This window comes from Globicephala melas, chromosome 11, assembly GCF_963455315.2.
Source record: "Globicephala melas chromosome 11, mGloMel1.2, whole genome shotgun sequence".
NCBI classification, from domain to species: Eukaryota; Metazoa; Chordata; class Mammalia; order Artiodactyla; family Delphinidae; genus Globicephala; species Globicephala melas.
In genome coordinates this window covers 92,162,833-92,307,011 of record NC_083324.2, presented here as the reverse complement: position 1 = coordinate 92,307,011, position 144,179 = coordinate 92,162,833, and the positions used below count along the sequence as shown (strand labels likewise).

The 144,179-nt window shown below is 40.3% G+C and overlaps 2 protein-coding genes across 13 annotated transcripts; one reads left to right on the top strand and one right to left on the bottom strand.

Annotated features, from left to right (window-relative positions):
* Window positions 1-5,120: 5,120 nt before the first annotated feature.
* On the bottom strand, window positions 5,121-33,789 carry MCUR1 (mitochondrial calcium uniporter regulator 1). Of its 10 annotated transcripts, none has more exons than XR_009566055.1 (11): window positions 33,108-33,789; window positions 27,155-27,274; window positions 23,722-23,825; window positions 23,144-23,245; window positions 22,112-22,153; window positions 21,211-21,282; window positions 17,069-17,122; window positions 15,601-15,715; window positions 13,882-13,948; window positions 7,490-7,621; window positions 5,121-5,198 (listed from the first exon to the last, which is right to left on the bottom strand). XR_009566055.1 is itself a non-coding variant. In XM_060309030.1 (10 exons), coding segments are annotated over exons 1-10 (1,359 nt in total). In that variant the 3' UTR covers window positions 6,663-7,620. The 10 variants fall into 10 exon arrangements, 6 of the variants coding, with proteins under 6 accessions (XP_060165013.1, XP_060165010.1, XP_060165011.1 ...); XR_009566057.1 differs by lacking the exons at window positions 5,121-5,198; window positions 7,490-7,621 and adding exons at window positions 14,264-14,358; window positions 14,551-14,610 and having other exon boundaries at window positions 11,848-13,948; XM_060309030.1 differs by lacking the exon at window positions 5,121-5,198 and having other exon boundaries at window positions 6,663-7,621.
* Window positions 33,790-72,092: 38,303 nt separating this feature from the next.
* Window positions 72,093-129,909, top strand: RNF182 (ring finger protein 182). 3 transcript variants are annotated; one of them, XM_060308024.1, is made up of 2 exons: window positions 72,093-72,134; window positions 126,946-129,909. In XM_060308024.1, exon 2 carries the CDS (start codon window positions 127,157-127,159, stop codon window positions 127,898-127,900), a length of 744 nt encoding a protein of 247 aa, XP_060164007.1. In that variant the 5' UTR covers window positions 72,093-72,134; window positions 126,946-127,156; the 3' UTR covers window positions 127,901-129,909. The 3 variants fall into 3 exon arrangements, with proteins under 3 accessions (XP_060164007.1, XP_030737247.1, XP_060164008.1); XM_030881387.2 differs by lacking the exon at window positions 72,093-72,134 and adding an exon at window positions 72,292-72,443; XM_060308025.1 differs by lacking the exon at window positions 72,093-72,134 and adding an exon at window positions 111,907-111,966.
* The last annotated feature ends 14,270 nt before the right edge of the window (window positions 129,910-144,179 follow it).

Below are 144,179 nucleotides of genomic sequence, written 5' to 3'. Positions count from 1 at the left end.
ACAACTTCTGAAGTCAGAGCCATCGTCTGTTGGGGAATCAAAACATGTGTAGACACATTATGAAAGTGTTTATGAAAGTGCTCATTCTTCTACATGACCAGGTGTGGAGTTTCCCTGTCCAACCTGGATGAGCCGTTTTATGCTGGCTTGACAGAACCTCAGGCATCATGTATATTTTCACTCCCTGCAGTCAGTGGGCTGTTACATTCACCACCAGCTACGTGTTCTTTGTGATACTGTCAGGAAGAATGTGTTTAAAGCCATTATTGATTACTGTTGAATCTGACAGACATGGTATCTCCACTCAACCCCCTTTATCCATCCCAATGGACGGGGGTGAGGAGTAGCCTTGAAGATGTGTTATGTGCACCCAAGAAGGCAGTCAGATCCCACCTTCAATATTCAGCCCATGATTGTTCAGAGAGTCCCAAATTCTTCCCAGGGAGCTGAGTACAGGAGTCAAAGGGAACATGTGAGTCAGTGAATATTTTCCAAAAGAAGCCTTGGCACTGAATCTCCAGATTTCATTTTTAAAAAGTATTACATGCTCATGGTAAAAAAAATTAAATAATACACAGTGAAGAGTGAGTCTCCCTCAGCCACTGGCCCCCTAGTTCTCTGCCCCAGAGGCAGCTACTCTTACCACTTTTTCACGTGTCCTTCCAGGCAGAGTCTATGCATATAAGAGGAGCTTTGATTTCTGAAATGCAGTTTTATACGTCAGCTGAAGTGGTTCATAAGATGCCTTTTCCAAATAACTCTCCATGGTAACATAACTTTGGAAAACACACAACACACACTCGCACAGACATGCACAAGCATACACGCAGTCATTCTCTTAAGCATAAAATGGAGGGGAAATGATGCAACAGAAAGTGACTAGAAAATATATTACAGTAAACTACAGTGGTTAGTGACTCTCAGATGGTTCCAGACAGCTTTTTGCACAGAAATAGCCCAGCGAGAAAACTCCAGCCTACTCAGACTACAGAACAAATCCCAGGAACTTGCTTTTATGCGACCTTCCCCGTGAAGTTCAAGTCTAAACACATCAGAGCTTGGCAGGACTGCAGGGGGTACATTAGCTGACAGACGAAACATTCTAGTTCCTGAGGCTCCCCTTGCTTCTTCCCTCTGAACCTGTAGATTCTTCTAGATTGCACCTGTTCCCCCCACCCCCCGACTCCCAACAACACGCAGAAACGGAGAGCCCCTCAAGTTTCTCTGGGTCACACAGTTGAATAAAAACCCAACTCACTCTCACGCTCTGAAGGAAAGGGGGAAAACAACCTGGTAAGTAGAAAGTTAAGATATATAGGTACATGTTTGGCAGAAATAAGAAAAATTGTTCTATCTACCAGACTATTCTGGAGCTAAGTGATGGGAAGTGTTGTTCAAACTGGGAAGGTGTATTTGTCTTCCGAGTGGAGGTGCCTGACTGGGAGTGATACAGAGTAACTGTATAAGATGTTGTTCCAGAGACTTTCCGTACTGAAATGTGAATAAGGACATCGGTGGGCTAGCTTTTACCAAAGTACTAAACAGAATAAAAGAGCTGTCATAATTACCAGTAAAATCAGCCAGTCTATAGGAGCCTCATCAGAAGCCAACATTCTAGTATAGGAGCCATGTGGAAGCCAACAGAAAAGGTACCTTTCCACTGTATTGTGGAAATACTTGGGAGTGCAGGGGCTTACTCCTGGTTAAGGAAATAGTTACTTGTGGGTATGGTTTTGGGGGACCCTGGAAAGATCACTCGCTGAGAAAATAGTACCTCACCTGCTGGCTAGCACCTGAAAATCCTTTGCTAGTTGAGAAAGCCTTAAATTCCTAAATTAACAGAGCAAGGGTAACAAGCAAAGTCCCCTGAGAAGAACAGCAATCATAATAATACTCATTTCCTGAGCACTGACTTATGGCAAGTGCTTCACTTACATTCATATTCAGGACTTTATATGAATGATCTCCTTTAATCCCTGGGGTAGCTGGTCCCTAAGATGGCCTCTCAATGACCCTTGCCTCTGCATATTCATGCCCTTGTGCAGTGCCCTTCCCTTGAACCTGGGCTGGCCCTGTGACTCACATGTAACTAGTAGAATAGGACAGAAGTGACACTCTGTGGCTTCCAAGCCTAGATTAGGAGAAGCCTTACAGATTCTGCCTCAGTCTCTTGGGACGGTCACTCTGGGGAAAGTCAACCATCATGTGAGAAATCCAATTCTTGGTGGGGAGGGGGGATAAATTAGGAGTTTGGGATTAACATACACACACTACTATATATAAAATAGGTAAAGAACAAGGACCTACTGTATAGCACAGGGAACTCTATTCAATATCTTATAATAACCTATAATGGAAAAGAATCTGAAAAAGAACATATATATATATATATATGTAAAACTGAATCACTGCTGTACACTTCAAACTAACACAACATTGTAAATAATCTACACTTCAATTTAAAAAAAAAAAGAAATTCAATTCTGCTAAAACTGCCATGTTTTGAGGAAGCCCAAGCTAACTATGTGGGGTGGCTGAATGGAGAAAGAGATGCCCAGCCAGCCCTCAGCTATTCCAGCCACCCCATGCCAGGTACCAGGCATGTGAATGAAGAAGCCATCTTGGGCATCCAGCTCAAAGTAGCCATTGGGTGATTCCAGCCCCATCCAACATCTGACTACAACTATATGTGAGACCCTAAGTGACAATTGCCCAGCTGAGCCCAGCCAATCCACAGAACTATTAGAAATAGTAATAAATTGGTGTTTTAAACCACTACATTTTGGAGCATTTTGTTACACAGCAACAGATTACTGTAACAATCTCTGCATTTACTCCACAAGATTTGGAATATCACAGTTAACTCTGTAACATCCATTTCGCTCTTTCTTCACTGTGCAACTTGAAGAACTGACCCCAGTCCAGGGGTAGCCCTGATTAGTCTATGTCAGTGGTTCTCAAAGACAGGTCCAGCAGCTTCAGTGTTATCTCAGAACTTGTCAGAAAGGCAAATTCTCAGGCTCTTCTCTGGACCTATTGAATCAGAAACTCTGGCACTGAGTTTCTGTAGTTTAATAAATCCTCAGGTAATTCTGACGATGTTCAAGTTTGAGAACCACTGGTATGTATACCAATCATGGTAATCATGTCCCTACCTTGCTGGTAATTGGTTTAAGAACCCAGGCCTAAACCAATCAGCACATAGCATTCCCTTGGTATCAGTTATCAGTTCTTGGTCGAGGGCATTGCCCTCTCTATCCTGCTGGCAGCCACCCTGATTGTGAAAGAAGCCAGTCTTAAGGTGCAGCTGACACTGAGGATGGAAGGCAGAGATGCAGAAGAAACCTGGGCCCCTGACACCAGGGTTCAGTCAGCCTGTCCCACCTCTGAACTTCCGATTATGTGGGTCAATATATCTCCTTTTGGTTAAACCTACTTGAGTTTGCTTTTTGGCCACTTGCAGCTGAAAACACACTACCACGTACGGTGAGTGTTATGACCTGTATTGTACATAGGAGAGGTCAGGCAATTTGCAATAGTTTAGACAACTAGGAAGCAGAAGAGCGAGGATTCGAACCCAGGTCTCTTGGTTTTTTTGTCAAAGCCCACCCTTATAATGAAGCCATGAAAGGGTGAGATTTGCACTTTTCCTGAGAGTAGAGGGGTTTAAGGTTTGGTTTTGGTGGGTTAGGGTCTTGAGAATACATGAAGGGAGTGGGCGTCTGACAGAAGAATGGAGACCATGGGATGAGGAAAAGGCCCAGAGAGCAGAGAGGGAGATGCATAAAAGAGAGTTCCTGCTGAATTCTATTCAGGGCTGGCCTGTGCTCCGGTATTTCTTCATGTCCCTAAGTTGGAAGATGCCCTTTCTCTTCTCCTTTCCTCCCAAACAGACTGACGTATCATGTTGTTTTGCAAGAAAGAGCCTGGAAGACTGTAAAGCGAGCGTTCCTTTGAGGAGTAGGCCGAGTCGTCCAAGTAGTTCTATAAACTGCAGCCGCCCACATCATGCTACTCCAGAGACAGTTTATAATCACAAAAGGAACAATCTGCAGGATTCTAGTGGTCAATGCTGCGAAAACGTAGCAGCAGCAGACCTTTGCAAAGACGCATGAGCCATGACACGAATTCAGGATTTTTATAACCTTGGGGATCCCTGGGCCCCGTGCCCCCTCCGTGGATGCCAACATTTGCGGGGGGCTCTCCCCTCTAGCCCACCACCCCGTCCACTCCCACTGTATTCCTGCCTCCTCTGGTCCCCCTCGGAGAGTGAGCAGGCTTTTACCTGTAATCTGAAGCCCAGTACAGAGCAGTCCCGAGGTACCAGGCTGGCGCAGCTACAGGACATTTTCAGGCCAAATATGAAACAAGGCTTCAGAGGAACAAGGCAAACAAGTAGGTGACAAGTCTCCAACAAACATCTGAGTTGACAATAAGGGCGGACCATCCTTGATAAAAATTCTGATGGAGGACTTTGTTCTCTAACTGGTGTCCTTTCCCAGTGCCAAAATAATGCCCTGCACACACAGAGTCTTTGGTAAATGCCTGCTGCTTCCCAGAGCAATCTGTTTCAAATTAGGAGAAAGTCCTCCATCAGAATTTTTACATCAGTTAGAGGACAGTTCTTCCAAAGATGTTTGGAAGCAACTATAAAACATGTCAACATGTGGAAAATACACTCAATTCTGTGCTAACACAAATTGTTTCTAGGTAGTGGGTGCTTATGTATTGATACATAAACTAATTGAATCCTCACGATGGCCCTGTGAAGTAGGTTCTGTTATTATCCCTTTTTACTGAGAAGGAAACTGAGGCACTCCCTTAAGTCATTTGCCCAAGGTCACACAGGATTCAAACCGCAGCAGCCTGGCTCTGGAGGCCACGTTCCTAACCAAGCCACAGGGAGGAACACAGACAGCAGTGGAGTTGATCCAGGCAGCTTCTTGGAGGCGGTAAGTTTTAACAAAGAATGATAGAGATTCAGGGCAATGTTGGCGGTAAATGAGAATGAGTTAGAGTTGAAAAAAGAAGAAAAATGCTCCCCTTTTTGCTATCCTATGTTACTTTTAGTGTTTGTAATGGGTACTCTTTAATGGAAGGTCTCTTCCTTAAACACTTACATTTTATTGTTCCATGAGTCCTGGGTCCTGGGGTGCCCGCATTCCAAGACTGAAGTGCTTTAGAACCAGAGTTACGGTCTGGAAAGGACAATAAAAGCACCAGGTTCACCCTCCTTATTTTATGCACAAAGAAACTAAAGCTCAAAGTGATTCTGCAGTGCCCAGACCAGCACTCCCAGCCTCCTGGCTCTCCGTGGAGGTCCTCACACCCTCCCTCACGGGACCACCTGGATGCCGCTGCCTGAGACAGGAGGATGAGGGGGAGGGGAGGGGGAGGGGGAGGAGGAGGGGGAGGGGAGGGGAGGGGGAAGGAAGGACGAGGGGGGAGGAGGGGGATGGGCATCTCTCGGAGGAAACCGGAGCCTAAGAAGCCGGTCCACAGCTGGGGAATTGTGAAACACAGTTACCTGCCTACCCAGGCCTGGGTAAGTCCATGGGGATGAATCACCAAAGTCCACTCAGAGTGGGGAGATGAGGGTCCTGGGATGGCTGACCTCTGGGCTTTGCTGCCTTTTACAGCGCCCCCTTCTGGCCCCATGCTGACTCGCTCCCTAGAAGAGGCCTCTGTCCCCTCGCGCCCCACCCTGGCTGCCACACGCATCTTGCTGGCCACTGGGGATGAGAGAGGAGCAAGTCCCGACTCTGCCCCGGGGCGGGGGGCCTACGGTGTCTTTGGAGAGACAAACTCATAAATGGACGCGTTCTGATTCTCTCCCTTTGCTGATCAGGAGTCGACTCTGCCCCTCATAAAACGCTGCAAACATAAGGTGGACGACTAGGTTATGTCATTTAGTCCTCACTGAACCCTAATAAAAAGTAATTTAGGATTTAACAGCTACCAAAGCATCATCTCGGGAAACTAGTCAGGAGTCACGGGGCCACTGGAGGAGCTGGCCCCTCAGGTCCCAGCCTGGGTCCCCGGTCACTGCTGTGTGACCCGTGCAGTCGAATGTACAATTCTCAGGCTTCAGTGCTTCATCTGTAAACTGGAGGTGTAGAGTGGACATTTTTTTTTTTAAAACAGCTTTATTGAGATAGAGTTCAATGTAAAATTTACCCATTTAAAATATGCCATCCAGTGGTTCTCATTACATTCACCAAGTTGTACAACCATAACCCAAATTGGTTTTTAGAATATTTTCATCACTCCAAAAAGAAACCCTGTAGAAATAGTAGAATTAGCTTTCACTCTTCATTTTCCCACACTCCCCAGCCCCAGGCAACTATCAGTCCCCTTTCTGTCTCTGTGGAGTTGCCTATTCTTGTGCAGTTGTGTATGTGTGTGTATAGTATATACCAACATTTGGGGTGAAAGCATGGTGTGCCCTGTGTGTCTATTCTTGTGCAGTTGTGTGTGTGTATATAATATATACCAACATTTGGGGTGAAAGCATGGTGTGCCCTGTGTGTCTATTCTTATGCAGTTGTGTGTGTGTGTGTATAATATATACAAACATTTGGGGTGGAAGCGTGGTGTGCCCTGTGTGCCTATTCTTGTGCAGTTGTGTGTGTGTATAGTATATACAAACATTTGGGGTGAAAGTATGGTGTGCCCTGTGTGTCTATTCTCGTGCAGTTGTGTGTGTGTATAATATATACAAACATTTGGGGTGGAAGCATGGTGTGCCCTGTGTGCCTACTCTTCCTCCCACCTCCTTGAGATCTGAAGTCTTGCTTTGCTTGAGAAGAGGACGAGACACAAGGTTTCCATGGAAAGCTGAGAGGAGGCAAGAAAGGTTTTACACAAATAAAGCAAAATTTGGAAGGGATGTGAGCGTTCCCAAGGGCCTGGTCAGGATTTGGGTAGCCCAGCTTCCTGGGAAACCTGAAAAGCGGCTGAAATTTTTGAAAAGTGCTGCAGATGGTTGACTTGGTTGATTAAGAGTGAAATATCCTAGTTAATGATCGTGTCACAGAAAGAAGGGTGCAGAACTAAGCAGTAAGGAATTAGTTAAGGCCTAAACTTTTAGATGAATCTAAGGCTTGGACAGTGGGCTCCATGCCAGCACCAATCCTTTTATAGAAAGACCTCCAAAGAAAAATGTCAACAGTCACCATCACCCTGGGATTTACATGAAGGGCTGCTGTGGTATAACACTTATCTCTACTAGGTCCTCTATATTCCTCTAATACCTACTCTAATCTATACAGCAGCCATTCAGAGGATTATGTTCTTTTGCTGGGATACTGCATCATCTGTGTTGGTGCTCTGGGGCTGCTAGGGAGCAAGCTAAGGGAAATGGACTTGTTTGGGTGGTGGTGTAAGTAGGATTCCAGTTATTACACATGGACTACATTATGTTTCCATGCACATATGGGTTTACAGTTTACAAAACATGTTCACATGTTTGGCCTCACTTGATCCTTACCAAGTGCTCTCAGTTGGGTAGGGTCTCTATTCTTTGAAGTCAGAACCCTTGGGCTTGAATCTGGAGTCACCACTTGGTAGCTGGGTACTCTCGGGCAAGTTATTTCAACTCTCTCTGCCTTCATTTCCTCATCTGTAAAACAGAGATCATTACAGTTCGTACTTCCTAGGGATGCGATGAAGATTCAGTGAGCATGTAAAGGCTTTAGTGTAAGACAGTAAACAAATGCTCTATAATTATTCCCATTATCATTATTATTGCTGTTATTATTATTTTAGAAATGTGGCACTCAGGATTGGCAAGGTTAAATGACTTTCCAAGAAGCGAGTGGTAAGGCTGGTAAGGGGGCTAAGCCCAGGACTCCTGACTCATCATATTAGTGGTTGTGAAACTATCTGCCTGTAAAAACTGGTCTTTAGCAACCAGACCAAGATATTGTGCTGTCCAAACAAAATAATCATGGTTTTATTAATTGGCAGGAAGAAGTTAATAGACTTTTCTCCATCTTTCACTTTTTCTCTTAGAGTTTTCTTAAACTTTGTGGACTTGCTACTGATTTGCCTCCTACCACTTGCTGGTGTTCATAGCCAAGCAAAGGCATTCACATAAATATTAATGCAGAAAACCCAGATCTCACTGGCCATGCTTGGTTCAACAGCTACATTCTTTTTCCATGAACCCCTGACCTTTTGATTTAATTGCATACATGCATCAGAAGCAGACTTTCTGCAGGTACACCTCTCCTGGGTTGTAGGAAGCAAGTAGATAAGTCAGTAATTTGCAGCATTTCACAAAAAACATATTGTTCAGTAGAGAACACGATGCCTTCTAGGTCCACCCACCCTGAACAAGCCTGAGGGCCACCGCCTGTGCCCCAGACATCCCTTCTCGACCTCGAATTCTACCAAATGTAGACTTACTTTTTGCACTTCCTGCAACCACTCAAATTTCAGATCAAGCTAGTATATAGCTCTGTTTAGTCTGTAGCCTGTGTTTTGTTTTCACAAACATTGTAACCAACACTGTTGAATGCCAACCAACAACCATTTCCAGACTCCTTCTTCCTTGCTGGCCTCCTACCAGAGGGGCTGAAACAGTTAAACATTCCCTTTTGCAACCTCTTGCTACCATGTGACCTAGTCCTGGCCTATGAGACATAAGAGGATTTCTGTGGGAAGGGTGGAAGATCTTTCTCCCCGATTAAAAAGAGACAGACATATGAGAAGAGCCCTTTTTGTGCATCTCTTTTTGCTTTGGATGCTGCTGTGTGAGGATGTGATGCCTGGAGCTGTGGCAGCCACGTTGTGATCAGGGTGATCCCAAGGGTGAAGTTGGGGGCTAACACACAGAGGAAGGTAAGAGTGAAAAGATGAAGGGTTAAGCTGCCAACCAATCCTGAGAATCACCTATTTCTAGACTTCAGTAATAAAATTCATGAGGTATAAGTCACTGTTAGTTTTATGTTACTTGCAGTTGAAAGCATCCAACTGATACAAATGTAAAAAAAAAAATTCTAAGTGCTCTCATGGGTTCACTGAATATCTTGATTCCCCCAGGCTTCCATCTTTTCCCCACAAAGTCTTACCACTGAGATTTTCAAGATAGCAATTCTTCAGGTTTGAGAGAGACACTGCCTGTTACAGTGCCTCTGGGAATGCTGTGAGGTTCATGCAAACCATAAACTAGTATAAAAGTAAAAGAGAACTAGTGGAAAATACTTCTGTGCTAGGCAGACACTGACTTTCAGGCTGAGGGACAAGAGGTCGCTAAGCAGTTTTTCTCCTGGGGGAATGTGTATTGTGGAGTCTGAGTCTGAGACGGCTGAGGAGGAAAGTTTTAAAAAAACTTTTCCTGAAAGACAGTAAGTGCAGAAACCACACACTGAGCTGAGGTTGTGAGTGCAGCTCCTGGGCTTAATAAGCTGACTTGAAACTTCAGAATCATGTACAACGGATCCGGGTTTACCAAAGCACAGACTGCATGCAAAAAAAAAAAAAAAAAAGATTAAACTGAAAGGAATAGTTAGGATCTTGCAAAATGTGAGCATGTATCAACTTCTTACTCCTGCGTGTTGGCCTAAAAATAGTTCTCTACATACCTGCGAAATGTGAAAGAGCAGCAGCTCACTGCTCCCTATGTGTTAGAAATGCCTGGGCTCAGACTCTGTGGGTGACGGTGGCCACCACGATCCCTTGCCGGTGTCTTAGTCTGATCCTCCAGTGGAAACTGCAGAACTAAGGTAGAGACATGGCTGCCAGCACACTGAACGGTGGTGAGATTCTGCTGTGGAATGCCAGGGGTTTAGATTCCAGAGACAAAGCTGTTCCTAAAAATGTCTTTCTTTGAAACAATTTTCTTACTTTTAAAGAAATCAAAGACCCATGGCAAAGAACAGGTTTTTAGTTTGTCTGCACATCACAGATGCGAAAGTGGGATTGAGGTGAGAAGGCAGATGGGTGACCAGCATCTGGGACACCATTTTCACACGAAGACTGGGTTTGCAGATCATGCAGGGCCTTTGAGAAACTTTACGGCTCCCCCTCAAACCTAGGCAGTTTTTATGTGACTCTCTAACTTGAGTTAAGATTCACGAGAAAATGGTATCTAAAATTAATTTCCAGGCTTTCATTTACCCACTTTCCCAACACGTTCCTTTGCTTTCCTCTCGAGCAGACGTCTGTCCCGTGGAAGGTCAGCTTCTGCAGGAAACTCAGAAGAGCCCAACTTTTCAGAGGTGGCACGTTTGCTGAACAGGTCCGGGGGCAGAAGCGTGGAGGACCCGCCCAGGACCCTTCCTCTGGCTGCTACCTTAGGTACTTGCTCTGGAGTCTTCCTTCCAGGCTTTTCCAAAGTGGAACTCTCCCATCCTAAGACTTAGGGCATGTGCTGGCTGCTCTTCCACACGTGAAGTTGGTTTGAGAGAAAAAGCAGAGGTGTGAGGCGCCGGAAGGTGAGTTCTGATGGCATTTTCGTTTTGCTCTTCTACCTTAGGTGCTTGCTCTGGAGTCTTCCTTCCAGGCTTTTCCAAAGTGGAACTCTCCCATCCTAAGACTTAGGGCATGTGCTGGCTGCTCTTCCACACGTGAAGTTGGTTTGAGAGAAAAAGCAGAGGTGTGAGGCGCCGGAAGGTGAGTTCTGATGGCATTTTCGTTTTGCTCTTCCTGAACTTTGATCATGTAAGCCAAGAAAAGCAAATTCTTTGCTCAAGCTAGTCTGATTTGGATTTTATCACCTGTAACCTGAATCTTCAGCAGTTTTTAAAAACTTGCGTATAAACCTCATTTCCCCTCAAGCAAGGAGTTAAAGCACTTTACATGAGCATGCAAAAAGAATTCTTTTGAATAGTAAAAAAAATTTATTTTGTAAATCAAATGATCACTTTCAAACGTATCCTCTATGCAAATCCAAATGTTTAGGTATTAGATTTTTTAAAATAATACAGCAATGTTACCATTCACAATTGGAGGGAATAATAGTTGAAATACAGCGTAGGCAGAAGTTCTAGTTTTCACATTCAATTGGAACAGATAGAAAAGTATATCAGTCACATATAGAGAATTAAATATTTTATTTTACATCATAAAAATATGCCCACTCTATTATATAGTAAAATGTAATTGAATATTTGCTTAAGTAACGAAAGGGATAAGAAATGGTTTGGGTTATAATCAGAGGAACATAGGTTATAAATCTGTAGAAAGACTGATATTTTCCAAATGAAATTCCGATAAAAGGCTAAACAGTCTCAAACATTTTATATAAAGAATAAATTATTCCTGATTAACATGTTTTTGCTTTAGTGTCAGAAAAGTCACAACACATTTGATAAACATATGTTAAGAGCCACTTTTCTAGACATGAGCTCCATGGTGCCATCTATATGACATTTGTTCAGAAATGACGCCAAAATTCTTATGAACACGGCATAGCAGGGGGGAGGAAGAGAGGTGCCTGCCAACGCTGACACAGCTAATTAACAGGAGGAGAGGCTGCAAAGGAGGAGCCTGGAGCAGAGGGAAGAGCCCGTAGCTCCATGCAGCGGCCAAGGGACACCACCCAGGCAGCGACATAGACACCGCAGCTCAGGATTTTGGTTTTTAAAGAGTTCAGAGGCAAATTCCAGTAAGATGGCTGCTTTGAGTCAAGCCTTTCTTCCTGAACTTGTGACTTCTCAGCTGAGGTACTTGGCATACTTAAGGGAAAAGATGAAGACCTTCAGACTGAGTTTTGTTAGATACTGAGCTGGAAAACCAGCGGAGGACTAAGACCAGCACAGAAATCAAAATTCAGGTTTCTTGGGGCTTCTTCCCTGGTGGCGCAGTGGTTGAGAGTCCGCCTGCCGATGCAGGGGACACGGGTTTGTGCCCCGGTCCGGGAAGGATCCCACATGCCGCGGAGCGGCTGGGTCCGTGAGCCATGGCCGCTGAGCCTGCGCGTCCGGAGCCTGTGCTCCGCAATGGGAGAGGCCACAAGAGTGAGAAGCCCGCATACCGCCAAAAAAAGAAAAAAAAAAAATTCAGGTTTCTTGTAAAGAACCGTACACACAAACAGGCTCGCTTATTAAGGGTCCAGGAAAGGAGTGGGGTTGGAGTTTAAGCTCTTTAAAAAAAGATAAAGAGTAGGGGAGGGGAGAGAAAGCAGGAGGGCGGAGGAACCTCCTAAGTGATTTGTGCATGAACAGGAAATACAGATTCTGTCCACCTGACATTCTGCTTTAGGCACCTGTGCCTGGAGGGGTAATTTTCAGGACCTTGCTATGGCTAATTTCCCCGTGTGCTTAGACGCAGGGTATCTGGGAATTTTGCCAGGCATCTTCCCCCTTATGAGTGCTAATGCCGAATTTCCTAAAGTGACCTGCATCCTCTAAGCCAGGTGAGCTCAGGAGCCATCACACTGTGTCCAGTCCCAGTCACTTACGTGTTCACAGACGTCTGGGTCCACACCAGGAAGGGTACACTTGTATTTCTGGCTCTTATGCTTTTCAAATACAATACACGTGACTAAAGAAAGGGAATATGGTCCTGAACCGTCCCAGCCTCCGTATACGCATGCAATCCAGGTCACCAAAAGGAAAGTGCACTGTTCCCAAGGCAGGGAAGGTGGGGGGGCTGTTCCGTACTGCAGAGAACTCTGCAGCAAAATCAGTGGTCCAAATTAACTGACAGACTGATGTGGCCCCCAGCATCACCAGTAGGAATGTCATCTGGAATACTTCTGACAGAGGACAGAAAGTCACCCAACTGAAATGTTATTTAAAAAATATCTTGTCAGGATATAAGGTCACTTCACTTTCTGTTTTTAACCTGTAAAAGTTATTTGCTTTGAAACAAAATTGCATACAGTACTCTTTCCTCTTGGGGATTCTTTTTTTTGGAGGAGTGTCTGTGCTCCAAGCTCCTTCAGGCTCCTACTAGCCAAAGTTATATCGCAAAGGTGGTCTGAATGGTATGTCATTTATTTAACTCTTTAATACTTAGCGCAGTTGTAAAATGTACAGTATTTTCTGGGGCTCCTTCTCTGAAAGGGGAAGAATATATCTATAAAATGTTTTATGAACCAGTTAAGATAATTTTGGATCTAGTTGAAAAAAGATTAAATTATTATTCACTTTGAAACTTACACCACTCATGCCAAAGTACTTGATGTTTATACTTATCTGGAGCTCGGAATCTTTATGCTACACAAATGTTTCAAACAAGGCAATGGCTTACACTTTACAAAGTTTAGAAATGACACCCAAAGGACAGAGGGTAACTTTTCACCAGTGTGGATGGAACAATGACGATGGGCACTTGTACCAGTCTGATCCAGAAGTCTCTATGTGGTTTCTCCACTGGACCAGGTTATATGCACATGCGTGCATGTGGAGAAAGACAGGAAGGTGCCATTCAGTGTCATCGTTTCTCAAATGCTATTCTCTCTACGTGCAGGTCATTCAAGTAAGATGACAATGTGCGTTTCCAAAATGCCCCCAGTTGTATCTTGGAATTTGTTTTAAATACAGAGGTAAGGTTGGTATGAGAATGTCTTTAACAACCAAAGAAATCAACCTAGATTAGGATACCTGGCATGAAAATTATCTAATTTTCAAAGCCTATGACCTGAGCTTGTAATGGGCAAAGGTGTATTCATTAAAGACATTTCTGGAAAGTACGTGCACTATCTACACATCTAGATATTGCTACAGAAGTTACACCTTGTGCCTCCCTTGAAAGACCAGAAGGAAGAAAGCCTGTCCCACAGACTGAAGTTGACTTCCACGCCGAGGGCGAGCCTGTTCTCTAGGGAGGCAGTGCCACACCTGAGGCGTTGTAACAACTCTCACACCAAGAGGGAGGAGAGGAGAAGGGGCCAAGTGAGAGGGAGGGAGGGAGGGAGGGAGAGGAAGTTACCACTCTAGGAGGCTGAGAGAGTCTGCATCCCAATCACAGTGCTTCATCAGGCAACAAGATTTTCTAGCTGGAAGGCACACAGAAAATGAACAGAACAATAACTAAGACAGTGGAAATTACAAGAAAAAAATCTCTTTTGGGCGTAAAGTACAATGTAGCATGAGGCTACCAACCAAGCGGACTTGAAACAACCTCTAACACAACCTCTAACAACCTTGAAACATAACCGGCTGACATTAGGGTCTGGGTCAGCAGGTGAAGAGGATTCAGTTACAATGATTCTTCAGCACTTAGTAAAGCTCCTGTGCCTTTTAAATGGAGACCCCCAATCCTCGATTAAAACAAAAGATTTAAAATTGTGGAGAGTTATACAAATATTTACTGTTGGTATGTCCCAAAGGTTAGACCAAGTTCACTGGCCCAGCTGAGTGGAGTCTTCCTTGCTTCATCCACCACCACTCAGAGTTATAAAGTCAACTAAACAGAAAAGATGGAAGAAGCAGTTATGAAATTTCTCACTTCTCTGCCTTGGTTATATGTCCATAATTTGCATACAATAAATAATATGCATTAAATTAAAAATCAGCATTAAAATTGGAAATGAGGAAAAAAAAGCACAGCAATCTGGTATTTTAAGGCAAAACAATAAAATGCTCTTTAAATATATACTTTATTATATCCACAGACGATAAAATCCCAGAGCTACTGTTAGGCACGTAAATACAGATCCTGTAAGAAAAAAAACAATTGTGCATAGTATTAGTTCTATGAACGATTACTTGCGGGAACATCTTTTTATTAAGAAAACAGACACTTTTCCACCAAGAAAGTAAAACCAAACCCAAGAAACTTGGCTTGCTCACTGATGTGCCACATCCCATGAAACACCTGCCTATTAGAAAACCCCACACCTGAGACCATCATCTTGAAAGTACAAATGCATCCAATATCCAAGAAAACTTTTCAGTAAAAGTACAGAATCACAACAATTCTGTGGTCACAAAGTATATGCACATGTAACACACAGGGACACACCTTTTAACTTGATGAGCAAATCCTACTTCTAAATACTATTAGACTTCAAAATATTGATTGATCCAAAATGTTAAATCTGAGTTAAAATAATGGCTAAGTAATATTTTTTGGTACATGAATCTTCCTTCCCTCTTTTGGCTCAAAAACTGCAAAAGGAAAATAACACCTTATAAGGAGTGTCACCCATTGAAGCAGAAAAGATCACAACTCAACTATCTGTAAAATATTCCATCTCGAATGTTACGAAAAATAACTCCAAATAACTATAGTTCAATGCCAGCATCTCATGAAATTTAAGATTCCATCAATAGTAGTAAATAAAATCATGTACTTTACAAAGAAAGAAAAAATGCCAATTATTGTATGATATTCCATCTATTGGAAATTGTAAGATGCCTTCCAATTTCAGAGATGTTAAAACATGAAAAAAAATTGTGTTAGAATCAACCAAATGCAATATCTGTCTTTGACTTAATTTATAAATTTTATTTATTTTGGGACTTCCCTGGCAGTCCAGTGGTTAGGACTCTATGCTTCCACTGCAGAGGGCACATGTTCGATCCCTGGTTGGGGAACTAAGATCCCACATGCCACGTGGCATGGCCAAAAAATTAAAAAAAAATTTTTTTTTGTTTAAATTTATTTTCAGCTTGTTTTAACTAATCTAGATAAAAAATGGCTTACCTGCTAAATATTTAATATTATCAAGCTTGTGTGACTCAAGCATGGTTTTGAGGCCAGCAACCTCGGTATCTATCTTCCTGTCTGTCTGCGTGATGGCCCGATCTTGCTGGGCGTGCTTTTAAAAGAAAGATTCACAGCATTAAACCACTTTGGATGCATCCCCTCTGCTGTTAGTCCTAGAGTCCCTTCCCAGCAGGGTCAGATTAAGGAGACCTGGGCTTTTGTCTGAGTTCTACTAGCCTCATGCTGTATTGTACTGGTCAGGGCTGTAGCTATCTCTAGGCCTGTTTCCTTCTGTTTGAGACAAAGAAAAAGGTAACACTGGCCCTGCCTTCACATAAGCTGTTTAGAGAATCAAGTGTGATAACTGATGGATGGAAGCTTTTTAAATTATAGACTGCTCTGCAAATAAGATTAAGATTATGAAGCTGGTCTGTTCTCAATGGCAATGACTAAGCCTCATCCTTCTGAATTCCTCTTAGTGAAAGGTATACAGAAAGTGCTTTAACAAAATGAATGGAATCTCAGGCAATCTAAAAGCAACAGCGCTCGCCTTGATGCTATTTCTATTCAGTTTTAAAAAGTTTTCTTCCTTTATAGTTCGAATGCCAAGTGTTTTATTATTATGAGGCTTGGCTATACCAAGGACCTATATGCCTTCTTTCCCAAATATAATACAGTTAAACCAGATACACAATTAACTCCCAAAGGGTGGTAAGTTTGGCTGATGTTATAAAGGGTTTGTAACATTTCATTAATGCATAAAAGCATTGGAAATACTTCACTAAAAGTCCTAGGGCAAGTAAGTGGTTCCCTGTGATGAATAATTCAGGTAATGAATAAGGAAATAAATGCCTGGATGAGTAAAATATTCCAGAGGAATAGTTTAGTGTTCTCTCATGGAAGTCTCTTGCAGGTTTCAAAGGTCCCAGGTAATAAAGGATGGTAAATAAGTTATGCATGCCATAAGCTAAAAATATAATAATACATCTCCATTCCTTATTATTCTTCAATCACTGAGATTTAAAGTTTCATTAAGATAATTAAGTATTTTGTGTTCCAAAAAATCCTATGATATTCCACTTCTCGGTATATATACCCAAAATAATTGAAAACAGGAACTCCAATATATATCTGTATGCCCATGTTCATAGCATTATTCACAATGGCCACAAGGATAATCAAAATGTACTACATCCATACAATGGAATATTATTTAGCCTTAAAAAGGAAAGAAATTCTGACATATGCTACAACATGGAGGAATCTTGAGGACATTATGCTAAGTGAAATACACCAGTCACAAAAGGACAAATACTGTACGATTCCACTTACATGAGGGACCTAGAATAGTCAGACTCATAAACAGAAAATAGAATGGTGGCAGCCAGGGGAGGAAGAAAGGAGGGGTTGGTGCTTCAAGGGTAGAGTTTCAGTTCTGCAAGATGCAAAGTGAATCTTTTCTTACCAAAGACACCATTTCTGTTTTTACTTCCAGCAGCTTCCTTTCGTTTAATGAATACTGAAACAAACACGTAACACAGGTCAGATTCTGATTTATTCCCCTCTCCCTCCTCCTCCTCTGGTGCCTTAAATATTCTGGTCTCAGTAATTCCAAGAATATGTACCACTAGAAGCCACCCCTAGGGTAAAGTAGCCTACTTGCCTTCTCCTTTTGATCTGTGTTTTGGGGTTTCTTATTTATATTCACTCATCGCTCCAACATCTGGATTCCCTTTTGTCATCCTCCACCACTCTCTGCTGGTTTTCTCTTTTCATCTCTTCGCTGGGATGTCTGTCTCTAGGTCCCTCCCACTATTATAACAGCATTCCCTGGGACCAATTTAGATGGACATATGCTTTTTGGCTTTGAGAGGGTTGAAGTAAGTGGGGTAACAATTCAATTTAGGAGCTATCCCATTGTAACCACAAACAAAATTGGTCACTATTTGAGGCTTAGACAGAAGAGAGAAAAGATATAAAGTTGGGAAAAAAAAAGTTTCAAGGAATATTATTCTGTGACATAGATGTCGCCTTGTGATTATAAAACACTATGTAAATATACAGATACAAGAAATACACTAAACCGTCACATGTTGGTTTTAATTGAAAAAAACAAAAAACAAACCCACATGGGCATTGTCACAATCCAGTGTTACTAAGGGAACTGACTAGTTCTACCCAGAATTAAAATGGTATCTTGCCTTTGGCTATTAAAATCTATGCAAAGATATTGTGCAATTTTGTTGACACTGAGCCCAAAATCAGACACATCTCCTTAGTGGTGGGCGTTAGGATTTAACTGAGCAAATGAAAATCTATAATTTAAGTGAAGAATTAAAAAACTTCAATAAATTAACGTTGTTATAGGGGAAAAAATTAATGGTTTTGAAGTATCTAGAAACTTTATAGCTATACAGTGTTCCCCTGTGACTACTAGGGGGATAAAGTATAGAAACAGCATTGCTTAGGAGCAAAAAAAAAAAAAAGAAAAAAACCCAAAACCCCAAACCAAGAACTAGCTGCAGGACCAAAGAATGCTAAACTCCAGGGAGGGAGGGAGGGAGGGTGGGCGGGGGAGGGAGGGAGGGAGGGAGGGAGAAAGAGAGAGAGAGAGAGAGAGAGGGAGAGAGGGAGAGAGAAAGAGAGAAAGAGAGCTCTATGCACCAGATCACCACCAGAGGGCAGGGTGGAATGGGATTTTCTGCACCTCTTAAAACTCCAGTTTTCACTAAGTCAATATTGACTCAACCACAAGAGAAAGGAAAAACCTAAGTCTTGATAGTGCCATGATTTTTTTTTAAACATCTTTATTGGAGTATAATTGCTTTACAATGTTGTGTTAGTTTCTGCTGTATAACAAAGTGAATCAGCTATACATATACATACATCCCCATATCCCCTCCCTCGTGTCTCCCTCCCACCCTCCCTATCCCACCCCTCTAGGTGGTCACAAAGCAGAGAGCTGATCTCCCTGTGCCTGCTTCCCACTAGCTATCCATTTTATGTTTGGTAGTGTATATATGTCCATGCCACTCTCTCACTTCGTCCCAGCTTACCCTTCCCCCTCCCCGTGTCCTCAAGTCCACTCTCTACGTCTGTGTCTTTATTCCTGTCTTGCCCCTAGGTTCTTCAGAACCATTTTTTTCCCTTTAGATTCCATATATATATGTGTTAGCATATGGTATTTGTTTTTCTCTTTCTGACTTACTTCACTCTGTAGGACAGACTGCCATGATTTTTAAAATAACATCTATATAGCTCCATCTCCCTGCACCCCAAAGCAGTTTACGGGCTACATTGCTTTTGAAACTGGCTGTAAATATCACCACAGTTAATTTTGTTGAAACAGTATTATAACTTTATTAAACAAGAGAATGAGAGGTTTGAATAGCTTATCTTCCTCAGTGCAGTTAAATTCATGCTAGCTACATACTAATATACTACTGTCCTGCACTTCAGAGTAATCTGAATTTAGGATTACCAAGAACGACTTCTCAGCTAGGTTAGTAAGTCACATAAATTCACTGGCTTTAATCCATGTTCACATCCCCTATCTCCCAATCTCCTAAATGAAGTTCTTCCTGGCTCGGTTAGCTACAGGAATCTTCCTAAATCAAGTGAATAAGGAATTCCTGCTAAGTCTACAACCCTGAGGACAAAGGTAACCAAGAGTTCTTCCTCTTCTAGATACTAGTCATATGCTAGTGATCATCACATATTTTAGTAATACTAAGTGATTTAATCTTCAAGGTTAAAAGTGTTTCAAGACTAGAAAGACAGGTAACACGGACATAATAATTATTCTGTATAACAAAGCTCAACTTAACTCTTGAAATCCAGAGGCAGTTTCAAAATACACTTAAGTACTTGTTTGAATTTCAATATTAGCTTCATTTATCATTGTAGCACAGTTTGGTTAAAAGTAAATTGTGAAAAATGAGGAGACAATGAAAAACTGTGAATACTCAGTTTCTGCATGTGCATCCAGTTCTTTGTTAGTAAGAAATGCTGTATATGCCCTATTTCTTTTTATGCTGAGAATAAAAAAGGTATCTAACTAATAAATAAAGAAATGCAAATACAGCCTGAACAAGAAGACAGACGGGTTAAAAGTCACTAGAGGCAACCCAACACATATAAAACATCCAACTTATCGTACCCCATGTTCATTGCAGCACTACTTACAATAGCGAAAACGTGGGAGGAACCTAAGTGTCCATCGATGGATGAATGAATAAAGAAAACGCAGTGCGTACATATATATGCAATGGAGTATTACTCAGTTATAAAATTTTAAAAAATCTTGCCATCTGCAAGAACACGGATGGACCTGGAGGGTGTTACACTCAGTGAACTAAGTCAGACAGGGAAAGACATATGCCATGTGATCTCACTTATATTTGGAATCTAAAAGAACCCAAAAAAACCCGAGCTCACAGGTACAGAGAACAGATTGGTGGCTGCCAGAGGTGGGCGGGGAGGGGGTGAAATGGGAGAAGGGGGGTCAAAGAGTACAAACGTCCAGTTACAGAATAACTGCGTTCTGGGGATGTAATGCACAGCATGGTGCCTAGAGTTAATAATACTGTACTGTACCGCTGAAAGTTTCTAAGAGAGGGGATCTTAAAAATTCTCATTATAAGAAAAAAAGTTTTGTAACTATGTGGGTGATGGATGTTAACCAGACTTACTGTGGTGATCATTTCACGATATATAAAAATATTGAATCATTACACTGTACACCTGAAATGTAATGTTGTATGTCAATTATATCTCATTAAAATTAAAAAAATTTACAAGAAGTTACTGTGAAAGCCCTGAGGGAAAAACATTGTATTTATAGGTATTACCTTTGAAATGCACATAAACAGGCATTTCAAAGGGAAGCGGAGCAATATTTCCACAGTTTTCTTAGGTCTTGGGCATGGATCCCACAAGTTGTTGTACTGACATATATATATGACATATATATATGTCATATATATATATATATATATATATCCCTTCCACTTATTTACAACCCACATTTTGTGATATCTTTTTGGTAACAAATATATAGCACTACTTTCCCTAATAGAAAATTTCAATTTGATATAACTTCAAGAATCATTTAGAATTTGCACTTTAAAACAATGCAGTAAAGTCATTAAGATTTCTTTATTAAAAAAAAATATGGAAATATTTTTTAAATCTTGAATTTTTAACATAGAATTTAATGTTATTTAATATTAATAATTTAATATTATTCAAATCAGATAATCAACTTAACTTTTGAAAAATCGGGACGAGGTTTAAGTCAATATCAAATAGATCAAGATTGAATTTAATTTCTTTATTCATGCCTAAGTGACACATAATTTAGTATCTCTGAAACATACAAGATTCAAACTTGCTTTGACCAAGATTTTAATTTTAGTGTTACTTTTGAAAGCATCAAATTTAAGCCTTAATTCAAAATATAGTCAAAATAAAGAAAAAACTGTGTCTAACAATGATATACAGGTAAATATTTAACAATACTTCTGAATGGTATGTAAACAGACTTGACCAAATGTTCCATCCTGCAAAGAAATTAATTCATACTATATTTTTAGTAAAGAAACATACCAATTCTTTTACTCTGCTCTTTTCTAGACTGAAATCTAACTTGGTATCTGTTCGGACTTTGATCACTTCATCCTAGTGGGAGGGCAAACAACAAAGAAAGAAAGAAATCCAAAGTAAGAGATCCAAACTCTGAGGATGTGCGCCTTCCCTGCTGCTTCCACTGCTCCACCCAAAGGGGCTAAGGGGAAGGGGGAAAGGGCGGGGCCAGGGGCGCGCACAGGAACGGAGCTGGAGACTAGCGGGGTCGGGAGACTGGCTAAGCGACGTCTGCAGTCAGCCCTGCTGGGACTTCCCAATTATATATACAAATAGTCCCCCTTTGATGTTTAAGTCAGTCTAGAGTGGGTTATTGTTGCTTTTAACCTCAAGATTCCCAATGCAATCACCTTGTGAAATTTATGAATCAAGCTGTTCCTTGGACAACTTTGGAAAGCAGAGATGGACTCAAAAAAGTAAAATATTAAATTCTGGTTTAAGTAAAGTCTTCCTACTGACACTCATCAAAATTTTTTCTTCTTTAACATCAATGTCCTTTCGACTTAAAAAAAAATCAAACAGCTGGCACAGTCAGCAGTTTAAAATCACGTGTAGTTCTCTAAAGACAGTCTCTCCTAAGATAATCTAAGGGTTCCAGGTGGCTATTTTAGAAAATTTTTAATTTAAAAATGACTTCATTCCTTCTAGATCGCAATTTTTTAAATGAATTTGGTTACAGACATCAGTAACTTATTCATTGGCTATGTTCTTGGTTAAATCTTCCAATGTGCACTTTCGAGACACATCACACCAATATTTAACACAGAATTAAGTTTTTAAGAACATATAAGTATTTCGGACATTATATTTATTACTAAGCTTATGTAATTATAAACAAGCAAGCAAACAGGAATGAAGATCTTACCATTACTTGTTGTTTTAACTGATGTAGTTCAAGTTTTATTTTCTAAAAACACATTAACAAGAAATGTCAAGGATATATTTAGAAGATTATGAAAAACATAATAAACAACTATTAGAACATGTATTTGTGAACAAGTTCTTTCCTCATTCAACACAAATTCGGCCACGTTCAGAATACAAGCATAATTGAATAGTCTCAGTGGCAGAAATGACTGTCGTGCCAGGATGGTACTACAATCATGGTGTGTCTTGAGATACGTCTTAATCCATCTTGAAGGCCACATAAAATTAGTAACACAACGGTTTTCAATATATTCATCTCCCTTCAGAGCAGGGGCTCTTAATTCCTCCTTCAATTTTTCTTTGAACTAATTCTGCCCTCAAATAACTGAGTTCCAGACAACTTTGACAGTTTCACAGTTTACCTTTTCCTAGCAAAAGAAGGATCTTTTGCTAGGCGGTTTCTTATAAGATTAAGACCAACAGATAATAAATGAACTTCCTTCATGGGACTTTAAATAAGGCTGAAAATAAAGGAAGACACGAAGATAGCACTTATTTAAACGCTGATCCCAAACACCACACTTGAAGAAACGAAGCGATATTTTACAGCAGCACTTATTCATAATAACCTCAAACTGGAAACAACTCTAATATACGTCGCAGTAGAATAACGCGGCATATTCCTATAATACTATGAACAATGCAAAAGAATGACCTATCACTGCAAGACACGCTGTGATTCCATCTGATAAAGTTCTGGAACAGCCAAACCACTCAATAGCCATGTTAGCCAGGATAATGGTTTCCGCTGCGGGAGGTGTGACCAGAAGGGGGCGTCCGCAGCACTTCTGGGGCACTGGTCTATTTTTTTTTTTAATATATATATTTTTTTATTTCTTGATTTGACTGATAGTCTATACTGAAAATTCATCGAGACGTACACTTGTTTGTACACTTCTGTGTGTGTAAATCATATCTCAATGTCTTAATATAAAGCATTTGGTAAATATGAGTGGTTCTTTAGTTTTACCTCATTTTCTGATCTGAGGGCTGAAAATTCACTCTTCTCCAAAATAATCATATCTTTTTTCACATTGGCAATCTGAGACATTATTTCCTGAAGAGTGATCTCCTGGGAAAAGAAAAACAAAACATATAACCTAGTCTGGCCTAGGAACTCTACCTCCTACTGTCTCTACCCAGTATCATCTTATTGAGAAACTAGAAGGACATGGGAACAAAGAAAGAGGTTCAGCAAGGTCCTCCTCTGTCTGAAAATGAGAAAAGAATAAGAACTCATTTCCAGTGTCGGCATCAAGTGAATCACAGTTAAAAGGGTGGCAGTCAGAGGACCAGCTGCTGTAATTCTAGCCACATCTCCATTTATTAAAGCACGGTTGACTAGAATAGTCAGTTTTCAAACCTAAGTGATTCTGTAACAGCTGACTAAATAGCTTTGAATAAATATTTTTTATGCCACTGTAACCATCTGTCTCTCGTTTATGTTAAAATTACTATATGCTTTTCAACAGAATATTATCCCAAAACATATATTACAAATAATACTCATTAGATTTCAAATTTGCTCAAGTGCCCCAGCAAAGCTACCTGCTGCATCTTGGTGACCATATCTTTGTAGACGATATCCATGTTGGCCTCCATGATCTTGACCAAGGCAGAGACAATGATTTCTGCTTGTTGAGTAGTAAACCCTAGGCAAACACACAAAGACAGTCACTCAGGAGACTCTAGTTGCCAGAATTAAAAAATCCTTCATAGAAAGGGGGAGAATGCAAACTGACACATGCAAGTGCATGTCTGAATTCAGAAGCAGGTGGAAAGCCTAGTGTAGCAGGAGGGTAGAGTCTAGCCACAGGCTGTGATGTGTCTGTCACTTGGAACAAGTAGGACACATCGGAGTGTTTCCTCGTGTAAAATGAGGGATTGGGATGACTGAGCTCTGATGTCCCTCCTAGCCATCAAAAACCATGTTTTCAAAAAGAGAATGCATAATGACACAGGGGATGCCTGCAGTGCAAGGTCAAGTGAAAAGATGCAAGACTCAAAACTATAGATACAATTTATTTCTTCTGTAATTTAACAAAGATTCTAGGTAATTGTGTTGTCTAAATTTTCTATAATGGATGTGACTTCCTTAATTTCAAAATGTATATGTTAGTAAAAAATAATTTACTTAAGTAGAGAAAGCTTATTTTATTTCTAGCACAAATCAGTCAAATCAGTGGCTATATAAATAATAATTCAGCTGTTAATTTACTTAATGTTAAAAGACAAAATTGGCTCTTATATTTTTCTTCCATAATTTTCCTCAATCACGAGTGGGGGGCGCTCAAACTGGAAAAAATATATTCTTTTATACTCAATAAATGCTGCTGAACTGAATTACCTAAAGACTCAACTCAGCAGTGCTACTGTTTTTAATAACTTTAGGTAGTAACATATTTCACATTGAAAATTGTAATTAAAATGCTTAATTTTAAATGCTTAAGATGCATAAGTCCCTGGAATACAATTCTTTCCGTTAAATACTTCCAGCTACGGGCTTCCCTGGTGACGCAGTGGTTGGGAGTCCGCCTGCCAATGCAGGGGACACGGGTTCGTGCCCCGGTCTGGGAAGATCCCACATGCCGCAGGGCGGCTGGGCCCGTGAGCCATGGCCGCTGAGCCTGCGCGTCCAGAGCCTGTGCTCCGCCACGGGAGAGGCCACAGCAGTGAGAGGCCCACGTACCGCAAAAAAAAAAAAAAAAAATACTTCCAGCTGTAAAAACTTCAGAAGAATTTACTGATTCTTGTAATTAATCCATGGCACATTTGTTTGGATAAAGTTATAACTGATTCAATTTGGATGAGATTAAGCATATTTTATAATAAAAAAAAGAAAGCAACAAATTTAAAGGAGACAAAAAGACCTCCAAAGACCTACTCTTTTCACTTTATTCAAAATCCTTTAATTTTCAATGTGTGGGTCATGAACAGCTAGAAAAAAATCACCCAAATGTGAACACTGTTTAACTCTGGTACTGGGAATCAGAGTAGCTTTTCTTGTTTCTTTTCTGTCTTCCTAATTTTTTAAAAATGAACATGTCTTTTGAAAATTTTAAAACTTATTAATAAGAGTTCATAGTTAAACATAATTAGGTTTGGGAATTATGAAGAACAGAAAGAGGGAGACCAAAGAGAACTTACACTGATAAGAAAAGAAACTTTAAAGCCTTATAATTTAGAACCACCTATAGGAGGAGAAAGGATAAGAAAAAGGAGAAGCCTGAAAACCTCCTGGGTTGCCATATGCAAATTAATTTTTTGTAGGAATGAGAGAACGGGACAGAATCAGGGCTAGTGAGATTACAGACACAGAGAAAGTTTTGTGAATCAAGGGACATAACTCTGGAGAGAAAAAGGGATAAAGGATGGAGCATTCCTTGAGGGGTCCTTCCTGGCCTTATCCTAACCCAGCCATCGCAGACACCCATCATTCATGTAAGCACCTTCACACCCTACATCCAGTGGGGTCTTCACATCACTGGTCTTGAAATATGCAAATATTCATGGGTCAGGGTTTGAAAATCAAGAAAAGCAGGCAGTACATATATTGAAACATCATATTTTAAACATTCAACATCTGCTATTTCTAATTTGTCAAAAATAAATAAATAAATGGATTTTGAAAGGGGGGAGGGGAAACAAATACCACCTCGCACTGGGAAACAGGATTTGCGACCACTGCAGCTACCTGGCCATAGTTACACGTAACTAAATTAATGATGTTCCTTTAATATCATCAAACATCTAGTGTATGTTGAGATGCCCCTATTATCTCTAAGATGTCTTTTTACAGTTGGTTACTTTGAATACAAGAACACAGGTCCATCAAAAAGAAAAAAGAAAAAGAAACAGAACGAAAGAAAAAGAAAAGTAGAAAGACTTCTGCTTAACAAGATAATTTTAGATGCCCCTCTTCTCACTTTTACTTTTCTTTTTTAAATTCTGAGCTGAAAGCAGTCTTGGTGAAAAAGACTAACTGTTTTAAGTTTGAGAAGAAAAGCTGTAAAAATTATCACAGGGCATGTGACAGTTTTCCCAAAGTGCATTCAAGTACATTACTTAACACTCAAAGGGCTCTTTGGAATTCTTACCAAGGGAGAAATGGGAACTGAGAAGGCAGAAAGGACTGTGAGACCAAGCAGCTGGAACGTGGCAGAGCTCGAATCCAGAGCTGCTAACCGTCCCACATAAGCACAGAGAGATCCACCCCAACACAGTGTCCTGGGCATGTAAAGCACGTCTACACAGGGCAGCTTTTCAGATATGAACACACACAACAGGATGAATAACTATACAATAAAGTCAAAACACAGATTTATTTCAGACATAAGCTATGATATCTGAGATTCTGATTTTGAGAATATATGTGTCACAGTAGAGAGAATTATAATGTGTATTAAATTGCATATTTGTCTAGATAAGATTAAATATGAGAATGCTACCTATATATTAAGTGCACTTTCAATAACTCATACATGTCACAGCAATCTTTTACATTAGTTAACTCAACAGCAGTAAGAGAAAAAGTCTGAATATTTTTAAAAAATCACAAGCTGGAATTATCAATAATTGTTGCTCAGCAACATTTTAATTTCATAAAAATTTTAAAGCACACAAGATGCACAGGAATAAAACCATCACTTTGGTGCTTAGACAGCTGTCACAGGAATCATTCCTGAGCTTTACTGGTTTATGTCTAATTTTTCACCTATAATACCATACTTCCAGAGTAATATTATAAACATACGCTTCACTTGGACAAAGAGAGTATGTGGGAGAAAAGTCTCAATTGTATGGATGAAGCAAAAATGTCCTTAAACAAAAAACAAGAACTTAAAAAATGGAGACTGACCAAAAGATTACCTACAGACTTAAAAGTCAAAGAGAAATATGAGAAATTCGATAAGATCATAAGGGAAGTCCCAATTTATAGTGTTTTTCTATGGCACTGAGTAACCAAATGAGAGAGGATTACCATTTTCTTCGAGTAAACACACGAAGGCATGGGTGTCAAAGTAGAGCTTCCTACTCCGAGAAGAGGTGAAATCTCTCCTTTTGCTCTCCAGATGCAGGCTCCCAGCACAGACGCTAAGCTCTAGAATGGAAAGGACAATACAGTTCAAAACAGGTGGATGGTAAACAGGTGGATGTTTGATGGTAAACAAAAGCAACTCAGCACCATGAAAAAACAGGGCATACCTCAAAAGTCTATCTGGTTTTTTACAACAGCTTTATTGAGACATAACTTAGATACATATGCTTCACCCATTTCAAATGTATACTCCAGTTGTTTTCAGTATATTTACAGTGCTGTGCAACCATCCCACAATAAACTTCAGAACATTTTCATCATCTCCAAAGAAACCCTATACCCTCTAGCTATGCTCTAGCTATCACCCCCTCATCTTCCTACTTCCCCCCAGCAATCACTTATTTTCTGTCTCTATGAATTTGCCTACTCTGGACATTTCATTTGAATAGAATCATTAGGATATGTGATATTTTGTGACTGGTTTCTTTTACATACAGTGATATTTTCAAGGTTCACCCACCAGTGTAGTATGTCGGCATATTTCCTTTTATTGCCAAATAATATTTCATTGTATAGATATGCCAATTATTTTTTACCTCGTCATCAGTTGAAGGACTAACTGTATGAGGGTTCCAATTTCTCCCCATCCTCAACATTGTTATTATCTGTCTTTTTTATTACAATTATCCTATTGGGTGTAAAGTGGTATCTCATTGTAGTTTTGATTTGCATTTCCTGGATGGTTAATGACGTACATCTTTTCATGCACTTATTGGCCATTTGTATATCTTCTTTGGAGAAATATCCATTCAGACCCTTTGCCCATTTAAAAAATTTGGGTAATCTTTTTATTACTGAATTAAGAGCATTCTTTATGCATTTTAGATACATGTTCCTTATCACATGTATGATTTGCAAATATTCCCGTTCTGTGTGTTGGCTTTCACTTTCTTGATGGTGCCTTTTGAAGCACAAAACTTTTTAATTAAGTCCAATTTATCTTTTTCTTTTGTTCCTTATGCTTTTGGTGTCATATCTAAGAAACCACTGGCTGATCTGGGCACACAGAGATTTACATCTGTTTTCTCCTAAGAGTTTTGTAGTTTTAGGTCTCACATTTAGGTCTTTGATCCTTTTGAGTTGATTTCTGTATATGGTGTGAGATGGGGGTTCAACTTCATCCTTTTGCATGTGGAGGTCCAGTTGTCCCACACTATTTTCTCCCTTAAATTGTCTTGTGACTCTCATCAAAAATCAACTGACTATAAGTGGGAGGATTTATCTGTGGATTCTCCATTCTATGCCATTGATTTATGTGTCTGCCCTTCTGCCAGTGCCACATGTTCTTGATTACTTGTAACTCTGTAGTAAGTTTTGACATCAGGAAGTGAGTCCTCCAACTTTGTTCTTTTTCAAGATTGTTTTGGCTATTCTGAGTCCCTTGCATTTCCATGTGAATTTTAGGATCAGTTTATCAATTTCTGCAAAGAAGCCACTTGAAACTTTGATAGAGATTGCGTTGAATCTGTAGGTCAGTTTGGGGGAGTACTGCCATCTTAACAATACTAAATTCTTCCAACCATGAACTTGGGATGTCTCTCCATTTATTTAGGTCTTTAATTTCTTTAATAATGTTATATATATTTCAGAGTATAACTTTTGTGCTTTTTTTGGGTGAAATTTAAGTATTTTATTCCTTTTGATGCTACTGTAAAGGGAATTGTTTTTTAGATTTTTCGTTGCTAGTACATAGAAATACAACTGACTTTTGTTTTTGTACAATTTGTATATTGATCTTGTATCCTGCAATCTTGCTAAATTTGTTCATAAGCTTTAATAGTTTTTTTAGTGAATTCCTTAGAGTTTTCTATGTACCAGGTCATGTCATCTGTGAACAGTGATAATTTACTTCTTTTACAATCTGGATGCCTTTTCATTTTCTTGCCTAACTGCCCCGGCTAGAACTTCTAGTAGAGTGTTGAACGGAATGGTGACAGCAGACATCCTTGCTCCGGACTTTGGAGGGAAAACACTCCTTCTTTCACCATTAAGTATGATGGTAGCTGTGGGTATTTCAGATGCCCTTTATAAGGTGAGGCGGGTTCCTTCTGTTCCAAACTTGTCAAGTGTTCTTTAACACGAAGAGGTATGGAATTCTGTCAAATTCTTTGTCTTTTGTGATGATCATGTAGTTTCTCTCCTGTATGCTGTGGATGTGGCGTACTACATGAATAGATTTTTCAGATGTTAAGTGAACCTGCTATTCCTGAGACAGAATCCCACTTGGTCATGGTATATACTCCTTTTTACATATTGCTGGATTTGGTTTGCTAGTGTTTTCATAAAGATATTGGTCTGTAGTTTTCTTTCCTTGTCTTTGCAAAAGCCTACCTTTGGAGAGATGTGTTCTAACAATTTATATATTACCTTTGCTATGGATTTCTGTGCGTTTAACCACAGATCCAACCTGTTTTGTAAACCTGTTTCAAGGTGCTCATTTGAAAGAGGTAGATAGTAATGGTTTCCTGGCTTTTGTATTCCACAAACCACAAAAAACAGCTTTAAAAAAACAGAACAATTGCAATGCGAACTTGTAATTTTGTCAAGAAAGGACATTTAAACATAATACCTCCTTACAATCACACTAAAAAAGGCATTTTGACAGAAAATGAGAGATGGACGATATAAAATAAAAAAATCTTTCATTTAAATGTAATAAACATAGCTATATAAAAATCTTGCTTCATACTTGTTCTTATTTTTCCATGATGCCGGTGTTGTAGAAGAGAGGGAGAAGACAAAACAGTCATCTACTAACTCAAAGTTCAAAGGTTTTCTCAGTACCTGTCCTAAATGACCAGAAAAATACTTCAGCTAATCAACGCTTATTCTCAACCCGTAAACACTCAAAGGAAATTCCAAGTAAGCAAAAAATGTGACATGGACAGGACCCTACAGACCTGCTGCTTTTCTGTAAGACGACAGCAGTGGTTCCCAAATTACTAGCAACGTGGAAGGAGTGAGGTGGCTGTGGTCACAGTCTGCACCAAGGTAAGTACCAGAGAGCCAGGAATCACTCTGTACCAAACACGGTTTGCAGACTGACAAAATATAAAATGCAACAACTCGTGTATGCATGTGTGTGTTTAATGGTTAAAAAAAAAGGTGGGCCGGATGGTGTTTAGATTCAAAGAAGCACTAGCCTATAGTGTAAGGCCCTTGGCAAGGCATACAAAGCCTGTCCTAATTTAGCCACTTACCGTTTCAGCTTTTGTTCTAGCCACCTAAACTATTCTGTTTACTGCACGTGCAGACCTTGGTACTCCATCCTTAAGGTTGGCTTGCTCCCCTTTCTCAACTGTTAAGTTTTAAGCATCCTTTTTACCCTTCCTCATCCAATGTGACAACGTGGTAAGCATCCATTATGTTCCGGGCAGGGCACTATGCTACCCTGTAAGGTTCTTTCTGCTCCCTCCTCCCAGGTCAGGGAGCAACCTTTATTGCTTCCTTATCTGTGTTCTCAGCCCGGTACAGATAGCTCTACCACAGCACTTACGTTTATTCCCATGTCTGTATATTAGTCCAAGCTCCCCCAGAGCGGCCAGTTACTTTTGTGTCACTAGGAGAGGGCCTGGTATACTGCAGGCCAGAAATAACTTAAAAGAAAATTCAATTGTAAGAATTCTAAGATCCAAATCTAGAGACTATATAGAAAGAGAGTTTGAGATGAACTCCCTTCTGCTCCTCACCTATGGTCTTCCCTTTTCACGTTAAGGGCGCTCACTTAAATCTGGCACCTCTTTTTCCATCCTTTATCTCCAGCCCTGGGCCTCCATGAGAAGAGACCCTGACACAGAACAGCCCGAGCTGGATGGTAGATAGATGAATGAATGAATGATTGTACCTCTTACAGGTGCAATGTATAATATATATACATATATATAAATATATATGTATATGTATAAGTCTCTTTACAAGCTACCCTGCCCACTTCAGAACCGTGCTGGACTGTCCCGTGGGTCAGGGAGCTTGAGAACATCTGGGTCTCGAACTGGCTTGGGAAAATTGATGGGATTATTCTAGTCCCAAATTCCTTTTTTCTAATAACAATAATCATTCATGTGATTTAAAACAAAACTGCAGGCAAGCTTATTTCAAAGATATATTGTGGGCTGAAAAGAGGAGAAAGGGCCTAGTCACTCGTCACTTGGCCCTCAACTCTGGCTGATGGAGGGTGAATTCTGTCTTGCCTCTATCACAGGGCAGCGCCTGGGACACAGCAGTACTCTGGCACTGGGAACACCTCTGACTCACTTTTCCTCCTTTATTGTGACAACAAAACGAGGCCCAAGAACTATGAAATCCCACTAATAACCGGGAAACAAGTAAAGAGAGCTATGTTAAAGTGTAATATGTAATTCTCCTTTTGGGGGGCCATCAGCATATCAAAAGGATGTGAAAACACACACACTATTTGAGCCCAAAGCTAGCCCTGGACAGGGGAGGAAACTGAGCACAAATTTCCTATTCATAAACATCCTTAAGTCTAAGTAGCTCTACTGAGAACCCTGGACACCAAACAGACCACTAGCCTGAAGACAAAGGGTCAAAATTCTCATTAGCTGATGGAATTATGAGAGGAAACCAAATCACAAATTACCAGTTTGTCAAAAAAAGAGCAACAAAAGGCAAAGTACAGAAATAAAGACTCGCAGGTGCGGCAGGACACTGACAGCGTTCACCACTCATTCCCCAGCCTCTGGACATAAAGCTGCTGTCACTCTTTGCTCTACCAACCAGTTTCTCCCCCAGCCAAAGGTATTTTTTTTTTCGGTACGCGGGCCTCTCACAGCTGTGGCCTCTCCCGTTGCGGAGCACAGGCTCCGGACGCGCAGGCTCAGCGGCCATGGCTCACGGGCCCAGCCGCTCCGCGGCATGTGGGATCCTCCCGGACCGGGGCACGAACCCGCGTCCCCTGCATCGGCAGGCGGACTCTCAACCACTGCGCCACGAGGGAAGCCCCGCCAAAGGTATTCTTAAATTTTAGATGCAACTAACATTTACCGACCATGTCTGTTGAGAAAAACGTTTTCTTAAATAGCCATCAGTGTAGTTACTGAGAGCCACTGATGGATATGCATAGACTATCCAAAGTTAGATTTTTGCCAAGTTTGCTAATTAATAAGGATTCTCCCGGATGATTTTTTAATCGGCAATTTGTAATCTAGTAAACTGAGTCTAATCTCATGCAGGCCGTGACTGCTCTCACCTCCTTAAAGTATTTAATGAAATGCCAACTTCTCAATGAAGCAAACTTATTCCGAGGACTCCATTTAAATTAGCAACTGAAGGCCCACTCCACCTCCTAACCTTTACCCCTTCTATTTTTTCCGACAACATTTACCAAATATTATTATATATGTATATGTATTAATCTCCTCTGCTACAATTAAGCGCCAAGAAGGAAAAGAGTTTGTTGACTGATAACCATTCCGAGTTCCCAGAAAAGTGCCAGGCAGAGTAATGAACCCACGAGAGTTTGCAATTAAATTGTGAAACAATCCCTTCGTCTCCCAGAGCTTCGAGCCTCAACTTGCCAGCTTCCGGCACACCCCTTCACCCGAGCCCCCAAACGCTGTGCACCTGACAAAACGGCTCTACAAACGCGCGTGCGCTGTGCCCGCACGCACCGCCCCCAACCCCACCCCGCCGCAGCCCATCACGCTTTGCGCCAGACACCTGGTGCCCGCATTCCGAATAATTCGGGTCTCTTCACCCGAGGAAGCCCAGGTTTGCGTGGCCCAGAGGGCGGGACCAGACAGCCCTTCATCCCCACGCCCAGAGGAGCCCGGCGACCTCGGCTGACCCGCCCAGCTCCCGCCGCCCCGGCCCTCACCTCTCCTGGAGGAAGCGAGGGCGGCCACCTGGCCGAGGCACAGGTGGAGCGCGCCCGCCGCCCAGGTGACGCCCGGGGCCAGGCCCGGCTGGCACCTCCTCGCGCAGCCGCGCCCCGCCGGGGCAGCCGAGGGCCCGGCGCGCGAGCGCTCCCAGTCCGCCAGCGGCCGGCGCGGGGAGGCAGCAGCCAGGCGCGGGGAGGGCAGCAGCAGGAGGAGGAGCAGCGGGGAGGCACGTGACGCGCCGCCGCGGGCCGCCGGGGCGCGGGGGCGCAGCGCCCCCAGACCGCCGAGGAGCCCGGGCAGGAGGTGGCGCGTGGGGACGCCGCGGCCTCCGGGGCCTCCACCGCGGCCGGCGACCAGGGAGAGCAGAAGCCGCCGGCGGCGCTTCGGCCTCTCGTTCGTGACGGAGCCGCAGTCCATCCCTGACGCGGTCACTGGCCCGCGAACGCGCTCATGCCGGTCACGCGCGGCCCCAGCCAGACACCGACGGCAGGAGCGAGCGTGGGCGATAGTACCGAGCTTGCGCTTTCCTGCCGGATGGGCGGGGCTCCGGGCATTCTCCGGGGGCGGAGCTGAGCGGCTAGGCGGGGCTCCGGGCTCGCGCCGGGGGCGGGGCTGGGCTCCCAGTGCGCGCTGGGGGAGGGGCTGGGCGGCGGGTGCCCGGGGCGGTGCAGAGCTCATCCCGCGGAGCAGGCACCCCGGGAGAGGCGAGTCTGGTCCAGAGCGAGCACCCGGCCCGCTCGGTGTAGGCGACTGGGAAGACCAGGAGGTGGGTGTGGACCCTCTCGGAACTGGAATGAGCTCGGCGCTGCCACGATTTGCATATTTATAAGGACATACAAGGATGTCCTTATAAAGACATAGTTACCCTGGCGCCCTTCAGAAGCCCATGAAAAGTCCGTGCACCACCGGGCTGCCCTGGGTTTTCCAGACTTTCCCCGTCCGAAGTCCCCCAACGTGTTATCTCTGGGGTGCATTTTAAGGAATTATTAACAGGGCCGAGGGAACAGCGCTTATATAGTCCACACATTTAAATCTAAACTTTCAGAGCTTGTTTCCGGATTAGTGTATCATAGGATTAAAAAATCTCAATCTTGGAATTTCAAACGTAGGGGCTTGAGTTTTAAATGAGACCTACTGGTATAAAAAGATATCTGAGACTAGCGGCGTTCAGTTCAGTGAGCTTTTTGAATGCCTATTGCACCTGTCTCAGTTACTGGTCCGTTGTGTGAACTCTGTACTGTTTCTTGAATGAAGGAATGAAATGCACAAGGCACCAGCCTAGAAGATACAAAGAAAAATGAGATTGTCCTTGTCCTCTAGGAGTGGTTTTCTTATCCACCCATATGTGTACAATACATGAGGGAAGAAGAATGTGTTATGAGCCATAAGAGAGCTACAAAGTGCTGGTAAGAGAGAAGAGAGGGCATATGGCTGTGGAAATGGCTATCAACATATAAAGAATTAAAAATATTAAGGTGCAAGTAGACACTTTCATAAAAGGTTAGTAGGAATTATACATTTGTAGAACTGGTAGGGAAAGCAATTTAGCAATATGTACAAAAGTGTTTTATGGTTGTAAATTTTGCTCAAGTCACCCAACTCTGAAAATTTAACCTAAGAGAATAGTCCAAAATATTAAAAATCTACTAGATTGGACCATAGGAACTTGCCATTTTTATAGGTCGAAATGTTGAAGATTGGTAATTTCATTTGGATCAACCTAATATATGCACAAAGATATTCATTGTATCATAGTTTATGATTGTGAAAAAATGGAAAAAAACAAATGTCCAACGTTAGAGGACTGGTTAAATAAACAGTGGCACAAACTTTATTTAATGAAAGCCCTTTGTAAGTTTTTGAGGTTGAGGTATAATTTGCATGTAATAAACATCCACAGATCTTACTTCGATTTGATGATTTTTAACAATTATATACCTCATGTAACCACCACCCAAACAAGATATAGAACATGTTTGTTTTGCCACGCTGCATGGCTTGTGGGATCTTCCTTCCTCGACCAGGGATTGAACCCCGGCCCTCGGCAGTGAGGGCATGGAGTCCTAATCACTGGCCCACCAGGGAATTGCCTAATTTGGTCTGTTCTTGAACTTCATATAAATGGGATCATACAATAAGCATTGCCTTTCATCTGACTTCCTTCTGTCTTGTGTCTGTCTTCAGTGTAATAGCTGGGAGATTCATCTATGTTGTTTTATCAGTAATTAGTTCCTTTCTGTTGTTGAGTAGTATTCCATTGTATAACTGTGCCACAGTTTGGTCATCCACTCTCCTATTGACAGCATTTATTTTGTTTCCAGTTTTTGGGTGTTATGAATAAGGCCATCACGAACATTTTTGCATAAGTCTTTGTGTGGACATATGTAATTTATCCCTTGTTAAAGAAAAAATTAGTCAACTACACTTTTTTGGTGTTTTTTTTTTAAGAAGATGTTGGGGGGTAGGAGTTTATTAATTAATTTATTTATTTTTGCTGTGTTGGGTCTTCCTTTCTGTGCGAGGGCTTTCTCTAGTTGTGGCAAGCGAGGGCCACTCTTCATCGCAGTGCGCGGGCCTCTGACTATCACAGTCTCTCTTTTTGCACAGCACAGGCTCCAGACGCGCAGGCTCAGTGGTTGTGGCTCATGGGCCTAGTTGCTCTGTGGCATGTGGGATCCTCCCAGGCCAGGGCTCGAACCCGTGTCCCCTGCATTAGCAGGCAGATTCTCAACCACTGCACCACCAGGGAAGCCCTCAACTACGCTTTTTAAAGCCCAGTAAGGAAGGCTTTATTTAAGGGAGGTGGACTGTCTCATTAGGTACGGGGACCACTGTGCTGGAATGTTGTAGTGGCAGGGAGAGAGAATGGGGTCAACTTGGAAATCAGCTGGTGCAGGTGGGAATTTATAGCCAAGGAGCAGTGTGGGGAGCAGTGGATGGGAAATTACTAAGAGGAAACATCGGGAGTAAGGGGGATTTTGGCTAAACCAGCTAACAGGACTCTTGCTGAAGAGGGGCCAGTGTGATCGGACGTCGCACAGAGGATGGTAGAGGATGAGGAACCTGACCAAATATGGAGGGTGATCAGACACCTTCTTTCCTTTGGTTCCAGCACTCCAGTTTTCCATGGGGAGCCATTCTTCCCCGCTCTTAGCCCATGTGGTTTGGGCGGGCCAGTCTTCCTCCAGGCCCCAGGCGTGAGCATGTCACCCAGTCAGAGTTGATGAGCTTCAATTCTAGGATTTTTCTAGGAGTTATTGGAAAAAGAAGGTCACATTTTATTGTGATACAGCTTTTGAACCTTGAGCCGTTGGGGCTACTACATGGCCTGAGTCTGAAGCTATTATGGAGAAAGGGGATCTGAAAGACGACAAGAAATGCTCCTGGCTCTAGCTCAGCCTGAAATCGACGTTTTTATTTATATAACCAATAAACTGCTTTTGTTTAGAATAGCTAGAGAAGGGTTTCTGCCTCTTATCCTGACTAATACTAGGTACAGAAATCTAAAGCCCACATGGAAAAGAAGTATCAACAAATTAAGCCTTCAGGCAGGGGCCAAACAACCCCCAGGGCTCAGGACTTTCTGACAAAGTTGGACTGGAGAATAAGCTTGGACATGGGGCCAAAGTGGGGCCCTCCTACTGTCTCCCCACGTCTGGACCTGGGGACCTGCCATGAGCAGAGTTGGGTTCACAGAGCAGACCCTCTGACGTCCACCAGCTGTGAGGTCTCTAGGTGGGCCTCACACACTCTGAGGTCACCAGGAGAAAGGAGAGGAAGGATGGCAGAGCTGCCGCTGGAAGCTCTGGGCCTGCCCAGTGTGTACTTACCAGGAGGTGGCAGAAAGGTGACAAATATAACATAACTACAAAGTAAAGGGGCAGGGATAAAGAGACCTCTATGGTAGTGAGGTTTCTATATTGCACCTGAAGTGCTAAAATACTGATTCTAAATAGGTTTAGAAAAGTTAAATATGTACATTGTAATCCCTAGAGTAATCAATAAACATATTATCCAAAGAGATATAGTCCAAACACACAATAGATAAAATGTAATAATAAAATATGTTCAAATAACCCAAAAGGAGACAGGAAAGGAAAAAATGGAAAATCCAAAAACAGAGGGAACAAATTGAAAGCAAATAGTAAAATGGTAGACCTAAATCCAAACATAGTAATAATTATATGCAATGTAAATGATCTATACCAGAGAAAATCAAGCTAAAATACTGTTAAATAAAATATGTTCTGTCCTTCCTCCTTGTGAAGAGTAGCAGACTATGCCACCCCCAAATATACCACTTTGGCATGAAGATTATTTTGAGCTGAAGGCAATTGAGAAAAAGTAGATACAAGAAAATCTCTCTACTCTTCCCCTGTTGGCCTAAAAGCAGGACGTAAATTTGTAAAGTTGTCCCCCCTCCTCTCTCTACTAGGAAGGACAGAAGGTAATCACCAGAGAGAACCCTTACCAGCCCAGAGACAGAATCAGAGGAATCTATATAGTAAACTCACTCAGACTAGCCCTTATCTACCATTATTCCCCATGTATTTGCCTTCCCACAATTTGCTGCCCTAGGAACTCAAAGTCCTTTTCCTTTGTGTTGCCATTTCTCTACAAAATTATTGTTCTTTGCTAAGATACTATGTGAGCCCAAGTTCTAACCACTCTTCTGTGTTACTCCTCTCTGAGTACTCCCCGGTGAATGCGCTTTGTACATGTTAATAAGCTTCTGTTTGTTTCTCTCTTGTAAATCTATCTTTTTTAATCAGCCTAATATATGGGGCCCCAGCCAATGAGTCTAAGATGAGAAGAGGGAAAACTGTTTTTCTTCCCTTACACTTGACAAATATACTTTCAAACTGGAAAAATAGAAAATATGTGTAAAAGTCATGATTTTTCATGGTTTTGTATGGTTTTTACATGACTGAAACTTGGCAAGATATTAAAGATGATGAATGCAGTTATCATTCGGCACATTTGAGTGTTCTGTTCTTTGGCCATCAATGCTTAGATGAGTACTGAAATAAAGACTCTCCTAGATCATCTATTTTTGTCTACTCTATGAAATTGATTTCAGCAAAATCACTAATTATCTCAGTATAATGAAGATTTTCACATAGTTTGTTTTCTTAGGATAGGAAAGATCTAAAGGATTAAAACGTAAAATGTACTCAAATTGAACAAAAGTTGAATGATTTACATCAAAAACATAAGGTAAATGTAAAAAATTTAAAAACAAATTGATGATTTTTATTTTCTTCTAAAATATAGAAATTTCTCTTTTAAAAGACAAAAATAGGGCTTCCCTGGTGGCGCAGTGATTGAGAGTCCGCCTGCTGATGCAGCGGACACGGGTTCGTGCCCTGGTCCGCGAAGATCCCACATGCCGCGGAGCGGCTAGGCCCGTGAGCCATGGCCAATGAGCCTGCGCGTCCGGAGCCTGTGCTCCGCAACGGGAGAGGCCACAACAGTGAGAGGCCCACGTACCGCAAAAAAAAAAAAAAAACCAAAAAAACCCAACAAAACAAAGACAAAAATAATTACAATTAACAAAAATCAAAATTAAAGTTGACATTTTAATTTAATATTTACAAATTTTAATATAATCATAGTAAATCTTGTATTGAAAAACTATTTGCAGTTTTAGTTTTTCATGTCCACATAGTTACCAATGTAAAGAATTAGAACCATGCTTCACATATGTCTTGAGTGTATGTATGTACACACTTAAGAATAATATATAATTGTTTAATACTGCAGAATGTTCTTTGGATGCCATGTGCAACAGCTGTGAATAATGTCAACCAAAAAAGGAAGAAAAAAAACAACACAGAAGGCCTACATCTGACACCATGTAATGTCAACCAAGAAAACCTGCAGAAGGCTGCAAATAAAAAAAGAGTTTATTTATGGTCTTAAAAATTGCAATTTGGGAGACACAGATTTGGGTAAAACCAAAAGAGTGTTCCAAGGAAGAGAAAGAGTCAGGGGCTTCTAAAGGCAAAATCCATGAGCCTGTACTCTAATACAGGAAAAGAAATATTTGTCCTTTAGGGATGGCTGTCAGAAGTTACTTTAGGGGAAGGGTCCATGAGTATCCCGAGTTTCTAGCAGATGTTCTGGACGCCTTTGTTAGGACAATAAATGGTCAAAAGACTGGATTCCATCCAGGCTGAGATGTGCATAGGTCACATGTCCTCAGTGGCCTCCTGGCTCCATTTTAGGGAGCTCTTTTAGCAATATTGACTCCATTTTGATTTTCCTTTCATATTAATCCCCTGATTTTTTAGTATCTCCCAAACCAATGAATTAGATACAAAGAGAAATGACAAAATGGAAGCTTGGCCTACTGGGAAGCAGTATTTTGTTAGACAAGAATCTAATGGATTCATGATATCTGAGACTATTTGATATGCTAATTAATTGGTCCTTTATTTTTCCTAAACACATCAGCTCAAATCCTGCTCATATTCTCAACCAGTGGCCATCTCTGAGGTTGGCAGAGGCACACGAACCTTCATGGCATTTGACATTCTTTAATGCATTTGAAGAAATGTTTCCTTGGGGCCTGAGAAGTATTACTTACGAAGCAGAGTTTAAGGCTATGGATTTCACGGTGCCAGAACAGAGCACTGGAGGTGCCTGTGTGTTCTTTAAAGTTTATTTTCCTGGATGTTTGGAACATTTGTGAGATCACCAGCACTCTAAAGATCAGGGTCCCGGGCAGGGATCTCTTTTGCTTGTGTGTAAGGGTGTATAAAAGAAACAGAGTTTATTCAGCTATACTTCAAAAAAAAGAAAAGAAAAGAAACAATTTATTAGTTAGGTATTCTTTCTGTCTTTATTTTGTTTGTGTAGAATTACAGATCTCTCTTTTCATATCATTGCTTTGTGTTTCATCTTGTCTTTGAGTTCGTGGGGTTTTAAAAAATTAATTAATTTTTGGCTGCGTTGGGTCTTTGTTGCTGTGCACGGGCTTTCTGTGGTTGCGGCGAGCGGAGGCTGCTCTGCGGTGCGCGGGCTTCTCACTGCGGTGGCTTCTCTTGTTGCGGAGCACAGGCTCTAGGCGCGCGGGCTTCAGTACTTGTGACTCGGGGCTCTAGAGTGCAGGCTCAGTAGTTGTGGCGCATGGGCTTAGTTGCTCTGTGGCATGTGGGATCTTCACGGACCAGGGCTCAAACCCGTGTCCCCTGCACTGGCAGGCGGATTCTTAACCACTGCGCCACCAGGGAAGCCCTCGTGTTTTATAGAATTCATATTTTTATTGAGTTGTTTTATAGCAAAGGCATTATAGATAATTCTCTTCTTGAGTTATATTTTCTTTGATAGTGGGTTCTGTGTCTTTATTTCTAATCTTGTTTGTTTCCTTCTCCTTTAAAAAATATATTTTCATAACACATAGTGTGTTTTCACCTTCTTAATACTTAAGGTAGGCAACTCTATCCAGACCTTCAATTTGCTTCTATGTGGATGAACTCATCACAAATCTTTTCTCATTTTGATGTGAGATCTGTTTGTCTCACTGTCTGAACTTCAGCCTGAGGGCGTGGTTCTCGTGCTCTATCCACTTTTCCATAGCCTAAAGCTGTAACATTGATGGGAGAGAGCTCAGATGTAATTGCCTCCGGCCTTTCTTGGAGAGATTGCACTCTAAAATCTTTTTGAGGTTTTATTAAGTATCTTGCTATAGACTTTGCTTCACCACAATGGGTTGGATGTTGAGGAAGAGGTAATGGAGGAGTAATTCTATTTCCATTAGAAGGAAAAATTTCCTCAAGTGTATGTTTCTGTTAGAGTCAAACCTGCCTATTCAAGCCCTCATTTTACTTGCCTTCCCCCAGTAGCTGGAAAATAGCATTTTTGGAAGATTAGTCTTATATCAATTGTCAACATGGATTGAAATGGAGGAGATTGGAGTCAGGGAGAGCAAAGAGGTAACTCTTATGGTAATGTTGGTGAGAAATGAATTAGGTTGAAACTGAGTATGAAGGGCAAAAAGTAAAACATTTGAGGAGAAAAAACCGCCACAAATCTATGGTGACAGAAGAGACAAGATAACTAAGGATTGAAAATATTCAAAGTTTATATATTTAAACTTGGAGACTGAAAGATTGATAATGCTATCTGCTGAAAACTGTATTGATTTTTTTTAAATGTGCAGGAAAAGATTAGCTCAGTTTGGGTATACAACTATTCAAAAGTGAAAAAGAAAGCAATGTGTTATTGATTACATATAATCAATAATAATAAACATAGCATTATATATAATCAATGTATTATTAATATAATAATAGTATGTGTTACTATCATGTAGTAGAATATATATATACTATATATTATTATATATAGAGAGTAATATATATGTTATTCTAGAAGCATGTATTAAAATATTTAACACATACTTCGCAGGGGGGTTTATAGATGGATTTATTTATTTTTCTTTGTACTTTCCTTTATTTTTCAACTTTTCTACAAATGAACATGTATTCCTTTTATAATACAGAAGAAGTTGCAAAAAAGGGAGATATTAAAGTGTATAGTACTATATTTTATGCAACTTGCCATGAAAAATTATTAAACAGTTTTTTAAAAAAAACCTTGACCAGAGAAGCTTCAGTGCTACTGAGCATTTCAAATGCGGCTGGTCCAAACTGAGAAGAGCTGTAAGTGTAAAATACAAAATGAGGGACTTCCCTGGTGGCACAGTGGTTAAGAATCTGCCTACCAATGCAGGGGACACGGGTTCGACCCCTGGTCTGGGAAGATCCCACATGCTGCAGAGCAACTAAGCCCGTATGCCACAACTACTGAGCCTGAGCACTAGAGCCCTCGAGCCACAACTATTGAGCCCGCATGACACAACTACTGAAACCCACGCACCTAGAGCCCGTGCTCTGCAACAAGAGAAGCCACCGCAATGAGAAGCCCACGCACTGCAATGAAGAGTCTCCCTGGCTCGTCGCAACTAGAGAAAGCCCGCACGCAGCAACGAAAACCCCAATGCAACCAAAAATAAAATAAATTAATTAAAAAACAAAATGAGCTTCAAAGATTTACTGCAAAAAAAAAAAAGAATACAAAATATCGCCTGCATTTTTAGACATTGGTTACACATTGAAATGATAATTTTGGATATATTAGGTTAAATGAAATACATTATTAATATTAACTCCATGTATTTCTTTTTATCTTTTTTAAACATGCATATTAAAAGAAACCTTTAAATTACATGTGTGGTTTGCATTTGTGACTATGCTTTTATGAGGCAGTGCTGGTCTGTATTTCATCCAACTTATTTATTTATTTATATTTTTATTATTTATATTGATTTTATTTATCTATTTATTTTTTATTTTATTTATTTATATTTTGGGCCACGCCTTGCGGCCTATGAGATCTTAGTTCCCTGACCAGGGGTTGAGCCCATGCCCTCTGCATTGAGAGCTCGGAGTCTTAACCACTGGACCGACAGGGAAGTCCCCATCATCCAATTTTTAATAAACCAGTGAAAACCAAGTGACTTCAAGTGCTCTATTTTCCAGTGTCAACTATTTCTGTACCATTCGATAAAAGACGTTACCCTCTCTGAGCCATTTTTACTCACACTTCTGACAGATGTGTGGGGAGTTTTTCCACACCGACTTTCTCCAACTCTCCAGGCACCAACTAGGTGTCTTATAATTCAGTTCAACAACTCTGGGAGTTAGTGTCAGACTACATGTATTTAAGAGCTCAGTCCCACAAGATGGTCCCCACTTGAGGTACCAATTACAAATCTCAGATTGTACCTGTCTGTACTGCTCTTTTATATAAGAGACTTGAGCATCCGTGGATTTTGGTATCCACAAAGTCCCAGAACCAATCCCCTGTGGATACCAAGGGATGGCTGTACTTCTGCCTAGATAAATGGCTCTCTTCACCAACCCAGATGCCGTCTGGATTCTGTTATTTCGGGGGTTTTATGGAGCTTTCATTACTTAGGCATGATTGATTAATTTCATTGGCCATTGGTGATTGTCTCAACCTCTAGCCCCTCTCGTCTTCCATGCCTTGGTCTTTCTGGAGACCAGCTCCCATCCTGAAGCTATCCAGGGACCCCCAGCCACCAGTCAGCTCAGCCCACAAAAGGCACTCATCACTTTGGATATCCCAAGGGCTTTATGTGCCAGGAATTGGGGACAAAGACCAAAGGTATGTATTTCTTATTGTATCACACCCTCCATCCTATCTACTGACAGCATCTAGTTCCTCTTTCTGCTTCTTCCCAGAGTGTACTGGATTTGGGACAAACCCAGAATGAATCCACAGAGCAGGGGGGCTCGCTGCTGGAACTTGTCATCTCATCATTCTTGGGAATGGTATTCATTTTGCTGTTGGTCACTACTCCCCCACCCCTTTCCATTCCTTCTCCACAACAGTGCTAATATGAGGCTTTTTTGACTAACAGATGTTTATGAAGTTTCAGAGGATAACTACAGCAAAAGCAGAAAATGACCTCAAATGATAACGCTCTCCCGGTACGTTTTCCCGTCACCCTCATGAGAGGGAGTTTCTCCCTCCATCAGCAAGCTCTGCCCGCACTGTGCTCCACCCTGCCACCCCTACCTTCTTTCTTCTGGAGTCCATTTCCCTTCCTCATAGCCCTGCCTGACAACTTCAGACTTTCTTGAGACTTTATCGTGTAGAGTATTTTGTCTAAACATTTTCCATATAGACTCTGCCCAGGCAACTTTGCATTTCAAAACCAGATGGACCCCTTCTGGGTTTTTCTAGAAGGTTAAACTCTGCAAATTTCCATGAGATCTTTACAGTAATCGCAATTCATTAGGTTATGCTAGTTTTATTTATGGAGAGACAGGTGGTGTAAGTCTCATTACGAGCCAAGCTCTGTTGTATTAACAATTCTCAGGTAACAGACAGACTTTTGTCCTGGAATGTTGTCTATCTTCCAACAATTATGATCTAACAGCTATTATTCCAAAAATTAAGATCTATTTGCAGAATAGCATAGTAGTTAAGATCATGGGTGCCCACTCTGACATTTACTGTGTGACCTAAGGTGAATTTCTTTCTTGTTCTCACACTGAATTATCCCATTCTTAAAGAGAATTCTGTCATAATAATACCATCTACCTCTTAGGTAGGATTAAAATGAACGGTCAAAAGTTACTAATGTGCATGGTCTATAGTATGTGATCAATAAGTAGCACTTATTTTGTTTATTAATATTGTATAAGAATCCAAGGAATCTGAGGTAATAAGAGATTTATACCTCCGTAATGTAGTGTATCTTTTAGAAATGCTTTTGGTTGTAGATAACAGAAAATTTGACCTATGGTAGCTCCCAACGATTAAGAGTTTATTTAACTTGCAGAATCCAATTGGAGATTGGCAATTTGGAGTTGATACTGTTCTTCAATGTCATGAAGGACCCAGACTCCTTCCTACTCTGCCCTGCTCAGGGTGAGGTTTCACTCTCAGGCTTGTTGGATTCGTGGTTACAGGATGACAGCTGTGCCACTAGACCTCACAACCACATTCCAGGCCTGAAGAAAAGCAAAAGATGAAGGGTTAAAAGCTTTTTCATACTAAGGGTTTGCCTTTTATTTCAGGAAGGGATGCCCTTCCCAGGGAAGTCGAGTATTTACCTTCTCTGCCTTCATAGAAAAGCAAAGCAAGGCAAAAGTAGGGAATGAATGTTGATCCAACCTCTATCATCTGGACAGGGAGCTAGTATAATTTGGAGGGCTTCTGTGGAGGTCAGCTTCTATGGAGGTGGCATCCTTTCCCCCACCTCAGGGACCTAGGAAAACCAGAGCAGCAGGATGTGGGCACATGCGGAAGCATTTTACTTCCAGCCAAGCCCTTGGGAGAGAAAGAGAGACTCTTCTTTTTTCTTTCATAACACTTATCAAATGGCTGCTGTGTAGCTGCAACTACACAGTTGAATGATATTGGCACAGCCATTGCCCTCAAGGCTGGAGGAACACCTACTTCTCACACCGTGTGGTATTCCATCCATAGAGAGATGCACAGGATGCTATGGGGGAAACACAGAGGAGGGAGTGTTTGGCTCAGATTGGAGAATTAGGGAAAGCTGCCCAGAGGAGGTGACACTGGAGCTATGTTATGAAAGGTGACAAAGACTTGAGAAGGTGAACAAGGAGGTGGCACAGCATTATGGGTAGAGAAAACATGTGCAAAGACCTGGAGTAGAAAGACCACACGGATGACTCAAAGTACCCTGGGAGTTTGTTAGGACTGGAGCTTAGGGTCTATGTTGGGGCCTAAAGAGAATAGGACTAGAGAGCTAGGCAGAGGCAGGCTCAAGGAAACCTTGTTTGCCAAATGAAGAAATTTACCGAGGGACTTCAAGTAGGGGAATACCTTTAAATTGGCTTTCACAGGCAATGTGCAGGATGACTGCAGGAAGGCAGATGAGATCAGAGGCAGAAGAATTAGAAGGTAAGTGAAAGGTTCAGGGAGAAACAATGACTAAGCCGGTGTGGTTTTTGGAGGGCATCTGGTGGTCTGGGAGATGCTGAGGAAGTAAAATCAATAGGACTTGATAACTGATTGGATCTGTGTGTTAATGAGAAACCGAGGATGACCCCATGTTTCTGTCTCAGACAACCAGGTGGCTCATGATGAGATGGGGGATACTGGAGAGGAGCGAGGGAATTTTTTAGGAAAGATGATGGTTTTGACTTTGGACTAGTTGAGTTTGAGGTGTTTGTGGAACAATTAAATTCTTTATGCCCATTCCAATGCTTGCTTGCTTTAGTATTTTATTTTCTATAGAAATGGCCTTAAATATGACACCCTGTCTTTTGACATAGTAGACGTTTAGTAGGTTTTAAATAAAATTTAATTTTGAGGAGCTATATTCTCCAAGAGAAATAATTTAATAGCTTAGCATCTTAGGTTAGAATTTATAACATTTAAAAGTAATATATCATAACAAGCTGCTAAATTTTAATAACAGTTAAATTTTTGTACTGAGGACAAATTTCGTAACTAAACAATTGCTACAAAACAATTAGTAGATTCTAGTTTATTTCCATACAATAGTTATGTTTGTGAATTATAAATGTTAAATAACTATTAGTTGTTATACAACGATTGTGGATGTAAATTGTGAACTCAGCAATATCATTCTGATATGATAAAATGACAAATGATATGAACTCAATATAAAATACCAAATGTAACCGGTATACTAATATCAAGAGAGGATTGGTTATTAATTTTAAGATAATAACTGATTAGTCCATCATTCATGAAAGGAACAGCTCATGCAGAAACTCAGGTTACTTCAGTTATTGATAGATCAACAAGGTCATTTCTCCTCTTTAATAAGTTAAAGTGGTATCATTTATATTTACCCTGTTAGAACAAGACACTTCACTTCCATTTTCTGGAAAAATTTTATACTGAATGTACAAAAATGCCCACATTTGGAAGAAAAAAGGTATCATAAAAACACACATACACAAAAATCAGAAGAATACAGCTGTCTGATGCCAATGTTGTGTGGTGATCTCACGAAGTACACAACCTAAACACACTTGCATGGCGGCCCTGAGCATGTGGATATTGAGGAAACGTGGAAGACTAGGTGATGTGAGGGAGGGTAGGGAAGACCAACCACAGCCTGCAGGAGTGCCCTGAGTTGGCATCATGAGCTTTACTCAGGAGGTTATTTTCACTTACTCCCTAAGGCAGCCACAAAGGACATTTTAGCCTCCCTTTCACCAAATTCTTTTTTTTTTTTTTTTTTTTTTTTTGCGGTACGCGGGCCTCTCACTGCTGTGGCCTCTCCCGTTGCGGAGAACAGGCTCCGGACGCTCAGGCTCAGCGGCCACGGCTCACGGGCCCAGCCGCTCCGCGGCATGTGGGATCCTCCCGGACCGGGGCACGAACCCGTGTCCCCTGCATCGGCAGGCGGACTCTCAACCACTGCGCCACCAGGGAAGCCCTCACCAAATTCTTTAAAGGGACAAGTTGAGGGGCTTCAGTAAGAATGCTTAGTGTAGACATCTGCGTGGCTCGGGTGCACCCAATAGGAAAATGCTACCAGGAGCCCTGCCAGGCACTTTGGGGGCAGCAGGTTTGCAGAAGTACCGCTTGTAGGCCCACCCTGCAGGGAGCAGCTAGGAAGGGACCTGGTGGTTAAGGAAAGGGGCACGCCAGTCCAAACTCCTGGAAGACTCCTGGGTAGATGGGTGAGAACATCCTGTGGGCTCTGATCCAGCCCGACCATATGAGTCATTCAGGAAAGCAGCTCTGGGGATGAGTCCAGAGGTAAAAAGGAGGAGGAGATATTCTGAAGGTCGAAGAATAGGCTTTCCTGTCTTCCTCTTTTTCTTCTTCTTCTTCTTCTTTTTTTTTGTTTTCATTTTCCCTTGCATTATTTCCTTTAAAGGAAATCTAGGAAATGGGAGTTTAATGTGCAGATTTTGTGCAGATCGAAGTGGAAAAGTCCTATCCCAGAAGAAGTTTATCAGGGCTAAAAGACATACAGGATGTGGCTTTTATACGTGTAGGGATTTGTCCTGGAGATGTCAGGTCTTGGCACGTATACCCACTCGGGGTGACTGAGCCAGTGAGTAGTTCCTACTTGCAAAGAACAATTCTGGGGAACTGCATGGAAGAACTTTCTATAACAAGGACATGAAATGACAGGATGGCTGAATTGAGTGAATTTGCAGCATTCAACACCCAGGGAGAATTGGATGGAGGCTTGTGATTGGTTTAAGATTGATGAGAACACTGGGGGGACTTCTGCCATTTTCCTTTTATGTCTCAACCCTGAGTGTATCAGACTGTTCAATAAAACTCAAGGGACTCATGGATTTAGAGCTAGGCTTAATCACGGTCCTTTGAAGGTGAGCAACGTTGTAGAAGCTAATGTTTCCGATGCCTTTCGGGTACTGCTTTGCGTCCTCTTAGCTTCAACTCTGGTTTCAGTAATGGCTGAAACAGATAGTTTTCTGTGGGCTTGGGCTCATTTCTTGCTGACAGCATCTCACCCTGAGCATAAACTCTGTGTCTTTTATTTTCTGCCTAAGGCTTCTCCAGTGTAATAGTACAGGATGACAGTAGGTCTTTGCCCTGCACGCATGACTGTGAAACCCACTGGATGGAAGGAGCAGGCTTCTTGAATTGCCTCGTGGATGACTGCCTGCTGAATGTATGATTGGTCTGTGATATGAGTGGGAAACAACACCTCTAATATGATAAGCCTCTGGGACTTGGGTGATCTTGGGATAAGTGTCAGCATACCCTGAATAATACACTAACTGTACAGCTCTGAGGAGAGCCACTCACATAACTAGGACCTTGTGCAGTGCGCAGCCTGCATGTCTGCACAGTGACCCTACTTGCCCCTACAAGAGAGAAGCCACTTTCCCTACATCTCTTGCAGTTAGATATGCGACTGAATCTCTACCCATCAGACACATGTGTCAGAGTGGGACTTTGATTGGGAAGTGAGCAATGGGAGGTGCAAGCACCATTTTTCTGGTAATAATGGTGGTTGAGACATCTAGTACAGGGGCAATAGTGGCAGCAGCTTTGGCATCTAATGCACAGGACAAATGTGATCTGCAGGGTCTTTGCTGGTGTAGTACCGTAGCATGGTTTGGGCATTGTTCCTGGCTGTGTACCCTCCAAGCCTGACTCTGATACTCCCTCAAATTTTGTAACCTACCTAAGACTCTTCATTAAATTAATTTTCTGCTTGAATAAGGCAAGAATTTTATAGGACAAATATCTGTGTCCCCTCCCCCCAAATTCTTATTTTGAATCCCTAAACCCAATGTGATGGTATTAGGGAATGGGGTTTGGGGGGAATTAATTAGGTTTAGATCAGATCATGAGGGTGGGGCCCCCATGATGGGATTAGTGCCCTTGTAAGAAGAGGAAGAGGCATCAGAGCTCCCTCCCTGATATGTGAAGACACAGTGAGAAGGTGGCCATCTGTAAGCCAGGAAGAGAGTATTCATCAGGAACCAAATAGGCTGGCACTTTGATCTTATACTTCCCAGCCTCCAGAGCTGTGAGGAAATGTCTGTTGTTTAATTGCCATGCATGGCATTTTGTTTTGGCAGCCCAAGCTGTCTAATGCACTAGGTAAATTGGCATGTTAATTAGAATATAGAATTAATTCAGCATCTAAAACAAAGACCTCATCTCTTCCAGTGAACTTCAGGAATAGTGGAGTCTGTGGGAAGGAGAAGGAAGAAAGGGCACCAGCCCTTTTTCCAGATGGAAGATTTGACTGTGGCCAGTATTGCCGTCACGGCACTGGTGGTTGGAGAAGGTGCCATCTGTGGTGGCAGTTCAGCTCTGGCCTTTTCCCAAGAAAGCTACATCAGTGCCACAGCTCCCTCTGAAACTAGAAAAGATAATGTCACTTTAAAACCCTTTTTTCTGTTCTCCCCAAAACAATGACTTTGATTTTATATGAAAAGATATACATTTATAAAACTGAGGAATTTGGGGATGAATTTTCACTTGAGCATAAGGTTTAAAACTCTAAGTTCTAGAGATAGACTCCCTGAGTTTAAGGCCTGGTTCTATCACTTCCTAGTCTTGTGACTCTGGGTAGGTTATCCTATCCCTCTGTGCCTCAGTTTCCCTATCTGCAACATGGGGATGATAACAGTGTTTATCTCAAGGCCATGCAAACAAAATGAATTGTGTAGATAAACCATTTAAAGCAGAGTAAGCATCCATAAGTACTATTATTATTATCATTGTCATTTAAATAATGGGCTCCTTTATAATGTTTGAAATATTTTATTATGGGGTATAAATGAAGGATCCCTGGACTTGGGTTCAGAATCAATGAGTTTTGATCCCAGTTTTCCGTTATTCCCACAAGATGCCTTGAACATGTTGCTTAACCTCTCTGGGCCTGAGCTTCCGCACTTATAAAATGGGATAAGGGAATTCCCTGGTGGTCCAGTGGTTAAGACTCTGTGCTTCCACTGCAGGGGACAGGGGCTCAAACCCTGGTCGGGGAACAAAGATCCTGCGAGCCGCACTCAGTGTGGCCAAAAAAAAGGCATAAGATGATATCTAAGTACTCTTTCAATGCAAATAGTATTTGCCCATTTTTATGATTTCTGCTAAAACTTAGAGCTACCTTAAGAAACTTGTCCTAGTACTGGACCTACAGTAGTAGTATCTACACACACACTCGCACACACCTTATTGAGGGATCTACTTTACACACCCCTAGGCTGATGCAGAACCATTGAGCAAAGTGGGAATTGTATGTACTCTTTTTCTGCTCACAGGGATACCACACTGCAGAAAATAACTAGAGTTGTGTGGCTTAAGACACACAGGCACAAACAAACAAACCCAACATCTTACAAAGAAGACGTTCCAATATGAGTCCATAATATTTTGACAAATCTTCCAGCCTGACCATTTTGATATCGATTCATTTTGAAAAGCTAACACTATGAAGAAGAAGAAGAAGGAAAAGAAGGAGGAGGGGAAGAAGGAGAAGAAAAAGTTGATATGAAACATACACGTTTTGAAAAAAATTACCATCATAGTTTGAATACTTCTTGAGAGGTAAGCCTGAATCAAATACTTGAAGGAAGGGTGATTCCAGGAAAAAGAAAGGAAGAAGTGGAGAGAAGTAGACCAGGAAAGAGGGAAAGCTGATGTATGGGTGAGTTATCCAGGTGATGGGGGTTCAATTCCACTTGCCCCTGAGTAGGGTACCTCCCAGAATTATCTCTCCACAGGTTAACACTTGGGGCATCATCCACCACCAGCTCTGTCAACCTCCATGGGTTGGGGATCACCCTAGGAGTGTTAATTGCCCTGTGTGTCCAGGCTCTGTCTTCATGAGGTCCAAGTGGGCTCCTTAGAGTTCAAAGAAATACTTGAGGCAGGTCATGGAGACAGGAGGTGAAGGCTCGGAGTGGGCTCCTTAGGTGTGGGTCTAAACTAGTAGGAACTGCCTACTGCAGGTGTGACCAAAATCAGAGCTGAGTCAAGGGGGGTGGAACACAGGACACCCAAAGAGGTTCTACAATTTCCTGTTAATATGGGCATCTAATGTCTCACTCTGCCTGGACACGAATTTTTCTTGAGCTTCTTTCCATCATTGTTGGGCCTCTTACTGAGCTTTTGTAGCTCTTTGAATCAGAGGCTCTTCAGTGTCAGTATATGAAGGAAGTTGTAGGTTAGGTAACATCCCCGAAGGGTCTAGCACAGTGCCTGGCTTATAGCTGGCAGTGTAACAAAGTTAATTATTTACATTTGATATTTTCAAGTCCAAAAGATTTAAGTACCTTTCATGACTCCTTTTATCATTTACAGAGATTCAGAATTGCTCCTTTGATAGTGAAAGCTCCCTTTGGGGCACATTTGGTTAAAAATACTTTTGGCTGCAAGTAATATAATATTGATACCAACAAATAGTAGTTCAAGCTAGAAAGCATGTAATTATAGCACTAAACAAGAAGTTGGGATAGGCATTTCCATGTTTGGTGCAGCAGCTCAACAGTGTCTTCAAGGACACTTCCTACTGTCATTTTGCTCTAGCCTAAGCGTGTTACTTTTTCATGCTAAGCTGTGCTGCTTCATGGTTGCCAGGTGACATAACAGCTCCAGATACTGTGATTACATTTGAAGATAGGAAACAAGTGGAAGAGGTGAGGGCAGAATGACAGTCTTTCTTTTTCTTTTTAGGGAGTTAAAATATATTTCCTATAGTCCCTGTTCCCCCAAGGAGATTTCTGTCACAAACCTTTGGCCAGAACTGGGTTTTTAGCTACCCTGCCTTCAAGGTATGTTGGCAAAACAAGTTTCTGAGGTTTTCATCCTCTCTAGTTTATAGTAGGTGAAGGACAAACAGGTAGGGGATGCTTTGGAACTATACAACCAACAGCATCTGTTACAGCATGGATACTGGACAGAGGGAAAAAAAAAGTATCTTTCCACTTGTCTGAACATTTCCACCAGTTAAATGGCTGGTGATATGAGGAATTCTTTTAAATTGCATTTTGGGTTATGCTTTTAGGACTGAAATGTTTATATTTATTATATTTTAGGCATATGCTATAAGGAAATCACACATACATTCCCCTGATAATAAAAAATATTAACAGCAACATCTCATTTGTTTTCTTCCTGGTGTTTATGCTACTGAAAGTCAACTTCCAGGCAGGGTGCAAGTTGGGAAATCTAGCCACCTCATGACCTTCACGTCTGACCTCCTATCCCATTCTCCTAAGTGCTGTCCAGGTATGAACAACATCTTGAGAAAAGGGGGTGCTGAGTTTCACCTTCTTCCGAGAATGATAAGCACACTTCAGGGTGGCCACGCTCGTTAGGGCTGCATATTTTGGGAGAAGTGTTTCCCTCTTCACATGAACGGGGGTGGGATATTCAGTCACGTCATGTCATGTCAACATGTCAATGTAGGGTCAACAGGAGAAGACCTACAAAATCTTAAAGAGAAGGAGTCAGACGGCCTGGGACTGAATCCTCGATCAGTCACTACCCTGGTCAACTTTCGTACCCTCTTTATATATTCATTTCTTTATATGTCAAATAAAGGTGATATCTATCATGTTCCTGGCACACATTAGGTACTTCCTATTCCCTTCATTTTAGGAAAATTCTATGTCTAAAATTCAGATTCTAGTTCAACACAGTTATTTTACAAGCAAAAATGTTGAAGAAAAATGTAGCCATTAGCTAACTGGCAGGAAGAGTATTCACTGAGTGTCCGAATTGTGACTGGAGCTCAACTGTCCTGACATTGGACTGTCAATCCTTCCAGGAATCACTGGTTGATCGCTTGTGATGCTAAGCTTAATCATTAGAATAACAGACTTTCTTTTGCGGGAATTTCATCTTTCATAAATTATTCAGTTTCTCATTTAGTCCGATGACATGGTCTAATTTCACAGCTATGGAGTGAAGAGGTTGGTGGTTTGCTCCAGAACATAGAACTCGCTTTCCCTTCGAATGAACCTGAGGATCGAGTAAAAGAAAACATGTGAGTAAATTTCTATACCAGGCCAGTAATAAGAATGCTGCTGTCTGTAATATCCCATCAACGGCACTGATGGCATTATTTTCCATTATACATGTAGCAAGTGGTAATTAGAAAATTGGAAACTATGAAAATGTGTAAGGAAGAAAAATAAACAAGAACGCCACCATCAAAATAACATGATTCTCAGCTCTGGTAAGTTTCTTTCTGTTCCATTTTCCATGGAAAGATCTGACTGCACACATTTGAAAATATAATTTTATATCTTGCCATTTACCCTTGATATTATAACGTAAGCATTTCATGTTATTTTATAGTCTTCTTGACGCTTCTTATGGAAAAGCTGCGTAATCTTTTATTGAGAATGGCCGTTTATTTAACCGTTCTTTCTGGTAACCACTTGGGTCATTTCCAACTTTCTGCCATTACAACAGAATTGTAATAAACAGCTTTCTGGGTAAAGGTTTTCTGTATTAAAGATTACTGGACTAAAGAATATGAGCAATGCTTGTGACACACAGTAACTCTCTAGAAGGATCACGCTCTATTTAGATATAAACTGTCATTTAAAACTTCTGGTTTATTAATTTTAAATTTATTATACCTATTTATATTTAAAATGAGACAGAAGCATTAAAAAATTACAGAAGTAATATGTGATGCTTGTAAAAATCTACATGATGCAGAGATACATACGGTTGAAAATGAAATTACCCCATAACGTCATTTCCTAGAGTAATTACTGTCTATAGTTTGTTGTACATTCTTCCAGATTTTGTGATATGCACATGCTGACATTTACTGCTGTTATCATTAGTATTAGAAACACACACAGCGTTCTGCATCTTTCTTTTTTCATTTATTGGTAGACGTTAAAAATCGTGTCACATTGGCACGTGTAGATCTACTTCATTCTTTTTCATAGCTTCATGGTAGGAACATAACACAGTTTCTGTAACTCCGCTCCTTTGATAGACTTTTGATTTAGCTTCAAGTTTTCTCCTCTGGCAAACAAAGCTGCCATGAGAGTTCTTGACTCTATGGTTTATTTTTAATGAGCATTTACTGCTGTGAAAATGTAACTTTGAAAATAATTGTTGGCAAGATCATTCTCTCTCTGTGTGCTGAAACATACAATATTTAAATGTCATTTAAATTTTAAAACTTGAATTGAGTCATTGCCATGAAAACCAGGTTAAAATCACAGTGATCTTTTTCTGTCATAGAGGAATGAATCCTCTTGCTCCAGATGGGACATAAAGCTCCTTAAATTGAAATTCATTGCACGGGGGCTCTGATGGCCCTTAACAGATGGAAGTACAATCTCATTTGGATGCTTATGTAATTCAGTGATGATCATGGAAGCTGTCGGATAGCCTCAGACAGGAGGGCAGAGTCAGGCTCTGTGGCAAAGGCAGGTGAAGAGGCCGTGTGTATTTATTTGCCAGTGTCAGTAAGACTAGAATCTGAGATCTGAGCAGCATAACATGGTCTGGTCGAACGACTAACCTTGGGATCTCAGAAATCGAGCATTTGGATACCAGTGGGAATTCAAAGTTTCTTGTTAAACGACCTTGGGAGGATCATTCCATCTCTCTGAAGGCCTCATTTTCACTAGTATGCCAGATAAGGCCTCTAGGAGGAGGGTATGATATTAATATTTATTCATAGATATTTATTGAGCTGTATGTGCCAAGAACTAAGTACCAGGGATAGAGTTGCAAACAAAAGAGATAATCTATTTTCTTTTTCCCCTAAAGGTGGGGCTGTTGCCTTCCTCAGCTGCAAGTAATCAACGAATCTACTTGAAGTTAGTCAACATACCCCACCAAAGTTTAGCCTTTATGCATTACATCTTCTTGGTAATGTAGGCTAAACCACAGCAAACTTACTAGCTAAAACAAACGACCTCATCTGCACTCATCCATCCAACAAGACACCATTTCTCCTGCCTTGTCTCATGCCTGCATTGCTAAAGTTAGCACTCATATTTTCAACACACACTAAAATCCCTCCCTCCCTCCCTCCCTCCCTCCATCCCTCCTTCCTTCCTGCCTTCCTTCTTTCCTCCCTCCCTCCCTCCCTCCCTTCCTTTGTCCTTCCTTTTACCTGTAACGGTGCCTAGAATAAGCACCTAGAACAGTGATTGGTACATAGAAGTTGCAAAATAAATTTTTGTTGGCTAGGTATCTAAAAATATTTATGGTCTAAACTTTAGGCATTTGGAATACCTTTGGAGGATACATGTATAAAATACTACTTCTGCTTTCAAATGTCTCATATCTACTTAGGAGATGGCACATCAACCAGTAATATGGTGGATGCTTCAGGAATTGTGTGCGCAGCGTGTCTTCCTCCATCACCCAATTAAAGTCGCCATTTCCCATTTTCTTGTTCTAGTCACCTACCCTAGACTTTTTAATTTGCCTAAAATCAGCAGACCAGACAAGCCAAAACTTTTTTTGTTTCTGTTTTTGGTGAATCAGAGGTTACATTTCCTGTCCTTTTCAAGGATGTCTTTGGAGGCAGAACTGGTAAATGTTTTATACTTATTTGAAAAGCTGGTATAAATATTTTGGGTCACAAGTGAGCTTTTCACGTTAAAGCCCATTCTTCTGTTTCTGTATGCATAAGTTTTTAGCTGTGGAGTGAAAGTACTATTTTAAAATAATTGTGTGTCAGGCGGATGGGTTGGGAGAGTGGGATTGACATATACATACTACTATATGTAAGGGTAGATAACTAATAGGGACCTCCTGTGTAGCTCGGGGAGTTCTTCTCAGTACTCTATAATGACCTGTATGGGAGGGGAATGTAAAGAAGAGTGGATATATGTGTATGTGTGACAAATTCACTTTGCTGTACAGTAGAAACTAATACAACATTGTAGATGAACTATACTCCAATAAAAATTTAAAAAAAAAAGAAGCCTGACTAATACGATGGCATATAAAATCATCCATTCTAGAACTTGGAATTTCAGATCATTCTGATCTTAACCTAGTGTCTTTCCAAACTGAATATTGGCTAAGACTGGGCCATACTAATGAATAACACTTTCTCCTTATCTAGAAGTGAGTTGCAAGAACAAGTGCAATCGTGCTGTTCCACCCACATGCATGCTTATCCCATAGTTCCTGCACAATATTTTTTTTCAAAAGACATGGAGAATGTTGTAGTATAATAGAGAAAATAGAGCATTCTCAAGTGACCGGTTTATTCATTTTAGGAGAGAGTATGTATAATGAAATGGATTTTTGCTCAGAAATGAAAAGGGTCCTCTCTGCTATTGTCAAACATGTTTTTATAAACTCCTATTTTACATTTTATTTTGGTACTTTTGGTATTTCGAGTACTTTATTGTCAGGTCTTCATTGGTAAACCCCTTCCCTATGACAGTGCAGTGTGTACTCAATTTTGGAGCATGGAAAATACATGTACTTGTTTTGTACCTGTAGTTTGGATATATAATTGACATCTTTGTGCTTTGGTGTTTCAACAATTCTAAGGCTGTGATGAGGAGTCACATTTACAATCATCAATATATTCTCTACAATGAATATGCTCCCTTAATTAAATCATGATGCTGGAAAAACACGCACACACACACACACACACACACACACACAATAATTGTGAAGAGCCTAATTCCATGGTAACCATGACAAATGGACTTTTGCTCTAATAGGTTTTGATGAGCTTATTTTCCATCAGAACAATGACATTTTGTTATTAAAAAATCCCTTAACCTAATTTGATCTCTGCTTTTCAGCTTGCTCTCTGTTAAAGGCTGTGGTGGGCTAGAGAAATCAGAATCAATTTATTTTTCAAACCGATAGCATAACCTGTGAATCACTGTTCTCAGGAAGACTTGGTGATATTTGTTGTAGAGTTGGTAGATATCTTAAATCTTCCTTCTTTTGTTTCTGCATAAGAGAAAAATCAACAAATAAGCAAAAAAATCTTTGGTACTTTCCATAGAATTTCATTCAAATGTGCAGTAATGGATATGAGAAATTTTCATTTCCCCTTAAGTCACTTTTAATGTCCTACCCATAGATGGCAGCAAGTGACTAGACTGCTGGGCCTTCTAGCCCCTTCTATCAGACCCCTGGGTTGTAAAACCCTGGTAAAGGAAAGAACGTGGAAGATGACAGATTACCTCTCTGATGGATGTTTCATTTAGTTGTCTGAGATGCAGTTCTTCTCTTCAGAGCTGGAGAACTCTGTTCTGCTTTGATTCTTCTTCTGAGGCTTCGGAGAAGAACCCCAGCAGCATCGAAGCAGCGGTCATGGCCAAATAAGGAGGATCAAGGCTGAACAGGGAGGGCCGAGGCCATGCAGGGAGGGCACGTGGTTGAGGGCTTCCCTGGATTGCCCAGTGCCTCCGCCTCCTGCCTTGACTCATTCAAATCAAGCCTTACAAATTGGAGGTGCTCTGACAATTCAGCCTCGTCCATTTGGTCTCTGCGGGTCTGGAGTCCCTCTTTCTAATTTCCCAACCTCTCAGCAAATTGTATTCTTAGGCAGCGCCTATCTGAGTCCTGATGTGCACTGCTGGCCCCAGGAGGTTGGAGAGTCAACATGCAGATGATTTTAGGCAGAATAATTGAAAGTCAGCATAAACCGATTGGTAGGTATATGCCTTTTATTCCATGCTTATTATTTGTCTAGTACTATATATACAACTTCTCATTTACTACTCATAAGGGCTCTATAAATTAGAGATTGTGAATTTCATTTGACCAATGCAGGAGTGGAAGTAAATTAACTTGTCCAAGTTTGTAAATCTGGTTTAAACTGCTTTGGCTAGTTTAAGGAGGCCCCTTCTTGAGATGTGGGAAGACTTTGACCTTCTCAGTTAGTATGTACAGATTACTTCCATGTGCATCGTGAAAGATATAAATGTTCCATATCTTTGAAGACTTTACAGTGGGAAGGCTTACACACATCAAAATGACATCAAGGCAACAGAATTTGAGAAAACCCAAATTATGGTAAGTGGGGTCTTTGGAAGATACTGGAATAAAAGAGTTTTCATAGATACGAAAGAGGCCTGGGTAGAAATGTAAGCTAAGTAGAAGGCATATTGAACTCAAGATGAGCTATCCTATTCTTTCAGTTTCCCTTGATTGGCATAACATTAAACACATGGCTAGTGTCCTCACCTGGCAAGGGTCAAATTGTATGAACTGGATCTTCTCAAACTCTCTTGGGAACCTAGGACCTGGATCTGCTCTCAGAATATCTCTGGTGATATGTTTCCTGAAGCATGAGCGAGAGGTATTTTATAAAAATCCAAGGCTTGCAAATGGCCAATAAGCACATACAAAGATGTCAACAACATTAGTTATTAGAGAAATGCAAATCAAGACCACAATGAAATACTACTTCCCACCCATTAAGGATGGCTAGAATCAAAAAGTCAGAAAACAACAAATGTTGGTAGAGATGAGAAGAAATTGGAATGCTTATGCACCGCTGGTGGGAGTGAAAAATGGTGCAGCCCCTGTGGAAAACAGTCTGGCGGTTCTGATTAAACACAGAGTTACAAAGGACCTAGCAATTCCACTCCTTGGTTTATACCCAAGGGAAATGAAAATGTATGTCCACACAAAAACTTGTACGTGATTGTTCATAGAAGCATTGCTCATAATAGTGAAAATGTGGAAACAACCCAAATGTCCATTAATTGATACATGGATATAGACATACAATGGGATATTACTCAGCAATAACAAGGAACGAAGCACTGATATATGTTACAACATAGATGGACCTTGAAAACACTGCGTGCCAAGTGAAAGAAGCCAGTCACAAAAGACAACGTATTGTATGCTTCCATTTATATGAGATGGCAGAGTAGGCAAATCTATGGAGACAGAAGTAGATTAGTGGTTGCCTAGGGTTGGGGGGTGGGATGTGAGGGGATAGGATGATAGCTAAAGAGCATGGGGTTTCTTTCTGGGGTCATAAAAATGTTCTAAAATTGAGTGTCATGGAGATTGCACAACTCTAAGTATACTGAATCATACATTTGAAGTGGGTGAATTGTGTGTATGTGAATTATATCTCAATAAAACTGTTAAAGAAAAAAAAGAATACGTAGTCTGCTACAGCTACTTCCTTAGAACTTTGTCAGGTACTCTGCTAAGCGCTTTACATATGTTAATTTTTGTGATCTTCACAACAATCTCATGAGGTGGGGACTTTAATCTTCCCTATTTTACAGGCAGGGAAACCTAACCGTAGACACGGGGGGGATTGAAAGATGCTGCCCAAGGTTATTTAGCTTTCAAGAGGCTGAGTTAGAGTCTTTTGGGTAGAACTAGGAATCTCTGCTCTTAATCATAGGTCATGCTGCCTGTGAGAGAGGAAATCACCTGGTTAAACCCCTCCTCATTTAATATACAGGAAGAAAGAGCACACGTAGGGTGGAGCTGATACAGATGCCGCATCTACTGTTCCCCATCTGGGACTCTTCATTGAATCCTGTCACCGACGCGCAGAAGGTTTAGCAAGGACAAAGTCCTAGCCATTGGCGGACACAGGAAGACAGTTTTTTCTTAAACTCTATTTTTATTATTTTTGAATCTGGGAGGAGAGGTAGGTCAGAATGCATGGATGGTGTTGGAGGAGTATTAAAAAGAACATGATGGAGCAGGCAATAAAATTGGTTGGGGATTTGGGATTTATGAGTGGTAAAGTGAAATAATATGCAAGCATGTCCATGAAATAGTGTCTGTTTCTCTTCAATATGTATTATCAGAGGATTTCAAGGCAACTAAATTTGCAGAAAGATCTTGCCTGAAGTTAGAGTATTCTTTTTTGTAGGAGAAACTATTAGGTATTCCACTTCTGCTTCACTGTTAAATCTAGTGAGAAAGTGGGTGGCTAGCAGCAGGCTATGGAGAAAGATGAGGGAGCAGAGACAAACCTTGACATCCTAGTAAGTGACTTAAAGTCAGAGTACCAATGAAAGCCTTCAGAATTAGCGTATGATCGAATTCCCCATCACTGTTCCTCCTAGCCATCTTTCATGCATCATTCTCTTATTTACCTAAATCAGCCTTCTATAGCAGACCTCCGACAGCTCTCGTACTCCTCCTGTCTCTTTACAATATGGGCAGTCATTTGGTCCAAGGTCTTCTGAGCTTTCTTTGAGCCTGAACTACCTTTCTGTTCCCTGGCATTTTCATCTGCCTTCTTGAATTGTTCAATTGCTCTGTTTGTTCCCATTGCTGTCTCCTGAACTGCTCAAAATGGAGCTGAGCTTCAAAGAACACTCTGATATTTGTAGTCTTACATTAGATTTGTAACGGTGAAGGTTTCCCTTGGGGGGAATTTCTATGTCTGTGGGCAGCATTAGATTGCAACACGGTCAGAAGAACACGGCAGTGGATCTGTGAATCCAAGACACGAGGGAAGAGTCATCCCTGCAAGAATAAAGGAAATAAATTTGAGGTGAGCCAGAACAACCATAAAAGGAAGGCTGTAAGGAAGCATCCTGAGAAGCAGTGATAGAAGATAAATGGCAGCTGTAGTCAGGCTAGCAGGAAGTGACAAAGGTTGGGTGACTCAGTTTGAATGAAAGCTCTCAGTTATGGACAGATGGAGAGGAATTTCCCCACAGGTCGGGATAAGCCTCCGGGGCCCAGTAATTATACACAGCCACTATTTAATTTAGCAATGAGCGTGAAAAGAATAAATAGTGATAGCCTTTCGGCTTAATTTAAGTAAACATAAGATAAATGTTTTCAGTAACCCCGTATAAACATATCCAGGACAATGAAACGAACTATAGCTTAAATCAAGAAGACAGCCTTGGTCTTTAAATTCAGCCCTTTATCATCATCCTTTTTGATGATGATGATAATAATAACAACAATAACAGTGGGCTATTATTGTTATTTGATTTGGTTTGGATTAACCTGTATGGAAAGTCCTTCATTCACTCTTATCCGTACTGATTTATTGCCCATAAAGTACCTTCTCAATACTGAACTAGATGAAGAGCAGTGTACAGCACTTAGCAGGTACAGTGGGCTGCCTGCCCAATAACCCTGTCCCCTTTTTCTTGCTCTCAGAACGTATTTCTTTTTTTTACCTGACGAAGTGCCCAGCTCCAGCGAATGATGTCATTGGTCTACAGCGATCATGGCTTCAGAATTTCTCTTCAATGGTGATTGGCCCAGGGTGAGCATGTGACCCAATTCAGTCCACCAAAACTAAGGCTGCTGAGAAATTCTGGGAAAAAAATATTCCTCCCTGATTAAAGGGAGGAACATGATGAAAAAGGCCTTTTGTCACATCCCATTTCTACCTATTGGAGGTAGTTGTGTGAAGACGTGACGTTTGCAGCCATGCTAGCCATTTGGGGACACTGGCACTTACTGGGAGAGGACAGCAAGGAGACAGCAAGAGCCCATCCTTTGCAGATGTCATGAGAATTGCCTTCCTGCAGAACTGCCTTCCTCTAGACGTCTTGTTTTATGAAATAAACACAATTATTGGTACTACTTTGGGTCAGTTATTTCCTTCCTAGTAGTTGAAGGCATCCTTCCTGCTCTAAGTTGCTATGGTCTGAATGTTTGTGTCCCCCCCAAATTCCTATATTGAAACCTACTTCCCAATGTGATGGTATTAGGAGGTGGGGCCTTTGGGAGATGCTGAGGTCATGAGGGTGGCCCCTTCACGAACGGGATTCATGCTCTTATAGAAGAAACCCCAGAGAGATCCTTTCTCCTTCTGCCATGTGAGGTTAGAGCAAACAGATGGCTGTCTATGAACTGGGAAGTTGGCCCTCACCAAGATGACTCTGCTGGCACCTTGATCTTGGACCTTCCAGCTTCCAGAACTGTAAGCAATACATGTTTGTTGTTGAAGCCACTCAGTATGTGGTATTTTTGTTATAGCAGCCCGAAAGGACTAAGACACAGGTACTTTAATGCAATTGATCATTTTGTTGCCACAAACGTGAAAACAGTCAAGACGAGTATCTGGGACGTATGCCGTTTGTTTGGCCCAGTGTCCCCCGAGGCTGAACTGTCTTTCTGCTCCCTGGCATTTCAATCACTTTAATCCTCTGATTTTGCACACACGCATTCCAGTTTTACAAATAAAGTCCCTAAAGAGAAAACAAAACCAAATTAAAAGTTTGCTTAAGCAAATTGATCCTATAAAATCCTTTCCGAGGAAAAGCTGATGAAACAAATGTGCCTCCAGCGCTAGGGTGTTCAGGGCTAAGCGGGGCAAAAGTCCAAGAAGGAAAAAACCTCCAACAAAAGAAGCCCACGTGAGTAATTAGGGACGCAGGGAAGGAAGCTCAGATTGCAACTCCAAAGCTGGGCTTTTGTGCCTTCAGAGCAGTGGGATGAGTTAATTTCCAGGCCACGTTTTACAAATGGGCACCTCTTCAGTTTGCCCTCACTCAAAACCCCCAACAACAAACCACCACTTCCCACACGAAAGAGAAAAAACAAATCGTTGATGTGCACTCTTGTCTGACAACTAAACAAGATGCCACAGCAATGACCCTGATGGAAGTTATACCTAGGCTGGGAGTTCTGTGTGGGAAGAAATACTTACCTAATTAATTCAACAAACAAACTGCCTGTGGAGGGCAAGACACCAGGCTAGGGGGAAAGAAGCCATGCTAGGGGCTATGAGGGATTCAAAGAGAAGACACCAAGCTTTGTGGTTCAGGAGTTTTTATTCCTGACATATGCAAATACCACCCTAGCACAAAATGCAAGGTAGTAAGCCCAACAAGAGAGATGCAAGGTCATGTGCTATGGGAGCTACTGGGTGACTCTATCCCACCAAAAGGATGAGAGATTGCTTCAGTGAAGGATGGGCATCTGAAGTGAGCTTTTGAAGGGTGGGTAATATTTGAACCCAGGGAAAGTTGGAGAAAAGGGCACTCTGAGCTGAATAAACCTGTCACTACAGATGGACAGTATGTTTTAGTTCAGCTGTGGCCCGAAGACAATGTAGTAGGCATTACAGTGGGAAAAGTAACTTAGTGCCGGATCGCAGAGAGCAAAAGAGTTGGGCAACGTTGTCTTTCTGTAGGCAATTGGGGGGTTAACAGAGAGTCCGGGAGCATAGCATGGCCCGTTGGAAGCTGTGCTTTAGGAAGATGAGGCCAGAAACAATGAGTCACATGACACAACGTGAGGGGAGACTGAAGGTCACATGACCAGTTCAAAAGCTATTATGATATTTCAGATAAAATATAGTAAAGTCCTTACTAGAATTATGAGAATGAAAGTGAGTAGGAGAGTGGGTTTGAAATTTAAGTAAAAACATGAAATTGACAGAATGTGGCACATTGCCAGAAAGCAGAGAAAAAACGTTCACTGGGGGTTTCCTCTATAATGTGAGTTTCTGAAAGGACAGAGTACCTCTCAGCCAACAGGTTTTGTTTTCATGAAAATCAAACTGTTCTAATGAATGTCTTTCCTGTTAAATGAGTTAACTGAAGCCCCTTGTGATTCTGCGATCTCCCTGGGCCTACACAACAGGCAGCTTTGGAGGATTGCTGGCTCGCTGCCTTTCTCCGGCAAGCTGTCATTGAGGATGTTGACAATGGCGCTGGTCTTGGCGACACTGGATATCCATCCATGGGAACCTGGACTGGGACCAGCCAGCCTCTTAACTTCCAATACACTTCATTATTAATCACATTCTGCTTTAATATTTGCTCAGCTCTTTTGAAGGCAGTCTCAAAGAGAATGTCAAACAGCATTCCAGAAAGGATGTGTGTGTGTGGGAGGGGGGTGTGTGTGGGGGGGTGTGTTCACCTAGAAAATAAAGTCCCAGCTCTTCAGCTGGAAGAACTAGGGTCCCCTGAGGCTGTTAGTATTGAGAGTCACCAGGAAGTGGGAAATTCCATGAGGCAGGCGAGTTAGGCTCTGTGAGGTCCTGTTCACCAGGACAGAATTTTTCCAGGGCTAGATTTTACTATCCTGAGTTTTAATTTTACTAAAGAAAAGGACTCTTCCTTACAAAAGTCCATACAATCTGGTCTTTGCTACTGTCCCAGTATCATTCCTGCCACTGGCCCATAAATACCTTGAATTTTGGCCACACTGAATCAAGGTCTCAGAATATGATACACTGGCTCAGCATCTTAGCGCCTTGCAGCTGTTGTTTCCCCTACCTGGAATGACCCCCTTCCTTTATTCAAGAACCAATGGGAAAATTACCTTCTTGGTGGCCATCAAGACCCGAAGCCTGATCTGCAGACTGCTACAGAAGGCTCACCACCTGTGCTACGGTTACTCTCACCCTTATCTGCCCTGCGGGCTGCCTTGCCTCAGGGCTGGGCTGCCCCTTCTTTGTCTCTGGATCTCTGGCCTAGCCCGGAGACTGCACATGGAAGGAATAAAACCTTTGAATTCGCTAACGTTCATCAACAGTGAAACAGGCTAGTGTCTTACTAGTGGATTATTCTTCTCTTGGTATATCTGTTCTCATTTGTTAAAATGTCTGTGGCTTTTCTTTTTATTAGAGGTTGACCTATTTGGTGCATTCCCTGGTCCTCATCCAGCCCCTCTGCTGAATTAGATTTCTCCGTGTAGAAATCTAATTCAGCGGCAAGTATGGCCTTTTGCTGGTAAGGTCAAGAAGCCACTCGAATGAGATCAAGGAAGAGAAAAGGTTATTATAAGGACATGGCTATTTTACGGCATCCAAGGGTAGAAAACAATTTATGGCCGGCTCCCTGCGAGCTAGAACCTGGAGCTGGGAAACCATCCGGTTCAGAACCCCTTCACCAGGCCTTTACTGAGTGCCCACCATGCCAGCTGCTGTTCTAGGGGTGGGGGCATCAGCATGAAAGGGCCAGAAAAGTCCCTCTGGTCTGGAAGCCTGCATCCTAGAAGCAGGGGTGGTGGACAACGAACATGTAAGCGAATGACAATTTTAGAAGATGGTATTTTGAAAACAATAAAGGAGGATTATGATGTGATAATGAGAAACTGGGTGCTCTTGCAGATTGGACGGCTGGGAAAGTTTTCTTTGAGTGGGTGACATTTGAGGGGGTATTGGAAAGATACAAGGGAGGCAGATCTGGGCAGGGGACTCGGACAGGAACGCACTTGATGTATTCAGAGAACAGAAAGCAAACCCGTGAGGCTTTAGGCCTCTTAGAGAGTCACACAACTCTGGTCTCTGTTTCTCTCTTTGCAGTTGCTTGTCCTCCTTGTGCCCTGGGATGAGCATGGTGGTCAGCATTGGCCGTGTATCATACGTTCCAGCTCCGTCCACTTCTACCCACTCTTCTTTCAGGAGAGAGAATCTCACTGGCCCAGGTAATCTCCCTCAGCACGGAATCCTTCACGGCAGGCCAGAAACCTAGAAGGCATTCTTGGTGCAATCCTCTCCTTCTTGTGCTGGAGGAAACCCCTTCCTAAGACTTCTCTGTTCTTCCTCTAAATGCCTCCTTAATCTTTTCACTTGTCTCCATCTCCTCTGCCATCACCCACCCAGCCCAACTCAAAATCATCTCCCACCTGATCTACTGCATTGATACACGCATGAGTCTTCCTGTTTTCATCTTGCTCTCCCCAAATCCGTTCTCCATAAACTACACAGATCTTCAAAACATTGCTAACTGGGGAGACAGCCTCATTCATGTGGTCATGCCTGTTAGAAGCTTTGGGATGGATTTTTTCAGACTCTAGTATCTCCTTGCTGGGAAATTTGATGCACTTCCGGGTTCTCAGGGTTCTTTGGTTCTGGGAATGGTTTGGAGGCAGAAACATTGAGAACCACCCTTCTAGCCCAATATTTTAAGACTCACTGTCAGCTCCCTCTTGTCACTGAAGCCTTGATCTTGTCCCCTGTTCTAAGAACAGCATTCTTCCTCTCCCAGAGCTTCCTCACATCTGCCCTCACTTCCTTTGTGGACCATTCACTGGCACTGCCATTATTAGCCATTGACCATGAGGGTGTTGACGAGAGATCTTGTTCTGCCCACTAGCATAGGTTCTTCCCAGGAGCTGCATCTGTACCTGATGTTGCCTGATTTAGCAAATAAAGATAGAGGATGCCCAGTTAATTTGAATTTTAGATAAACACAAAGAATAAATGTTTTGGTATTGGTATGTCCCATATATTTCACGTCCTGTATTTTATCCGGTAACTCTACCCTGCCCTTTGCCTGGAGTCCTCTCCACCCCACTGAGCAGAGTTTTTCTCCCACCTCTACCCCTGCCTAAGCTGCCCTGTTTGGCCACTGTAAACGAGCCTACGTCTGGGTATTTCCTGTCATCTGTGCCTGTCCAGCAAAGCAAGGTATGCTCTCAGAGTGATGGTGAGGCAACAGTGGGAGGCTGCTGGGCATCTTTGCCTCGATGTGCTGTGTGCCTCGTCCACGAAGAGCCTGTCTGGTCACAACACCCATGGCTTTGATGGCGCAGAGCTCTTCATTTTTAACCTTCAAAAGACCTAGTCACAAGGAGGGCCCTTCAAATCGTTTTACTATTATAACGATGTGTACAGCACGTGGTTTCCCTTTGATACCAATTCTAGTCTCTCACTCCCAAAGTATTTCAGCATTAGAATCACTCAGAACCTTTGATCAATGAGCTTTACTGAACGATCTAATTCAAACTTATGACATTCTTTACTGGGAATAAGGGCAGCCTTCAATATCCTCATTTTATGGATGAGGAAACTAGAAACAAATCATTTCCATTCTGCTAAGAGCTAATTTGCAGCTCTGTCAGGGATCAATAAGTAAATGAACTATGAATTTAAAACATAATGTTGGAACTGGTTTATATTCGGACACATTTTTGCTGCTGGAATGAGGTAAGCTGTGAGTGTGGAGAAGGTCTGATGCCAGGGAGCCCTGAAAAGAGGTGTGAGCCTCTGTCAATGACCCGAGAAAAGGAAGCAACTTTTTTTTTTTTTTGCGGTACGCGGGCCTCTCACTGCTGTGGCCTCTCCCGTTGCGGAGCACAGGCTCCGGACGCGCAGGCTCAGCGGCCATGGCTCACGGACCCAGCCGCTCCGCGGCATGTGGGATCTTCCCGGACTGGGGCACGAACCCACGTCCCCTGCATCGGCAGGCGGACTCTCTACCACTGCGCCACCAGGGAAGCCTGAAAGCAACATCTTTACACTGCCTCTGAATACAACATTTTTGAACACAGCCCCAAATTAATTTATTTAAAACAAAACTTATTTAAACCAGATTAAAGCACATCAAAAAGTTTAATAGAATCTGGTCGATATCAAATTATACTTTTGGCTGAGGTATCATGTCGGATCTCTCCATAGAGACCGCTTGGCAAGGAACTGTGATGTATTTGCTTGTTTAACTCTGTTTCCCTGCCGTTTTTCCCACTGGCAAATAATATGTATATATTTTTAATTGGGCTGCACAATAAACACCAGGGGCTAAGAAATGTTCAATAGGACAGTGCTTCTCAATCCTGTCTACTTTTGCCTGTATTCTCCAGGATTCCTACAGGATACACTACTCTAATTAGCAGCAAATTTCTCACACTGATGTTGATACGTCAGAGAGCTCAGTGGTTAAATACATCGCCACTTCCAATTATTGACAATAATTTTTGCAATACCTGGATAAAGAGCAAGGTAATTTCAAAATTCATCTTATCTTTGTGGAATGGATTGCAGTGAAAAGTTAGTCCTCCTTCAGCCCTATCAACAATAATGGATCTGTTTGGCCTTGGTAAGAAAGCTAGCTAGAGCCATTTGGGAATCCATAGTCTTTTGTCAACCAACACATTACACAAAGTGCTCATTTCAAGTTAGGTGACATTCTTGTCATTTGGTTGGATCTTTATCTCTCTAAGAGATTCACTCTGATGAAGGAATTGAGAATGTTAATTGGGCATCTCTTGGAGCCTTTGAAACAAATATGATTTAAACTGTCCTGTATGGCCACAGGTTTTTTAGTCCAAGGGACCCAAATACCTTCTTCGAGCAAGGATGTCCATACCACTTACAGGCAGTGCGTAAAGGAGTGTGTTTTTCTCTACTTGCGAGGATACGATAGTCAATATTTGCCTTTAAGAACAGATTTGCCTAGTGTCCTGGTTGACGGGGGTGGTATTGGGAGGAGAGGAATTTGTGACTTCTGAATTTTTAGCTTCTGTAGCCTCTGCAGGATGTTTGGTTTTTTGTTGTTGTTGTTTTTATTTTTCCCCAAGACTTCTAAATGGCTGGAACTGGGCTTTTCCAATAATTTTGAAACTATCCATGAAGAAAATTAATTTAAAAATAGACCACAGAAGTATTTTTTTACATATGTTTCGAATGTGTCGATATTACCTCATTAAACAATGTCAGAACATGACTAGGAGGCAGGGGTCAAAGGAGATATACTTAATGAGGTTGTAACTGGAGAAGACTGAAGTTTGTTTTTTTTCTCTGTTTATTCCTAAACTCATAGCTTCATGGGATAAAACATATTTGAGCTCAAGCTCTCAAATAATTTAAGGAAATTTCTTAGTGTGTAGTGCTTAAGAGTCTAGGAATTTGGCTACTAAATAACTGTGTGTAATAAAGATTAGCTATTATTATGATTTATAATTGAAGAAGAAATAAGGACTCGGGTAGGGTCAAATTCCAAATTATAGAACAGGAAAATTTTTATATAAATGCTTCAGTCGAGATATCTTGTTTATTTTACATATTAGGGATTTGATGATAATATATAGAATGTATATTATTTTGAGGGTATTTGTTGCATTTTGTTAAACCTGGAAATCTTATTTTTTATCAAAATTAAATTATTATGAATGCTGATGTAATGGAAAATTTTCATTTATTTTGCTATTTTAAAATGGATCAAAATATCTCTTTGATTTTGATAATAATTTTATAACCAGTTCAGGGGTGAGGAGAATTAAAATTGGATGGCTCAGCCACAGTGCCAATCAGTTTATTTAAAGGAAGATGGAAAGATTTGTTATGACTAACCAGACAAATAAAGACTAACCAGAATTGAAAGTTAAGAGAATAAGTGACAGATTTGACAAAGTATAATAAAAATAATAGTTAAAATTTATTCAGCATTGTATATGATCAGGCATCATAATTAGAATTTTTCATACATTTTTCATACATTTTTCATACATTCATTTATCTCATTCTCAGAACAACTCAACGAGGTAAGTACCATTACGATGCCCATTTAGCAGATGTGGAAACTGAGGACCAGATGTATTAAACTGCTTGCCTGGGTCATGTAGCTAATAAACAGAGCTGGGATTCAGGCCCAGGTAATCTAACTTTGGTGTCTGTGGTAAAATCATTCTAAACTATAAACAAATGAGCTACTATTTGTCTACGACATTTTGCTATAAGTTTAACATTTTCAATAGGTTGAAAACATTGAACATAAATTGCTATATTATGGCACATGTATGAATTGGAAAGCATTAATGAGGTAATTATATTTTGTTTTAACCAAAAGTTAACTTTGGGTTTCTTGATGATTTTTAGCATAAACACTAGTAAAATTCATTACTTTACATATTTCAAAAATGGTGAGAATAAGAAAGGCCAGTCATGCATCCATACAATAATTTTCTCAGCTGTACTACCTTCATTTCCAACTTAACTCATTGGATTAATGGCTGCCACTTAACTTGTTCAAATGATATGTCCTGGCAGGTAAGGTGACAAATTTTAAATGGATGGTTTCCTTACAATCTTGTAATTTTGTCTGAGAGCTAGAATGGGGTAGACCTTAAGATAAAACTAAATCTCCTTGAGAAAAGCGAATGTCTACAAGAATACCTCACAGAATAAGGGAGAACCAGGTCACGAAGGAATTCACTACGTGTGGGCCCAACATGGGCTTTCCCAAGCCTTCAGCATCCGGGGTTAGGGGTGGCCAACTCAAAAGCTATTCCCTGTTCTGTATTTAGGTCTCAAGCAGGCAGCAATGCATAGGTCAACAAACACTTATTAAGGGTCTTTTGATTCTTCATTGAAAAATTACTAATACTTGCTCACTGAAAAAAAAAATCAGACCAAATCGAATTGCATATAATTCTTCAATTCTTAAACGGTAGTTTCAGAGGTAACCACTATTAACAATTAGGTGTGTATTTCCCCAGACCTTTATCTATATGTCTATGTCTATGTTTCTATCTACCTAGAAATTTCTTGTACAGAAATGAGATTACCCCATTTACATTGTTCTGAAGCCCCTCTTTTTTATTTAATAAGAAATCAGTATCTTTTTATGTATTTTATATATTTTGTTCTTTTTTAATGGCTGCATAGTGTTACACGGTGTAAGTGTGCCAAACGTATTTAAGCACATCACTACTGATGGACATACAAGTTGTTTCAAATTCTTGCTATTACATAATTGCTGCAATGCACACCATTGTACATCTATCATTATACACTTGTGTATTTCTGTATGACAAATTTCTGAGAATCGAGATAGCTGGGTGAAAGGGATGTACATTGAACACTTTGACAAATACTATCAAACTGCTTTTCAGCCTGTGGGAAAGACCTCGTCGCTTGACTTCATCTGGAAGTACCAATGTTCCCAGTACAGGAAAATGGCCAACCGTTCTGAGGAACAAGCTGTTTCTATTCTCCACCATAAAATGAATCTTCTATTTTCATTAATTAATATGTGTAGCTTCAATTGGTAATAACATTGTTCTGCTTTATGGCTTCTCAGATAGGTAGCAAGCCCAGAAAACATCAGCGACCCTGGGGTTTTGTTATAAGTAATTGACATTCCTTTGGTGATTCACAAGTGCCAGAAAATAAAGGCCATGCTCCCTGGGGTCTAAACGAAGACGTTGTACGTTTTGGGTTCAGTAACTGATGTTTCAAGAAAACATGGTATGGGGTGATGACTCACCCCGTGGTAGCTGTCCTCCAGCTCTGTCCTTTGGAGGAAGCATTACTGTGGATGTGCTAGTACTTTTCCCTCCTTCACCAAGAATTTCCTTAGGAGAGGATGCCTAGCATGTGCCATGGTTGGCCTCACCCTTATCTTCTATGGAGCACGGTGGCCTGCAGTGCGCGGTCCGGGCTTGGCACAGAGAAAGCCAGCGCTCAAGGTAGGCGCTTAGCAGTCACCGCCAGTAGCTGAGCAGTGGAAGCAGCAGAGATTCACAATGCAGCCTCAAAGTTGAGTTTTAGCGTGTAAGGTTACAAGCGTATCCTGTGTTTACGATAAAAACTGAAGCCCCCTTCCCCCTCTTTCCTACTGGGGCCCTCCACCCGATTCGGGTGGAGTGAGCGCAGACCCGCTGAGGCGAAGCTTGGTAAGAGAGGGAGGTGGCGGCGGCGGCACGTGCGTCTTGGCAGCTCCGAGGTTGCGGCGGCAGCGGCCGCAGGAGCACCAGGACCAGTTGCTGCACGCTTCATCAGTTTGCACTGCTTTCTTCTCTCTTCAGTGAATTTCCATTTTGAGGGTACAGCTCCAAAGGAGAAAGGTGTGGAGGGGGCTTTGGAATGTCCAGTGTGGGAAGCCAAAGGGGGTGCCCACTACGAGGCAAAGAGGAATTGGCTCTGGCCCCCCTTCCCCTCTTGCTAGGGCGAGACCGACGCTTTGGCAACGGAGCCTGAGAGAGGGGTGTGTTTGTGGTGGTGGCGGCTCCTTAGGGGTCCTTGTCTCCTCGGAGAAGCCAGACTGCTGAGGAGAAGGGCAGGGGTTCCGGCGGCGGCCCGGCGGGTCCCTGACCCCGGGCGCCGGGGGGTCCCCACTGGGTCTGGGGGCCCCGGCGGTTGCCATGGTGACGCAGGGTCGGTGGCTCCGCGCAGTGGAAACAAAGCCGCTCGCCTGCCCGCCAGCTCCTCGCCCGAGCTCCTCCTCCGCCGGCGCCGCCCTCCCCTCCCAGGCGCCGCCGCCGCCGCCGCCGCCGCCGCCGGAGCGGCTCCCGGCCCCGTTCCCGCCGCCGCCGCCGCCGCCGCCGCCGCCGCCGCCACCGCCACCGCCACGGCTGCCGCCGCCGCCGCGGGCCAGGTAAGGCGAGCGCGCCCGCCGCGCGGAGGGCTCCGGACGGGCGCCGGGGGTGGGGGTCCGTCCGCACGCTGCGGGGAGCGGGCGCCGGGGCCCGGCTGCACCGGAGTCCCCGAGGGGCGCGTCCCCACCGGTGACGGTCTCCCCGGCCGCCCCGCAACCTCGGAGGCGCCCGGGGCACGGCGGCGGCGGCGGGCGGCAAACTTCGCGGTCGGCGCAGGGCCCGAGCCTCCTCCCGGCGCGACGGCCCTGCCAGTCCCGGCTCGACGGCGTACGGGGCGTGGAGCTGCCCGGAGACGGCCCGGCGCGCGGGTGAGGCTGTGCGGAGAGGCGGGGGTGGTACCTGCCTGCGTTATCCTTTCTCTCTCTCCCTCTCCCTCTCGGCGTGTTACCGAGGCTTATAGAAAGAAAAAAAAAAGATACGAAAATATTTACCTCTGGACTTTAATGTTTCCTAGTTGATTCTCTTTGAGGACGGGATGATGCTAAGGTCTCCGAGGGAACAAACGAGACTTTTTTTTAAAACAGTCTCTGAAAAGTGAGCCCAGGCTTACATGCCTGGGACGGGAGCATTTTGAGGTGCTTCTGAAGTTCGTTTGGATTTTGAACATAACCGCCTTTATCTTTGGAAGGTGTAACTAAATGGGAAAGGTAGCCCGGTTTTCCCATCCGGCAATACCAGCGTTAATAGGATCAATACTTTGTAGATTAGATACTTGGTACCGATGTCATTGCTGCTGTTTCTGGAAGGTATTGTGTTCGTGCTTTAAGGAACTGGAAAATGCCTTGCGTTTCTATGTGTGAACCAGGTGCAAACCAAAGCACCTCTGAGGGCAGGTATCTGGGCGGTGTTTGCATCTGTTTATGAGTGTGATGCAGAGGGTTTCGATGGCGTTGCTAAGGGCATTCGGGTACTGGATGGGGAATTGCTCAAGTTATGGGTAACCTCCTCTTTCCTCAACGGCCCCAAGCCTCGCCATCATTTCGTGATATTTAGTTTGTTGCAGACACAAAGAATGGATTAAAAATAGGGTTGTGAAGACTGTTTTGTAGCTACTTAGGTATCATCTTAGGTGTACTCATGTGAAGGACGGAAAACAGTTTTCATTTTTAGAAATATAGCTGATCAATTCAGAAGGAAATAATGTATTTGTTAATATTTTTTAAATTGGGGAGAAATGTCACATTGATAACTGGAAGATAATTCAACTTATTAAATTGTGTACCCAACTTAGTAAAATAATTTATAAGTTGGAAGAGGTCAGTTAGAGAACATTATATGGAAAGCAAGAAATTATATTTTTGCTAAAAGGTAGTTAACGAGAAGAAATCATTGGCAGTGATCATTTTGAATTGCAGTTAAGTTGATTAGCATTACGGATGTTAAAGCTACTTGAGGTGTTAGACATAAAGTGATATTCCTCTTCCCTCTTTTGGGATTTCAGCACCTGTTAGCTAGCTGATTACTAGGTTTCTAAGTCTGTTCATATTTGCTAGTAATTAAAATTTTTTTTTAATTTATTTATTATTTTTGGTTGCGTTGGGTCTTTGTTGCTGCGAGCGGGCTTTCTCTAGTTACAGCAAGCGAGGGCTGCTCTTCGTTGTGGTGCAAGGACTTCTCACTGCAGTGGCTTCTCTTGTTGTGGAGCACGGGCTCTAGGCACGCGGGCTTCAGCAGTGTGGCACGTGAGCTCAGTAGTTGTGGCTGGGGGCTCTAGAGCGCAGGCTCAGTAGTTGTGGCACACGGGTTTAGTTGCTCCACGGCATGTGGGATCTTACCGGACCAGGGGTCGAACCCGTGTCCCCTGCATTGGCAGGTGGATTCTTAATCACTGCGCCACCAGGGAAGCCCTTTGCTAGTAATTTTAAGTCATGTCACTTCATTAGAAGATTGTATTGGAAACTAAAGAATTGAGTTGCCGCAACAATTTGCAGATTATTTCACAATTGGGTTTGTTGTTCAACTGAATTTTACCTGTAGAGTGATTCACAGATATTCTGCTAAATACTCTTTGATGATGGTAATGAAATGGGACATTGATTAAAATGAAGTCTATCTGTTTTCAGAAGATAACCAGGAGAGAAAAATAAGTATTTTCTCATTTAAGCATGAAAGGCAACCAGGATATTGAATCCTGGTCCTGTTATATAGACAGAATATAGTTTCATGTTTTGTAACAAAAATAATCGTTTTTGTGTTCTTTTTAAGGCACCAAGAGTACAGCTTTATTCACATCCCTGTTAGCAAATCCAACATTCAAGTGAAAGTATTCTGGACCTGCTTTTCAGCCACATGGGCCCCTCACTATGAGTTCTAGCCTGTGGCCCTTAGTTTGTGTTCTGAAGAAAGGAGATAGCCAATGTTAGTTCAGCACAATAAGGACTCATGTTTTGCCTTTGCTGCTAGCTCACACAAGGCACAGGATTCAAGACAGTTTGGCATCTTTAAAGCCGTATCGCTTTCTGCCAAAAAACTAAAGTCAGTAAACATCAGCAATAAACAGGCATGTATTGCAAGCCCCGCTTTGTTCTAGTGGTTTATTTACACAGGCTCTGAAGCAGGAAATGAAGCTTTTGTCAGTGAAGTGAAAAACAACAATTTGGCATGCTTATATATGTTACTAGCATCATGAGGTAGGTGCATAACCAAATAACGAAAGCAAAAAGTGCTGTGATATCCACAGTACCTTCTTAGGAAATGCCAATGGGAGTGTGGTGTACGTCCATGGTTGAGACTGGCCACCTGGTGGAAGTAGGGAACAGCACACAGCATCCTCAGGTGTAGAATACCAGTTGTCACTCTCGCTCATTCACAGTAATAGGAGTCTTCTGCGATTCTAGGCTTCAGAGTCTTAAAATTAGAAAAGTCTTAATTTTTTAAAATTATTTTATAATTTTGGAAAGTCATAGTTTTATAAAGTCTTAATTTAATGATTAAAAAAAAAAACCTGGTCCTAATTTTTGGTTTACGTTGTAAAATTTGGTCTGATAATTAAAACCACAACCATGGTTCTACCTGAAGAAGTATGTAACTTGACTTACCAAGTAGATCCAAAGAGATAAAAAGAGCCAAGGCATGTTCTTGTTTAAGTAGGGTTAACCTTGTACTTGTGCCATTGAAAGTCATTTGTTTGTAACCGTATGAGCCTGCATAGACAGTATTAGGCCACAGAAGCCTTTGTTGGCTGTTTCTGGGTCAGTGTTCTCTAGCAATTTCTAGCACTGTGGTAATGTGATGACTGCTTGGTAATTTAGCATGTTGTACAATGTGTTGTAGCATTTGTAAAAGCACATTTCTGAAAAAGTGATAGTTTCTTTTAAAAATGATTTCTTCATTACCAAAACACTTAGGTTTGGATTTGTGGCTGGGGAGAATAATGTTAGCCCCGTGACCTCGAGGAAAAAATGCTATAAATGTAAGGTATTGTCAACTGACCTGCTGTGCGTGGTGGGTATTGATTATAACCACTGTGCTGAGAAAAGGCATGGGAAACCCATGCTGGTGGTGATATGAAGGGGTGTTTTGTGCCGTGAATTATTAGCAGAGATTGACGGAGGCTGAAAAACATTTGTGGGCCCATACTTCATTTTTTTTGTGCCCTCAGTTAAAATGAGGATAAGCTCTCTTAAGCCATTTTATAAACCACTTTACAAAATGGGAAACACATATTTATACAGTCTAGCACAGAATTGGAGTGTTATAAACATAGTTCGAGGTCAGTGATTGATTTCCATATGTGCCAGTTCTTTGTAGCAATTATATAGTTTTGGACATCAGTCAGCAAATGTTTATCATGGGTTTCCTTCTCTTTATTCCATATCACTTGATAAAGTCACCTGAGCTCTTATGGTTGAGGACTTACTTGTTTTCCAACTACTATGATTATTCTTTTATTGTATGTGTAACTCATTACATACAATACCCAAATATTCTCCATTGGCCTAGTTTTCAGCCTTCCTTTTCTTATGGGGAAAAGTTACCAGTTAATTCTTAATGCTATTTAAGTAATTTTATATCCCCAGGGCTTTTAGAAAATATGATTTGGTTAATTTCTTATTCAATCAGAAAAATATTAGAAACTTAGTTTATAATGGTGTGTAATTAAAAAAAAACCCACAACACATGTTATAATCCTTAATTTCACATTTCAGACATGTACAGAGGTTGTGTGGTGGATAGGAAAATTTGGGATCCTGTTAGGTGACCAAGTGCTCATTTCCCTAACTGCCTGGATCTAGATCTCTGCTTCTTTACCTCATCATCAGTTGAAATGAAAGCCAAAGAACCTCAAAGTGGAGGCTTCAGTGAGTTAAAAAGTGTTAGAAAGGGAGATTAATACACACTGAGACCCCGCCTGGCTTGGAGTGAAGGGGAGGGGAGGAAAAAGATGGAGGGCACTGATCATCTCTTCAGCACCTTATGGTTCAAACTCCTGAAGCAACTCCCCACGGGCTGTTTACACGGTTTCCAGAGACTCTGCAACAGAGATGCGGTTCTCATCACTTAGCCCCGCTTTTTCTCCCAACTGAGTAAAAAGTGACTCCCCTGAATTGTGGTGCAAGCACACTTTGAATATTATGAACCACAAATTAAGGCATAAGAATAAAGATTTTCAACGCAGATATATTATATAATCTAATTGGTCAGGGAGAACAGTTAGATAATCAAGACAGTAATGGAGCTATAAAATAAAACTATGTGTTTGTCCCACATATTTGGTGTGTTCAAACGAGAAATTGTTGCTCTGAGTATCAGTCCATTATGAACTGTCTTCCCTCTATGATAACCAAAGTCGTTCACGGGAGACATGGCGTTTTACACAATTTTATCACTACGTGTCGTGTCAGGCATAGTTGTATTGAAGAATAGATGCTTACTCAGACTCTTGAATGGTAAACCTCTAATGAAAGGTTTCTGTGTGGTCTTATCTGGCATTTCGTCTTGTTTCATATAGTTTCCTCTGACCCTGGTTAGTATGATTGCAGTTCCATCTTTTTTCTATCAATCAAACCCTTGCTAGCGCTTCCTAATAGAAGCTGTGTTCTAAACACTTTACAAATATTAATTTATTTAATCCTCTTAAGAACTCTACGAAGTAGGTACTACTGTGATTCCCCATTTTCAGAAGGAGGAAACTGATGTGATCTTTCTCTGTTATATTAACCTACAGATACACAAAATGTACCAGATTCCTGGCTTCTTTATGTCAAGGAATGCAGCAAGCTTTGCTTTTTAATTCACTGAAATAAAGGCACTTGGGCTTTTTTCTTATTTTAATGGAAAGAAACAAAACCTAAAGTCATAAAACGAGAATTATTTCTTCATAGTGTATTGTGACATATGCCAGTGTGTTCTATACTTTAAAGAACTAGAATAAGCTAATTTATACAAAAGATACTTTTGAAGGTAGTTGTTCTTTCACTTCTTATTTGTATTCATATATTGAAAGAATATATATTCCCTATGGTGTTAGCCTTGCTATATACATGTAAATATATCTTTTATATGTGTCTATTTTTTATTGCCTTATGTAGACTATCATCAGTCTAGGCTCACCTTTTAAAAAAATTGAAGTACAGTTGATTTAAAATATTATATTAGTTTCAGGAAGACAGCATAGTGATTCCGTATTTTTGCAGATTATACTCCATTATAAGTTATAATTCCCTGTGCTATAAGCGCACCTGTTCTTTTCTCAGTAGCTCTAACCTGTCCTGAGGACCAGGTGATACTCCCTTCTCACTCAGTCTCTTCCAAGAGAACTCTGTGTATACCATTTTTTTTTTTTAACAATTTAGCATGTTGTTGGAAAATACATGTATCTGTTTTTTGTGCTAGACTGTAAACTTCTTAAGAACAAGAACTTACTCATTTCCAAAGATAAGATAGGTACAAATGTGCTTTTCTTATTTGAATACTTAAAAGATTTTTTATGTGATATTAAATTATTATTTTTAAATCTAGTTCCAAAGTCAGTATTGAGGGCCTTAAAAATGTCAATTTTAGGGTCTTAGGAAAGTGACTCAAATTTCTTAGAGTAGTATTACTTCAGTTATCCAAGTTTCAAAATGTATCATTAGGGCACTATAAAATTACTTTGAGCTTTTAGTTATTTGAAGTATGACATTAGAAATCAAATACCACAATTTCATTTTCAAATTATTTGGGTTCCTGAGGGTCTTTTCTTAAAAGGTTATATGTAAAAACCATAAAAAACACTAGCTAGCTTAATTTTATACCAGCAGTTATGCATAAACTTTTGATTATTCTAGTCAAAGAGAGCAAAAAATGGATCTTTAAAAATCATTTACGTTTGTCTTTATAATGCTTTTAGTATTTTACCTTCTAACCTCTCTCCCCCTTATAAGCTCATGTTCTCGCTGTCTCCATAGAAGAGTGATTAAGTGTTTTAATTTCAGGGGGCTTTTCTTATTTAAGCTATATGAAAAGTAAGATTAAATAAGAGACAGGTGTCCATAAAAGCAAGTAATGAAATATAGTTCTGTAGGTTCTTTTAATAATAAATATTGTAATAGCTATCATTAGTCTATTAAGTATGCTACACAAAATATCTTTCTGAACTTCACAATAACTCTTGTTTCCTCATGTGTAAAATGCTAATAAATAGCTTATCCAGGATCGCACAGAGTTGGTACATTTAAAAACATGATTTGCGTGATAAATCACAATCTGAAGTTGACTATGATTGCTTTGTTCATTACCAGCCAACAAAGAAGGCCTTCCTGCTGCAGTGAAGATGCTTTTTGACTATGTATGTTTTGGAAAGAGTGCAGTTGAGGACTGCCTGGTGGGGCAGATTCAGGATGGTGGTGTGGTCAATTTCGAGAGGGGAGATGGTTCTCAGGAGGTAACCAAAACCATATGTCCTTGTTTATGTTCATTGATGCAGACTCTAGGTGGGGTTTTGGTGTAGAAGGAGGGGGAGAACGTTTCCCCTGAAACCTATTTTTAGAATTAAAAACAAAATGAAAAGGAATTATCTTCTCTCTCCTGAATTTGTTTTATTTGGTACTGTGCCCTGGATTCAGAATTAACCCCCAAAAGGGCCATATGAGATGTTACAGGATGAAAAGAAATGCAATGAAAAGTAACTCAATAAATGTCACATCCCTCAGGCTGGACTTCTCTGAGGGTCAGAGCAATATGTTCTCTGTCACTGCGGGAGAGTTCCTTGTCTTAGGAATCCGGAGGCCTGGAGTATGGGGATCAGAATGAAGTCAGAAGCCTTGAAAACTGTTCTCATTTGGGTCACTCCCTTTTGTACATCATGGTTTTTTCCTGGAATTCCTACTGCAGACCTTTCTTGGTAGCTACTGGGAAAAAAGACGGATGAGAGACTTTTAGTTAAAATCTTAACAGCATGTAAAAGCTCACTTTTTTGAACAATTAGTTATTTTTGTCGATGTGAGCCTTTTTTCAGGTTCAAGGGCAATCTGAGAGTCAGTAAAGCACAGTGGTTAAGAGCATGCATTTTGAAGCCAGGCGGCCTGTATTTGAATGCTGGCTGTCCTACCATCTAGCTGCATGACCTTGGGGCAACTCCTTCATCGTGCTGTGTCATCATTTCTTGACTGTGAAATGGGGAGAATATTTACTTACTTCATTGGGTTGTGAGGATTAAGCGAATAAATATGTGTAAAGTCTTAATTATTAGCAATTAAGAGTACGTTTTGTCTACAGAAAGAACAACTGATATTTGATGTTTTTACAGGTAAAAATAAAAATCGAGTTTCCTTTAGGCCTCTAAGTTCCAACTTACTTATCTTCTTATTCTGCTTATAGAACTGGTAAATGTGAGCCATCACCTTCACTTTTTCTTCGATGAAACTTTAGTTCAAATCGAACAGATTGAGCGCCTTAAACTGTCAGTCTCATTGATAAACTTAGTTAAATTTCAACCCTTAAACATTTTCAATTGTGTATATAAATTTCATATAGTTGATTTTCTTTTTAAACAAATCAGATGTTTAGTGGGCAAATGTACGACTCACATGAGTGAAACCTTTCCAAATACTTAGCTCAAGTTCCTTTGACTGTTCCATCACTTACAAAATTAATATTTTATAGACATAGCCAAATCCTAAATAAATCATATGCCTAAATATAGCACACATTTTAAACGAGAATCACGGGGCTAATCTGTCAGTTTATGTCAGATTCTTTTAAACATTAAAAACATAATAATTATGCACAAACTGTTCCAATTAATATAAACATATTTCTAAACTTTTCTAAAAAGTATTAACGTGAGTCTGATTTTCTTCATCATGTCTATACACTCTAAACCTTCTCTAGATTGGAAAGGCACTTACCCATTGGAAAGAAGTTTATTATCTCGGGTAGGCTGGAGGTACCGTCTTAGGTGAACTTTCGTTATCGTACCATTCCACATTGATTTCGAGTTACTGCTTGACTGTTTTTCATTAAAACATGGCTCCTTATTGATCATAGATTTAAGGCTTAGATGCTGCACTTGGGCTACATACATCCTGGATAATTCTTCCTGTGACCTTGAATGACAGGCTTCACCCTCTTTTGTAGTCACCATGACAACAGGTGACTCCAAATTGTGCCCTTCAGATAGTACTGGTGTTTTAATCCTTAGACCAGTGCTGTCCAATATGTCATTTTAAGTTTCAGGTAGCCATATTAAAAAAGTAAAAAGTGATTTTAATAAGAGATTTTACTTAACCCAACATGTGCAAAATATTGTAATTTCAACATGTAACAATATAAAAATTACTAACAAGATTTTTGACATGCTTTTTAATTGTTTCATGAAGTCTGGCATGTATTTTACACTTACACAATTTCTCAATTTAGATGCGAAATTTCCACCAGTTACAATGAAGTGTAGTCCTGCGCAAATGGTAAAGTTGTCGTTGATGGAAAAATATTGGACATTGCTTCAATTTCTAAATTTAAATTAATTAAAATTAAATAAAATTAAATTATCTTTTCCATAGTTGCACTAGCCGTATTTCACATGCTCAGTAGCCAGATGTGGTTTGTGGCTACCATATTGACGAGTGCAGCCCCAAACTGGATTCAGATTTGCTTCTCACCTAATTTTTCTGTCAGCTCCAGGCTAAGCCCCGCTGCTGTTTCAGATATCTTCTTCTACTCAGTTGGGTTCTTCATTTCTCCAGCTCACAGTAATTTTAATGGCATCCGATTGGCTTGAAAGGCATTTTAGTGTCATTTCATTAAAGCCCAATTTCAACTCTTTTCTACTTTTACAACTGGTTTCTCAGACAGTTTTCTCATTTGTTCATTTACAGCAGTAGTAGTTTCAAAGGAGATGCACTGTTTCATCATACGTGGTTTGCCACGTAGAGAGAAATGTTAAGACTTCAATGTAACCCGTGTGTGAGCCCAAGCGGCTGATTCTGGCAACCCTCCTCCTTTTCCCTGTCTGCTCACTATCCTGCCATCCTCACCAACCGTCTCTCGTCTTCTTCTCTCCCCTCAAACATGTGCCCCCTCTTGCCTCCTTGCCCTCTGCCGATGACCTTGCTTCTAGAGAACTTGCACAGGCTTCTACCACTGCGTCTTCAGTCTCACCTGCTTCTGAACGCACACCTACTACCATCTCCCCAAGGGACCCCAAGTGGCTGGGCTCCTTTCTAAACCCTCCTCCTCCACTTGTGCGTTGTGTATCTTCCCCTCTTGCCCACTCACAGATAATGGTCTTTTTCTCTATCATCAGTTTCCCCCCACTATTGGATAATTTCCATCAGTTTATATACTGTAATATTATAAACATTTTTTTTTTTGCGGTACGCGGGCCTCTCACTGTTGTGGCCTCTCCCGTTGTGGAGCACAGGCTCCGGACGCTGAGGCCCAGCGGCTATGGCTCACAGGCCCAGCCGCTCCGCGGCATGTGGGATCTTCCCGGACCGGGGCACGAACCCGCGTCCCCTGCATCGGCAGGCGGACTCCCAACCACTGCGCCACCAGGGAAGCCTTATAAACTTTAATAATTTAAGCTCACCTTAAAAAACCCCACAAACACAATACTTCCTTAACCCCTACATTTTTCTTCAGCTTCAACACCATTTCTCTGCTCTCCTTTATAGCAAAATGTCCTATAAGAGTTGCTCTTTCTCTCCTCCCATCCTTGAATCTATCCCAGTTAGATGTGCACACCCACCATTCCACTGAAAGTGCTTCAAAGTGACCTTGCCAAATCCGGAATCAGTTCGCAATCTTCATCTTACCCAGCCTTTCAGTAGCATTTGAGAGTTGATCAATGCCTTCTTGAAAGACTTTTTCACTTGGTGTATGCATTCACTGGTGCTTTAGTCATGCTGCATTACAAACCACCCTAAAACTCAGTAGCTCACATTTAATTTTTCGTTCATAGGTCTCCTAGGTAGGCTGCATTTCAACTGATCTAGGTTGGGCTGAGTTGGGTGGCCCTGCTCCAGGCTGTGGATTGGGTTCAGATCTGCTCCTTGTGTATTTGTGCTGGGATTTAGGCTGAGGAGACTACGCAGGGTCTGCGCTTGTCATGGCAGATCATTAGGGTCCCACAGTGAAGTCGAGCCACACAAGCACACCGAAGGCCTTTTCTTTCGTCTTGTCCACTAATGTTCCTGTTAGCCAAAGAAACTCACATAGCCAGGCCTGACATCGGTGGGCAGGGACGCCACTCCATCCACAGTTGGGAAGGGAAGGGGAGTGAATATTTGCTGAACAGTCATTCAGCACATCACACGTGGCCTCCAGAACACCTTGCTTTCTTGCTTCTCTGCCCATCTCACTGGCTTTACAGCTGAGCGTCCTTTGACGGTTTCTGCAGATTTCTCTAAGCATTGCACGGCCTTCAGATCTAGTCTTTGGAGTCCTTCCTTTCTTTGTCTACCCCAGTTTTCTAGGTATCTCATCTTATCGCACAGCGTTAATATCATCTTACCTGCTGATGAATCCCAAATTCTTATCTTCAGTAGAAAATTCTTCCCTTCATTTCACGCTCGTGTGTCCACTTGACATTTCGACTTGGATGGCTAACTAGGCATCTCAGACTCAACAGGTCCAGGGATGTACTCCTGAGTCCCTGTACCAATACTGCCCCAACCTGCTCCTCCCACAGCGTTTCCCAACGTAGTAAATGGCATCTTCGTTCTTTCAGTGGCCTTGACCCTAACTTTGGAGTCATCCTTGACTTCTCCCTTTTCCCTTCATGTGTTAAGTTGAATCCATTAGTGAATTTGTTGACCTTGCCTTCAGATTTGATCATTTGTCACCACTTCCACCACCCCCAGTAAGTACAGTCTGCTACCATTACTCTTGTTTTACCTCAGGTACCTTCTAATTGGTTTCCCAGCCTCTGCCCTGAATACCTTACAGTCTGTTTCCTTTGTAACAATGAGAACAATCTTTTGGAACTTGGAATCAGCTACAATCATTTCCTTGCTCAAAGGACTGTGATGCCAAGAGAAAACAAAATACAACCCCCCCCCCACCGGCCCCCAGGTTCCCTTCTCACTTAGAATGAATGGCAAAGTCAGTTCAGGGGCCTCTGAGGCCTCCCCACATGCTCTGGCCCCTGCTAGCCCCCACCCCGCCCCCTGCTGGCTCATTGCACTCCAGGCTTGCTGTTCTCTGAACGTACCAAGCCTGCTCTGGCCTCCAGATCTTAGCACTGCTGTCCCCTTGGCTGGGACTCTTCTTTCGCCAGATATTTGTATGACTTACTTCCTTGTTCCTTTCAGGTCTGTACTTGAGTGTTATCAGAGTGACTTCCCCCAAACACTGTAAAAATGTAATCTTTTTGTCTCTCAAACTCTCTGTCCCCCTTACCTGTTTGTCTCAACAGCACTGTTACCACCTAGCACATCGTGCAAACAAACAAAAAGTATATATCTCTTTGTCCTCCTCTTTCTTCTACTGTATAAAACCCATAAAGACAGTGGCTCTGTTTTTTTTTCCTGCTGTATTTTCAGCTTCAATGCCTAGAACATAGTAGGTGTTCAATAAATATTTCTTGACTGAATAAAAGAATTTTATCGGATGCCTGATTCCAGCACAGGGGATCAATCTTAGAAAAACTCCAGAATATTATAGAAGAGTTTTAGATTCCCATAGTCACACCTTAGTGTTGTCAAGTGGTTGTCTCTGTAACTTACTAAATGATTCCAGAGAAGAGCACAGAAGATGCCATCCTCTGTGCTGGTAAACAGATCAGAATTACTTATGTGGTAGAACTTGAGACATCTGTAATCATCGAGACGCGAGCATCTCCACGGCAGAGACTTTTTCTATTAGATGAGGGCTTATAATAGTTCCTTTATACGTTAACTGTTTTGTTGAAGTCTTAAAAAAAAAAAAAGGTATAGTACTGTCTAATCAAGTCTTTGTCAAAATGGATATAAACCATTTGAAGATCATTTTTGAACTCTTGCCAATGTAAATATGAACTAGAATTTCTTATGTGCAACTTTAGGTCTAAGAAATAAAAGGAGAACACCTAAAACCCACTTCTCTATAAGCTTGAATTAGCAGTTTGCTTGCAGATATTCAAATATTAATGATAATAACAAGCACTTTAAAAAACATAGTGTCCCAAGAGCTAGAGGCTGCAAAATCAAGTAAGTCTAATAGATTTATCTCTTTTTCAAACTGAAGTAAATGTATTTTGGGGAGGAGAGGGGTTGGAAAGTTGCACTTTAGCAGAGCTTTTAATTATCTCATAATCACTGAAATGTGAACAGGACTATAGAAAATACAAAATATATCCCCACTCTCAACCTATGAATTAAAAAACAATTTTGCTATTAATTGTAGCTGATGTGTGGGTGTCATTTATGAACTTTCTCCTTTTGAGCTTGCGTCCATGTGTCCTGAGAAAGTGAAGAGACTTATCGGAGATGATTAAGTTAGCGCCTAGGTACTAAAAGATGGAAGTTATTCATTGGTGCATGGTCTACCTTGCTGGCTCACTGTGCCTGCATTGCACAGACATGAAGAGCATGGGCTTCCTGGTGGTCCGATCTGGTCCGAGTCCTGGCTTTGCCACCTAGTGACCTGCATGACCTAGAGTAAGTGGAGCGCTAATGGTACCTATCATGGTGAGCTGTCTGGAGGGTTAAAAGATTAAATGAGGGAATTCCTTGGCAGTCCAGTGGTTGGGACTCCAGGCTTTCACTGCCGAGGGCCCGGGTTCGATTCCTGGATGGGGAACAGAGATCCTGCAAGCTGTGCTGCACTGCCCAAAAAAACAAAAAAAAATTTTTAATGAGGTAATATATGTATTTATTGTTATTTATTATCAGCTTATTTATTATGTTTCTCATTAGCTATACAACATTATTAATTTGGGGAGATTATAATACAAGTGGATAGTAGTAATTACAGTTTTATATGGGAAGATGGTATAACTATCTTGAACATAACCTTTTCTAGTGCTGGGAATTGATTTGTGTAGATTTAAAGACGTTTTTGTCATTTAGCTCCTTTGTAAGTGATGGTAGTTTCATTGGAGTTACAGAGCACCAGGTTTAGAGTGTGTGTTCTCGTAACTGATATCCGTCTGCAGGTGGGAAGTAATTAGATTTAGCTCTTCCTTTGAAGAGAGGGCTGTTAATGAATGATTTGGGGAATGTTGGGAATCAATAAATCTGTTAGGATAAGGCAGGAAGTTCACATTTTAAAGAGTACTCTTTTTGTTAAAGCTCTTATTATGTATAGTTCTGGTGTCAATCCTATACTTAGCCCATGAATTTTTTGTTTCATAAGAGAATATGTTCATTTACATAGTGCATTTACAGAGGTAAGATAAATGACACATATTACTATTAAGTAGTTTAACATTAAAATATCAGACATACTTACTATAGTATCAATAATATCTCAACGAATAGAACGAGTGTTTCTTATTAAACTAGATCTACAAATAAATTTTCATCAGTTGATGTGTTTTATAAAACATCTTTCATATAGCAGGTTTTTTTTGTTTTTTAGTTGGAGCAATCATTTGAAATCAGGATAGAAAAATAAGAATAGAGACGATTAAATTATGGGATTTAGGTTAAATTTATTGTAGTAATGCCTTTTAAAAAAGTATTACGTATTGAATACATTTTAATCTTTTTTATATGCCACATTTGGTTTTATTATTATGAAATAATTATGTAGTGTTTTTTACATAGAGCTCTTGTTTTTGCTCAGACTTGACAGGCGTATTAATCTCATTCTGTGAGAATTGCCTTTATACCCTTCAAACAGCTAACAGATCTCTCCTAACATCTTTCTCAGCTATTACTTCCTTTTGGACTCTGACCTCCAGTCTCATGCATCTTCTTTTAAGCCCTCATTTGTGCAGTGTCTCCTTCTGCCCCTGCGCCTTTGCACTGGCTGTTCCTTCTGTGTGGATGTCCTTCCCTTCCTTCTTCCCTCAGTAACTGCTGCTTGTTTTCCCAATTTCAGCTCAGTTGTTACTTCCTTAGGGAAATCTTCCCTTACACTCCTGACCAGGTCAGACACCACTATTCATTCAACAGATATTTATTGAGTGGCTGCCGTGGGTCAGGCAGAGTTCTAAGCTCTGGGAATATAAACAGACAGGGTTTCCCTATATCTTATAGACAATGATGGAAGAGTTTGAGACCTTTAAAAATATTTACTGCAACAGTGAGACACATAATTAGGAGGAGCTTAAAGCATTTTAGAACTCAAAATTATATCTGGACTGAGGTTCGTTTATTCTTTGGTCTGCAGTAAATTTAAATGGTTTGATAATTAACCTCTAGGTCACGGCTGATTGGTCTATAAGTGGTAGACTTTTCTGCCAGAGAAAGTCTACTTAAAAAAAGAGACACTGGCTGAGATTTGGGTTAGGATTTCATTGAATTTGTAGATCAATTTGGGAGAGTTAACATCTTCACAATATTGGGCCCTCTAGTCAATGAACTTTATAGAGCTGTCTGTCTAGGCTGTCTTTAATTTCTCTAACTAATGTTTTCAGGTTCTGTTTGTAGCATTCTTACGTATCTTTCATTAAGTTGTATTCTTTTCGTCGTTACTGCAAATTACATGTTTTAACATTTCACCATCTAATTTTTGTTGCCTGTATAAATCTACTGCAATACGATAGATTTTGGTGTGTTGACCTCGATTCCAAGGATTTTGCTACATTCATTTCTTAGTCTTAATAGTTTATCCATAGGTTCATTTGGATTTTCTGTGTGCATGATCATTTTATGTGGTAAAGAGTTTTATTTTTTATTGTCCAGTTCTTATACTTTCCTTTTTTTTTTTTATTGCCTCATTGTACTAGCTGGGACATTGTTTATAATTTTGAATAGTAGTGATGATAGCATATGTTTGTCTTACTCTCATTCTCAATTTCAGGGGAGAAAGTTTTCAATATTTAAAGTAGGCATTTACTTAGTGTTGTTGAAACCTTTTTGCTAAATTAAGAAAATTCTCTTATTTCTAATTTGATAGGCATTTAAATCATGAACATGTGTTGACTTTTCTCAAAAGCTTCTTCTACATTTATTGAGATTATCATATAATTTGTTTTTCCCTTATTTTGTCAACGTGGTAATCATATTAAAAAACGTTAAAACAATCTTGCATTCCTGTCATAAACCCAACAGATGTGCTATCATTTTTCTGTTTTGTTGGATTCAATTTTGTTGGATTCAATGCTAATATTTTGCTTAAGAATTTTGTATCTATGTTTAGGGAAGAGATTAGCTTGTAATTTTCATTTTGTGTAATGAACTTGCCTTGTTTTGGTATCGAGGATATGCTGGTCCTATAAAATCAATTGTGAAGTGTTTCCCTTTTTCATCCAATTCTCTGGAAGAGATTGGTACTACTTCTTCCTTCAATGTTTGAAAGAAAATTCATTAGTGAAGCCATCTGAGACTGGGATTTTCTTTGTAGTAAAGTTTTAAATTATGGATACAGTTATATTAAGTATAGACCAATAAATATTTGCCATTTCTTCTTATGTCAAGTTTACTATTTTTGGGCTATAATTAGCTGTTATTTTTCTAACTTTTTGTGAGAAAGATACTTAGATAATTGATTTTCAGCCTGCTTTTCTAATATATGCATTCAAAGGTCTGCATTTTCCTTTAAACCATGGTTTTAATAGCATCCTATAGGTTTTGATGTCATATTTAAATTTTTCTGCTCAAGAAGTTTTAAAATGGCCATTGTAGTTTTTTTTCTATGACCTATGGGTTACTTAGACACTTAATGCTTAATTTTCAGTTATTTGGGATATTCTAATGATCTTCTAAAACTGATTTCTAGCTTAATCCCATTATTACCAAATAACATGCTGTAAAGATTTTAGTCTTTTGATATTTTTGAGACTTGTTTTATAGCCTGGTTGTGGTTACTCTTGGTAAATGATACGTGTACACTTGAATAGACTGTACAGTATATTCTGTAGTTATTGGTGTAGCATTCTATATCTGTATATTAGATCAGATTTATTAATTGAATTGATCAAACTTCCTATCCATAGGGTTTTTTTGTCAATTCTGTCAATTACTGAGATAGATAAGCTAAATCTCTCGCTGAAATGATGAATTTTTATGTCTCCTTTTAATTCTGTTAGCTGTTTCAAATATATTTTGAGGATATGTTATTAGATACATACAAATGTATAATTGTTATATATTCTTGTTGTGTTGGATCCTTTTATTATAATTAAATGCCTTTAGTTCTAGTAATAGTTCTTGACTTACAGTCTGCCTGTCATATTAGTATAGCTTTCCTTTGGTTAGTGTTTACATGGTGTATCTTTTTTATACTTTAACTTTTCAGACTTATTTTTGAGTTGTTTCTTTTATGAGCAGCATGTAGTTGGATTTTGCTTTCTTTCTCTCACCTTACAAATCTTTGGAGTATCTAATAGTCCATTTACATTTAAAGTAATTGATAATATATTTAGGTTTAAATTTACCATTTTACTCTTTGTTTTCTAATGATCTGATCTGTTTTCTTTTTTTCTTGCATTTTTAAACTAATCAAGTACTTAACATTCAGTTTTCTTCTCTATTGGCCTGTTAATGATATACTCTGTTGTTATTCTTTTAGCCATTATCCTAGAGAGGACAGCATCTGTCCTTCACTTGAGAATTTAAATTGTTACTTTAACCACTTTCCTCAAAATGCATGGCTCTGAGAATAATTCAACTAAATGAATCCCCTGCTCCCTTCTGTGCTGTTGCTGTCATTTATTTTAATTTCACATATGAATAAACCTCATGACATACTGTTATTGCTGTTTTATGCAGTTAGTATTCATTTATATTTACCGTTTCTTTTCATTCCTTCATGTGAGTCTTTAGTTCCCTCTGGGATTATTTGCCTTCTGTTGGAAGAACTCCCTTTAGTATTTCTTTGTATTTTTGTTTGTTTGAAACTTTATTTTTTCTTAATTCTTAAAGTATATTTTTGCTGCATGTAGAAGTCTCAGTTGTCAGTTTCTTTCATTGCTTTAAGGATGTAACTTCATCATCCTCTGTCTTCTGTCTTCATCATCCTCTGTCTTCCTCTGTCATCCCTCTGGTGGATGAGGCTATCTAAGAGGCTTGTGCAGGTCTCCTGATGTGAGGGACTGGTGGTGGGTAGAGCTGGGTGTTGCTCTGGTGGGCAGAGCTCAGTAAAACTTTAATCCACTTGTCTGCTGATGGTTGGGGCTGGGTTCCCTCCCTGTTGGTTGTTTGGTCTGAAGCAACCCAACACTGGAGCATACCTGGGCTTTTGGTGGGGCTAATGGCAGATTCTGGGAGGGCTCACGCCAAGGAGTACTTCCCAGAACTTCTGCTGCCAGTGTCCTTGTCCCCACAGTGAGACACAGCCACCCCCCGCCTCTGCAGGAGACCCTCCAACACTAGCTGGTAGGTCTGGTTCAGTCTTCCCTGGGTTCACTGCTCCTTCCCCTGGGTCCTGACGCGCACACTGCTTTGTGTGTGCCCTCCAAGAGTGCAGTCTCTGTTTCCCCCAGTCCTGTCGAAGTCCTGCAATCAAATCCCACTAGCCTTCAAAGTCTGATCTTCTAGGAATTCCTCCTCCCGTTTCCAGACCCCCGGCTTGGGAAGCCTGACGTGGGGCTGAGAACCTTCACTCCAGTGGGTGGACTTCTGTGATATAAGTGTTCTCCAGTCTGTGAGTCACCCACCCAGCAGTTATGAGATTTGATTTTGCTGTGATTGCGCCCCTCCTAACATCTCATTGCGGCTTCTCCTTTGTCTTTGGATGTGGGGTATCTTTTTTGGTGAGTTCCAGTGTCTTCCTGTTGATGATTGTCCAGCAGCTAATTGTGATTCTGGTGTTCTCACAAAAGGGGGTGAGAGCATGTCCTTCTACTCCGCCGTCTTGACTGCTCTCTTACCTAATAATTTTTAAAAGCCATTTTCAAAACAGATTTTTACTTTCCATAATACAATGAAAAGTATTAAATTCAAAATAAACTAAAATGAAAAATTAAGCATTCTGTGTCATTTTTCTAAAAATTATTTTTTAAAAAATTGACAGTAATAAGTTAAATATTTGTGTTTTTCAAATAATAAACTCAAATAACATGGTTCTTAATATTCCACAAATTACAAATAAAGATCTACACTAAAAGTCATATCATTATATAGGCAATTTTATAAAATTGCCTTATATATTTATAAGTAATTTTACTGTAAGAAATAATAAAGAACTGATTCAAAAGAAAGTATTCAAGACACCAAAATTATAACAACACTGCAGGTCAGTTTAGGCAAAACAGTTTAGTCTCTTAGCTATTGATATATATTGAGTAAAATTTCTCTAGTTCAAATTTTGCAAGATGATTTTTTAGCCTTTCCTGTCTAGTTATAATATCTTCAAGAGGCTCCTGATTATTCCAAGATTCTAATCTAGAGGAAAAAAAATTGCATGATCATACATCTCTTTGTCAACTTAGATCAAATAAAGTAATAACCCTAAGAATGCTTTTGGAGTTCCACTTCCATAAAGAGTGAAGCAGTCTGTATAAGACCAACGATCCCATGAAGAAAGAGGGGACAAAATTTACAAAAGCGAAAAACTGTTTAATTTCTTAAACAGCAACCAAAGCAACCAGGACTTGAGGGACCAAGTTGCTGGAAAGAAAGGAAATGCACTAAAGTGGGCCTGACATTCTCTGCCACTTCAGTGTTCAAGGCATTTGCCAATTTTTGGCACAATTGGGGGCCAGGAGGCCAAGAAGAAAGTGGCAGCTCAAGTATTTTGGTTCACTGCAGTATGTGCTCAAAAATTAGAGTTCAGGTTTACCAAAGTGAGTAGGACTGGACGAGCCAAGACCCCAAAGGAAAGAGAAGTGCCGAGAGCAAGACCAATATTCTACATAACGTTTCCCTTCAAGATTCCTAAGCTGCGAAACATGAAACACCAGAAAACCAGAGAAAGTGGCATACATGAGGTTAAAATACTAAGTAGAGCTTTTGGTAGATTTGTAGGACTGAGGAAACAGAAAGTGGAGCTCAGTCTAACCAAGGAGGAAGACCCCAGTAAACACTTCAGGTTTTCAGTTGGGATCTCTAAAAGGCTATGCCCTAGGAATAAAAGAAAACCAAAGTACAATATTCCTCAAAAAGAATGAAACTCAGAATCAAATCTTTTCAATTCGTGACTGAATCAAAACAGGCGGGCCCTAACTCTGTCTTCCAGAAGAAAACTAACTGCACTCTGAAGAAAGATAACATCATTCTGAGCATCTACAAGTTTTTCAAATACACTGTCTGACATTCTGTCAAAAATATCATGCTAGGGGACAAGACCAAAATGACTAAAATTGGGACAGAGGAGTTGGGGGTGGGGGGAGACATAAGACAAAGTGACGCACTGGCGATCCAAATACTGAACTTATCAGGCATGGACATTAAAAGAACTATGACTAATATGTTCAAAAGAATAAAATGACAAGTGAAGAATTTCACCAGAGAACTGGAATCTTTTAAAAAGAAAAAAGAAAGGTAAGAATCAAATAAAGATTGTAAATCTCAAAAATACAATAACTAGAACAGATTCACTTTGGCATGATGGAGTGAAGAGGTTGATAAACCCTCTCCCCACAAAGCAACTATAAAGCCAGTTAGAACAGTCAAATACAATCATTTCAGGATTCTGGAAATTCCGGCGCACAACAAACTGAGAAGGTGAACTTTGGGTGAGATTAACATAAGTATTGTAGTACTCTTGCCTGGGGCCCCTCCCATCACCCCATGCCCCCCTTCAGCATGCTAGTTGAACCAGGGCAGAACCAATTGTGAGAAATAGCCACTTTGCTGCCACGTTCAAGGAAGCTCACTTGATATGAAACTATGTTGTTCAAAGTGGTGATCTCAGTCACAAGCTAATAGAGACAGAAGTTCCATGAGCCTAAGAAAACAATTGTTTGAGACAAGCCACAGAATTGGTGTTCCAGAAGTTAAGACAGCAAAGGGAGGCTTGAAAAAGTTTCCACGTAGCCTGGGTTAACCAGAGGCTGAGCGCGTACATGGTAGAGACTAATGTCTAACACACTAACATATTCACAGCAAATAGAGTCTGAATACATGCACAGAGAAGATATGAGTGCCCATGGAAGTAAAAACAAGGGCAGACTTGAAAATGCCCTGAACTTTGAATGGACTCCCCAGGCCACATGCAGATCTCTCCATAGACGGTGGAAGCCTTACTGGCTTGAGACATTTGAGCACAACCTCTATCTCCGGCTGAACCTTCAGCTATGCAGACACAGAAAAGATCCCTAGGAAGCCAAGCTTTAAAAATAAACAATGAGGAAAAAAACCTGAGCAAAGACATCAGCTACACATCATGCAGGGACTTCACAAATTTAGGCCAATTATTAATCACAAACAAAATAAAACAACAACAACCACCCTTAGGAGGAAATAAATCACAATCCACAGTTGCTGTGATATATTATTAAAAATGTCCAGTATTCCACAAAAAAATGTTAAGATATGAAAACAAACAAGAACGTGACCTACACTCGGGGGGAAAAAGTAGTCAATAAAAACTATCTGAGTGCCCCCTTTAGCAAAGACCTCAAGCCACTACTATAAATATATTTACAGAACTTTAAAGGGAAAAAAAAGGTTGAAAAACTTACAGGAAAGTATGATAATAATGACTCAACAAATAAAGAACCTCAATAAAGAAATATTATTTTTTAAAGAACAAATAGAAACTCAAGAATTGAAAATTACAATAACTGAAATGAAAAATTCAGCAGAGGGGCTCAATGCTACATTTCAGATGGCAAAATAAAGATTAAGTAATATTAAGATAGATGAGGTGATATTATCTGGTCTGAAGAACAAGAAAAAAAGATCATGAATTAATGAATAATTAATAAATAGCTCCATAGACCTTTGCGATAACATCAAGTATACCAACATACATGTAATGGGAGACTCTGATGGAAAGGAGAAAGAGAAGGGGGCAGAAAAAAATATTTGAAGATATACTCCAAAAAAATCCCAAATTTGATATAACAAAGAGATCTGTACAAAGACACACCACAAACTGTTGAAAGACAAAGACAAAGATTAAATCTTGAAAGCAGCAAGAGAAAAACCATTCATTACATACAAAGGAATAATGAGATTAACAACTGACTTCTCAATAGAAACAACAGAGGCACTGGATGACAAAGTTTTGGGAAAAAAAACAGTCTATCAATCAACTGAGCAAAACTGTGATTCAAAAACCAAGGTGGAAAAACAGATATTCCTAGATAAACAAGGACTGAGAGAATTTCTTCCTACCAGACCTGGCTTACAAGAAATAATAAAGGAAGTCCTTCAAGCTTTAAGAAAATGACATCAGACATTAACTTAAATTGACATGGAGAAATGAAAAGTGTTCCAAATGCTAAATATGTAGTAAATACAAAATATTCTATAAATAAATATATTTTTTCATTTCTTCTCTTCCTTAAAACACATAAAATTGTAGAAAGCAATAATTATATATTGTTGAGTTTGAAATATATATAGAGGCAATTTTTCAGTTTTTAATATATGTAGATATAATATATATGATAATAACCCAAAGGAAGGGGGAGGAAAAGGATATATATTTGAACAAAGTTTCTATTTTCACAGAATTAAGTTACTGTTAATCTGCAGTACACTTCTATAAATTACAACACATTGTAATCCCTAGAGCAACCACTAAGAAAATAACTACAATGACAACAACAAAAAAAGCATATTTAAAAATCAACAAATTAAAATGTCCCACTAAAAACTAGTTAATACAAAAAAGTCAAGGAGGAAGAGAGGCATGAAACAGAGAGCAGAATGGCAGACACAAAATCATATCAATAATTACATTAAAAGTGAATGGATTAAACATTCCAATCAAAAAACAGAGATTGTCCAACTGATTAAAAAAGCACAACTGATACCCTGAGAAAACCATAATTCATAAAGAGTCATGTACCACAATGTTCACTGCAGCACTATTTACAATAGCCAGGACATGGAAGCAACTTAAGTGTCCATCAACAGATGAATGGATAAAGAAGATGTGGCACATATATACAATGGAATATTACTCAGCCATAAAAAGAAACGAAATTGAGTTATTTGTAATGAGGTGGATGGACCTAGAGTCTGCCATACAGAGTGAAGTAAGTCAGAAAGAGAAAAACAAATACCGTGTGCTAACGCATATATATGGAATCTAAAAAAAAAAATAAAATGGTTCTGAAGAATCTAGGGGCAGGACAGGAATAAAGACACAGACATAGAGAGTGGACTTGAGGACACAGGGAGGGGGAAGGGGAAGCTGGGATGAAGTGAGAGAGTGGCATGGACATATATACACTACCAAATGTAAAATAGATAGCTAATGGGAAGCAGCTGCATGGCATAGGGAGATCAGCTCAGTGCTTTGTGACCACCTAGAAGGGTGGGATAAGGAGGGTGGGAGGGAGATGCAAGAGGCAGGGAATATGGGGATATATGTATGCATATAGCTGATTCACTTTGTTATATAGCAGAAACTAACACAACACTGTAAAGCAATTATACTCCAATAAAGATGTTAAAAAAAGAAGCACAACTGAACTAGATGCTATCTAGAAGAGAAACATTTCAGGTTCTAACATACAAATAGATTGGACAAAGGAGAGAAAGATCGATACTGTAAATAAAGATTAGAAAGAAAATCAATGAGCCAGAAAACAATAGAGAAAATCACTGAAACTAAAAGTTGGTTTGTAAAGGAAAACCCAACAAAACTGACAAACCAACTAAGCTAGTTAAGCTAAGTTAGTTAAGCTTCTGTTAGTAAAACAGAAGACGTGAGTTGTCAGGTTATCAAGTTATATACAGAGAGGACATCACTATGGACCCTACAGAAATGGAAAGGCTTATACAAGAATATTATAAACACTTTATGTCCACAAATTAGACAACTTAGATGAAATAAGCAAATTCCCCCCAAAAAATACCAAAATGGACTCAAAAGAGAAACTCTGAATAGAACTATACAAGGAAAACAATTGCATTGGTAAATAAAAATCTTCCCGCAAAGAAAAACACAAGGCCAGATGGTTTTTATCAAAAATGTTAAAAAGAAATAAAGCCCATTCTTCACAAACTCTTTCAGAAAATAAAGGAAGGGAAGAGTTCCCAGCTCATTCTATAACACCAGCATTGCCTTGATTGTAAAGCCAGATAAAGCTATAACAAGAAAACTATAGAGCATAACTCCTCACGAATACAGACACAAAAATCCTTTTAAAAAGCAGACTGAATTCCAGAGGGCAGACAGCAGAAGCAAGAAGAACTACAATCCTGCAGCCTGTGGAACAAAAACCACATTCACAGAAAGACAGACAAGATGAAAGGCAGAGGGCTATGTACCAGATGAAGGAACATGATAAAACCCCAGAAAAACAACTAAATGAAATGGAGATAGGCAATCTTCCAGAAAAAGAATTCAGAATAATGATAGTGAAGATGATCCAGGACCTCAGGAAAAGAATGGAGGCAAAGATCGAGAAGATGCAAGAAATGTTTAACAAAGATCCAGAAGAATTAAAGGACAAACAAACAGACATGAACAATACAATAACTGAAATGAAAAATACACTAGAAGGAATCAATAGCAGAATAACTCAGGCAGAAGAATGGATAAGTGACCTGGAAGACAGAATGGTGGAATTCACTGCTGTGGAACAGAATAAAGAAAAAAGAATGAAAAGGAATAAAGGCAGCCTAAGAGACCTCTGGGACAACATTAAACACAACAACATTTGCATTATAGGGGTCCCAGAAGGAGGAGAGAGAGAAAGGACCTGAGAAAATATTTGAAGAGATTATAGTTGAAAACTTCCCTAACATGGGAAAGGAAATAGCCACCCAAGTCCAGGAAGCACAGAGAGTCCCATGCAGGATAAACCCAAGGAGAAACACGCCGAGACACATAGTAATCAAATTGGCAAAAATTAAAGACAAAGAAAAATTATTGAAAGCAGCAAGGGAAAAATGACAAATAACGTACAAGAGAACTCCCATAAGGTTAACAGCTGATTTCTTAGCAGAAACTCTACAAGCCAGAAGGAAGTGGCATGATATACTTAAAGTGATGAAAGGGAAGAACCTACAACCAAGATTACTCTAGCCAGCAAGGATCTCATTCAGATTTGATGGAGAAATCAAAAGCTTTACAGAAACACAAAAGCTAAGAGAATTCAGCACCACCAAACCAGCTCTACAACAAACGCTAAAGGAACTTCTCTAAGTGGGAAACACAAGAGAAGAAAAGGACCTACAAAAACAAACCCAAAACAATTAAGAAAATGGTCATAGGAACATACATATCAATAATTACCTTAAATGTGAATGGATTAAATGCTCCAACCAAAAGACACAGGCTTGCGGAATGGATACAAAAACAAGACCTATATAGATGCTGTCTACAAGAGACCCACTTCAGATGTAGTGACACATACAGACTGAAAGTGAGGGTATGGAAAAAGATATTCCATGCAAATGGAAATCAAAAGAAAGCTGGAGTAACAATACTCATATCAGATAAAATAGACTTTAAAATAAAGAATGTTACAAGAGACAAGGAAGGATACTACAAAATGATCAAGGGATCAATCCAAGAAGAAGATATAACAATTATAAATATATATGCATCCAACATAGGAGCACCTCAATACATAAGGCAACTGCTAACAGCTGTAAAAGAGGAAATGGACAGTAACACAATAATAGTGGGGGACTTTAACACCTCACTTACACCAATGGACAGATCATCCAAAATGAAAATAAATAAGGAAACAGAAGCTTTAAATGACAAAATAGACCAGATAGATTTAATTGATATGTGTAGGACATTCCATCCAAAAACAGCAGATTACACTTTCTTCTCAAGTATGCACGGAACATTCTCCAGGATAGATCACATCTTGGGTCACAGATCAAGCCTCAGTAAATTTAAGAAAATTGAAATCATATGAAGCATCTTTTCTGACCACAACGCTATGAGATTAGAAATGAATTACAGGGGAAAAAATGTAAAAAACCCAAACACATGGAGGCTGGAGAAGAGCTAACACCCATCCTTCTCAAACTCTTCCAAAAAATTGCAGAGGAAGGATCACTCCCAAACTCATTCTATGAGGCCACCATCACCCTGATACCAAAACCAGACAAAGATACTACAAAAAAAAAGAAAATTACAGACCAATATCACTGATGAATATAGATGCAAAAATCCTAAACAAAATACTAGCAAACAGAATCCAAAAACACATTAAAAGGATCATACACCATGATCAAGTGGGATTTATCCCAGGGATGCAAGGATTCTTCAATATATGCAAATCAATCAATGTGATACACCATATTAGCAAATTGAAGAATGAAAACCATATGATCATTTCAATAGATGCAGAAAAATCTTTTGACAAAATTCAACACCCATTTATGATAAAAACTCTCCAGAAAGTGGGCATAGAGGGAACCTACCTCAAAATAATAAAGGCCATATATGTCAAACCCACAGTAAACATCATTCTCAATGGTGAGAAACTGAAAGCATTTCCTCTAAGATCAGGAACAAGACAAGGATGTCCACTCTCACTGCTATTATTCAACATAGTTTTGGAAGTCCTAGCCTCGGCAATCAGAGAAGAAAAAGAAATAAAAGGAATACAAATCGGAAAAGAAGAAGTAAAACTGTCACTGTTTGCAGATGATATGGTACTATACATAGAGAATCCTAAAGATGCCACCAGGAAAAAAAAAAAAAAGATGCCACCAGAAAACTACTAGAGCTAATCAATGAATTTGGTAAAGTTGCAGGATACAAAATTAATGCATAGAAATCTCTGGCATTCCTATACACTAATGATGAAAAATCTGAAAGAGAAATTAAGGAAACACTCCCATTTACCATAGCAAAAAGAATAAAATACCTTGGAATAAACCTACCTAGGGAGACAAAATACCTGTATGCAGAAAACTATAAGACACTGATGAAAGAAATTAAAGATGATACTGACAGATAGAGAGATATACTATGTTCTTGGATTGGAAGAATCAATATTGTGAAAATGACTATACTACCAAAGCAATCTACAGATTCAATGCAATCCCTATCAAATTACCAATGGCATTTTTTACAGAACTAGAACAAAAAACCTTAAAATTTGTTTGGAGACACAAAAAACTCCGAATAGCCAAAGCAGTCTTGAGGGAAAAAAATGGAGCGGGAGGAATCAGACTCCCTGACTTCAGATTATACTACAAAGCTACAGCAATCAAGACAATATGGTACTGGCACAAAAACATAAACATAGATCAATGGAACAAGATAGAAAGCCCAGAGATAAACCCATGCACCTATGGTCAGCTAATCTATGACAAAGGAGGCAAGGATATACAATGGAGAAAAGACAGTCTCTTCAATAAGTAGTGCTGGGAAAACTGGACAGCTACATGTAAAAGAATGAAATTAGAACACTCCCTAACACCATACACAAAAACAAACTCAAAATGGATGAGAGACCTAAATGTAAGACTGGACACTATAAAGGTCTTAGAGGAAAACATAGGAAGAACACTCTTTGACATAAATCACAGCAAGATCCTTTTTGATCCACCTCCTAGAGTAATGGAAATAAAACCAAAAATAAACAAATGGGACCTAATGAAACTTCAAAGCTTTTGAACAGCAAAGGAAACCATAAACAAGACCAAAAGACAACCCTCAGAATGGGAGAAAATATTTGCAAATGAATCATCAGACAAAGGATTAATCTCCAAAATATATAAACAGCTCAGGAAGCTCAATATTAAAAAAACAAACAACCCAATCCAAAAATGTGCAGAAGACCTAAATAGACATTTCTCCAAAGAAGACATACAGATGGCCAAGAAGCACATGAAAAGCTGCTCAGCATCACTAATTATTAGAGAAATGCAAATCAAAACTACAATGAGGTTATCACCTCACACCAGTTAGAATGGGCTTCATCAGAAAATCTACAAACAACAAATGCTGGAAAGGGTGTGGAGAAAAGGGAACCCTCTTGCACTGTTGGTGGGAATGTAAATTGATACTGCTACTATGGAGAACAGTATGGAGGTTCCTTAAAGAACTAAAAATAGAATTACCATATGACCCAGCAATCCCACTACTGGGCATATACCCAGCGAAAACCACAATTCAAAAAGACACTTGCACCCCAGTGTTCATTGCAGCACTATTTACAATAGCCAGTTCATGGAAGCAACCTAAATGCCCATCGACAGACGAATGGATAAAGAAGATGTGGTACATATATACAATGGAATATTACTCAGCTATAAAAAGGAACAAAATTGGGTCATTTATTGAGACATGGATGGATCTAGAGACTGTCATACAGAGTGAAGTAAGTCGGAAATAGAAAAACAAATATCGTATATTAATGCATATATGTGGAACGTAAAAAAATGGTACAGATGAACTGGTTTTCAGGGCAGAAATTGTGACACAGATGTAGAGAACAAACGTATGGACCCCAAGGGGGGAAAGCTGCAGGGGGGTGGTGGTGGTGGTATGATGAATTGGGCAATTGGGATTGACATGTATACACTTATGTGTATAAAATTGATGACTAATAAGAACCTGCTGTATAAAAAAAAATAGAGAAAACCTATTTATTAGGTTTATAGACATGTGTGCAATTTAAAAGAAAACAACAGTACTGTTATCTTGAAAAAAAAAAAAGACTATACATTTTCCTGTAAGCACAGCTGTAGTCACCTCCAAGCTTTGGTATGTAATATTTTTATTATCATTCAGTTCACATTATTTTCTAACTCCAATTGTGATTTGTTTTTTGGGGGGTTACTTAGAAATAGTGTATTTCATAACTTCCAGTTACTTTTTTGTTACTGATTTGTAGCTTAACTACAAGTCAAGAAACACACTTTGTATAATTTTAATACTTTGAAATTTGTTAAAATTTGCCTTATAACACTATATGGTCAGTTTTAAAAATGTTCCAAGTGTGCTTGAAAATAATTTGTAATTTAAAGTTTTGGAGTATTGTGACTATATATCTGCTTGTTGAATCAAATTTGCTGCTCACATTATTTAAGTTTTTTATATCCTTACTAATTTTTTTAGGGGGGGTCTACTGGTTCTGAAAGAGGTATGTTAAATCTCCTATTATATAGTGAATTTGTCTGTTTTTTCCTTGTAGCTCTCTTGCTCTATATAATTTGAAGTTAAGTGCATACAAATTTAAAACTTCCTGGTAAATTGGTCTTGTTGATATGAAGTGCCCTTGTTTATTTCTAGTAACACTTTTGCTTTCAAGTCTACTGTATCTTATTATATAATTTCCTTTTGGTTTATATTTGCACAGTATATCTTTTCCACTCTTACTTTCAGCCTTTTTGTACCATTATGTTTTGTTTTTTTAATAAATTTTTAAAAACTAAAAAAAAATTATTAGGTAAGAGTCATCAATTGTAACATGTACTGCTCAGATGAATGATGTTGATAATGTGGGGGGCAGTGGGTATGTGGGAAATCTTTGTATGTTACTCTCAATTTTGTTGTGAATCTTAAACTGCTCAAAAAAAAAAAATCTTCGAAAATATTGTTAGATACACAGAAATCACATTCACCTATTCTGATATACCAGTGTTACCCTGATATATTGCTGGAGAAACCTTTTTATTATTAACCCTAATTTATTTTTATATATACCACTGTGGTAAACAACCAATATTGTGATGAACTATAATGTCCTTATGTTTGTGTTTTTGATAGACGTTGATTTTGAATTAATAGAAGCTCAAAAGTGGAGCCTGTAACATTTTAAAATAAATGTTTTTGTTCAATATATTAAGTTTATAAATATTTATAGTACACTGCAGAACAAAAAAGGAGAAACCAGTGACTTTACAGGAACACATGAAAGAAAACCTTTCCCTGTTTTTTGTCTCTTTCTGACATTCCTATTTGGTAGATTAGTAGATATGAAATAAGGCTTGATAGAGTTGTAAGTATTTAATTACACATAGGGGACACGAATGGCTACCTTATAGACATCTAGATAGTGAAAGTTGTTTCTAAATTGTAAAGTGCTATATACTTTCATTCATCCAGATAAGAAAGTATAACAAATAACAGTATGTATATCAAAACCCTTGATGAAATTACGAAATGCTACACAATGTAAGGCATTCTTACTAGAACCCTGGAGCTGGCTCCTGCTTTGGAGTTCATGGTTTTTCAAAGGAAATACAGAAATAGCAAATAAGTTTGCAGCAAATAAGTTAGACTACTTGGTAAATGAACATCGAGATGCCACCAGCATGTATCTCGCTGCCTTGTAACTCCTGTGTTTTACGTACATGCTAGTCCCTGTCACTAGATTGTGAGCTCTGTGAGGAGGGTGACAGCGCCTTCCTTGCTCCTTATTAGGTATATGGTACCTGGAGGTGCTCTATAAATGTTGGCTGGGCTTCCCTGGTGGCGCAGTGGTTGAGAGTCCACCTGCCGATGCAGGGGACGTGGGTTCGTGCCCCGGTCCGGGAAGATCCCACATGTCGCGGAGCGGCTGGGCCCGTGAGCCATGGCCGCTGAGCCTGCACGTCCGGAGCCTGTGCTCCGCAGCGGGAGGGGGCACAACAGTGAGAGGCCCGCGTACCGCAAAAAAAAAAAAAAAAAAAAAAAAATGTTGGCTAAGTAAGTATGTTAAAGAAAAATTTTATATTGGACACTTGTTAAAAATGGCAAGGGAGATTTTCTTCAGTACTTCTGCAGTAGGGGAGAGAGACTCCAGTGTAAACTGAGCCACGGCGACAAAAGGCAGGAAGCCTAGGAAGTCCTGGGGTGTGCTAACAGAAGGGCACTAAAGGTCTCTAAGGGGAGTTGGTCCAGATGGTTAGGCCATCTGGGTTTGTTCATTGTCCCTTATCTGGAGGAGAAACAAACCTCTCCTATCTTTAGGAAGTGAAGTAGTTTTGCAGCTTGGAGCAAGGTGCCCACTGAAGTTAGGCTCCTATCCTCCCATAGGAACTGGGAGACAGGAGCGCTCTCTCCCTGGGTGTTTGCATTTCAGAGAGGTAGCTCCCAGCTCACTGGGGACATGTTTCTGGGTGGTAGAAGAGTTACATCTCAAAGGGGCAGGAAAAGTTGATAATTGCAAGCTTTTTAAAGCTCTAAGAAAAGGGAGGTCAGGGGTCGGTAGTCAGGTGTTGGCTGGAACAAACTGAATTGTTTTGGCAGTTCTGAGCTTTCTAAGGCAGGCATTTCAGGGAGCTGGGGTCATCATGCTAGGAATATGGCCTTGAGCTGATAGAAACTATGCTAGTGTTTGCTTAAGTCTCTTAGTGTACTTAAGGGTGGATGAAATCCATTTGTGCTGAAAGTTGTAGGTCTCATAGGCCAAGGTGAGGCCCAGTTGAGTAGAGGTCACAGGGGAGCCTGATGAACGTTTGGTCAAGGAGAGAGTCTTTGTCAGTAACACAGGGCGAGCCAAGGGTATTTTTTGAATGGAAATCCAGGACGAAACCAGAAGTGGCATAGAGATCAGGGATGTTTAGAAGAATTTAATGTCCAGTAATTGCTGGGGGGAGAGGGGACTAATGTTTGTTTACTTGGGCATGTTACATCTGTTATTTTTACTTAATCTTTCTAATAACCCTTGTGAGGTCAGTACTATCTTCATATTAAATCAAGAGACAGAGATTCAGACATTTTAAATAACATAATCAGGGTCATAGAGTTAATGACTGGCGGAGTTGGGATTCAAATCCACATTGTTTTGACTTCAAGTACCAATATGTGATCTGTGCATGGTCATCAGGATGTATTTTAATATTGTGATACAGCAATTTGCTTTTCTTAGAAGTAGTTTACATTAGTAACAGTTAATACTGATAAGCTGTTTACTAAGTGTCAGATCCTAAGAGGTAAATTCAGTGAGATCTAATAAACTTTGTTTTCTTTTTGTTTTAATCCAGCATGTTTTTTATTTTTATTTTTTTAGGATTTTTTTGATGTGGACCATTTTTAAAGTCTTTATTGAATTCGTTACAACAGTGCTTCCACTTCATGTCTTGGTCCCTTGGCGGCCACATGCAGGATGCAAGCTCCCCAACCAGGGATCAGATCGGCACCCCCTGTACTGGAAGGCCAAGTCCCAACCACTGGACCGCCAGGGAACCCTGTAAGGTCTAATAAACTTTGATTAGTGAGAAAGTAAGAGTATTACTAGTAATTTGCTTTGTCCAGATGTAGATGCTCTCAGCTGTCATTTGAATGACTGCTGACACCCCCATACATATGGAAAGGCCACTACTAATCCTAGATCCCTGTAATGTTGGAACAGGAAGGTCTTTAGCCATCAAGTCCAGAATCTTAATTTCTCAGGAGAAACAGCCATGACCCAGAAAGGTTAAGTGATTTTCCCGAGTGATTTACTCAAGATCCCAGAGCCTCCTCATTAGGAAACGCTGGGATTGGTTTAACCAAAAATGATTGCAGCCCAATTTGGGGATTTACCTAAGATGTCCTCATCACAGAATATATTTACTATATGTCAAACTGCCACAGCCTTGCCACTGCATTGTCTTAGCAAATAACCTTAAAAGGTGAAGTTGCCCGTGGGTGGAGACGGCAGTGACTCAGCAGTGTCCCTGTAGCCCCGTCAGTGATTGAGCAGAGCTCTCTGTGTCAGACACTTCTGCCTGAATCTGCTAAACCTCTTTTGAGTGACCCTCCGCTTCTCTGCCCCCGCCCCCAGCCCCAAGACTATAGTTTAGGCAGAAATAAAGTAACAGCAACTTGACAACAATAAGAAAGCAACCAACGCAGATCTAAAAACAAAAACAAACCTTAAAATTTTTTTTTGCCTAAATGTGACCGTTAGAGTGTTTTAAAAATTTCAAAGATCGAAATACATCATTTCTCTTAACTTATGTCAAAACCTATTCATTTATGCTGTTTTAGGTGTTAAACAGTAAGCTGGTTTCCCCCTTGTTATTTTCCCTCTGTATTCCTATGCCTAAATTTCATCTTTGCCTCTGCATTTTTTTTCAGTACTAAAATAACCCATTTTAAAAAACTGCAGTAAGAGCACTTAAGGTGAGGTCTACCTTCTTAATGAGTTTTTGAGTGTACAATACATTGCTGTTGACCATAGATTCAATGTTGTTCAGCAGATCTCTGAAACTTACTTTTTGCTTAGCTGAAACTTTTTGCCGGTTGATTAGTAATTCATTTCCCCCTCCCCTCAAACCCTGGCAACCTCCATTCCACTCTTTGGTTCTGTGAATTTGACTACTTTGGCTACTTCATGTAAGTACTGGGGGGGGCCAAAAAGTTCCTTCGGGTTTTCCATAAGATGTGGTGGAGAAACCCGAATGAACTTTTTGGCCAACCCAGTAGGATCATGCAGTGTTTGTCTTTATGTGATTGGCTTATTTCACGTAACATAATGTCTTCAAGGTTCATCCATGTTGCTGAAAATGGCAGGATTTTCTTCTTTTTTATGGCTGAATAGTATTGCATTGTATGTATACCACACTTTTTTTCATCCGTTTACCCATCGATGGACATTTAGGTGGTTTCTACATACTGGCTGTTATGAATAGTGCTGCAGTGAACATGGAGTGCTAATGTCTCTTTGAGATCTTGATTTCAGTTCTTTTGGATAAATACCCAGAAGTGGGATTGCTGGACCATACAGTGTTTCCTCCGTCATGTTTTCCATAGTGGCTGCACCATTTTGCATTTCTACCAAGTGGGTTCCAGTTTCTCCACATCCTTGCCAACACTTGATATTTTCTGATTTTTTGGATAGTAGCCATCCTAACAGGTATGAAGTGATGTCTCATTGTGATTTTGATTTGCACATCCCTGATGATTAGTGACATTGAACAGTTTTTTTGTTTTTTTTGTTTTTTTGTTTTTTACCTTTTAGCCATTTGTATGTCTTCTTTGGAGAGATGTCTCTTCAAGTCCTTAGCCTATCTTTAAATCAGATTATTAGTTTTTTGCTGTTGAGTTGAAGGAGTTCCTGATATATTTTGGCTGTTAACCCCTTATCAGATATACGGTCTGCCAATATTTTCTCCCATTATGTAGGTTGCCCTTTCACTCTGTGGATTGTTTCCTTTGCTGTGCAGAAGCTTTTTAGCCTGATGTGGTCTCACTTTCCCCCTTGCCTTCTGGACCCCTGGGTGTGGAAACATCGCATGGCTCTTCATTCTGTTGGGTCACACGGGGGGATAGGTGGAGTTACTAGCAAAGCCGTAGAACAGGGGGGTTAGCGCTGCGGTGGACGTGAGTGAGCGGGGAGTTGTTAACGACCAACGAGCATGGATAAGTAGGAGAGCAGGGGGCGAGGATGGGAGTTGGGGGCTGTCAGATTAAGTCACTGCAAAAGTGACTTAAAAGTGGCCCGTGGGGAATAGAGTGGAGGCAGAGAACGGTGTTTCATTTTCATGGAGGCATGGAATAGGCAATGGGAAACCTGGGCTATAAGATGGGGTCAGTCAGGGCCACTTAGAGAAAGGAAATCTACTCCTTAAGAGAGAAAAGTAGAAAATCAGGGTATGTTGACTATAATATAAAAGAATATTAAGGTGTGGAAACAAGGAAGGCAGGAGGTGTAGCTCCCCCTTCCCTGCATCCCCTCAGCATCCTTTGACTCTTCCTCTCGCAGCGTTTATCATCAGGTGCTGTCATAGCCGAGTTACTTGGGCTCCACCTCAAATTGTACTTTCCTTGAGGGTTAGATCATCATCAACACCAAGCACGAGGTCCAATAAATATTTGGTTTATGAACAGATACACATGGTGGATGGGCAGCAGGAGAAACTCAACATCCCTGAACACAAACATTGGAAAGCAGAGACAGGAAGCTTTGCTACTGGTTTTTATTTTTGTCTTTTTATTATAGAAGAACTTTAAACATATTCAAAAGTAGAGAAAATGGTAGAATGAATCCCTTTTTACTAATCATGAAGCCTTAACAATGGTCAACATATGGCCAATCTAGCTTCCTTTATCTGCCCCCTCCCCATTGGATTATTTCAAACAAAGCCCAGATGTTGTACTATTTCATCTGTGAAAACGCCAGGGTGTATATTTAAAACAACAAAGAGACTTGCCTTTTTAAAAAATATAACCACAATGCTATTAGCACACCAGAAAACAGCATTCTTTGCTGTCATCAAATATCTGATCAGTGTTCAGATTTCCCTGATTGTCTTGTAAATTTTTTCCCAGTTGGTGTGTTAGAGTCGGAATCCAAATAAGGACTACCCATGCATTTAGCTGATAAATGTCTTAGGACACTGTTAATCTATAGGTTCACCCTTTTTCCCCCCCTTGCAATTTATTGAAAAAAAAAAAAAAAAACAGATCCTTTGCCTGTAGAGTTTCCCACAGTGTGGAGTTTTGCTAATTATACCCCCTGGTGTAGCTTAATTTTTCTGTCCCCTATATTTCCTGTAAATTGGTAATTAGAACCAAAGCTTTGACAGATTTTCCATTTTTTGGCAAGATTTCAGGAAGGGATGGTATATACTTTCTACTGTAGGACATCAGGGAGCACATACTACCTGGTCCCCCTGTCTGTGAGGTTAAGTTTGACCTGTGAACAGGTGTTGTCAGCCTGATCCATCCATCATAAACTTCCCCATCTGCTTTGTGCCCAGTGGTTTTAGCAACCATTGATAATTATTGTCTAGATCAGGGGCTGGCAAACATTTTCTGTAAAGGGCTGGATAGTGAATATTTTGGGCTTTGAGAGCCATATGGTCTCTGTCATTGCAGACAGCAGCCTGATGCAATATGTAAATGAGTGGGTATAAGTGTGTTCCTATAAAACTTTATTTACCAGATTAGATCTGGCCTGCTGGCCCTTATTTGCCAACTCCTGACCTACATCAGTTATTTCATTAGGGGTTGCAAAATAATATTATGATTCTGTCATTCTTTCTTTGTTTATGAAACGCTTCTATAAAGAAGAACTTTGCCCCATCAGTTATTTGGCTACCCTAAGGAACTGTTTGCCGAGGAAAGGCAGGGTAAATGCTTGAGTCTTTCCCTTTATTTATTATACATCTTCAGAATAAGGTGTTGGGTTCCTAGCATCTTCCAAAGGTGATCATTTTGTTTTATTAAATATCATCATGAAATTATTGATTTTTTAAAAAAATTTTTTTATGTGTTTATTTTATTTTATTTTTGGCTGTGTTGTGTCTTTGTTGCTGTGCACGTGCGGGCTTTCTCTAACTGTGGCGAGCGGGGGCTACTCTTCATTGCAGTGCGTAGGCTTCAGTAGTTGCAGCACACGGACTCAGTAGTTGTGGTGCATGGGCTCAGTTGCCCCAAAGTATGTGGGATCTTCCTGGACCAGGGATTGAACCCGTGTCCCCTGCATTGGCAGGCGGATTCTTACCCACTGCGCCACCAGGGAAGTCCCGAAATTACTGATTTTTTACATATTTGATGTTTCAGTCCTGCTAGACTTAGGCCCTGTAGATGCACAGGAGAGCCTAGTGGCTAGTGTCTTAATAGTCACACTGCAGCCATGTGGCACTTCCTAGGCGTTTTTAGCTGTCCGGCAGAATGTCTTTGATGTACACTTGTCATACAATAAATCAGTGGTCTCCACCTGCAGCTGTAGAATCCATGATGCTCTAGTTTTCAGTTTTATTAGGTAAGAAAAACAATGTTTTTCAAATTCATTCAAATTCAGCAATTAGATTCCTTCTCGAAGTTTTACATGGTTTTTAATCTATGTTAAAACACTTGTTTTTAATCATGACTGGGTCACTGCTATTAAAAGCAAAATTGACATTTAAATGTTCATAATGGAGTGTTATTTAGTTAGCCTACAATCTGAAATTTGATTTAATACCCTTTGGTTTTTCATTAGTGCCTAGTGGGAAAAAAATGGACAGTTTTAAAGAGCTCAATTTTTTTTTTTTTTTTTTTTTTTTTGCGGTACGCGGGCCTCTCACTGCTGTGGCCTCTCCCGTTGCGGAGCACAGGCTCCAGACGCGCAGGCTCAGCGGCCATGGCTCACGGGCCCAGCCGCTCCGCGGCATGTGGGATCTTCGTGGACCGGGGCACGAACCCGCATCGGCAGGCGGACTCTCAACCACTGCGCCACCAGGGAAGCCCCTTACATACTTTTATAGTTAAAGATTTCTTGGGGAGTTCAGATAATCAGATTCAATATTTCTTTACAGAAATGGTAGGGTGTTAGATTTATAATTTAAAAATCTGGATTAAAAATGTATAGTATTCAAGAATATTTACCAAGACAACGTGCTGACTTCACCACACTTAGAAGGGTGTGTTGTACCATCATCACACATTGGTAGAGATAGGAGGAGTCTTGGAGACAATGCAGTCTATTTATTTACGTGGCAAGTATTTAATGAGTATTTACTCTGTGCTGGCTTCTGCTGGGCGCTTGTGCTACAGTGGTAAACAGTGGATCGATGGCTCTTGTATTCTTAGAGTTGACGTTTTAGTTGTGGACATCAAGAGTAGACAAACGAATTTTTAGTCTAATTGGGCTTGTAGAGGTCTGTTGAAGAACGTAAACGGGGTGCTGTAATAGAAAATAAAGGGTAAGGAATTAAAAAAATAAGGTACAGGTTTTCCTTGCTATCTGAAGGTAGAGTGTTCCTATAAAACCTTTCGTTAAGCCGAAATGGTGTAAAGCGAAGAAGCAATGACCTTAGGACACATCTTGCTAACAGCTGCACAAAGTAAATTGAGGAAAAGTACAGATGCTCACAGACACAGTTCAAAGCTATGGCGGCTGGATGCTGAGATGTTGAGATGCTGAGCGCGGTCCCTAGGAAGGAGCTTGGTGGGGCCCCTCTTGCTGCTGGGGTGCGCGCTGCCTCTGTAACGGTTGCTGCAAAACCAATACCGAACACTGTTTTCGCTTGTCGCCTTTTTTCATAAAATTGAAAATCTTCCATAGATTTCTTTCGATTAGCAAAAACAGGTATTAAGGTAGGTCTTTTGTAAAAGGGAAGTGACATAAAGTGAACTTTCGAAAAGCGGGGGATACCTGTAATTAGGGAGGCCCTCTTTGAGGACTTTCTGTCGAAGTTGAGATCAATAAAAAGGAATGAGCTTGGCAAGGACATTTCATATCAGCCTAAAGCAGGATAGAGTTTGGACTGTTCCTGGAACTTAACGAAGGCAGATGTGACGGGAAGGCAATGTGGGCGGTGACTCAAGACGAGACTGGAGGGAAGGCAAGGGCCAGATTGTACCGTGAGCACCGTGCTGTATGGAGTCCGGATTCTACTGTCTGCATAACAGAAAACTATTGAACGGTGGTGACTGTTTTGCTTAGTATATTAGGAAACATTTAGAGAAAATGTAAAAGCCTTAATGACAAAGTATATACCTCCTCAGCGTGATGTCTATATAAATATAATCTAATTCACATTTTTAGAAGCTTATATTCGGCTGCTGCAAAGAAAAGGGTTTGTACCAGGGCAAGAGAGAAGCAGGAAGATAAGATCAGTTAGGAGGCAGTATCGTAATGGATAAGATCAAATGTTGGGTGACGCTGGAAGCTTGGAGAGACACTTTGGAGGTAGAATTGACTCATGCCGCCAATGGGCTGGATGTGAGGAGTGAGACGCAGTGTGCAGTCAAACCTGACGCCTAGACTGTGGCCTGCAGAACAGAGAATCGGTGGTGCCATTTATTATGATGGGGTAACTGTGTTGGGTGAGGTTAGAAGTGAAGATCCAAACTTGTCTTAGATTTAACTTACGTTTGAAAGGTTGGTAAGAATATAAGGGCAGGGGTCCAGTAGGCGCTCTGGAACTCAGAGGAAAGGTATGAGCTGCAGACACAGAATCGGGGGAGCTGTCAGGTGGTATTTAAAGCTGTAGGAGCAGACAAGATGATCTGGGGGAAAGATTGCAAATAAGAAGAACAATGGCTCAAGGCCAGGTTCTTGGGGATTTGGTAGAAGAGGAGCTGTAGAGAACACGGAGAAAGAGTGGTCAGGAAGAGAGCTGGGAAAGCGTGGCATCCCGGCAGGGATGAGAAGAGAGGGTCTCAGGAGGAGGGGCGTGGGCGATATACCAGTAGGTATATCATCTCTGTCTTCCAGAAGAAAGGCAGTTATATTGGTTTGGAAGAAGAGGGAACATTTGAGTATGTGTGAGAGAGAGAGAGTGTGTGTGTGTGTGTGTGTGTGTGTGTGTGTGTGTGAGATTAGCTTCATTTAGTGAAACAATCATTAAAATAATTAACTTACTTCTACCTAAGTTTGAAATTGTAGAAATTGTGCAAAACACCTATGTTAGTTTCTTTGATCATTTGATTCTTTCTTGATATGATTAGAGAGTTTTATTAAATTTTGACCAAGGGAAATTGTGGGGAAAGGAATTAATAGCAAAGAGATTTGTCTAATGGGAAAGGGCTCAGTCACTTTTAATAATGTAATTTGCAACCTATATTCCTATTAACGCTTTATCTTCTTATGTTATACCTTTGCGTCTTCCAAGTAAAGAGTAAGGTACCAAGCAAACAACCTAAACTTATAAGACTTATACATTATCTGTTCGTGCCCCATATAGATAGAATAAAGAAGAAAAAAAAACGAATGAAATTTCCTTTTCATCTTATCAGGTAGTGGAGATTATTAGGATCCTGTACACTTGGTAGATTACGTCTTACTTACTGTATGTTCTATCTATAGATAGAAAACCTGGGTACCTTTTGATACTGTGTTTGATGCATATCTTATATCTACTGCCAGTTTAGAATGCTGAAGTACTTAATGTCAATGGATACATTATTTCTAAATTTCTAATAGCATCCCTATAGTGCTAACTTATGTAAAATATTTCTACCCGTATGATTTCATTGAGTCCTTACAACAACCTGTGAGGCAGATGTTCTCTGCTAGTCCAAGCTCATATATAACGTGTCACTCCTGGAGTCAGGCCCCACATCTAGGTCTCCTGATTCCACTTCAGGCTGCCTGCAGGCGGTGGCCATGCTTCTGGCTGCACAGGTCCCGAGGCTGCAGGCGTGGCTATACGTAGGGTGAGGAGTACCCGCCTTTTCTCCCTCGTTGCTGGACATTCACTGGTTTAAAAGCTCTGGCAAATGATGCATTGTAAATCCCTTCTCCATCTGTTTCAATAGTGGCCTCTCAGCCAGAATTACAGCCTGGAGCTCTAGGTCATTAACTTGGCTGTATTCTAATAAATAGATTATGGTTCCCCATCAAATTAAAGTGCTTGGTCTTGGAGGAGGGATAAGGTAAGAGTTTCAGTCTCTGAGGGGAGGTTTCTGGAAGTGCTCAGAATGCTGCCAAGCAGCCATTAAGGGTTATTGGTGTTGGGGGTTAAATGCATTTAGAGTCAGCTGTTGATGCTTCAAGAACGAGCGCTCGGCAGCCTGCTGAGCCTCTTCTTCCAGGGTTTTCTAAGCCAGAGCCTTTTATTATGACAAGAAGGATTTTTCTTAATGTAAAGGCATGGCAAAACCCCCAAATCTGAGCCTATCACGCTCTACAAAAGCTTAAATAGTGTTAATGTTCCCTAAGGGAGAACTGTAATAATTGGGACTGAGACCAGCTTATTATTGACGATCTGTAATCATTAACAGTAATGCGAGCCTTTTAAAGTCTAACTGGAAGCCAACTTAACAAATCTCTATATGGAAAACCTGGACTTTCTTGAGGGTAGATGCCACATGTATGGTTTAATCTTAATTTGAGACTCAAATGCCGTAAACACTAAGATTTGGAGTGCAGGGTTTTGTGAATGAGAGATTTGGCATTAGCGAGATAGCATGTGTGTGTCATTTATCAGTAGCTGAGCTTAAAACCAATGTCCTGCGTCGGTTATTCACAAAGAAGGATGGTGCTAGAAGTGTCAGAATCTCTCGTATGTTGGGGGTAGGGGAGAGCTATTAGTCAATTTAGGATGTCATAAAAACTGATGAACAAAACCCGACTATGTTTGAATAATGATGTTCCATTTTGCACAAAAAGAAATTAAAGATAGAAGCAAGTCTTTAGCACCATCTCTAGAAACAGGAACCATAGATAATGAAAATGACAGTTGCTTAATGTGTATCAGTTTTTTGGTTAGAGAGCCCTTTAAAAGGGATTGTCTCTCAAGTAGGGAGCAATGTTAATACTGTTGATTTTCTACAATGGGAGGAGGATCCAGGAAATGAGAATCAAAACTTGGCAGTGTTGCTGTTTCATAAGGGGGAAATATAACCTGTCTTGTTAACGACAAATTAAAATGGTTGCTGAACTCCGCGAGCGTGATTCAGGCTAAATGAAAGCTGTATGAGAAATACTTGGAAGAAACTAAACTCACCCCGAGACGTATAAATATAATTCATGTGGACAGTGGGGTGAGACACAGGAGAGAGCGCTGGGCAGGCAAAAAATAGGATCACAGCGATGGCTTATTTTTTGAGCTCCCTTTGTCCTGACTTTTTATGTAATCTTGGAAAAAAAGCTTACCTTTCATGGGCATTTACACATCTATTGAATGGGAATTATGGTGCCCTTCACTATTGTGAAGGCTATGCAATGTTTCTAAAATTTTTGAGCTTCTTAGAGAAACTCTCTGAATTAACAGAAGTCATTATAGTAAAAATTATAGAAGTTTATATACAGAAGAATATACAGGAACTTTATTTTGACCAAGAACTTTCTAACACAAACACAAATTTCCAGAACTACAGAGTTAGGCAGTTTCAAAGTGTGTAAGAAAGTCTTCTAGGTGGGATGATAGCCGTGGATAAATGAAGAAAATTTCTTTGGGACAGAGATTAGCTTTGGATCAGCTTTGGATTAGCTCTGGAAAGGGATAGTCTAGCATGACGTGTTGGTCACCTGTTGTTACGAAACAAACCACCTTAAAGCTTAGTGGCTTGAAACAGCAGTCGTTTTGTTTGCTCATGATTCTGCGGGTCAGCATTTTCTACTGGGATGACTTTTTCACTGGTCTCTCTCTGGGTCACACCTACAAGTGGCTGCAGTCACTAGTGGTTCATCTGAGGCTGATTGGTCTATGATGGTGTCACTCACATGACTGGTGTTGGTCTGGCTTTTGTCTGGGCTCCCCCTGCCCCCAACCCCGCTTTCTGGTTTCTCATCTTCAGGGAGCCTAGCCTGGGCTTCTTCACATAGTGGCCCAAAGTTCCAAGAGGCCAGGAGCAGAAGCTGCAAGGCACCCTGAGGCCAGGGTTGAGAACTCTCACAAAGTCGCTTCAACTTTGTGAGTCAAAGCAAGTCACAAGGCCAGCCTCCATTTAAGGGATGGGGAAGCAGATTCATCCAGCCATTGATGGGCTGAATGGAAAGTCACATTGCAAAGGCTGTACAGGGCTGTGGAGAATGACCATAGCCATATTACTACCCCTACGCATGATGGGGGAAGGCCAAAGGGTATTTAGATGAAATGGTCTACTAGTAAATTTAAGATTGAAATAGATGAGTTACATCATGAAAAGCTGGGGAAGGAAACCCCGAACAAAGACCCTGAATGGTCTAAGTTTTAAAAAGTAGATATGAGTGGGGTTTTTTTTTTTTTTTTTTTTTTGCGGTACGCGGGCCTCTCATTGCTGTGGCCTCTCCCGTTGCGGAGCACAGGCTCCGGACGCACAGGCTCAGCGGCCATGGCTCACGGGCCCAGCCGCTCCGCGACATGTGGGATCTTCCCGGACCGGGGCACGAACCCGTGTCCCCTGCATCAGCAGGCAGACTCTCAACCACTGCACCACCAGGGAAGCCCTGAATGTTTTTGAAATAGAAAAATATGAAGAATCCTTGTCTACTGGCTTTTTGGTATAAATGGTGTGTGCTAATGCAACTCTCTGAAATAAAATGTGGAACTTGAGAGGTATAATTTAGGAGAGATATCCAAGGGGAAAGTAAAAGGATTCTTATACTCTCGGGTGTCATATTTATTGATTCTTGGGGTTAGACAGTTTGCTACAGAAGAATGAAAACAAACGAATGTGCAGAAGGGAGAATAAAAAAAAAAAGGTATGAACTTAGGGATTAAAAGAAATAAAGTTTGAACATATCTTTATGTAATAGTCACTAAACGTGATTAGGACTGACAGTGTTCTCCTCAAATTAAACTTTTATCACAAATTCCCACCTTTCCCATCTGGATAAATATTTGAAAAAAAAAAAATCCAGGGATTACAGTTGGCAAGGATTCTGGGAAGATAGCAAGATACAGTGGCTCCCTAACCAGCCAGTCTCAATTCTACTGTTTCTGGCTCTCCTGACCCAAACCGTTCCTGGCACCAAAAGAGCCCTGGGTTCAGGTGAAATCCTGAGCTCTGTGGAAGTTGGAGGTGAGGGGGGACAGGTGAGGGCCTTCTTCCTGGGCTGGGCTGGGCTGGCAGTGAAGATTGCCATCTGATGAGTCTTGGGGGAGGACCAGAATGCACTGGATGCTATAAAGAGCTTGACCTACAGAGGCTGGGGCTACTTCTGGGAGGAACATTGAAAATTGCCCTCATCCCACTGTATGTACGTGAGTGTCTTTGTGATGTGTATCCCACAAGAGACCTAGGAGAACGTGAACACTTGGGCTGAGTGAATCCTCCCTGTCTTGTAGGCTGGGAGGGTGTGAGGAAAATTTGCAAGAAACTTCCCTCCTGGTGACTTGGCAGGACCCTGGTGTCTGTCTGCTGTCGCTCTGTGAGGTCGCAGGAGTAGAGACTACCGCGCTCCCACCTTTCACGGAAGTGTAGTCACGTGGGTCCTCCAACAATCAGACCAGAACCCCAGTGATATAACAGAGAGACAGCTGGAGACAGACGCCGAGCAGACAAAAAATAGTAAGCGCACATAAGGAGATTTAAATGCAGCACAAGAAGACTTCTTAGAGATGAAGGGCATGCTTTTCCAATCAAACGTTTCAGTAAATGAATTGAAGGAGACGATGATCATTCCTGAGACCTGAATGAGGAGCCAGGTAGGTGAAGTGGAAGAATCTGAAAGCACGGAACAAAAATATAAAGGGATGGAAATCACAAGAGAAAATAGATCTAGGAAATATAACATATGACTAACAGGAGAGCCAGAAGGAGAAAAAGGACAGATGGAGGAAAGGCAATACTTAAATAAATATAAGAAACAAATTTTCTGAGCTTAACAATCAAGACTTCACTCTGTACATTCAAATCGCTCATCAAGTTCCAAGCCAGATTTACGAATTCTCTGTGTGTACTGGAAAAGTTCTTGAACTCTTAAGAATACAGAGCAAAATCTTAAAATCTTCCAGACGGAGAGAACAAATTACCCACCATTAAGGGGTATCAGACTAAGCAGCAGATTTCTTATCTGTGACATCTGAAGCTAGAGATAGTGGAGTAACTTCTGTAGAAAACGGAGACAAAAAGCCAGCAGCCTGAAAGTCACATGCATAGCCAGGCTGCCATCTCTCTGTCAGGATAAAAGGCATTTACTGTTACGCAGGAATTCAGAGATGTCATCACCCATTTTCTAACAAAAATACTCAAGGAAAGAGTATCAGACAAAAAGCATCCAAACAAAAAGTTAATCAGCAATACCTCAAGGTGAGCAGGGATAATAGCAGAGGAAATTTTTCTTTTCTTTTCCTTCCTTTTTTTTTGAAAATTTCTAAATTAACCATTTAACTCAAGTGGAAAGGAAAGAATAAGTTCAAATATAATAATATTTACATTAAGTGTGAATGAACTGAATTTTCCCATTAAAAGTTTGATACTGTTAGGCTAAGTTAAAAAGCAAAACCCGGGTATATGGTATTTTAAAGAAACATTTGAAACAAAGTGATACAAGTTGAAAAAAAAATGATGGACGGGGCTTCCCTGGTGGCGCAGTGGTTGGGAGTCCGCCTGCCGATGCAGGGGACACAGGTTCGTGCCCCGGTCCGGGAAGATCCCACATGCCGCGGAGCGGTTGGGCCCTTGAGCCATGGCCGCTGAGCCTGCGCGTCCGGAGCCTGTGCTCCGCAGCGGGAGAGGCCACAGCAGTGAGAGGCCCGCATACCGCAAAAAAAAAAAAAGATGGACAAAGATCTCAGGCCAATATAGAGTCAGAAGAACTGGCAATATGAGGTTTAGTATTTAAGTTATATTTAAGTTAAATGCACAAATAGGATAAGGAAAGAAATTATATAATGATTCTAAAGAAGCACAGTTTATTAAGAAGATAAATAAACATGTATGTATAAAATAACATAGCCACTAAATCTGTAAAGCAAAGTATTAGAAATGCAAATGCAGTTATGGTGAGACACTTTAATAAACCTCTCTCATTTGTCTCAACCCGTCTTAACTTTGTGCAGACCCCTAAGATGGAGAAATTTTTTTTTTTTTTTTTTTTTTTGCGATACGCGGGCCTCTCACTGTTGTGGCCTCTCCTGTTGCGGAGCACAGGCTCCGGACACACAGGCTCAGCGGCCATGGCTCACGGGCCCAGCCGCTCCGCGACATGTGGGATCTTCCCGGACCGGGGCACGAACCGTGTTCCCTGCATCGGCAGGCGGACTCTCAACCACTCCGCCACCAGGGAAGCCCAAGGTGGAGAAATTGAATAAATAAAAAAAGTTAGATTTAACGGATATACTAGAACCTTACATCCCTCGAATACAGAATATTCTGTTCTGGATTACTTACAAAACTTGATTGTATACTTGACTACAAAGAAGACCTTAACAAAGGCAAAGGAAAAGAGATTTTTATAGCTCTTGTTCTCTGATCATAATCCAGTAAGATTAGAAATAAAAGAGAAGGTAATAAAAAAGAAACTATTTACTTGGCAATTTAAAATCACTCTTTATAACATTTGTATCAAAGGAGGAGACCAAAGTCGCTTTACAAGATATATAGAAATCAATAAAAGGAGCATGATTCATTCCAAAAGCTATAGAGTAGAATGAAAGCTGTAGCCAGTGGAAATTTTACAGCCTTTGAATGTGTTCCTTATTTAAGAATAAGGACAAAGTGTATCTCATCATGAAATGAGAAAAAAGAATGACAAAACAAACTAAAATAAATTAGAAAGAGGTAATACTAAAGATAAAAGCTGAAGTTAATGAAATAAAAAATAATAGAAAGGATAAATACATTAATAATAGCTGGTTCTTTGAAGCAATAAAGTAGATATAAAGATTATGTGTCTGATTAGGAAATTAATAAAGAATAAAATATTTACAAGACAAAATGAGAAAAAGGACATAATCAGAGCTATAGGAGCAATTCAAAGAAGATAACAATGATAACTGCATTCAACTCTATGGCAATGAATTTGAAAAATCAGAAAAAATGGATTATTTCCTTACCAAATATAAATGTCTAAATTTGACTCAGGAAAAAGTGGAAAATTTGAATAAGACAGTACCGTAAAAGAGATTGGAAAAGTGATTAAAGATCTTCCATTTAAAAAGGCAAGGGGATCATATGAAGTTACAGCTGAGTTTTATGTAACCTTTAAAAAACAAATAATTTTATCATTATTTGGACTGTTCAAGAAGATGATGAAAAGCCCCTAATTCATTTGTAAAATAAGCATACATTTAATTACAAAACCTGATAGAGTACAAAACTACTAGTCTGGAGACCAATTTAATGTTGAATACGGATGTAAAATTCTAAATATAAGATTAGCAGATAGAACCCATCAGTGTATTTGAGGACCCAACTAGGTATGACTAGGTAGGGTTTATTCCAAGAACACGAGTGGAAATTTTTCAGTGAAATCCCTCACATGATCAAATTAGGGCTAGAAAACCACATGGTCACATCAATAGATGCTGAAAAAGTATCTAATAAAATGTATAGACACATCTAATAAAAAGTATAAATTAAGAATGGAAACTACATTAATATAATAGGCCATTTACCAAAACCAACAGTATCATCCTAAACAGCAAAACACACAAAAATTTACAGTTAGTATTAGGAACTAAACTAAACATTCATTTAACAAATGTTTTTTCAGCACTTACTTTGGGCCAGGGTATTGGTCTGTGTTCTCAGGAATGAGTAAAGAAGAGAAAAGGCTGTGACTCATGGAGCTTACATTCTTGTGGGAATTATTAACCTTGTCTTAGAGTTTCTGGTAAGTTTGTTAAAACAAGAAAAATGAAATAACTGGAATAAATACTGGAAAAGACAAGCTAAAACTATCTTTTTTTCCCCTAATGATATGATTGTATACCTTGTAAATCCAAGACACTCCAAGTAAATCCTGTAAGAATGAATAAGATGAATTTGGTAAGTGGCTGGATTAAAAATAAATAAAATCAAAAGCCTCCTTCTTGCCCCATAATAGCAACAGGCCCTTAGAAATGAAGAGTAGGGACAAATTAGAATAGTGACAAAACCTTAAAAATACTGAAGAATAAGTTTAAAAGAAAGGCATGAAACATGGAGAAAATGAAAATGTCTTATTGAAGAACAAAGATCAAGATTGTGAACAAATTAGAGACTTACCATGTTCTTGGATTGGAGTCTTAATATTGAAGTATACATTTGATGTGATTCCAATCCCAACAGTTTTGTTTTTCAATTTGATAAAATGACCTGGAGGTTTATAACAGAAGGTTAAGTGCTACCAGTAGCCAAGAATATAATTCCTCCATTGCCTCCCTCCACACCACTGGCATGTAAGCTCAGGAGGGACGGGAATTTGCTCACTATTGAATCTTCAGCACCTATAACTGTGTCTGGAACATACGAGACACTTAATAAATAGTTGAATGAATTAATAAAAAAACTCCCTAGAGGAGACATAACTTACCAGGTATCAAAATATACTAAAAAGCCATGGTATTCAAATTATTATGGTCGAGACAGATGGCTAGACAAATAGATCAATGGAATACAATAGAAAATCAGAAACAGATCTTGGAATGCATGAGAATTTAATATATGACAAAGACTGAATTTTAGTTAATCCGGAAATGGTGGATTATTTAACAAATGGAATTGACACTGATGGCTATTGACCTGGAAGAAAAGAAAATTAGAATCCTACCTTACACCATATATAAAAATAAAAAATAAAAGTAAGGCACGAAAAATTTTGTAAGAAAATAACTACATGTACAATATTAGGAACTGCATATACGATATTAATATTAACTATGATCAGAGACTCAGAAGCTGCAAGAGAAAAGATAAATATATGACTGTTCAAAAAGTCAAATATTTTGCTTTTCAAAGGATATTAAGCAAAGCCAGTCAATTTGGGGAAGTGTTTGTAATACAGAGGATATAGAATTTAATACTTGTAAAAGCAAAAAGCATTTATAAATTGAAAGGACCAACAACCCAATAGAAAAATAAGTACAAAATATGAAGACATATGAGCAAATACAGAGGCGGCCAACAAATGAGAAAACAGTCAAACTCAAATAATGATACATCACCCCTCAGATTGGCAAAAATAATAAAGCTCAATAACATCTGTTGCTGTTAGAGGAAAAGACACTCATATTACTGAGTTGAAGTACATGTTACAGTCTTTTGGGGAAGCAATCTGGCAACATGTGTTAGGAGTAATATCTGTTTGACCCAAGAATTCCACTCCTTGTTCTCTTAAAAAAAATAAAACACCTGTATGCACGGATGTGTATCACAAGATTGTATTCTGCAGTAATGTTAGTGTCGGGGAAATAAATGGAGATACATGAATGCTTACCAGGGGAGGAACTGGTGAGCTATATTACATACGTTCAAATGGTGAAACGTTATACAGCTGATAAAAAAGGAATTCGGGGCTGTATTGGTTGAATTGAGAGATTTTCTGAACCATTATTGAGTGGGAAAAAGGAGATGCAGAAAACTGGGTATAGTAGTTAGAAAAAAACAATGGAAAAAATGTGCTTATGGTGTCTTTACAATTATATGTACATGGATAAATATATGCATGTGGAAATATATATGGAAGAAAACACAGCAGGTAGTTAATATGGGTTACTGGGGGCAAGGGTGTGACATTCAGGCTGATGTGAGTGGAGGGAAGTGAGGAGAAGTTAACCAAATAAAACACACACACACAGACCGCTAATAAAGAAACAATATGTATGATGACATTTATATGTTTCTGTATATAAATTTGTGTGTATATGTGTGCAGGCATGCATGTATGCACACACGTGCAAATGAAAATTTAAAAGTAAAGAAGTCCTGTTTGCTTTGGGTTGTTTTATTCCATTATTTATTTATAATTTCTGCAGTACTAAGCAGGAGCCTAGCTCTGAAAGCACAGTAAATTCTCAAAGTCAAATGCAGCATGGTAATTGTATCCTGGCTCTCTGTGTTGTGAGTAGCAGAAATCCAACCAAAAACACTAGCGTGAACAAAAACGGGGATTTATTGGCTTATGGGAGCCTCACACACGATTAGGTCCAGAGGCTCAGTTCAGCTCTCATCAAAGGTCTTTTGCCTTTGTCTGTATCTCTGCCTCCTGCCTTCCTTGACTCCTCTTTTTGTTTTTGGCTTTATTCTCTCTTAGTCTCCCTCTTGATGGCATGACAGTTCCCTGATACATCCTTTTCTGGTCTATTTTCCTTCCCCTGGCCCCTGGCATGTTTCTTCTTCCTCCAAGCTTCAAATTTAAAAAGTCCTAGGAAGGAGCTTTGACAGGGCTGGTTTGAGCTGCATGCCCATCCGGACTGGTCCTTGTGAGCAGGGGGTTAGTGGAGTCCTGCGATGAGCCAGCTGGGTCACAGATCCACAGCGTGGGAAAGAAGGGAGGCACTGCGATTAGTGCACCAACCCAACCACAGCCACAGAATTTGAGTGAGGGGAAGACTTCCCCAAAGAAGCCATGGCAGTTGGGAAGGAAGCAGTGTGGTCTAAAGGAGAAAAAAAGATCCTAGGTAGGCAGACAACAGATATCCACTGGAGGGACTCTGCTTCGAAATACAAGCCAAGTTTGCATCTTCAATATCAAAGGAACTGAGTAGTAGAGAAAGTGGATTTGAGTCAAATACTAAGTAGGGCAATGAAAATAGTCATTTGCCCAAAAGCTCAAATTGCTTTATAAGAATTATAGTAGGTCATTATCTCCTTGTATATTCTTACCCCAGATGATTTATAAAAGGCTTAAGTGATTAATGAGAAATGTCAGCTTCAGATATTTGAATAGGTGTTCTTCTAGGAGAAGAAAATCTTTTGCATTTGTCTTTTCCCCCAGCTTTAGGGAGATGTCGTTGATGTACAACATTATGTAAGTTTAAAGTTCACAATGTGGTGATTTGATACGCGTGTATATTGCAAAATGATTACCACAGTAAGGTTAGTTACCACATCCCTCACCTCACATAATTACATGTATTTATTTTTAAGGCAGTTTTAGTATGCCAGATTCTTCTCTCTCCTGTGCCTGGTGAGACATACTTGTAGCAGTTGTTCCCATCAAGTAGTGCTCCAGATTTGCTCACCTTAAAGATTCCATCCTCTTTAATATTGATTTATAGTGATGCTTGGATATTTAGGTGATAGATGAATGACTGACATTTCAATTTTGTGAAAAAAAATGAATGAATTTACAGATCACAGAGGAAAAAATAAGTTGATCTGAAATATCCATTGACAGAAAAATCTGGGCTATCAAAGTAGCTAATGTATTTAGCTGTGGATTTTTTTTCTTTTTTTAACTTTTTACTGTAAAGATGACACCAGTACAGAAAAATGTCCCGCCTGATGGTGTAGCACGACATGGACATTCACAAGGTTCTACCAACAGGTCAAGAGATGGAACCTCGTCAGCCTCTTAACAGCCCCCCTCTTCCTCCCCCCACCGCAAAGGCATCTGCTGTCCTGACTTTTATGCTAATCGCAACCTGGCTTCTCTTCTTAGTTTTACTACCTAAACTTGCATCCCTACTACAGCTTAGTTTTGCCTATTTTTTGAGCTTTCTGGAGATGGAATCATATAGTATGTGCTCTTTGCGGTCTGGCTTCTTCTTTCATTCAATATTTGAATTGTTGCCCACAATTACGGAGTGAACGCAGGGTGGCAACGGGCTGGAATGCCCGTCTTTTAGAGGATCAAATTAACGCCTCCACTGATCGTAACCCTATAAAGTTACAGATTATTATCCAAGTTCTTTGGGGGACCTTAGAATCATAATGAGATACATGAAGTATTTAAGAACTCTAGCGGTTGGTACCCCATCCTCCCAAGAGGAGCAATCACTGTGCTGTTTATGCCATTCTAGAAAGAAACACTTGTGCTGGTCCCATTTCCAGGGATGCTACCAGAGCTCAAGGCTTTCAGCCAGTCCTGCCCAGAAGTGCCACTTGCAGAGGCAGGAGTTGATGAAGTATTTCAAGCTGATGGAGTGGGTTTGCTAGAAAACTCAGAATTAAAGTAGGTATCTTTTTAACTGGATGTTTGAACATTTAGTATTTTCATTGCATGTTACCAAGAAGCCCCCATATGAATTTTTATAAATATGAACATTATGATCATAACACTGTATCTTGACATATTCAAAGGTATGAAGAGTGTTTCTGTGAAAAAAGAAAGCTTTATTTAAAATAAAGTTATTCTCTTAGACAGCTCAATACTGCTTAAGCGAATAACTTGTTCCCAGAATTAGGAACTAAAAATGGTGGTGGGCCTAACATAGAACATTCTTACTCCTCTTCTAATGGTAAGAAGCTTGGTACAGAAAGTATTAATGTAACCAGCCGATTGTCAAATGCTGACAGTGTAATGTATTCTCACATATGCATACGCCTTTTAAAAAGTTTTCATTTTTCCCCAGTTTTATTGAGATCTAATTGACATACGGTACTGTAAGTTTAAGGTATACAGCATAATAATTTGACTTACATATATTGTGAAATGATCCCCACAATAAGTTTAGTTATCCATCATCTCATATAGATACAGAAAAAAAGAAAAAGAAAATGTTTCTTCCCTTTGATGAGAACTCCTAAGATTTACTCTCTTAACTTTCAAGTATACTACATACAGCATGGTCAAAACTACAGTCGTCATGTTGTGCATTACATTCCTAGTACTTACTTATCTTATAGCTGGAAGTTTGTACCTTTTGACTGCCTTTGTACCAGTCCCCCTTCCCCCACCCCACCTATGGGTAACCACAAATCTAAAGTGACCTCTTTTTCTATGAGTCTTTTAAAGTTTCCACATGTTAAGTGGGATCATACGGTACTTATCTTTCTCTGTCTGAGTTATTTCACTTAGCATAATGCCTTCACAGTCCATCAATGTTGTTGTAGATGGCAAGATTTCCTTTTTTATGGCAGAATAATATTCCATCACATATATATGAAGAAGTTGGTATATACACATATACTTCTTTATTCATGTTTGACACTTAGATCGTTTCCACGTCTTGGCTATTGTAAGTAGTAAATAACGCTGCTATGAACATGGGGGTGCAGACATCTCTTCGACATAGTGTTTTTGTTTCCTGCGGATACATTCCCAGAAGTGGAATTGCTGGATCATATGGTAGTTCTGTTTTTAATTTTTTGCAGAAACTCCCACACTGTTTTCCATAGTGGATGCACCCAATTACGTTCCCACTGACAGTGTGCAAGGGTTCCCTTTTCTCCACACCCTCTCCAGCATTTGTTATCTCTTGTCTTTTTGGTCATAGCCATTCTAACAGGGGTGGAGGTGATATCTTATTGTGGTTTTGATTTGCATTTCTCTGATGATTAGTGATGTTCTGCACCTTTTCATGTACTTGTTGGCCATTCATATATCTTCTTCGGAAGAATGTCCATTCCTGTGCTCTGTCCATTTTTAAATTAGAGTATTTGGTTTTTTGCTATTAAGTTGTATGAGTTCTTTATATATTTTGGATATTAACCACTCATCAGATATGTGGTTTGAAAATATTTTTTTTCCATCCCGTAGGTTATCTTGTCATTTTGTTGATGGTTCCCTTTGCTGTGCAGAGCCTTTTAGTTTGATGTCGTCCCACTTGTTTATTTTTGATTTTGTTGCTTGTGCTTTAGGTGTCATATTCAAAATGAAGTCATTGCTGAGACTCATGTCAAGGAGCTTTGTCCCTATATTTTCTTCTAGGAGTTTTATGGTTTCCAGTCTTAAATATTGAAGTCTTTAATACATTTCGAGTTAATTTTTGTGATTGAGGTAAGGTAGGGGTCTAGTTTCATTACACATAAGCCTTTTGTGGGTGTTTCTAGATGTATGCTCTGGCTCTCTGTGCCTGTAGATGTCATTGTGCTTACTTATCCTCACTGAATGTTTTACTCTCTCTTTTCCTGATGTCTTTATGTATACGCTTGCATTCTGTTTTCTCCTTATTCACACAGCTTCACGCCCATCAGTCCTTTTGACAGTAATGGAGGCAGTTACTGCTATGAGTTCTACTGTTACCATCAGCTCCAGCAAGGCTGGGTGGGACGGTAGCTGCAGAGAGAGTACAACGTGTTCTCTTGGGATGGGCCTTGGGTCTCTGTGTGGCTACCAAGAGAGCTGATGGAATGGGAGCCGTCCAGGAATTGGATCACTAGTGACCTGCCCAGGACTAGGGACCATCCTCTGCAGGCAGCTATAGGACTGGCAGTGGTGACAGGGATAGAGCTCCTTCTTGTCCCTTGACTGTCGTCCTGGAGATGTTCATCCCCCAAGAGAATAAAAAGCCAGTTTTGTAGCACTGTGGCAAGATAAAGTCACATTTTGCAAGGACTTGGGCACGTGGAAGGGAAAGGGATAGAAGAGCTGATGTTTGTGTCTATATATTCTTTTTTGCATGTAAGTGTGGATACAGAGAAATTAGCTTACGGTAGCAATTTTGAAATACATGCCTTCATATACAGTCACTCTATTAAAAAAAACTCTACCTACATTCTTTTGGCCGATGCCAGAGATTCTATTTATTGATTGACTTCCTTTTCCCACCAAGAGTATCTTGCCACGCTAACCATTATACTATCCATTCTTATATGATATGAAGTCAATTTAAAAATTAACTAAGTCATAATGAAAAAGGAAGATAATATGTATTCACAAACCAATTATACATGATTTCAAAAATCATCCAAGTTTTCCTACCCACTGCCTCTTCTCTTTAAGGCAGTAGGAGCCATAACAAACTTAAAATTCTAGCAGAGTTGCAGTCTCCCTCTCAGCACTGTTATGACAGCCTTCTGCTGTTATTGCTTGGGGGTCTGCTCAGAAATTCAATTACATTTTGATATTTTTCCAAGCAAAACATAATTTAAGACAAATGTACTACCGCCCCAATCACATATATTAAAGCAAAATAAAAATTATTTAGAGATTTCCCATATTGCTGCTCCCTTCCATTAGTGCTAATAATTGAGAACAGACTGTGTACGTGAGTGAAATCAGCTTTCAGCCATTTGTCCAGAGCCAGTAGTAATAGCAACTAGGGGTCAACATTAAGGACTGTTGATTGTATCAGGCTTTCTGTAGGCAAGTGGGTGAAGTTTGAGTACTTCTTGATAGCCAGGCATGCACGATTCTTCATATTTGGAGACATAACTGCACATGTGCTCTGTTTACTTCTTTGTCTTGGGAATTAGACTTGACTTGGTTATAATGCTTATGTCAGGTGTCATATGCTTCACTCTTCCTTGAGTGTACGTATGTATACAACCATGGTTTGCAAGACTAGTATTGAAACAAAAAGTTTGAATTGATCAGTCAGATAAGGAAGGCATTTATAACAGATTTCTTTACACGGGGAAGGTGAGAACCGTCTGCTGTACTTAAATGCGCTCTCGTCTTTATAAAGCACTTTCTGAAAACACATTTTAAATCTTTATCCTTAAGATTTCCCTTCTTTTGTGTGTTCCTAAGCACTATTGAGGGTATTTAGACAATTGGAGCTTATACCAATGATCCGCTGAATGAGTGAGTCTATATTGAATGGAGTTTAATTGCAAACATCTATTTCTGGTAAGTGTCCCATTCAATCTTCATAGAGGCCAGCATTTGTTACAAGTTTCAGAGGGAAAACTCTCTATATCGAGCCATATCCACAGTGCTCTGGAGTGTACTTCACACCACTATGATTCTTAATTCCTTCTTTACTATCATATTTGTGGACTGAAAAAGCTGAGCATGGAGATAACACTTTCCTATCCTGGAGGCAGAAATGTGTGAAAAGATGAAGGGGATTTAACCTTTCAAGTCTACCGCTTCTAATCGTTGAAGCTCAGAAAATTCCATAAAGCACTTTTCAGTGAACTGTTCACAATATTAGAATTTCTTTTCCTTTGCAGACCCTTCATGTGGCCTTTGTAAGTATGCGTTTGAGACACAGAGAGATAAGTAGCAGCTGAAAAAAATGCCTGGAAGATTTCTGTCCCTCCTCTTCCTGCCCATTTGCATCTCTGCCTGATTCGAATGATGTGATATTCGGAGAGACAGCTTCATCGAAGTCGTCCTTCAAGGAGACCCATCTGGCCCAAGACTGGACGTACAGAATTCAGGATGGCCAGTCAGCCGCCAGAGGATGCCGCTGAGTCTCAGGTCTCGGACGAGCTGGAGTGTAAGATCTGTTACAACCGGTACAACCTGAGACAGAGGAAACCCAAAGTGCTGGAGTGCTGTCACAGGGTGTGTGCCAAATGCCTCTACAAGATCATAGACTTCGGGGACTCCCCGCGCGGCGTCATCGTCTGCCCTTTCTGCAGGTTCGAGACGTGCCTGCCGGATGACGAAGTCGGCAGCCTGCCCGATGACAGCAACATCCTCGTGAACTTGACTTGTGGTGGCAAAGGCAAAAAGTGCCTGCCCGAGAACCCCACGGAGCTGCTGCTGACCCCCAAGCGGCTGGCCTCGCTGGTCAGCCCTTCCCACGCGTCCTCCAACTGCCTGGTCATCACGATCATGGAGGTGCAGAGGGAGAGCTCACCGTCGCTCAGCTCCACGCCCGTGGTCGAGTTCTACAGGCCCTCCAGCTTCGACTCCGCGACCACCATGTCGCACAACTGGACCGTGTGGAACTGCACGTCCCTGCTCTTTCAGACGTCCATCCGGGTGTTGGTATGGTTGCTAGGTTTGCTGTACTTCAGCTCCTTGCCCTTGGGCATCTACTTACTGGTATCCAAGAAGGTCACCCTCGGGGTGGTCTTCGTCAGCCTCGTCCCTTCCAGCCTCGTCATCCTGATGGTATATGGCTTCTGCCAGTGCGTCTGTCACGAATTCCTAGACTGTTTGGCACCGTCCTCTTAACCGAGACGCACGCTCGGAATTTGACACACGTTGCCACGTTTCAAGTGAGGTCATTTAGCCCATCTTTTCTCGCGCATTCTCTGTGATCGGTGCCCGTGGCGTGAACAAAGCCACTGGGCACATATTCGTGGTCCGTTTTCCATCAAAATGTTGACTCAGTTGGTTCCCCTGTGTGCTGGAAATAAAAACGTTCGTTGCTGCTTATGTGTTAGCAAAAAAGAAAAAGGGATCAGCTAAGCCTTCCTAGAGCCCTTCTGAGTCTTCCCAGAGAAAGGGCAGGTTCTGCTCAGAGCTGCTAGACAGACGCCAGGGCCAGGCGTGTTATGCTGCCGTAGGGGTCTTTGTGGGCAGTTAGGCATGAACTGATTCCTCTTCTCATAATCTTAGCCGGGGATGGAGGGTGGTCCAAGAGGAGAGCAGCCCCGAGACACACCTGTTGGCTCAGTGCTCATCCCCTGCCCCTGCCCCATTGTTGGCGCTTCTGTGGATCCTCTTCAGCCCGGATGCTGGTTCCCTCTGCGCATGCTCCTTGCCAAGAGGACCCTCGCCTCTTGTGTGGTTTCAGTTATGTACCTGTTTTGCCGCATCACTAAAGAGAATTAAAAACATTGAGGAATTTGCATCAGAGTAAACTTCAAGGCGGAATGTGGCCGCTTGTTTTTGAGACACGCGCTTTCCTCCACGTTTATTTTCCACTCTCCAGCCTTCTCTGAAATTCTCTCAGAGCAGTTATCGTTCAGAGATCTGATTTGAGCTTTTCCTTAAAGCATTTTCGTTTAGTTTCTTTTTTTTAAACCACGTTGTTCAGTCAGCCCCATTCCTTATCCTGAGTGAGGTTCCGTTCAAATTAGTTGCCATAACTTTATGTGGATTTTGTTTTTTTCCCATTGTATTTTAAATTCTATTACGGACTCAACTTAATCCCATAACAATTTGGGGTAAATTGCGGCAGTGGAAACCCAGAAACAATTCAGGAGCTGTTCAGGCTCATGGTTTGATGTGCTGAGAACCTAAGTATTTTGCTGTGCTTTACTGAGCTGTACCAAAATACTATGGTTTAGGCTTATGTGCCAGACTGTGTTGCAGTAGGTCAGGGAGAAGGATGGGCAAGAAACATCATGCCAAGCTGATACCCTGAATCGAAAAGATCCTTCAAGGAAGTAGGATGGAGGGGCAGAGTGCAATGTGACTATTGCCATCCCTGTTAAGTCCCTTTTAGAATGGATTCAAGTTCTTATGCAATCGATTTCAAATAAAAGCATAAGCTATGTGACTTGAGTTAATGAACTTCTTTTCATGATGTAGGGGAAGTTGAATGTATATATTTATGAGAAGACATTGGTTAGCACATTTTAGGTTTGAGGGAATAGAATGCCCACAGAAAGTAGGCAAAAAAAAAAAAAAAAGCTTTTTAGTCTAAAACTCATTACTGATGATAAACATTTAAATATTTATAACTCTTAGAAAGGGGCATTACTAAGACTACTTTAACTTGTTTGTGATGAAACATTTGTTGCTTGAAATACAGTGAACCAGTTCCAATCTCTTTTATTCAGTAAAAAAAATGACACTTATTTCTAGAATAGTAGTTTGACTTTAATTCTGTAACTATTAACTTTGAGAATATGTATGCCCAGGCTAGGTGTGACAGGAAAGTATATGTGGGATGTGGCCCAATGAATTTAAGCCCCAATACAGCTAAATACACTTATAATTTCACGAAATCTAGTTTAGATAGCATTGTGAATGCAATTTCCAAATATCCATTTGTACTTAGAGTAAATATAATGTTTAGGAGATGTTTTGTGGTCCAGATTTATATATTTATAAGGTTTTTAAAAAATGTTCATGTTGCCTGAAATGTAACATCAAATAAATTGGTGACTTATCATAGGATGAGGTTTCTAGAAAGCTCTGGACATGGGTACTATGCATTTTGCTTCTTTGTATAATGTCTGCAGTGCTAAATTTGTGTCTCTCTTTGTATCGTGATAGTCTTTTTTTTTTTTTTTCAGTTGCCAGTAAGTTAATTCGGTGTTAAAGAGTTTTAAATGTATGACAACAAAAAACTCTTCGTGCTGTTGAATGAAAAAAGGACAGTGCTTCAGTCTTATTTATTGTGGTGATGTTTTGTTTGTCCATTAAATTGTTATTATTTCCAAGCTAGAAGTTTGATTTCTCTGACTGATGGTTGAAATTCAATTTTATTTTGGACTGCTTTTAACATTAGATAACTGCAAACGTGAGCTTTCGAAAACATTGGTTAAGCTAATCCCTTTGTCATATGAAGATTCCAGAAGTTTCTGACAAAGCTGATTTTCTCCATCCTACTTCTAAAAGGCCTTCATACCTTTTTTTTTAAAGAAAAAAAGGAAAAAATAGGAAAGATGAAATAAAAACATTGTCTTTATAATAAAAATTTTTGCTTTTAATTTGTTTGATTTGTTTTCCAGATTTTGCCGAGCTACTCAGCAAAATAGAATCCAATTTAGTTAGGAATTCACTAATCTTGTGTGATCTGGGCAAGTTTAAAAAACTTACCTGATAATTAAACATGACCAGTGTTAGGCAAAGTAGCAATAATTTGGGACTATGTAGCAGTTTTATGCTTATGATAATTAGTGAATTGGCACCATATGTTAATTGAGAGTAATGGTTTCATTCACTCCTGAAATCTACATAAATGAGGAAAGACCTGTTAAGGAAAACAGTTACCTGTGCTAGTCATAACCTAAGGTGTGAACTCATGCTTATCTGCTGAGAGACCCTCAAGTGATGTGCATTTGCCTGATTGTAAAGAGATACTAGGCTTCCAAGACACCCTGAGTTTGAAGAAATTTCTTAATCCGCCAACCAGGTAGATGTGGAAACCAAAGTAATGCTGTATTGATAGGCAAACTGACAGTCATTATAAATACGAGCCCTGTGAGTCCTGGGGTGTAGAAGAGACGGAAATTAGTTAACTTGAAAGAGTATATTGGAGGCAAATTACGGTTCTGCATGTTTCTGCATTTTTGGGGAATTGTTCTCTTTTCAGTCTTCTTGGTAATAATAAATACTTGCCCTAATTCTTTTGAAACACTGCAGAAGCACCACAAATTATTCCAGAACCTTCCTCAAAACCAATGAACAGTTTGGTTAAAAGTAAGATCCCTGAAAAAGTTTAACCGTTTGCTCTTGAACTTGAGTCTTGTATGTTTTCCACCTCTTTACCCCTGTGTTAGATGTCTACTTCTCTTTGCCTCAGATCTTTTATGAATTTTACTCCTCTGTGAGATGCTAGAATATTGGGTCTTCCCTTCAAGTTTAGGTTTGTGTGAAAGAGAAGAAAGAGAATAAGAATAGTAGTAGTAGTAGTAGTAATAATGCAGGTAACTAAATGTTAAAATTGGTGTAAATTCCAAGTGAGTCCTGGAGACAATACAGATTCAGCTCGGTTGCTTGTAGCATTTAAATCTGTGTTATAATCCAAATCTAAGTATACTCAGTGTACAGATAATCTCTATGGTTCTGACATGAAGGTGCTTTAATAGAAATTAAAAAAAAATTATGTCCTGAATATTTTGTATACTAAGTAGGAGTAGGTGCTAATATATCTGTAAAAGTGGTTGAACCTTGATTTAATTAAACATTCAATTACATGGAACGATTACTCTGTATAAGCATTTTAATTAATCAGAAGTTTATAGATTTGCAACATATTAACATTTTCCCTTTAAATTTCATAAGAGAAAAGAATAGGCTGTTAGTAAGTCATTTCAGACCTTGGTTTGCCCGTGAAGTGTGATGGTTTAGGCACGAAAGTTTCTTTCAATGTTCAGATTCATTTGCCCCAGATCAGCGGTCTGGCCTGAAGACTTACATTTGGGAGTCTTTGGCATTCAATAGCAACTGAAGCTAAGGGAATAGAGAAATGGAGAGAGGGAGCAGAGGGCCAAGGCTGAGCTCTGAAGCTGTAACTTTGAAGGATCAGCAGAGGATCCAGCAAAGGGACTGCCTAGGAGCAGCCAGAGCGAGGGAGGTGGGACAGGCATGGAAATTGGGGCACGTGTGGTCACCGGAGCCGAGAGACAGAAGGTAGAATTAGGATTACTAGGTGAACACAGATTAGTATGTTAAAAGATTTTTCAAGCTTTTTTCATGAAGTTTTAAAATAATACAGAAAAGTTGATAGAACCCTATAGTGATCACTAGTACGCTAACCACTTAGAGTTGTCAGCAGTCAACCTTTTGTTATATCTGTTTTTCTCTCTCTCCCCTAAGCATAAGGGACTTACTCTAACTAAAATATCATTACTATATCTAAGACCATTCAAAAATACTTTTGTGATATTATTTAATAAGCAGTCTATACAGATTTTTCTATTTGTTCCCCAAATATCTTTTAGAGTTTAAAACACAAAGCACAAACCAGGATCCAGTTAAGCTTCACACGTTGCATTTGGTGGTTGTGTATTTTATTCTCTTTATTCTGGAACAGTCACCCCACCTTATTTTCCCTGTGACATTGACTTGAAGCAGGCCAGTTACTTTGGACAATGTCCCACATTCTGGATTTGTATGACTTTCAGGCAAATGGTGGTGTTGAATGTTATTCTATCACTTGTATTTCCTGTAAACTGAAAATTAGGTTTAGAAGTGTGGTTGGATTCAGATTTGGGGCAAGAGGTTGTCTTAGATGATGCCATGCATTTGGAATTGCATCACATGAGACATGAATGGAATGTTGCCCCACCATTAGAAATACTGACCCATCACTCAGTTAAGAGGGTGACCTCCAAGTCTCACCATTTCCCCTGTGCAATTAGCAAGTGATCTGTGGGGTGATACTTTGGCACCGTGCAAATTATCATCTTCCCTAAAAACTTTTACCTGATGGCCTTAGCATCCAGAGATCATCCTTGCCTGAATCAATTATTTCATTCTTCCAAAGATATGAAATCTCGTCTAATCTAGGTTTTCAAGAGACAATGGTCCAGTGCCTCTCGGCAGGTGAATTGTGGAGGAGATGGAATCATAGGATCCTACACCCGTCTAATGCTTTGGTAAATCTTAAGGTTGGAACACACCGTTACAGTCATCCAATTATTGAAGGACTAAACTGAAACGTATAATAATCTTTTATCTCCTGAGGTATCTTCTATAAGATCAGAGAAGAAGAAACCCAAATCTTATGTGAAATAACAGTGTTTTAAACCTGTAAATACTGCCCTTGACTCTAGCCTCAAACTTTCAGTGTACCACGTGGGTTTCTTAACCACCCATCTGAAACACGTCATTACACTCTTACTTAAGTTGCTTATCAAGCTCTCTGGTTATCTTTCAAATCATGTCTGGACTATGTGTGATTTTTCTTCAGACTCCTTTGCCTAACTCTTTATCAGATCTTCTTCTTGAACTCTTCACTTAAGACAGCTCCATCTTCTTGTTATTCTAGTAATTAGTTCACTCCTCAGTTTATTCTTCAAAGTGATCTTGTTTGGTCAGAATAACCTCTTGTTTATTGTCTGACCATTCCCTCCCTTCCTAAAACCCATCTAGATGGTGGGTTCATTCATAAAGTTCACTGTATGTTTCCAGCCTTGATACTGTTTGAGAACTTTCCCCACGTGCACTCCAGTTTTTAGATTTTCCAGTGCCTTGAGTGGTAGATGGAATACATGCAGAGCTATTGCCAGTGCACATAATAGATCCTATAGTCTTTACATAATGTTTTAAAATGTTTAGTAAGTATTATGCGTAGGTAAGATGTATGCTGTATAATCCTAAACTTAATGTCTCTCCCTGACTCTTGCCAATACAGTTCTAATTTGGTTGAGCCAATCATGGATTATCTTTTGGCTAATAAATGTATACTGGACTAGGGTCAGATCATTCTGAGAGTTGGTTTAATGCCTCAAATTCCTTCTCAATAGTTTAGAATAAATTAAGATTTTTATTGTTTCATATCTGTAGATAAGAAAGCTTCGCTTCTAATGTGGAATATAAGGTGAATTAAAATAACACTTTTGCTATGAAATGTTATTTTTTAATACTAAATAACCTTATTAGTCAATAAATGAACATCTGTGTTTGTTACGTGCTGAGCCAAAACCTCTGCACTTTTCCTTTTTTCCCATTTCCTCTGATTTCTTTAATGCCATTTACGGAAGAACCCACAGCTCCCCACTGCCACCCCCCTCCACATCTCCTGCACACGCACACACACACACACACACACACACACACACCCCAAGTCTTCACATTTTATGAAATTTGAAAGAGATTTTAAAAAGAACAACATTAGTTTCCCACCCGTTGGTAATTATCCATTTGAGGACCATTTAAAAATATTTTTGTGACCTCTGACAACTACATGTATGACTTCTCATAGAATAATGGGTTCAGCTGCTCGTCTCAGGGGTAGTCATTTCCTCTCGTACAGTATCCCCCGTTACTAAGCAATGGAAGTTATCCTGAGCCATACGATGGGCTGGTTGGTGACACTGCTTCCGTTTGATGTGATGATTCAAGATATTCCAGCTGGAACTATGTATTTCTATGGTTAAGTTTATTGTCATCAAAAATTTTATTTTTGGTTAGAGTTTTAAAAATGATAAAATTATTCTCAGCTCATAATTTGACCAACTCTAATCACTAGTTGAAAGGGAGCAAAATGTGTCATCATTTTGTGAGATTTTTCTGCTGCTACAGTGGAGGATGGAGTGACATGGCACCAGGAGACCAGTTCTTGGAACTGAGGAGGAAGTTTGCACGTCTGATTACTTCATCCTCTTCCTTACCTACAGCTTTATAGCCCAAATGGGAACCTTGTCAGATTTTTTGATAAAACGATTCATTATTTAACTCATATTATTGACTCCCTATTATGCATAATATACAAATATTCCTTGACTTTTTGACATGCTATCCATGTCTGTCACACTCTATTGAAAAATATAAAGACAATCTTGGCATTTAAAAAGAGTATCTTATTAAAGCAGTTGTTCTGAAATATATGACATGGAACGTATCCAGGTAGGTGGTCCAAGAGAGGACCTCCCGGCTGTGCACGTTTGAGTAGCTGTGCACACTGTATCTTCTTAGAGATGCTCACTGAGCATCAGCCCAGGAAAGTGTTCAAGACATTCAGATAAAGAAACCTACTTAGCGATTTAATCCAATGTTTTCTCAAACTTAGTTTTTCTCAAAACATCGATTGATATTGTGTGGAATGAGTGCTCCGTGGAGCCCATTTTGTGAAATTTTCACTAGAAAATTGATAAAACAGCCATAACGTGGACTCTGCCTACAGATGTAAATCACAGGGCCAGTACATGAATTAAGAAGGCAGTCGAGAAGAAAGTCATAATCAGACAGTAGGTCCGAGTAGAATGGTGAAATGCAAAGGAGGACAGGAACAGGCTGACCGTAGCAGCGGCAGTAAAATGTCGATAATTTCACTTGCTTCCAAATTAAACCATTCACATTCTTATTGAAGTTTTATGGAATGACACAGTCAAACTCTGCCTCTCACCCAGCATCCGTATTCACATTACATGTAGGGAAGTAGCTAAATACATGCAGAAGGAGGGTGCGAGCAGAAGAAAGTACTGGTTGTTTTTTGAGCCCATGAAACTTCCCCAGTTAATTCTCAAACAATGGAACACAAGGTTCCAAGTTTTGAAAAACATGTACCAGATTTAGAGTTTTGATCATCGAATGTTAGGGCTGGAAAGATTTCTAAGATCACAGTCCAGCTGCTTTATTTCACAGACTGTAAAACTCTGAGAAAAGGTCAAAGGAGTCATGTGAGAAGTGCTAGAGCCAGGTTCTAACCAAGGCCTTTGAAGTCCAAGTCTGCTCTTCACCTTACACGTCCCTGCTGCTGAGTCAACATCAGCCAACTTGTTTTCCACATGGATTACGAAATTATGGGCAACCAAGATGCAGCTGGGCAGACATTATTTTATTCCTAGAAGTCATATCTAGCTGTAAAAATATGTAATGAAGACAAGAAATAATCATCGGAGTTATTCAACTTCCTCCTTTTTCCTAGAGAAGTAAGATCAAAGCATTTGGGTACTGAAAACTTAACTGTGAAACAAACACGAAGAGCTTTATCACACACAGCAGGCAGATAGCTGTGGTCATTAGGAGAAGGAAAAGAGTATTGACAAAAGAACCTGGACACGGACTTCCCTGGTGGTGCAGTGGTTAAGACTCTGAGCTCCTAATGCAGGGGACCCGGGTTCAATCTTTGGCCAGGGAACTAGATCCCATATGCAACTAAGAGTTCTCATGCCACAACTAAGGAGCCTGCCTGCCGCAACTAAGGAGTCCACGCGCCGCAACTAAGGAGCTGGCGAGCCGCAACTAAAGGAGCCTGCCTGCCACAACTAAGACCTGGCACAACCAAATAAATAAATAAATAAATTAATTAATTAAAAAACCCCTGGACATTTTAATGTATGCAATGTGATGAGTTTGGAGGTGTGTATATACCTGTGAAACCATCACCACACTCAAGGTAATAACCAAATCCATCACCTCTGGTAATTTCCTCTTGTCCCACCTCCTTTTTCGTAGTAAGAACACTTCACCTGAAATCCACTCTCAATAACACTTAGCTGTTAACTGGAGGCGCAGGGTTGTAGGGCAGGTCTCTAGCACGTAGTCCTCTTGGATACTGGACGGTAACTCCCTGTTTCCCCAGCCCCTCAGTCCCTGGAAACCACCCCCACTTTCTTTCTTTTGCAATTTGTAGTTTTCCCTGGAATTAATTGCCTCATTTAAAAATGTACTTCACTTTCTCCGCACTTATAACTGGATCATCCTTGGAGTCTCTCACTACTGAAAAGCCTTTCCTTCCTCTCAAACAGGAAGGATAATCTACCCGTTTACCCTCCTGCAGCCCTGTGTAGTCTTGACCTCCTCTAGATTAGTTGCTTTCTGCACAGCTGTCATCCAGGGACTTCCTTTCATCCTGGGAATCCTCTTTGCTTAAATCACATGCTATCTTTTTCTTGGTTGATTCATTTTTTGATGAAGCACATTGTCCAGCAGCTTGCAGGGGGAAAAAGCCATAAGAGGTAAACTCTTTAAGACCTCGTATGTCTGAAAATATCCTTATTCTAGCCTTAGGCTCGATTGATGCTGTGTTTAGAAGTCATTCTCTCTTGTTGCTTCTTTGCCATGCAACCCCAGTTTGCTATGGAGAAGTTCTACAGTATTCTAGTCTTGGAGCCTTTGTATGTGATTTTTTTTTTCCATTGTGGAAACTGTTAGTGTCTTTTTTGTTTCTGGTCCACATTGTTCTGAAATTTCGCAGTGAAAAACTGTTATACATTCATTTTTTCCCCCATTTATTGTGCTAGGTGTTCAGTAGACCCTTTCCATGTGGAAATTTATTCCCTTGGTTCTAGAAATGGTTTTGTATTCGTTTTTACAAAATATCTTCCCCTCTATTTTTTTCTCTTCTAGTTTCTGGAATGCATGTTGCTTAGCTTTTGAACCTTCCTGATTGATCTTCTAGTTCGCTCCTATTTCTCATCTCTTTCATTTTTGATCTAATTTCCTAGAATTTTTCTCAATTTGATCTATCAGCCCTTCTCTTTAATTTTGTTTGCCATCATTTTAAATTTTTTAGAGTGCTTTCTTGTTCTCTGAATGTTTCTGTTCTTTTTTTTAAACAGCAGTCTCCTCATTTCATGAACACAGTATCTTTGTACCTCAGTGAGAATATTCATTCTAGAATTTTTATATGTTCTTTTGTTCCCCCATCAACTGTTTCCTCTGAGTTAATTTTGTCTGTTTCCTTTGGTCTGTGTCTTGCATGGAGAACCATCCTCATCTGTCTGATCCTTGGCTGTCTTTTCAGTTTAGTGAGGAACTAAACACGCCGGTTGGAAACTGTACACATGGCTGGGGCTTGTCAACTGATGGGCCTCTGGGGATGGTCCTCCTGTTTCATTGGCGGATGCTCAGTTCTCATTCCATCTAGGTCTTTCTTTTAAGTTGATGAGTTTCTCCACAGAGGAAATGCTGGCTGCCAGTGTTTTGGAAGCTGAGTGAGGGGAGGAGGGTGTCAGATTCCCTTTTCAATACGTAGCCTGTCATTTAATACCTCTGTTCTCAGTCGGACTCCGGACTTCCACCCCCAGGTGCTCCCTGTGCCTCTGGAGAAAGACTTCCTCTGATGCAACCCCTTTAGAAAGAAAGCCTTCGTCTTCAGCAAGGCGGGGAGGAGACAAGAGGGCCCGGAGGGTAATTTCTTCTGTGCCAACTCTCAACAGCTCTGTGACCCCATCTTCAGAGATGGTGCCTCTTTTCTTGAGCTTTTCCAAGGTTCCGGTTCATGCATCAACTGGCTTCTTTTTGACATCCTTCTTCTCCTTTGCTGCCACTCCTGCAGGCGTAGGAGCGGCTTCCAGTAAAATGTATGCTCGCTATATTTATTAGCTGCGGTGATTGCAAATGAGCTTCGATGGGTTCCAGAAATTTTAGAACTTTTTCTTATAATGTGGTCAAGGTATATATACAACACAATGAAGGTTAAACTTTTCAAAAAGCCCATGCACTGTCATATACTGATTCCCCCTGAAACATGGATGGAGTCCCTTGGAGTTCAGAATTGCAAGAGACACCCATCCTCGGTAGCAGTCTCACCAAAGAGAAAGATTTTTTATCTGTGGGTGTTATTATCATCTCACTATATTAGGGGGTGAAAAATTGGGCAGAGCAGCCTGGTAGATTTTTTAAAAGCTTACTCTTTCCTATATTTAATGGAGAAATGGGAAAAATCGTCGTTGGCTTAGAAATTATTTTTAATAGAATTTGAATATCTATGAGCAGAAACCATTTTCTTTTTTAACTTATGTCTAATAAACATTCCATAGCCCTTAAGGTAGAAAATAACTCTCTAGCAGTAATGAGACATAACACTTGCCATGATTAATGACCGCATAAACTGAAAATCTCAGATCATCAAAGTCAGTATTTTTCTTTTGAAAGGTTTACTGCGGCCAAGCTCTTCGTCAAAATCTATTTTGCAAGATGCTGATACTGTGCTAATATGAAATTCAGAAATAATTAAGCATTTGTCAGACATAATTTGTTTTCAGTTACACAGGTAAATGTGAAGCTGGAGTCTGTTGCCTGTAAAAGTATTTGACACGTTGGTACATCGGCTAATTACTGCTTAGCACTGGGTTGCAAAATGATAACATGCTATACATTAAGCAGTACTAAAGCGGAAGTGATAGCTTCTGTTGAGCAATTAAGTCGTTTCCTGCACTTGTTAAGTTACCTTGTGTTTATGAATCAAGCCCCTGAGGAATCTGAGGCCCTGTTCCCTCTTCCTGTAGCATGTGTTTATGGAGGCCTGCGATGACGGTCCTCTCTGGGATTTACTGGACACTTACCATGTGCTACACTTTGGGTGAACCATGTGCCTTAGGTTCCTGATCTCAGTCAATCGTCACAGCAGTTGTCTTAATATCTCCATCTAGCAGCTAAATTCAGGATGGTACCAGGTGAAAAGTGAAAGTTTTCTTCTTCCAAATCCACCTGCACTTCCTAGAAGTATTCCTTTCAACCTTTAAAAAATTTTTTTTAAAACATATCTCCTTTACACAGTACTTCTTGATTCCCCTAAGAAGACAAATATTTAACTCACATTACCTGCTACTTTCTCTTCTCTCCAGTTTTGTTAGTTATGCTATTTCTAGTCTTTCTGTTGATTATGTTTATAACTTAATATATATACTTCAACTCCCAGGCTTATTTCTCCACGACTGGCTGCATTTCCCTGTTCCCTAAACTCTTAGATCCGAGCTTTTTGTTGATTTGGGCTGGAGACTCTGAGGAAGGCTTAATGCCAAGCTTCTGAGCAACATTAAGTAAATATTTCTTAAATAAACTTTTTCTTTTAGAAAAATTTAGACAATTATATAGAGAGTCCCCATATACTCCACTCCTAATTTCCTCTCTTATTAATATCTAACATCATATGGTACGCTTGTCACAATTAATGACCAATATTGATGCATTATTATTAACTACAGTCTATACTTTATTTGCATTTCCTTGGTTTTGCCTTAATGTCCTTTTCCTGTTCCAGGCTCCCATCCAGGACACCACATTACATTTAGTTGTCATGTTTGCTTAGGTGCCTGTTGGCTGTGGCAGTTTCTCAGACTTTCCTTTTTTTTTGGATGACCTTGAAAGCCTTAAGGAGACTGACAAGTAGTTCTAAGGAGTCCTTGGCAGTTTTAAGAGCTTTGGGTGTTGTGTACAATGTCCCTCAAGTAAACTGTGTCTGAAGTTTTTCTTGTGATTAGACTGGGGTTTGGGGGGAGGAAGATTGCAAAGATAAAGTGCCACTTTCATCACATCATATCATGGTCCATAGTGTCAACATGACTTTTTATGGTGGTTATGGGCCTTGATCACATGGCTGAGGTAACATTTGTTAGATTTCTCTGCTTTAAATTTACTTTTTTTTCCCACGGATGCTGATTTTGGGGTTGTACCTAAAAATTCCTCACCAAATCCAAGATCACCTAGATTTTCTCCTTTGTTTTATTCAGAAAGTTTTATGGGGACTTCCCTGGTGGTCCAGTGGTTAAGAATCCGCCTTCCAATGCGGGGGACGTGGGTTCGATCCCTAGTCAGGGAACTAAGATCCCACATGCCGCAGGGCAACTAAGCCCAAGGGCTGCAACTACTGAGCCCTCGTGCCACAATGAAAGATCCCGCATGCCACAACTAAGACCCAATGCAACCAAAAATAAAAATAAAAAAATATTTTTAAAAAAGTTTCATGGTTTTATGTTTTACATTTAAGTCTATGATTCGTTTTCAGTTAACTTTTGTGAAAAGTTTAAAGTCTGTATATAGGGTTTTTTTTTTTGGTATATGGATATCCCATTATTCCAGAAGCATTTGTTAAAGAAAATCCTTTCTCCACTGAATTGCCTTTGCTCTTTTATCAAAGACCTGTTGACTATATTTGTAGTTCATTTCTGGAGAAAACATGAAAGAATGTTGAAATGTCTTTCAACGTTAGGTATGCTGCTGTGTAGAGTTTTGTAGATGCTCCAGCAAGTTGAAATAATTCCCCCTCCCAGTTTGCTGAGAGTTTTTATCATGAATGTGTGCTGGATTTTGTCAAATGCAATTTCTGAATCGATTGATATAATTGTATGATTTTTCTTCTTTAGCCTGTTGATGTGGTGGATTACGTTGATTGATTTTTCAAATGTTGAACCAGCCTTGTATACTTGGAATAAATCCCACTTGGTCATGGTATATAATTTTTACACATTGTTGGATTTCATTTACTATTTTGTAGAGGGGTTTTGCGTCTCTGTTCATGAGAGATATTGGTCTGTATTTTTTCTTTCTTATAATGTCTTTATCTGGTTTTGGTTTTGGAGCAATGCTGGCCTCGTAAAATAAGTTACAAAGTAGTCCCTCTGCTTCTATTTTCTGGAAGGGATTGTGGAGAATTGGCATAATTTCTTTTTTAAATGTTTGGTAGGATAACCAGAAAACCATTTGAAGTTGGTGCTTTTTCTTTTTGGAAGGTTATTCATTACTGTTTTGATTTCTTTAATAGATATAGGGTTATTCATGTGATTTTCATGTGATTTTTCTGTATTCTTCTTATGTTATTTTTGGTAATTCTGTTGAAAGCTAGACATTTTGTATTACGTACTAGGAACTGAGGTAAATAGGCAAAACTTCAAGGATTTTGTATTATCAATGTAACTGTGTTTGAATTTGTTAGTCTGGCAGTCAAACACCTCCGTATTTTGGCTTCAATCTAGTATTTCAGCCTCCTCTTCAAACAATAATGTCATTTATTGAACACATACTATTTATAAGTGTTTAACACAAAAACACTGGTAGGCATATATAAATATCCCAGTTTTACAGATGTGAACTCTAGATGCAGCCAAGTGGAATAACTTGCCATGGTTACGTAGATAGTAAATGACTAAGCCAGGACTGGACGTCCTGTCTCTCTGGTCTCTGAATCCCATACTTTTTCTCACTAGACCTTAATGTTATTCCCTTGATCAAGTCCTCAAGTCTAGCCCAGTCAAATTTGTCTGTTCATTATCCCCCAAACATGCTAATAGCTCTTGCTGTCCTCCTTGGAATGCCTTGCCCATCTGTATCAGTGATGGAATAGCCAACAAAATAATTAAATAATAAATGCATAGTTATTTCATATTACAGAAAATTTGGAGGTGAGCAGTCCCAGAGTGGACAGAATGGCTCTGCAATGTCACCGGTGACCCAGACTTGTTCATCATTGTGTTCTGCTATCTTCATCATCTTGGTGATGCCACCCATACTGTTCACTAAAAGGATGATTCAGCTTTCAGAATCGTATCTGTAAAGGACAGGAATCCAAGCAGAAAGAAAGGGAATGGGGCAGAAGGGAAGAAAATATTTCCCAGAATTTTAGCAAAACAGGACCCTAAACCCATCCCTAGTTCCATCAGCTGCACAGAGAGCAGGATTGTTGTAAGACATGGTTTATTTTCCAGAATATGCACATGGTTGTCCCAACAAAATCAGGGATCTAGAAGCAATGAGGAAGGGGAGAATGACTTTGGAGCCCAACCCCCGGGTCCGCCAGACCATCCTTCCTTTAAGGTCCAGACCAAGCATCATTCTCTGCCCCGCGATCTCCTTCCCACACCACACGGCATGGTCTCTTTTTGCACAGAATGTCTCTAGAGCTTTAAATTATTTACTGTCTTGTATGTTGAGTTATCTTTTCAAGATTATATCTATTCTTCAAAAGTATCTTAACATATGCCTTGTAAAAAGAAACTATGTCTTATGAATCACTCACACACTAAACATTTGCTTGAGCACCAAATGTGGTCTGCTTAGCAACATCACCTGATAGGCTACATATAGTTCTTTTTTTTTAAATTTATTCAAGTAGAGTTGATTTACAATGTTGTGTTAATTTCTGCTGTACAGCAAAGTGATTCAGCTATATACACACACACACACACACACACACACATATATATATACACACACACACATTCTTTTCATATTCTTTTCCCTTATGGTGTATCACAGGATATTGAATATAGTTCCCTGTGCTATACAGTAGGACCTTGTTGTTTATCCATTCTCTATATAGTAGTTCGTTACGTATAGTTCTTTATGGCTTGGATATCTAAACTCCTTATCTTGTCTCTTCTCACATATGTAAAAGAAAGATTTGAGAAAATACATAGTTCTGAAAATGATGAACATATAAAATTGTTTTTGTAGTACATGATATACAGAAAGAGTAAGTAGACCTTGAAAATAGAGTCCAGTCTTCTGAAGTCAAGAGAAGTGTCATTCAGGAGCAAAGTGGTTTAAAAGGCTGTGGCTTTGTAATACGGCATGTTTCCCTCTATTGTAAGAAACTAAAAAAAAAAAAGGAAAAAGCATTTTTCATTCATCACTTTGACGGTATTATTTGACACATTGAGATAATGATATCAGTTAAGAAGAAACGTTGAGAAATCAACAGACCAAGTTGTTGGCTGAAGGGCTGTGTTTGGAGTGTAAACATGCAACTGTGGCTTTTCAAAATTCCAAGCATTCATTAAAATAAGATAGGCTGAGAGAGCAGCAGGATTATATATAGGCTGTTTCGCAGAGTAGTCAGTGGTTTGGAGGAGAAGAGGAAAGAAGACTGGGGCTGGGGCCGGAGGATGGTGTTAAGATGCTACTTCCACTCCCAGGATCTGAGCAATCTGCTTGGTGTCCATTTCTTGTAAGATCATCTGGGGTGGTTATCATTTTTACTTCCATAAAATAGATGAGAATTTTATTTCTCATTCCTAAGGAGAAAAATCACTTACTACCGCTATAAATCAGATACTGAATAGGGTAATTTATACACATCATTCTTATTTAATTCTTCTAGCAACCCAACAAAACAGGTGATATTCTCCCCATTGTACTGATGGAGAAATGGATAGTGCAGTTGCCCAAGGTTATAGAGCAATGGTAGACCTGAGGTTCTTCCCCCCCAGATTCTAAAATCTGAGTTTTTTCCCCCATTTTTTTGAAAGCAGTTATTCTCCACCTTGGCTGCACATTAAAAATCACCTGGAAGCCATAAAAATCCCTTACCGCCCAGACCACATCCCAGATGAATTTAATGAGACTCTCTGGAGGTGGGACCCAGGGGCCTCACCAATTCCAACACGGAGCCGAGTTTGAGAACCAGTGTCTTCCGAAGCTGGCTTATGCAAAAGAGGTATGGAAA

Bases quoted from the DNA above. Each gene is read 5' to 3' on its own strand.
- MCUR1 (XM_060309027.1), bottom strand. From the start codon at position 33,789: ATGAGCTCTGCACCGCCCCGGGCACCCGCCGCCCAGCCCCTCCCCCAG. The intron at 27,275-33,107 runs GTGAGGGCCGGG...TTTCCATTCTAG, and splicing joins CCTCGCTTCCTCCAGGAGAG to AGCTTAGCGTCTGTGCTGGG. The intron at 15,716-17,068 runs GTAAGAAAAGAT...TTCTTTTAAAAG, and splicing joins AAACAGAAATGGTGTCTTTG to CACGCCCAGCAAGATCGGGC.
- RNF182 (XM_060308024.1), top strand. From the start codon at position 127,157: ATGGCCAGTCAGCCGCCAGAGGATGCCGCTGAGTCTCAGGTCTCGGAC.